The 144,179-nt window shown below is 48.4% G+C and overlaps 1 pseudogene; it reads right to left on the bottom strand.

The window, feature by feature from the left end:
• Positions 1 to 29,524: 29,524 nt before the first annotated feature.
• Positions 29,525 to 135,768, bottom strand: LOC142766129 (uncharacterized; annotated as a pseudogene).
• Positions 135,769 to 144,179: the final 8,411 nt, after the last annotated feature.

Here is a 144,179-nt window from a genome sequence, read left to right as displayed (position 1 = left end):
AGGCCAAACTGATTCATCTGCAACAGTGCTGCTCGTTGGTTTGTTGACCGCGCTGGCCGCCTTCGGTCTGGGAGGCAAGGGCGGTGGAAGAGAAGGGTGGTTGAGTGGCGCTTTCGATGCAGCGTCTGCGGCATTCTTTGAAGAACTGCGGCGACGATGACGCCTCTTTCGGACGGTCCTGGCAGCCTCTCGATGCGATGAATTGTGTCTGACCATTTGTTTCAATACCGCTATTTCTCTTTGGATTTTGGGGCATTCTTTTGACGAAGCTGCATGTGACCCATGACAATTCGAGCATTTGAGGGTAGTTGCTTCGCAGTCATCCGCAGAATGGGCTTCCGCGCAACGAGGACACACCGTTTTATTTTCGCATACGCTTCTCACGTGGTCCATCTTCATGCACTTATAACACTGTAAGGGCTTTGGTACGAAAGGTCGCACAGAATGCCAAAAATGGCCCACTTTTACGTGTGAAGGAAGAGAGTCGCCCTTGAACATGATATTCAAGCAGCGCGAGTTTCCCAAACGGACAACTTTTGCGATGACGCTGGCTTCATTTGCCGGTTTGACCAGGACATCGAAGTCGGAGCTGAGAATGGCAGTATCCACATCGTAGATGACTCCAGTGACGACGTCAGAGTTCACAGGAATGTAGGAGCGAACTTTCATTCCTCCAGCTCGTTGACGTTGCGCAATATATTAAGTGCCGCAGCATGCAAAACGTCGATGGCCAATATGTTCTACGCGTGTTCACTCTGATGTCTGTGATCTCGTTTGGCACGAGTCCTTCCAGCATCACCGAAACAGATTGCCTGTTGAGGCGCTTCATGTTACCGTCCGGTACCTCAGGGACAAAAAGGATAGTGTTTGTCACGGGTCTCCTTGGCACACTGTCGTTCAACGTACTCCATGACGAAGATGTTCTGACGTTCCGCCTCTTCGCTTTACAGCTCAGCACCAGCTTAAAATTGTCGTCGTCAGAAGGTTCTTCGATGCTCATTGAGTAAACAAGAGTGCCCTCGCTGTCGTAGTCGCTGTAGAGTTCCGTACGCTTCCTGGATGCAGCCACCGCCGACGCCGCCGTAACTGGCGGACGTCCGTGGGGGTCCACGTCCATCACTGACGGACACGGATGTGATATTCGCGAAGTTCACTTATAATTAGGTGAAAAAAGAGAGCACCTACTGAAACAGTGATCTGCTAAGCAAGCCAAAATAAATAGCACAGCATGCTACCTAGAATTCCCAAAGAGTAAGCTAAATAATTATTTATTTTTTTACGACAAATGACGCTATAAACTAAATAGTCACTCGCCACAGCCATTGTACCAGCCATTGACTGGTTTGTGTATGACACTTTCGGTCGTTAGAGGGGCGGTCGTGGGGGGCCGCGACTTGTCCACGCGTGCGTGAGCGATCCCACTCGAAATCCGCGAATTCGAAGTAAACAAAAAATTGTCCAGGTGATGAAGAGCAGGTAGCTTATTCTCTATCCCTGTGCCATTCCGCTCTGCTTAGCTTCCCGCGATTTCATCGCGACGAGAGCACGAAGGCTGCAACTGCAGCGTGCGACAAATCTTCGTAACTCCGCTGGCACTGTATGTATTCTAATATTTTTGTGGTGGTCAATTGCTTTAGTGAATCCACTTCATGGCTACTTGAAAAAGTATTGCGAGGCCCCTTTTAAATGAAAAGAGAAAAGACCCCTGTAAGAATAAAGCATCGTACAGAACAACTGGATCAGTATTTATTGAAAAAAAAAGGCCAACGGATGTCTGGAAGAACAAGCCACGAACCTCTTGCAATGATGTAATTGCAATGTAAACAATTTAATATGATAGTATTTTGTGCCGGGGTCCACCAATGTTCCATGGCGTATTTGCGTCCGGATATGACGTAAAATATACACTAATAGATGAGAAAAAAACACGTGTTTGATCCCCCTTTTTAGGAGTTGGTATAACACGAAAGTGAAACGTGTCCGCGCAGAGGTAGTTGAGCATTCATTGTGCATTGTTTAGCCACAAGGTCGTAGGAGTGCATGCTGCAGTAACAAATCGTGATCTCAGGCGAAGAACGGCAAGGAGCTCGAAACTTCCAGCGCACACCTCAAGCAGAAAGTACGCTCGAAATGAGCATACACAGAACGAGCGGGGACAAACAACTGTCACAATTCTCACTTGTTGTGTGAGCAGCGCGCTCTTTTCGCAAACGTGGCCGCGGTATGATCGACTTGACGTTCGTGCTATCTTTAACTACTGTAACTTCAAGTTGCGGTTCAAGCACAAGAGGTGCAGAGCACCCGAATGCCAAAATAAGCATGCGCGATCGAGCCACTACGCTAGATAACATCTATTATGCACTTTGACCACGCCATCTGAAGGTACGCGAGCACATCGACGTGCGGGGTAGCGCGGCACAATGACCTTTAGAGTGCACGTCCAGTACAACACTAAAAACAACGCATCCTTGTCATGCCATCTCGCTACTGAGACGAAAACGCGCTGAAGTGCAAAGTTCTGAGGACCGCTAGCGGTACATGGTGCATATAAATGGCTTGCCGTTAGCATGGTGAGGGACGAGCGCTAAGTGGCATAGTGTTTAGCGTCGTTCGTTGGGGAGCTAGTGGTCTCTGGCTTGACGCCTCGCTGCAGAACTTTTCCGTCTCGTTTTTTTTTCCTTTGCAGTTTGGTAGTGAGTATTTCACAACGTCATATTCATGACGAAGTACGTCATGGAGTTTTAGTGGACCCCGGCATAGAACATCTCATGTAAAAAAAAAAAGAAAGTGGAAGATAACTTTTGTCACCTGGAGTAGAACCGATGAAATCTTGCTCCGCAGCCTAATCACCTCGGTCACAAAGCGTGCATTCCTCAGTTCACTCACAACGAGCTATTTATAAACATTACTTACTATTGGTGGTACTCAATGCTGTTTGGCTTCAACATGCTGTCATTATTACTAACGAGATTGCGTGATGGGCGCTGAAAGCACGCCTTTAAGCTCGTCGCCCCACGCGTTGCGATACGTGCCCGTATTTCGTGATGGGGGTGGTTTCCATGTGCCTTGTGCTTTCACGGTAAGCTTGCGCTGAAGAAACAGAGATCACGAAGGTCACTTCACTCGTTGCAGCAGCCGCGCTTGCGAAAGGAGCATGATGCCAACAAAAAGAAACAAATGTTACGGGTCCTAGTTCGCGCTCACCTTGTGTATACACGTGCTTTCGTTTCGTGCGTCTTTCTTTGTTATTGAGCAGAACGTTTTAATTGCCGAGTTGTGACAGTTGTTAGTCCAAGTTCGGCCTGTGTTTGTTATTTTCGGACTTCTTTTCTCCTTGTCACGCTGCAAGTTTCAAGCTTCTAGCCAATTTTCGCTTGAAATTACGATTAGCTGCTACAGCTCTCATTCCATTCACCCTTGTCGCAAAACAATGCCCAATAAAGGCTCAATTACCTCTAGGAATACGCGTGTTACACTTTTGTATTACGCCTATTCATAAGACAAAAAGATAAGTCCTGTTCTCTTTTTTTTTTCATCAAAAGCTTTTTCTACGATGAAAATAGATGGTACCGGAGCACTTGTTTCCCCTAGTTGGTACAACTTCATGTCGCTACAGGAAATTTCGGATTACCGAATTACGTGTGACATACATGACCACGTTGATCTTCTAATTGCATGGCTTTGATGTACACTTATCTGCGTAATAAACCTTGATGTGTAGCTATAGTTAGTTAACTCTGTGGAAAATATAATAGGGCAAGGCAAGACGTAATAATAAATTATATATCGTATAAATTGTATTCAATTGTTGTGTGCTTCACCTAAGTGACGATGGGCGAAAACGAAGCTGAAGAAAAGCTAAATTAACAACAAGCACGTGTTTGAAAGGAGAATTCATTTCTTCTAAAGGCCGTCTAAAATTAGATAAAGGCTTGGCCAAAACAGTTAGCCCCTGCATGCTTCCTCCCTTTCTATATTTATGTTTACTACCACCTGCCCCAAAAACCACTAAACGTAGCCCCCATCGTGAAAATACGCCGTAGTAGCCCAGTGGATAAGGATTTTGGCGGCTGACCTTAAGGACCAGGGTTTAATATTGACTGCGGTGGTCACATTTCATCGACGACGACGACGACGACAACAACAACAACAACGATTTACTCGCGGATATTTCTTCCTCCGGGATCACGAGTTAAGTGCGCGAGCGAGGGTGATGAACGCGACTGAAGCAGATAAGAAACGAACCAGCCTATCAACAGCTCACAGACTGCGCGTGCGGTAATATCACCTCGTATGCCCTAAGCCACGTCGAATTCAGAGGCGAGGGAGTAATTTATTTCTCGCTTTCTCTATCATTCCTACAGGCGCTACCTCTTCCTGGCCACTATTTCTTGGGCTCGCTTGGTGGATTCCTCGCTGAACGGTTATGTCATCCGCGATCTACGGCGCCAGCGTAGCTGTCGCTGATCGGTGACCTATCCTCGGACTCTTTCGACGGTGTCCCCCATTTATCCTATCTCTTCTCTCCTCTTTATACACTCATGTACGGTGAGTGCTCCATCTTCTTTATCTACCTTTTCCTACTATAATTTATCTCCTTCCCCCATTCTCTACAAGGAGCCTATGTGTAGCCAACTAGGCAGATAGACAGGTTTTTGTGGGCAAAACTTAATCTTAAAATAATGATAATAAAACAACGAGCAATACCCCGCCTGATGCACCGAAGTATTGCACGCTACCAAAAAAAATGAGTAGGACAAGTGCCACATGTTAATTTTCAAGAAAAGTGGGGGGGGGAGGTCATTTTTTCTAAGTTATTTTTTTCAAACTGTTTTGAAGAAAAAGCTTCGCTGCAGTACAAGAGGGAATCTTGTTCAAAAAACCACTCGTGCAGATGAAGTAGACAGGTAAAAAAAAACACGCACTTGAAAAGCGAAGGATAGTTGACCCCTGAATGGATAAAACGACAATGTTGAAAAAACAGGTCACTGACCAATGTCAAACAAAACAATGACGTTTCGGGACCCGTACGGATCCCTTGTTCACAATAGAATGACGGCTGAGCAACAGGTTCTTATGTAACGTTGAGCGCATGACGCAAAGTCCGGGAGTACACGTGGTTTAGTGTGCCAGATGATCTATTGATTGTGTTACTTGTCGTCTGAATGATTAGTGATTCGAGGTTCCGTCTGGTTGTTAAATTCTTCTCCGTGGCCATGATGCGTGCGTTGTCCCAGCTTATCTCGTGGCCCGTCTTCTCGGCATGCTCTGCGAGTTCATTTGTCACTGTGTGGCCCTTGGCGACGTCATTCTTGTGTTGCATCAGACGTCTGCAGTAATTTCCACTCGTGCCAATGTACACCGATTCACAATCGGCGCATGGTATCTTGTAGACCACAACAGGAAAGTGTTGCTGAGGGAGAGGATCCTTCACATTTAGCAACTCAGCCTTAAGCTTGCTTGCTGGAACATGCGCAATCTGTACACCACGTCTTCTGAATAGACGGGCTAGGCCTTCGCTTACATTTCGAATATAAGGAATCGATGCACGCTTTTTCGTAGACGATGTGTTATGCATGGCTTGACTAGTTGACTGTAGTTTATGCATGACGGATTTAGTTGTTTTCCTAATAAAAATCTTGGGGTATCCATTCCTGATCAGGTCATCTTCAATGGTCCGGAGCTCCTCCTGCAGGCTTCCTTCATCGGAACAAGTGCGAATCGCTCAATCGCTCGTTGAACTAAAGACCGAATCACTGAGCGTTTGTGGGCTACCGGGTGGACTGAATGATTCATCGCGACGACGAACAGAAAAGCAGGTAACGTCACAAGAGCGCAAACTGAGTGCTTTGCTAGAAAAAGGCAGGAAAACTAGAGGACCCATGTTCGAGGTCAGAAACTTGTCTTCATACGAGCTAACTCCTGCGGAATGCCAAGTTTTGAGCCGTGGTCTCAACTTCAACCAAGCAAAGCAGCCGGACACACGCAAAGTCGTGTGTGCTGTCGAAAACGCTATTGGTCTACTTGGAGAAAGTGAACGAGACGAAGTCCGTACGAGAGCAGTAGGTATACTATCGAGGATTCGCAAGTCTGGCTGCCAGCAAGTCCTCTCGGAAGACGAGGAAAAAGTGATTAAGGCATAGCACAAAAACAAGAAGATTGCCATACTTCCTGCGGACAAAGGCAACGTGACGGTTGTGCTTGACCGGTCGACGTATGAGTCGAAGATGACGGAGATAATGGGGGACTGTACAACGTACGCCAAGATTAACAAGGATCCTACCTCGAAAGTCCAAACTGGCCTGCAAAAGACGCTCTCTAGTATTTTTTAGACGCTTCCTGCATCAGGAAAAAGGGTATACTTCCAGCTGCTGTGCACCAATGGTTCTGTTCCAGCGATATACGGTTTACCGAAGATTCACAAAAGCGGAACGCCTCTAAGACCCATAGTAGATTTCACTAGGTCACCCCTGTACAGCCTCTCAAAGTATCTTCACGGCATCCTGGCTCCCCTTGCAGGCAAGACTGAAACTAACCTCCGGAACACCAATGACTTCATAAGCAAAATGAAGAGTATCACTGTGGATGGACTCGCTTGCTGGATTTCGGGCCGACCGGTCGTGCGCTCGCGCGCTCCGCGCGCTTGCGACCTCCGGCGTCAGCGTGGCTCTGGCCGACTGGGCTCGCTCTACGTCATCTCCTGCCGCCGACGACCTTCCACCTCCGACGACAGTGCAGCTCTGACTTACTGGACTTGTTCTACGCCATCCACCGACGCCGAAAGGAGCTCTCGCAGGTGCGCCCCGTCCTCGGACTGCAGTGACCGTGCTCCATCTTTCCTATCTCTTCTGTCCCCTCGGTTTGTCCTCGCTCGCTGTGGCTTACCACCACACGTCTCTTCTTCTCTTCTCTTTCTTCCGCTTTCCTACATCATTACTCCCATCCTTTTTTATCCCTCCTCACCCCCATCCCTCGTGAGCTACTGTGGCGATGTCGCTCATTGAAGCAGACAATAACGGGGCTCACTTTTCTCTTCTTTTCTCTTTTAATAGTCACTTCGTTATCACTGTGGATGTCGACGAAGTACTGGTTTCATTTGATGCCTTCTCCCTCTTCACAAGTGTTCCCGTCAACCTTGCTGTAGACACTTCCAGACAATTGCTTCACAAGGACACGACATTGGCCGATCGCACACCGTTCGACGTCACCGAGCTGTGCACCTTGTTACGGTTTTGCCTATCCAACACTTACTTCTCGTACAAGGGTGAATTCTACAGGCAAGTTTTCGGTACCACAATGGGAGCGTCGATTTCGGTCACAACTGCGAATATCACAATAGAAGCAATTGAGTAGAAAGCATAGGGAACATTTCAGCCGAGACCCAAGGTTTTTCTGAGATACGTCGACGACTGCTTTTGCGTGATAAAGAAGAAAGACGTCCAAGCTTTCCTTAACTGCCTAAATGGCGTCGAGACTTCCATCAAGTTTACTGTGGAAGAAGAAAAAGACGGTTGCCTCCCTTTCTTGGATGCAGTTGTAAAACGTACTCCCACAGGCCTCGCCTTCGCTGTGTACCGAAAGCCAACGCACTCCGGTAGATACCGGAGTGCGTTAGATACCGGAGGTCTTTAGTTCAACGAGCGATTAGCACTTGTTCCGGTGAAGGAAGCCTGCAGGAGGAGCTCCGGACCATTGAAGATGACCTGATCAGGAATGGATACCCCAAGATTTTTATTAGGAAAACAACTAAATTCGTCATGCATAAACTGCAGTCAACTAGTCAAGCCATGCATAACACATTGTTTACGAAAACGCGTGCATCGATTCCTTATATTCGAAATGTAAGCGAAGCCCTAGCCCGTCTATTCAGAAAACGTGGTGTACAGATTGCGCATGTTCCAGCAAGCAAGCTTAAGGCTGAGTTGCTAAATGTGAAGGATCCTCTCCCTCAGCAACACTTTCCTGGTGTGGTCTACAAGATACCATGCGCCGATTGAGAATCGGTGTACATTTGCACGAATGGAAATTACTGCAGACGTCTGATGCAACACAAGAATGACGTCGCCAAGGGCCACACAGTGACAAATGAACTCGCAGAGCATGCCGAGAAGACGGGCCACGAGATAAGCTAGGACAAAGCACGCATCATGGCCACGGAGAAGAATTTAACAACCAGACTGAACCTCGAATCACTAATCATTCAGACGACAAGTAACACAATCAATAGATCATCTGGCACACTAAACCACGTGTACTCCCGAACTTTGCGTCATGCGCTCAACGTTACATAAGAACCTGTTGCTCAGCCGTCATTCCATCGTGAACAAGGGATCCGTACGGGTCCCGAAACGTCATTGTTTTGTTTGGCATTGGTCAGTGACCTGTTTTTTCAACCATGCCTTTACCTGACCAGACGGCATTCCGTCGAACTCTCGACTACATAAAACGACAATAATGCCAAAAGCTTTCTCGGGGCGTTGCTACGAATGACCTACCCCGATACATTACCTAGTTCTTCCTTTCTCTTCCTTTTTTTTTGTTTTTGTGCAATGTGAAGATCTCGCATAAATCTGGAAGATTTGTTTTCGTCTGTGTTTGTTGTTGACTGCAGTTTGATTACCCTACTTGCTACAAGAATGTACAGTGGGTACAATATTGTTCTGCGAGTGGCCTTTTTTTTTGGACACTACCGGGCCATACAATCAGAAAAATAAGAATCAAAAGAGTATTCTGGAACGCTACTTCTCTTCGGAGACTCACTTGACCCTTTTCGAAGGTAAACGCAGAAAGAGACAGTTGCCATTTACAAGGGCTACAAGAACTTTCGCGAAGCTCATTTTGATTTCCTTCCCTGTCGAAGGTGCCGCTGCGTATACGCTTTTTGCGATTCCCCACGGGGTATTGTTGGCACGCCATGCAATAAAAGATGACTGCGGGATAATGATCAATCAGTGAACTTGCATAGCAAAAGATAGCATGCACGGACGTACGCCCCTTGCCGCTTTCACCAGATGAAATCTTCATCGTCAAATGAGTGTATATCGGACCAAAGTACTTTCCAAAACGATAGAAACTAATAAATGTTCGCTACCTAAGTTCTTGTTGCAATGAGAAGGGTGGTAGTGTCAGCTGATCGTCCATGCATCAACGGCTCCTTGTGTAATCCTGATTGTTCTACAGAAAACTACGCGAACTCGAATTGACGTATGAACGTATGAAAGTGAATGGCTCTCCTAGAAATTTTGTGCTGAGCCTGGATTTACCACAGTAGTGGGCTACTAGTGAGTAGCACGCCATCGCGGCTGCACGAGGTGGAATGTTTAACGTAGCGATTGTATGCAAACATATTACGCCGTCATCATTACCTGTGCTGTAAGCACCGTGGAGTTGCTTCTTCAACAAAACACAAGCATTTAACTTTGCATTTTGTAACGTTTGTGTCACAGCCATGGTCAGACTCTAACAGTATGCAGTTCACTGCACTCGGATGTTGCAGGTTCCATCAGCGTGATCGAAACAATGATATCAAAACGAATACACGCGTACACTTTTCGCAAAGTCTAAATGGTGAAAATTTGTCGAAGAAAACGTCTTCGGACGGTATCGGCCGAAATGCAAGAGAAGTTAGCAAGGGGCGTGAACTGTAGTAATAACTGTTCTAACCATTTCGCGCTGCTGGTCGAGCTCGAGCGTGTTGGCGGCATGCGGAGCTCCGTAATATCCACTGTAATCGGGCTACATGCAATGCACGCCTCGCCGCGGTGGTCTAGTGGCTAAGGTACTCGGCTGCACCAGCACAGCCGTGAGGCCAAAGCTGCGGCACCACCGCCAGTGCCTCCCCCCCCCCTCTCTCTTTGTCATCCGCCTTTTGAATTCGTTGCGTTTGTTGCGGTGGTCGGATGTTGTGGTATAGCTCGGAGTTCCAGTGAACATTCGCATCTTCGGTGGCGGTCAAACATGTTTCGGGCTCCAAGTGACGCTTGGATTAAATAATATTCATGGAGCTGCCGACACGGAAGACATGTGTGTGTTAACATCGAGTGCACTATTTTCGTAGATCCTAAATGCACAGCGCTAGTTGGGCGTCTGCAGCAGCTCTGCGGAAGTAGGCTTCCAGCCATTTCGAACAGCAGCATGTGTCCACAGGGATGTTGCGGATGTCCAATGGAAACTTTCACTGAATACGGTAGTTTGAGGTGCAGATATGATGCCATGCTGGCAGCACGTACGCGGTAGTCTTTTAAGATGTTTAGTACACCCCTCGCCGGTAGCGGGAAAAGCTCTAGCCTTTCGACGGCGCACGTTTTTGCAGTCGCCGCCATGCGCTGTTTTTAAGTGTGAATACACTTTATAAGCGACCCCAAACCATCCACCGCCATCGGCGGCGTCCGCAGTCTTCTCTCTATCTTTAAAAGAAAGAGGACTTGGCGAGCCGCAGCGCGACGCTCTACCGAATAAGCCATGGACGTGACGCTGATATCGGTGTCAGTAACGCGCCTTATACCCCCTCCCCCTTCGTTCGCTCCTCCGCTCTCCTCGCTCGCTGCAGCTGCGCGCGCACCCCTCTCTCTCACGCGCCCGCATTCTCTCTCAGTATCCCGTCGAGAGCGGGTCGTGCGATGGATGTCCCGGAGGCAACGCTACCATCAACAACGAATGCAGTACAACCGAATGCCAGCACTGCACCCGTCGTTGGAGGTGACGGTACCGCGGTCGTTTCGCCGACGTTGGAAGACAAGGCGGCACTGCGAAAGGCTCGTGAGACCGAACGTAAGCGGGCGAAGCGTGCAGCGGATGCCGAACTGCGTGCTCGCGAGGCCGAGTGCAAGCGGGCGAAGCGTGCAGAGGATGCCGAAATTTGCGCTCGCGAGGCCGAGGACAAGCGGGCGAAGCGTGCAGCGGATGGTGAACTGCGCGCTCGCGAGGCCGAGATGAGGCGTCTGCATCGAGCCGCGAACGAGGCCCAAGAGGCGGAACGACAACGCAAGCGTCAGGCGGAGAAGGGCGATGAAGGCCGGCATCAAGACGCCGCTCGCAATCGTCAACGGCGAGTGGACGTTCCCGAAGTCGTTCCAACCAGTGAACGTGCCGCGCGGGAGAGGGTGCGAGCCCTGGACTTCGCTCGTCCGGACGCGTCGTGAAGTGTAAATAAATAATACTTCGTATATAATATATCTGTGTACAAGTGCTTCATGACAAACAACACTTAAATTCATTATTTAACTTTAATCGTCATCATCAGTAATAAAACTCCCAAGCATTTCCCCGAGGGTGAACATGGTTAAGTGTGAATGCACGGGGTGATGCTATGAGGGGGAGTAAAGTTAAAATCCGTTGGCATTCGCCAGTGAGTTAACGTAAACTCCCCCGTGTGATCAAATTGCGATTACCAGGAACCATTACACCATAAAGGCACCATAGTGTGATTAATAAATATAATAGTGCGAAATAATAAATACCCCTCATAGCATCACCCCGTGCATTCGCACTTGACCATGTTCACCCACGGGGAAATGCTTGGGAATTTTTTTCTTTTTTTATGTTTACTGTTTTCATGTTTTGCTTACGTCAGCAATGACTATGAAAATAGATTGACCCACGTAGGAGCGTCACCGGTAAGAGTCGCCTGGCTCCCTAAAAAGTGAAAGAGGGATCCTTCGTAAAAGAATCCTTTAACTTTTGTGTCAGGGGACTCTCCTGAGCGCGAAGACTCTTACCCATGACGGGAGTCACCCTGTCTCTCTAAAGAGAGTCGTATACGTGGCAAGTAAGAACCATACGAAAAAAAAGTCAGGTATACTTTCTCTTTTAGAGTGCATTCGTTCTCTAAATTTTATCACTTAGTGAGATTTTAGGTGATGTTATATATGACAAAAAAGTAGCCTGCAGCTTCCGAGCTTTCGTATGCTGCGATGAATCCATTGGTTCCAAAGTAGAGCGAGCAACAAAGTGCATTCTAAGGAGCCAGAAAGAGTTCAGTACAATGCTGCACAATGTATCGACTCACTATATCAAGCAATAAACAGAACTGCAGGGCTATCTCCAAAGAGAAGTCGTCGTGGCGGGAAAGTTCGTACCCTATGCACGTTAGAGAAAAAAAGCACTGGCTGACGCAAGTGAAGCTGTCTGTTTCGTTATCACGTGTTGCTGAGAAGACACTGAGGAAAGCGATTAAGCTAGCTGTGGGCGATCACCTGGATTTCAATTCAGCCAACATTAAGAAGCGGTAAAGCACAGAAAAGTGTATTAAATTCACCTGAATTTGCAGCACGCATTAGTCATGCAAAAACTGTTCAAAGCAATGAAGAAGAACGGCTATTTGGGCTAGTTGGTTGGAATTCATGATAATAAGGGCTGCAGCGCGAGCACGAAGGTGCTAGAAGAAAAGTGAAACGAAAGGTGAGGCAAAGAAAGCAAAGAGGACAACACAAAGCAAAGTTGACAAAGGTATCTAGACGCTCCTCACGCGTCGCAGGCATCGAAGGGATTGATGTAGTACAGTCGTGTACTCATTGTTTCAGAGTATTTGGCAATATGATTGATTGATTGATTTGTGGGGTTTAACGTCCCAAAACCACCATTTGATTATGAGAGACGCAATATATTTGGCAATATGTGCCCTTGCATAGCCATTGCCACTTTGGATACGCGGAATACTGATTTCAACAGCCAGAGTTTTTTTGTTAAATTAAAATACTAAATTGTTTGTTTATAACATCATATTTGAGCGAGGAGCACATTTTACCTGCAGAAGCGAGAAATGTGGGCCAAGCTTGAACCAATTGAATATAATAGACTGCCGGGGAACTAACATCTAAGGACTATTTTTATATTGTAGCTTTCTCGCCATAGTTTCTCTAAGTGAAAACAGGGAATTTTAGGCCATGGAGCTTTTCGTCCTTCTTAGTGACCACAGTTTAACATAACGAGAGGTCCTTTTTTATACCGAGCCTAAGTCTAATAAAAATTCAACAACCCACTGTATTTCTCACGTACAATGCATGCTTTAGCGAAAGCAATGTTAAGAATAACACCCAAGAACTTGGCTCATACAGCCTAACATATCCGGAAACGTAATTAAAACATTATCTCTGTCTATTCTAATAATATCAGGGGCATAATGTCCCAAAATCACCCATGAATATGAGAGATGCCGTAGCGGAGAGCTCAGAAAATTTCGACCACCTGGCTTCCTTTAACATTGTTACGCTTGGGAGTCCAGACCGACCGTCATTGCTTCTGCAAAGGCAGCCTGTGTCAAGGCCAGCGAACGAGCCCAGCGGCGCCGGTGTGTCTTACGCATCGCACGGTGAGCTCCCTCAACCCACAGGCCCGATAGCAGCCCAATGGTGCAATCGGCGCCATCCAGTCTGGCGAATCTTACGTAATTTGTGGCAACATCAATCATCTTTGGGTGCAACCCAGCGCAGTGGCTCCGGATTAGAGGATCATGACGCAACCCAGCGGCGGGTCCTGATTTGAGGAAGCTGACGCCAACGGTGGTTATCATTGGACGTTGCCAGTGTAAGAAATCACCCAGGGCCTATGAAAAAAAATGGCAGCATATCCACGGAGTGAATGATGGATAGTGGGGCGAAGCATTCATCCGTCCATTCGTTCTTGCTTTCGTCCATCCATGCGTGCGTCTTTGTGGCCGCCCGTGCATCCATCCGCCCGTCCGTGCGTGCGTCTGTTCGTGCGTCCGCACGTTCATCTATGCGTCAGTCCCTGCTTTCGTCCATGCATCCGCTCCTGCGTCCGTCCGTGCGTCCATTCGTCCTTGCAGCCATCCGTGCGTCCGTCCATGCATCTGTCTGTGTGTCCGTTCGTCCATCTATTCAACACTCCAAGTCCCACCATCTCGCATCTTTTTATCATATATTCCCCATATAGAAGCACCGCCATTCAGTGGACATTCCAAGGACTGAACGAGAGGAGGCACACGCACACTTTCCTACGGGTTGCGCTTCGTGTCTACTTCCCACCTTGAACCACCTCGAGTTCATGGTATATACTAGTTCACTGTATTCATGGCACTGCGGCCCAACGCTCGCTAAACCACTCTAAAACCTAGGAGGTTACGCCCAGCGAGTATAACGTAGCAACCCTTTCTTGTCTTCTGTGCGTTGTTGAAGAATGAAAAATTTGCAGCGTGCACGTTAACTAAAAGCCGAATTCTCCTTTCTCTCATTTCCCCTTAACAGCCATTGGCATGTGCATTGAGCACTATTTTGTATTGTTCAACAACGCGCAGAAGAAATATCTCACCGGCACCACCTTGGAGGTCAAAATGTAATACTGGTTACACACTATTGCTACGGCCACGAGGGACGAACGGGTGCAGCTATAGAGAGCTTGGCCCCTAAAAAGCCAAGCGGCGCGTCGCCAAGCAGCCGGCGTGTGCGTCAGAGAGAAGACATCTCGGCTCTTCGAGTCTTTAAGCTGTCGTCCCCAGTGCCGATTATGTAACGCCACTTTTTATATGCTGAACAGAAACACTGCCGTAACTCTCCGTCGTATTGTCCGCTCGTCTATCAGCTCTGCGCAGAAGCAGCCGCGAGCTGAGAAACGTGCTACTGAACAACCTAGGCAGCCCGTGACCTCGGCGCACTACGCAACAGTGTCGGTGGCGGTGTGAATCGTAACAGTGGGTGGCAGCTGCGGCATTGGCCGGCGTCAGCGACATTGATGCGGTGAGTGCCTGATGCTTTCCCCTCAGTTCACCATATTGCTCTAGCACTGGTTATAGTAGTTTAGAGAAGAGTTGTGAGAAGCATTGGAGTGAGCTTTGATCATTTCAAGGCAAGTGGGAGAGCTTTGAAACCAAAGTTAATGTGAAGGGTGTAAAAATAGCAGTTTTAACAATTGCTTGCGCGTCTTGCTAGTCGACTTATAGTTGGTACGGAAAATAGATTCTTAACAGGAGCAAACAGCAAGAGGCTAGTGTGAACTATGAAGAACCTTAAAGTGAAGGAACTCATCAAAATTTGTGAGGAACGTGGTCTTGCTTTGGGCCGTGCGAAACGAAAGCAAGCGATCCTTGAGATCATGAAGGAAGGAGTGACGGCTGAGGAAGTCGATGAGGCTTGGGTGGATATTAAAGCACGCCGCGAGGCAGAAAGGCGCGAACTTTGCGAGCGTGAAGAGGCCGACAGACAGGAGCGCCTCGAGTTCAAAAGAATAGAATTGGCAATCCTACAGTGTTCGCAGGCGCCTAGCGTAGCTTCTGCGACGGCCATATTTGCAAGATGTTTCAGCACGCGAACAAAGGAAAAAGGACAGGGTAGACAGAAAGAGCGCTGTGGCTAGTTGGTGCGTAGTCATATTTGCAAGATGTTTCAGCGCGCGAACAAAGGAAAAAGGACAGGGTAGACAGAAAGACTAGCCCAAGTTTCCACTCTTCCGCGACGGCTCAGGTCAATCGTCAGAAAATTCGAGGTCAACTGCCACCGTTCGTAGTAGGCGAGGACATAGCGTAGTATCTCGTCAAGTATGAACACGTCTGTGAGCGAAATGCTTTGGAGTGGTCTCTTTGGGCGAAGAACCTGTTAGCTCTACATCCCGGCTAAGTGTCCGACGTGATAACGTGCTTGTCAAGGGAAGCGTTTGAAAGCTATGACGAGGTCAAGTGCTTTTGAGGCGTTATAAGTTGTCACTCGAGGCTTACCGGCAAAGATTCTAATATGCAAAAAAGAGGAATGAGTCACGCGTTGACATCGCGTTTCGTCTTAAAGCCGATTTAATTGAATGGTTCAAGGACGGAGATGTTTATGACAATCGCGATAAGGGGGTAGAATGAATTGCATGAGAGCAATTCTACCGCTGCATCGAAGATGACGTCAAGCTTTGGCTGCAGGACAAGCTTGGCGAATGACAAATAAACAAGGCAGCAGACTTAGCTGAGGAGTATTATACTCGCCGAAAGTTGCATAGTATAGGGCAGTGCGTGCTGAAAAAGATGAAAAAAAGAGGGCTTTTCAAAAAAGCCTGATCGACGGAAACCCACTCCATCACGTAATTTGAGTAAGGACCCGTCTCTTACGAAGGACACTGTAGGGGAAGGGCAAACAGAAGCGGAGAAATCGAGCGAGGTTCCTGAACAACGCACTGATACCACATGGGCGTTTAAATGACGGAAGCTGCAAATCTGCTACAATTGCAAAAAAGAAGGACACATCGTGGTCGAAACTGTAAGCAAAAGTTTGCTTTCGCAACAATCCGACAATCGGAAAAGAACAAGCGGTTGTTACAGCCCTATCTACAGAAAATTAGTGTGAATAAGAAAACGTGTCGAGCACTGCGAGACTCATCGGTAACCATGGATGTTGTGCATTGTTCCTTTGTGTCTCCGGAAGACTTTACAGGCGAATGCGCGTGGATAAGGCAAGTCGCCGAGGTGCAGAGTGCTTGCTTACCAATCGCTACAGCTGTCATTGAAGGCCCGTTCGGCAGGTGTCACAGGTCCCGTTAATTCGGGAGGCGATCGCCGGGCTAATTCTAAGGGCCGAAGTATCGGCCCCCCGAACCGCACCACGAAAGCGTGCACAATTTAGAAGTGGTCCTCTTTGGCGCGCCAGCGGACGCCAGCTGTGACCCAAAGAACAAGTCAGAGCCGAGAATTGATAAACAAATCAAAATTATATTCTCAATAATGACAGATAAAAACGATACACAAATATGCACACTCGACAATAGTTGATTACAATATGTCACCAATCAAACAATGTACCACACAGTACAATCAGCCACACTCGAAACAACGGACACAGACAACAATACGCACTACAATGCAGTCGCATGCATCGAACAACCAAGACACTTAAATACTAAAGAGTTCGAAAACTTATTGAGTCCAAAGTCCTTGGAACAAAAGACTGAATGATACTCTTCCGAGAATCACTCACTCAAAGTCCAGCGTTGTTGTCGTTCCGCTGCCCCCGAAGTTTCTCTTCCAGGAAACCTCGCGTCTTCAATTGGCCGCTCTCCAGGCTCCAAACTTCGCCGGAAACACGTCGGCTTCACACACGCAGCTGTTGTCACGCGTCTTCGCTCGATTGCGGTAGACACACACTCTTGCCTGTAGCTCGAGCCTTCACCCCTCAGGTGGAAATCCTCTTCTTCTCCCCCTTTGTCACGGAAGACAAAAGGCTTCGCCCACAAGGCAGAACACCCCACGCACACTGGCGCTAACTTCCTTCTTCTCCTGATCTCCCATCTCGGCTGCTCGATTAAATACCCTCCGCGCGAGATTCCAGAAAGTTCTCATCATTTCGTCGGCGCGATACGCAGCGAAGGCTGGGGAGAGGGCGAGACGGTTCGAAGGCCGTCCGCGACGGATGACGCGATCCGGCATCACCCCGCCCCTTTCCATCTAGAACATTCCAGGGCTTGCTCGGGCGCCGATGAGAGGAGGTTCGTCGGCGAACCCACGCTTCCGAGGGAAGAAGGATGCGCGCCCGGGGAGTCTTTGGATGCTTGCTTTTTTTTCAATCGTTGACCTCTCGGCGCTTCGTCGCGAGAATTTGGCGGCGCGCCCTCTCTGAAGCGCTCGTTTTGTGACAGTAGGCTTCGCACCGAAGCGGCTGTGTCTCCCGCGCTTCCCGATCGTTTTTCTTATCTTTTTTTTTTCAAATAACACTGACCATCTTCTCAAAGAGCTGGGTAAATCGTTCTTCTCCAACTTCACTTACAGAACTCTTACGCAATCGCAAGCGCGGAAGCTTTCGCAGGAACTTGATCTTATTCAATGTAGTGAAACAACACCTGCAAAAGCTGCTGATTTGTGTGACCTTGGCGGTGAGAAGACGGAACCTCGGACAGAAAATTCTCCGGGTGAGTCACTGGAGCAGTCACTCGAGCGGCCCGTCGCCGAGGCGAATGGCGCTGTCTCTGTCGGCGGAGGAGACGACATGGTACGATTGAGTCAGATCGAGAGTAGTGCTACGCTCTCCCCTATAGCGTAAAGTTGGAGTCAGCTGTCGAGGGCTGATCGAGAAACGCTGAATCGAGAGCAGCATGAGGGCTGCTCGACTAAAGTGCCAATGGGAAGCGTAAACTTGGGAAAAAAGAAAGAGAATGTTTCCTTTTTTCAGAAGGCAAGGCTCCTGTATCGGAGCTACACAAATGTGCAAGGTCGCGAGTATGAGCAGCTCTTGGTGCCACAGAAGTATCGTTGCCCACTATTGGAACTGGTGCATAAAAACGCGTGGGCAGGGCATCTCGGCATAAAGAAGACCAAGGCTAGAGTTCCCCTTGAGTTTTATTGGCCGAAATGCTGGAAGGATATCAAAGACTTTGTACGCTCATGCGACACTTGTCAGAGAGCGCGGAAATCCACGGACAAGTGGAAGGCACTCATGAAGCTTGTGCCAATTACCAGATAACCCTTTTAGTGCCTAGAAATTGATATCGTCGTGCCATTGCCAGAGTCAAGACAAGGTTGTCGGTACATCTTGACGGCCCTCTGTGTAGCCAAAACATTTTCAGAAGTGATTCCAATTAAGGAGCTCAATTTCCTCCACGTCATCGATGCTATGCTCTCTATATTCGCTCGTGTCAAATTTCCTTCTGAAATCCAATGCGACAACGGTAGAGTCTTCACCAGCTGGCTTACCTCTACCTTTTTGGATAAATGTGAAATAAAAGTAAGGCGCAGCTCGATCCATCACCCGCAGTATAATCCGGTAGAGCGTATGCATTCCGTTCTGAAACGGATACTGAGAGCTCTTTTCTACGAACACAAATGCGACTGGGAAGGATGTATTCCTCCCGCTAAGTTCGCTTTGAGATCAGCTCCTCATGAGAGCACTGGCTTTAGCCCTGCATAACTTGTGTATGGCAGGAGTTTGAGAACGCCATTGCGAATGCTGCGCGAGTCCTGGGAGGGATTAGATAAGGACCCTAACTAATGCATTTGTGCATGTTCTCGACCACCTTCAGATGCTTGGAAAAACGAAATATCTTATGGAAAGCCACATGAAGGCTGCACAAGTGTTGTCGAAGAAGTACTGCGACAAATAGGCGAAGAAACGAACCTTTGAAGTAGGTAGTCAAGTAATGCAGCTGCGGCCGTCCAAAACGAACAAGCTTGAGGTGAATTGGGAAGGGCCCGCCAAAGTATTATAGAAGCTTTCTGATACTAATTATGAATTGAAACTGGGAAGACGGCTGAACAAAATTTACCACAGTAACTTGATGAAACCATACGTTCAACTTCAAGTGGTCATAAACCTGCTTTTGAATGCTTCAGAGGAAGAGGAGCAAAAATTTTGACCTCTAGTGATGTAATCTAAAGGGGATCGGAGGTAAACCTGGAGCAGTCGAACCTAGAGCCTAGGATAAGTGAAGTCCAAAAGGAGGTATTAAGAAGGATTGTTTCCAAGTTTAAAGACGTGTTTTAGGAACGTCCCGAAAACACGAAGGCGATTCAACATGATATCGAGCTAACTTGTGAGGAGCCGATCCGTAGCAAGCCGTATCGATGTTCCCCTGGGCAAAAGTAGATAATGAAAGAAGAGATCAATAAAATGCTGGAGTTGGGAGTCGTGGTACCGGGCAAGAGTGATTATACATCCCCTCTATTATTGGTCCAATGCCGGAAAAATATCCGAGGCCATCCATTGATTAATGGGCGTCTTAATGCCATAACTCGAGGCCAAACTTACCCGATACCAAATCTAGAGGAGATAGTAGAAACACTGTCACAGTCTAGGAATATTTCCACGTTAGACCTCGTGCGAGCATATTGGCAAGTCCTCCTTACGGAGCGCGCTAGCCACCATGCCACATTTGTTTCTTCATTCAGAACGCATCATCCACTTAAGCTGAGCTTTGGATTGAAAAAATGTGCAATTTTGTTTTTCAAGCTTAATGAACCGCTTTCTTAATGGCCTCTCCGAGTTCATTGTGTCGTATCTTGACGATGTCACCATCTTCTCAAACAACTGGGAAGAACATGTCGAGCATTGATGCGTCGTGCTCAACAGGTTGAAAGAAGCTGGTCTCACCGCGAAACCTCCTAAACGTCCCCCTAGGGTGCGGCGAGGTGTCTTACCTGGGACACGTTGTGGGGCGTGACTGCAGCAGAGACCTTCAGAAATTAAGGTAGCCGCCATCGTAAACTATTCACGACCAACCACAAAATCTGAAATAAGGGCATTCTTGAGGCTAGCTGGATACTATCAGCATTAAGTGCAAAACTACTCTAGCACTGCCAGCCATTTAACTGACGCACTTCGAAAGTCCGAGCCTTTTAAAGTAGTGTGGGACTCAGAAAAAGAGAATGCGTTTTGCAAGCTGAAACAGGCCCTAAGCGAAAAGCCCGTTCTCATGTCGCTCGATGTTTTTTGAATGCTTTGTCATTCCGACGCGAGTGATCGCGGCGTGGGAGCTATGTTGTGCCAGGAAGACAGCGCTGGTGACGAAATGTAAGTTTTAATTCAAGTCGAAAACTGAGCTGCAGGGAAGAGGTATACGGTAGCTCTGAAAAAGAATGCGTTTGCCTCGTGTGGGCTGTTCAAAAGCTAGCCTGTTATGACTCCGGTTCGAGGTACAGACCACCGTCCTCTAACCTGGTTAAATAACATATCACCTAAAAGTGACCAGTTACTGAGGTGGAGCATTATACTCCAACAGCACAAATTAGACGTTCGTTACAAAAAAGAAAAACTAAACGCTAATGCAGACGCATTGAGCCGTGCGTTTTAGTTAGAATTTTCTGCGCCTTTTGATCTTTCGCTGGAAAATTAGGGCAAAATTTTGTCCACAACACGGCGTGGCCTTAGCTGAGCGCACTCGTTTAGAGTGATCTCAAGGGGCCAACTTTATGTTATATTCAATTTCATTACGTTATTGTACATATAAAAATTTGAGTTCTCTTTTTAAGAGTCTTGTGTCCCACATGTGCCTCTTGCTGTTGAGAGAATGAAATTTCCATAGACACGTAGCTAGGTATATGTTGTAATATATTTTGGCGGGTGTTCTGTCGGGTAACAGAGGGCACTTGCTTGTGTCATGTGTTGTCTGTTGTCAAACCGTTCTTGACAAGTTGCAGAAGCATCGACAAGTGCTGAGACCAAAAATAGTCAGAAGAGACAAGCGAAGCTAGTCGACAAGTTTTGGCGACAAGCCAGTGGAGCTGGGATTCGTCCTTAAGAATGGGATGTGTTCACGGAACTGAGGCTGGAGCTCCATGCTCCCCATGGCCCTGGAGGCGAACCTGGAGGGACCTGGCGAACGAGCGCGCCCGACATCCAAGCCTCGTGGAATCTTTCCGGCAAATTATGTGGCGGCGGGGGCGCTGTTACGCCTGGGTGTCCAGACCGAACGTCATTGCCTCTGCAAAGGCAATCTGTGTAAAGGACAGCCAGTGACCCAGGCGGCACGCAACGGCCGGTGAGCTGCCTCAACCGACGCTACCGATAGCAGCCCGACGATGCAATCGGCGCCATCTAGTCTGGCGAGTCTTATTCAATTCGTGGCAACATCACCCATCTTTGGGTGCAACCCAGCGCAGCGGCTCCGGATCGGAGGATCATGACGCGACCCAGCGGTGGGTCCCGTTTTGAGGAAGGTGACGCCACCAGCGGCAGTCCTGATTGGACGTTGCCGACGTGAGGAATCACCCGGGCCCTATAAAAAGCCAAGTGGCGCGTTGCCAAGCAGCCGTGGTATGCGTCATAGAGAAGACAACTTGGCTCTTCGAGTCCCTAAGCTGTCAGCCCCAGTGCCGAATATGTAACGCCACTATGTCTATGCTGCACATGAACATTGTCTTAACTCACCGTCGTCTTGTCCGCTCGTCTATCAGCTCTGTGCAGAAGCCACCACGAGCTGAGAAACGCGCTACTGAACAGCCTTGGTGGCCCGTGATCTTGGCGCATTACGCAACAGTGTCGGCGGCGGTGCGACTCGTAACAACGTGCACCCAAATCTGAGCACACGGGCCTACAGCATTTTCGCCTCCACCAAAAATGCAGCCGCCGCGGCCGGGATTGAATCTCGCGACCAGTGGGTCAGCACTTGAGTGCCTTAGCCACTATATTACCGTGGCGGGTGTAATGTAATAACATTACAGCCGCTGTTGTAAGCACTGTAATAATAAGTGTAATATATCAGCAGTTTGAGCGTATTTCCCACCTGTTCACTTGCTAGGTTTGCTAAATTGATGTTCCGTTTTTGCATTGCATGGGACTCTTCTGAAAACCCAGCGTGAATTACGAGCTGTTATGCTCCAACATGGATAGAAATTTCATCAAAAAAAGCTTTCACGTTAAGCGCAGGCTTTATCAGGACTCATCTGCTAAATACATATCAGATAATAACAGTAGTGAAAGTTAGGCGAATTATATTACTATTTCTTATATCGAGTAATGCAATGAACTTCTTGATCAGAGTGACTCAAAATCACAGAATGCTTGCTTAAATAATTTTGACCAAAACATAGCATGTTTGCCCCTCGTGTGGGATGAAAAATTCACCAAACAAACAAAATAATAAGAAATCAACCAAATCTGTGTATCAAAACTCGAGCAGGGTAAGTTTAACAAATACCCTGAGATGCCAATATATATGTACAGTAAACAAAGTTGGCATGAATTGCGCATAAATTATTGATTTTCTTAAAATGATTTCATTGCAATTCATTTACTTTCCAAAATTAACAATAATGCAATGTCATTTTTTTCAGCCAGCTGTATTTCGTGAAGTACTTTCATCTCATCCAAACATTTCATTTAGGTAATAGGCTCTTTTCAAATCTGTGAAGCCAGCTTTTTTGTGATAAGTCAATTATAGGAAAAAGCGTGCTCAAGTGCACTTATCTTGCGCAATGACACAAAAATTGTAGACGTGGCTCTCTTCACAGTAAAATGCTAACAGACGAGCCATAGAACCTGAAACTAGGCTCTTCGCTCCGCTTGAAGCACGATGGATGTCTCCATTAGTCAGCGAAATATGCAGGACAGGACAACGGCCTTGTCGATTATAAAAACCTTCTCCTGGACATCTAATTTCGTTACTTTATGGGAGTAATTTTGCTATATTGGAACACATCTAAGCACAACTCAGTCACAGGCAGTGAATGGACCCTTTTCAAAATTCAGCACCACCTATCAAATGAAACAGAAAACACATTTTTTTCCGCCATGTCTTGTTCACCCACTGTGATGCGCGCTGCTGATATCAGTACGCGATTATCGCTGCATACGTGGGTTGTGGTTGGCAGTCGGTAGGACGCCCGAGAAGACGCACAGCGGCCACTTCAGGGAGCAGCGACACTGCGACCCTTGCGTGACCTTTTCGTGCGGCGGATGGGCTGCTATTACCGGCAGAGCAACATGGCTTCCAAGGGACGCTCACTGGCGTACCGTCCAAACGCGGTATACTTGCTGCAGGAGCGCTGGCTGTGTTCGTGAGCGATGCAGGGAATGCTCATTGGCATCGCTGGGACCAACGCCTCCTTTATTTCAATGCCAGTGCAAGAGAGCACTTCTCGACGGTAGCCATCGGTTCGCCTTAATTCAAGGAGTCGTCGTGATGCGGCGCTATATGAAGGGTCACGCTGCTCTTGTTACACGTGCGTCCGAGCGCTTTCTCCCGAAGATGCGATAGACGTGTTTCCCACACCAATATCATACGTCTGTCAGATTCGCTCCTTCGTGTGGCATCTTTCTGCCTCAAGACAATAATGAAGAGTTTTATATCTAGGCAGATTTATGAGCGAGTGGAGAGGGCAGCGGAGCGTGGCCCGTTAAGATTCCCCATTTGTTGCCCGCATAGCGCCACCAACGGCGACACGCTATATCAAAACACCGTACAGAGCCAGCGTGACTGCCAATACTGTGAACATAGGGAATACAAGATGCCGCTCCACGGATTTGTACACATTTGAACAAAAAATTGCTTCCTATGAATTCCGTCATGAGGCACTGCATGAAGGGCTACTCTCCCCCACGACCACAAAGCACACCCGAAGGCTAGGCGATGAGAGAGAGAGCGGAAAAGGGCTAGAGGAGAGGGTGTTGAACAGCTATGTTGGGCCAATGCCACCTAGATTATCAGGCCTGCTCACTGCCGCCGTGCCGTCACTCGTTTTACCCAAGCGAGCATACGTACGGGAGCCTGAACCCATTGCCACAATCGTCTCACGGCGTTAAAAAGATAAAGCGTTCGCGGCAAGTTTTACATGCCTAACAGCATTATTTTTCTTTTCTGGTTAAAAAAAGGCACTATTTTAAGTAATATATTGGGCTTTGAGACATTTGGAGACTCACCTGTGAGCCATTTCTTTTACGAAAAAGCCAAAGATTGACGCTATCGAACATGTGGTCGATATACAAGAGCAAACTTGATGGACCAGAAAATTGAAAAAAAAACTAAATACGGTAAATTTATTCATTCTTTTTTTATTTATTCTCACACGCATGTACACACACACTATCTAGGGCATGCAGAAAAACTGTTCTTAACTCATTCGCAAAGTTCTGCAGTTTTATATCTACTCTTTCCAACACCTGTCTACATAGACATGTAGTTGTTGAGGAGTGTGTGTGCTGCTGCCACAAGTATGGTATTCAGTAAAATATCAGGGTGATTACGATACTGTGCACAAAACCGATGTACTAAGTAATGCAACAGCATTCATTCCTATTTGACCAACCAAGAAATAGAGGTAATACAAGTCCGCAGCACTAATAGCCAGTTGCAAAATGTTTACTGGTCCTGAAGGTAAAACGCCTGTTCTAAAAATGTTCTGCAACACGCGTTTAATAATTTAATGCCAGGGCCTACGCCAACAATTTAGAAGCACAGATTACACCCTTATTTTGGAGCAAGAACGGGACAATGTGTCGATGAGGCCATTGGAACGACTTAAAAATATGTAGTACAAACACACGTACCCTCGGGTCACGAAGAAAACGTATGTCAACTTCAGCTTGGCGAACAACACGCTCTCATTTCGTTCTTCGGTTGTGTTTAGGAAACGAGAAGACTCGCAGCATCGGTCCCTTTGCCGCGACAATTCACCACGCAGCATCGCCCAACCGTTCGGATTTCCCGCCATAGAGATTTCGAATATTCAGAGCATAAAATGCATCACATATCCACGCTGCAGTTAACGGACACAAACGGGGTCTTCTCCAACTTGCCAACAAGAACACTAGCACCCCACGAAAGCTTTCGTCGGGCTTGGCAGTTCATGTCTGTCGAGCGACGAGAGCAAGCGTAGGCACGTCTGTGTAGCAAAACACGCAGGTCAAAACGAAGAGACGTCAGATCCTGTGGCCGACACAGTGAGCAGGCCTGAAATAATCTAGATGGCTTTGATCTGGCGCATGTGGCTTCTGCTTTGCATTGATAAAATAGAGGAGGCGTTGCTGCGACACGCATCCCGCCAGCTCACACGAGTGAAAAAAAAATGGTGGAAGAGCCATGTTGCCAGATTGAATTTTCTAAAGACTCTAATGATAATGATTACATAAAAATATTTTTTTAATGGAAACGAGAGAGACGCCGCGCATGGGGATCAGGGCTCCGCAGCGGTGGTCAGTGGCTGAGGTAGTCGGCTGCTGACCCGCAGGTCGCGGGATCAAATCCCGGCTTCGGGGGTTGCATTTTCGGTGGAGGCGAAAATGCTGTAGCCCCGTGTGCTCCGATTTGGGTGGATGTTAAAGGGCCACTCACCAGGTCCCATACCAAATTTTAGTTAGTCAGTGGAAGTTGTTGAATGTCAGATGAGGAACATTTTGCTACAAAAAATTTTTGAACCCGTTCAACTTAAGTACCAAATAATAGATAGCACGACCAGATCCGCCAAAGCGGTCTTAGGCCCGGACCTCAAGAAGGCATTTCACAATGTCAAGCACTCTACAATACTGATGCAAATAAAGAAATTTGGACTCGGTAAGTGGACGTACGACTACGTGCGTGATTTTTTCACGGGCCGGACAGCAAGGATCACTCTGGGAGAGCTCGAATCTGGGGAGATTGAGATGGGCAGCGCAGGCACCCCTCAAGGCTCGGTTATTTCGCCTATGCTCTTTAACCTCGCTCTCATAGGGTTGCCGACTAAATTGGAGGAGATTGGTGGGCTCTGCCACAGCCTGTACGCCGACGACATCACCATGTAAGTAACGCAGGGATGCGTCGGCCAAATAGAACAGACACTGCAGAGAGCCATCGACGCCGTTCAAGGCTACTTAGAAGGCACAGGCCTTACCTGCTCCGCTGAAAAATCGGAGCTACTGGTCTATAAACCTACGCGCAGGGATCGCAAACCGAGAGACAACGAGCAGAGTGGAGAGAAGCTGGAGAGAGAGATACGGCTGACGACCGCGGAGGGCCACGTCATTCCCACCGTAGAGCTACGTGTATTAGGCTTGCACCTCTCTGCTAACGGGCACAATTGCAAAACCAATCATAAGTTAGAAAATGGGGTAGACCAGACCATCAGACTGCTAAAATGCATTACGAGCAGGCACAGTGGCATGAAAGAAAGGAATACAATTTGCCTCGTGCATGCCTTCGTCCTAAGTAAAATTACGTACGTTGCTCTATATTTGAGGTGGCAGGTTGCCGAGAAAAAAAATTAGAACGCTTAACCAGGAAAGTTTTTATACAAGCCTTAAGATTACCAAAAAACACGAGCACGGCAAAATTGTTGGATCCAGGATTGCACAATACGCTGGGCGAATTGGTAGAAGTGCACAACATAGCCCAATTCGACCGACTTTAAAAAACTAAAGCGGGCAGGTACATCCTCGAACAACTAGGCATAGTTTATCATACACAACACGGAGAAAAGGCAGATGTGCCTGAGAGGATGAGGGACATAATGGTGGTCCCTCCGTTACCATCACTGAGGTTGAAATAGTGATCAGCGAATCGCATGAGTCGATACGAAACTATGCTAACGGCAGGGTGTCCCGGGGGGTGCTGCGAATATTGAGGATCAACGCGGAAAGAATACGAAGCAAAAATGATACATTTGTGATATGGACACCTGCCCACACGCACTGCCTTCTGGCCGGCAACGAGGCTGCAGACGCGGTGGCTCGAGAGTTCCCGAACCGAGCAGCTGCGCATGTTGATGCCGCCTCTACCGAGGCCACACGCGGAGAAGTGTGGGAATGGGAGGAACGTATGACTAGCTACAGTGAGATTACGCAGCACTACAAGCTCTGTAGGCGTAAATACCCACCACCACATAGCAAATTAACTAAGAAGCAGTCACTTGCATGGAGACAACTCTCAACAGACACTTTTCCAAATCTAGTGATCTTTCACCTTTGTTACCCTGACCTGTATTCGACAGATAAATGCAAAGCATGTGATTTCCGGGCAACCCTGGTGCTTATGTTATGGGAGTGCTCGAGTCTCAATGACGCAGTCAGCAGTACAAACGAGGAGGCAGTCTCGAACCGCAGGGCACGCTGGGAGTCGGCTGTGCTCAGCTCCGCATTAGAACAACATCTATGAGCCGTCCAGCCAGCCGAGGAAGCCGCCCGAGCCCAAGGGCTCACGGCCAACGCCTAGGCCGGGGTTCAGGCCCGCGCCGGTTTATCATCGCCGGGCTCTTAATAAATGTCTCTCTCTCTCTCTCTCTCTCTCTCCATTCATCACGAGCGGAGAAAACAGATTTTTCGAAGAGGCGCGAAATGAGGTTGACAGGAGGTGAGCTCGAAACCCTTGCTGCTATTCCGCGCAGCCTTCGCAATCCAAATCTCTTCCACACCCTTTCAGACATCCGACTGTAGCGTACTCGCCCCACGGAGGCGCGAAAAGAAGGCACCTACACTGCTTGTAGTTTGGGACAAGACTAGTTTATTTTCCAAGAAAAACTGGCTTCGAAAGCGACAACCAAAAGGGACGTGGCTGCGTATCTTCCGCGACCCTCCGGAGATAACGTGAGGCATGTTGGCCGCGTCTGCGCCGTGCGCCTCGGCATACGAATTGGTATGCGCACACAAATAAAATTATCGCAATCACTGGCGTCATCGCCCGCTACAAGGGGTCCCCTCCTAGGCCGCGGAGACTGAAAAAAAAACGAGCAAATGTGCGAGTTAGTCCATGAGGTGAGCCGGTTTCACGCGATCGAGAGAAACGACGTCCTCTCTGTCGCGAACACGAATAGTCACAGTTTTGTGCAACCGCGAAAGCACACGGAAGGGCCCGTCGTATGCCGGAGTCAACGGCGCTTTCACTGTGTCACGTCGCACGAACACATGGGTTGCCTTATTCATGTCTGGGAAAGAAAACACTCTTTGGTTGCGGCTGACGCGTGGCACGCTGGGTTGCAGGTGCTCCAACCAGGAATGTAGCCTTTCCATATGTTCTGAAGGCATCGGCGTAGTGCTTGGTTTCTCACCGAAGAATTCTCCTGGTAGTCGGATTGTAGAGCCGTAGAGCATTTCGGCTGCACAGAATCCGAGGTCTTCTTTTGTCGTCGTACGCAGGCCCAGAAGAACGAGAGAGGGCTTCTCCATCCAGTGCTCTCTATCCAATTTGGCCGTTAAAGATGCCTTCAGTTGACGGTGTAGGCGCTCCACCATTCCATTGCTCGCTGGATGGTAAGCCATGGCGTACTGGAGCCGTGTTCCCAGAAGCCTCGCCAGCGCAAAGAATAGGTTGCTCTGGAATTGTCGTCCACGATCGGTCATTATGCGCAGTGGGCAGCCATAGCGTGAAACCCATGTGGCCACAAACGCCTGTGCGACGGTCCCGGCTGTGATGTCCAGAATCGGCGTCGCCTCGGGCCACCGTGAGTAGCGGTCTACACAAGTGAGCAGGTATCTGTAACCCTGGGAAGGAGGAAGAGGTCCCACCAAGTCCAAGTGCACGTGGTCGAAATGACACTCTGGTGGCCGAAATGCTTGGAGTGCTGTGCGCGTGTGACGAGTCATCTTGACCGCTTGACATGTTCGGCACGTCTTCGGCCAGAGTAGAATGTCGGCGTTAATTCCGGGCCACACAAAGCGGTCAGTGACGAGCCTCTGCGTCGCGCGGATTCCTGGGTGGCTGAGGTCGTGAAGGCTGTCAAACACTGCACGCCGAAACTGGACGGGGACGAAGGGTCTTGGAGATTTCTGCGATGTGTCGCATGTGACCACAGTCGTTGTGTATGATAGCGGGATTTCTTCGAGCATTGGTGACGGTGGATTCTGCCTCATCTCGGTTAGCTTTGGGTCTTCCCGCTGGGCGGCGGCTCATGTCTCAAAGTCGACGGACGCTGTAACGGTGTCGATACGGGAGAGTGCATCGGCTGCTTGGTTTTCGCTCCCCGCTATGTGCCGGATGTCCATGGAAAATTCGGAAATGAAAGAAAGTTGGCACAGTTCTCTTTCCGAATATCAGGAATTGTTGTTCTTGAACGCATACGTCAGCGGCTTGTGGTCCGTTAAAATGTGGAAAATGCGGCCTTCTAGGAAGAAACGGAAATGCTTTACGGAGGAATAAATGGCCAGCATCTCCCTTCCGAAGGTACTGTAGCCCACTTCCGCCTGTTTCAGACGTTTAGAAAAGAAACCTATCGGTTTCCAGTCCTTGCCGTCGTATTGTTGCAACACTGCTCCCACTGCCGTCGTTGAAGCGTGAGCTGCGTTGGCGCGTCGGAAAGTGGGTGCATCAGAAGTGTTGCGGAGGCAAGCTGAGTTTTCACGTCCTGGAAGGCTTTTTTGTGCTCCGCTGACCAGTGGAACTCAGGCGTTTTCTTGCCGTTCCGGTGCAGCAAGTCAGTTATCGGCTGTAGAATGTGTGCACAGGATGAGATGAAGCGCCTATGGAAGTGTATTAGCCCAAGAAACTCGCGCAACTTGCGGAAAGAGGTAGGCGTGGGGAATTCCCTGACTGCTTGCACCCGTGATTCAAGCGGCAAGATGCCTAGTGGGCTGATTCGATGACCTAGGAAATCTAGTGATTCAACACCAAAGATGTGCTTTCGGAGCTTCAAAACCAGACCGTGCTCGTCAAGATGCTTGAAGAGGAGGCGCAGGTGATTTTTATGCTCCTCCAGCGTTTTGCTGGTGACCAAAATGTCGTCTAAGTAGACAAAAACAAAGAGCAGTCCACGAGTGACCTCATTCATGAAACGCTGGAAAGTTTGTGCCGCGTTCTTCAGTCCGTACGGCATACGGACAAATTCAAAGAGGCCGAAAGGCGTTGTCAAGGCCGTCTTTGGGATGTCGCTTGGTTCTACTGGAGTCTGGTGATAAGCGGCCATCAGATCCAGCTTAGAGAAGATGGTCGTTCCCGCGAGGCGAGTGCTGAAATCATGGATGTGGGGGAGAGGATATTGGTCTGTCGTTGTCACAGCATTGAGTGCCCGATAATCACCACAAGGCCACCAGTCACCAGACTCTTTTTTTGCACCATGTGCAGCGCCGAAGACTAGTTGCTGGAAGAAGGTCGAATAATGCCGAGTTGGAGCATGTGGTCGAACTCACGGCGGGCGACTTCATGTCTTTGTCCAGCGAGTCTCCTAGGTCTAGCGGTGACAAGTGGTCTGGTGGTGACAATGTGATGCGTCACCTTGTGTTTGATTGGTAGTTTGGTGTTCCAAGGTCTGGTGATTTCAGGGAATTCAGCCAGAATCTTTTGAAAGTTTTACTCTGAGTTGAAAGTGCAAATGCCGCATGAGAACAGGTCAGACTTCAGTCCGATAACAGCGAGCGAAGTGACGTTATCCTTGAGATGACGATCGCGAACGCTGACGTCAAGATTGAAGTGACTCGGAAAGTCCGCTCCCAAGATGGCAATTCTGACGTCGGCCACAACGAAGAGCCATCAATATGTACGCCTGAGTTCGATGTCTATCGTCCTTGACTGGACTCCATATGCTGCAATAGCAGTATTATTGACTGCAATTAGGCTCGAAATGGACTTGCCGCCCCGGCGATGTTGAGCTGCTGCTGGTAGGATAGATAGATCCGCTCCGGTATCGACAAGGAGGCGTCTGCCGGTGATGCGGTCGACAACGAAGAAGAGGCGGCTTGAACGATGGCCCGTGTCGCTTTCCGCCGTTAGCGACTGGCCGGTGCGTTTCCCGTCCACGAGCATGGATGGGTGCAGCGAGTGGCTTGCTCTCTAAAACGACGGTAGTACCAGCAGATGTTCTGCTCTGCCTCGCTTTGGTGTCCGCGGTGCTGCGGGCTTCGAGCATGGCACGGCGAACGATGCCGTGCAGGCCGGTGTTTGTTGGACAGGGCGAGGTTTTCAACTGCTGCAGCCAGTCGGTCAACTCTGTCCTCTAAGCGACCTAACCGGTCTGCATGTTCGGGCCTTCCCGTTGCAGCAACAGACATTTTCAGTGGCACAGTGCAGTCGGTGATGCGGTCGGCGAGTTGAACAAGACGTTCGAGAGTCACGTCATTCGAGCCAGCGAGTATCATCCGTGTTGACTGTGGCAGTCTCTGTAAAGACAACTCGCGAAGCAATGGATGTTGACGCTCCTCTGACGCTTGTTGGCCCAGCAGCTGACGCATACGGTGGAGTAGTTGTGAGGGATGCTGGTCACCGAGCTCTTCATGAGACAGGTGTTGTTGCAGCCTATTCTGTTCGGACACCTCAAGACGTTTCAGGACGGTGCTTTGTAGTTCGTCGTAGGGCTTCTCCGATGAGTAGAGGCGAGCAGCACATCGTCAACGGCGTCAGCGATGTCAGGTGGCAGTACTGAAACGATGTGCAGGTATTTCGACTGCTGCGATGTGATGCATCGAAGCTCGTAGCGGGCCTCGATTTGGCTGAACCACACTCTGGGGTTTTGGGCCAGAAATGAGGAAGTTTTAACTCCGAAGCGTTGGTTGTGGGTGAGCTTAAAGTGCCTTCCTCATCTGACATGGCTGCTGTTTTTTCAAACGTTCGGGTCACCACTTTGTAGCGTACACGCCCCACGGAGGCGCGAAAAGAAGGCACCTACACTCCTTGAAGTTTGGGACAAGAATAGTTTATTTTCTAAGAAAAATAGGCTTCGAAAGCGACAACCAAAAGGGGCGTGGCTGCGTATATTCCGTGGCCCTCCGTAGATAACGTGAGGCATGTTGAAGGCGTCTGTGCCGTGCACCTCGGCATACGAATTGGTATGCGCACACAAATAAAATTATTGCAATCACCGGCGTCATCGCCCGCTACACGACCAAGAGGTTACGAGCGCATGATGTGCCCAAACAAGTCCAGCCCCCGAGCACGCGAGCAGTGCTGCTTTGTCGACCAGCGTTATTTTGTGGTCTTCTGCCTGTTTCTGCGGCATGGTTTGGAAACGCTAGCTCAGACGCGGTAGAATAGATGTGTACAATGAGTGCGCGAATGCGTAGGAGCGTTCCACGGAGGTCGTCTGCTCGACGTGGTGACCACGGGTATACGAACGCATGTGAAACGCCGACACATTATCCCTGCACCTCGTTGCACTTCATGGGAAAAAATAGAAAAAAAAGACGCTCACATTCCCTTATTGCGTCTCAATATTTATCTAGAGCTTTATTAACCTCTCCGAGCAACAAACTACATAAACTATGCATGTCATGTTAAATAACTCTCACCATGTCACGTGTCACTGTTTGCAACGTCAGAGAAGAGTCGTCTACATAGGGGACCCACGTCATTGCATTGCCGAGTACATAGAGCCATTCATACGCGCACGTCATGCCCTCGTTTTCTGGGCACGCGCCGGCAGAAGGGAGGGGGAGCAGCGTTCACCTTGAAATTTCAACCATTTTTGCGGCGCGTAGCATTGAAAATTTTGGCAGACGTAATTATGGACGCCTCGACTACGCATTGCGCTTGTCAGCTCAAAATTGTCAAACCTGGTGTGTGGCCTTTTAAAGAACCCCAGGTGGTTGAAATTTCCGGAGCCTTCCATTGGCGTCTCCCATAATCATATGATGATTTGGAATGTTAAACCCCACATATCAATCATTATGGGGAATAGAGAAGTCTCAATCCTCTAACTCTTCATACAACGCGAAACTCTTGATGGTTAAGCACGCAGAAAAGTTGTTTCATTAATCACACCGTACAGTCACCAGTTCCCTTTGTAGACATGTTCCCTTTTTCCTCATCTCTTCGGGAAGAGAGTCACCATGGGGAGATGTCGCGTTTAACGTTACCCTTGAGAATCAAGTTGAATGAAACAAAGATGACAGTCGGGGAACGGTATAACAGAATGCACCAACAAAAAAAAATGAAGGTAGAAAATATGTAAGCTGGCTCCACCTCATTTAAAACTGCATGAACTTTACGAAAGGCATTGATTTTTCTGTGCACGCACTTTATTTGTTTGCTCTTTCGTAAACTTTTGTGACATTTTCTTGTTTTATGAACTTTTTATCGTTTGTTTCGCGTGATCTTTCATATTTTGTACCATTTCCTGTTTCATGGTGAATTCCTCTTTTCGCAGTTGTCAACTTTTTTCATATATGGTGCCATTTCTACTGTTCTTTGCCCTTTGCTACACAATGGAGTGGTGTTCTCCTAGAAATGGTGTTTCCCGTCCGCTTCTCTGTTGTGCAGATATGTGTCCAGAATGTCCAACGGCTGACGCCAGCGTTTCGCTCTCTCGGACAGACAAATGAACTCTTCAAAGACGCTGGCGCTCACGGGCGAGTGTGTCTGGCGTTCCAAACGTGTAGCCTTCTCAGCTCATCTGTACTAAATGGGAGAGTTATGTGACGCTAACGATAGATATGCGACAGACAAAACCACCATGAAACTTGAGATGACGACCGGGCGGTCCCTAAACTGTCCCGCAGTTGAAACACAGATTAGCTGCTTTTGCATCACGTCGGTGTTTGCGAGACATGCAATGTCTGCTGCTATATTTTGTAATTCATGTTGCTTGAATTTTCGTGTAGCATACATGCACTTTACGAGTTGTTATTGTTTGAAAATGTTACGTGTATTGCTTTAGTTATTGCATCGGAAAGTCTGTCTCTGAAAGCGATCAGAATGAAATAAATTGTAAAATGTATGTCATCTTCAGTGACTTGCCCATGAAACCACTGACGCCTTCTGAGTTATGCTTGTTTATGCCGCAGTAAATGCATTTTGGTGAAGCTGAAATGCCAGAGAAGGGGAGGAGTTCTACATAGAGCTGTTTAGAATCCAAAACAAACTAGATGATATCGGGAGAAAATATAATAGCCCTGTGGAATTCGGCATCCCACCAGTAACGACAGGGGAAGTAAGGAAAGCCCGAGAAGGAATGCAAAGAAGCAAAACCACTGGTGAGGATAAGGTAACAACAGACCTCCTCAAAGATGGCGGAGAAATTGTGTTGGACAAACTGGCCACCTTATAGACAAAAACACGCCTATCGCACCCAGGCGCCTTTGGCGGCATACTCTCACTTCAAGAGACGCCATAATTTGTTTCGAACTGCCAAGGCGTGCCTCGCCAGCATAAAAAGCAGTGGCTCTGGAACTTTTAAAGTGCGAAAAAAACAACTGTTCACGCTGCGCCCGCTTATAAGAAGTAATCTGGGTACCACAGCGCCGTCATCAGATGCTACAACAACCAGCGCAAGAGGTAGAGATTGCTGAACACTGCCTGTGAAGTTCACCTTTCACCACGATTTCCGTCCACAACAAAGAGCGCCGAGCTTCGTCGTCAATGAATAAATGTTTTGAATAGGAAAGACTACGCGCCTATTAAATATGGAGTAAGTAGACTTACTACATGAATTCAAGTGACACGCCAACTACCGCGCTACAAGATGTTGTCTGGGCACAACTGCGCCGTTTTCAGATGCGAACACAATCAACGCAAGAGTAATATTACTCATCACTGTCTGTGAAGATCACAACACGATGCGGCAATCGTGCAGGTGTGGTGTTTTTGAATTTCAAAGATTTCCATCCGCAACAAAAAACGCTAAACTCCGCCGCCAGTAGATATAATCGCAATCAGTAGGAAACACGGCGAGCCCTGTGAAAGTGTACAAATATACTTATTGCGTTTACTCGAACGCGACACCAGCTGTTCCGCTTTTCAGCAGCGATTTGAATATGCGGCACCACTTTTAGGGGCAAAGCTCCTCAAAGCGATGCGTTCGTCCCTCGTAGTAGTAGCAGTAGTAGTCGTAGTGTGTAACCAGTCTTGGATTTTGACGTCAAAGGTGGTGCCGGTGGGAGATTTCTTCTGTGCGTTGTTGAACAATAAAAAAAATCACAGCGTGCGCGTTAACTAAACGCCGAATTCTCCTGTCTCTCACTACCCCTTAGCAGCCATTGGCATGTACATTGAGCACTATCTGACAAGAAAGGGTTGCTATGTTATACTCGCTGGGTATAACCTCCTTGGTTTTAGAAAGGTTTAGCTAGCATTGGGCCGCAGTGCCATGAATACAGTGAACTCGTACATACCATGAACTCGAGGTGGTTAAAGGTGGGAAGTAGATATGAACCGCAAGCCGTAAGAAAGCGTGCGTGTGCCATTTCTCGTTTAGTCCTTAGAATGTCCGCTGGATGACGGTGTTTATATTATGCGGAATATATGATGAAAAGATACGAGATTGTAGTACTTGGAGTGTTGAATAGGTGGACGAACGGACACACAGACAGATGCATAGACGGACGCACAAATGGCTGCATGGATGGATGGACGCACAGACGGATGCAGGAGCGGATGCATGGACGAATGCAGGGACGGACGCACAGATGGACGTGCGGACGCACGAACAGACGCACGCACGGACGGGCGGATGGATGCACGGGCGGCCACAAAGACGCACGCATGGATGGACGAAAGCAAGAACGAATGGACGGATGAATGCTTCGCCCCATCATCATCATCATCATCATCATCATCATCATCATCATCATCATCATCATCATCATCATCATCATCATCATCATCATCAGCCTGTCTACGTCCTCTGCAGGACAAAGGCCTCTCCCATGTTCCGCCAGTTAACCCGGTCCTGTGCTTGCTGTTGCCAATTTATACCCGCAAACTTCTTAATCTCATCTGCCCACCTAATCTTCTGTCTCCCCCTACCCCGCTTCCCTTCTCTGGGAATCCAGTTGGTGACCCTTAATGACCAGCGGTTATCCTGTCTACGTGCTACATGCCCGGCCCATGTCCATTTCCTCTTCTTTATTGCAGCTATGATATCCTTAACTCCCGTTTGTCCCCTAATCCACTCTGCTCTCTTCTTGTCTCTTAAGGTTACACCTACCATTTTTCTTTCCATTGCTCGCTGCGTCGTCCTCAGTTTAAGTTGAACCCTCTTTGTGAGTCTCCAGGTTTCTGCTCCGTAGCTAAGTACCGGCAAGATACAGCTGTTATATAGCTTCCTCTTGAGGGAGAGTGGCAATCTACTTGTCATAATTTTAGAGTGCCTGCCAAATGTGCTCCACCCCATTCTTATTCTTCTAGTTACTTCAATCTCGTGGTTAGGCTCTGCGGTTATTACCTGCCCTAAGTAGACATAGTCTTTTACAACTTCAAGTGCACTATTACCTATCGCAAAGCGCTGCTTCTTTCCGAGGTTGTTGTACATTACTTTCGTTTTCTGCAGATTAATTATAAGACCTACCTTTCTGCTCTCCTTGTCTAACTCCGTAATCATGAGTTGCAATTCGTACCCTGAGTTACTCAGCAATGCAATGTCATCGGCGAAGCGCAGGTTACTGAGGTACTCTCCATTAACTCTTACCCCTAACTGTTCCCATTCTAGGCTTCTGAAAACGTCCTGTAAGCACGCAGTGAATAGCATTGGGTAGATTGTGTCCCCCTGCCTTACACCCTTCTTTATTGATATTCTGTTGCTTTCTTTATGAAGCACTATGGTAGCAGTTGATCCCCTGTAGATTTCTTCCAGAATGTTTATATATATTTCATCTACGCCCTGATTCCGCAGTGTCTGCATGACGGCTGATATTTCTACTGAATCAAACGCCTTCTCGTAATCTATGAAGGCTATGTATAGTGGTTGGTTATACTCCGAGCATTTCTCTATTACCTCATTGATAGTATGAATGTGGTCAATTGTTGAGTAGCCTGTTCTAAATCCTGCTTGTTCCTTTGGTTGATTGAATTCTAATGTTTTCTTTACTCTGCTAGCAATTACCTTTGTAAATAGCTTGTATACTACAGAGAGCAATCTGATCGGCCTGTAATTCTTCAAGTCCTTGTCATCTCCTTTCTTATGTATTAAGATGATGTTAGCGTTCTTCCAAGACTCTGGTACTTTTCCCGTCAGGAGACACCTCGTAAATAGAGTGGATAGTTTTTCTAACACAATCTGTCCTCCATCTTTCAGCAGATCTGATGTTACCCGATCCTCACCAGCAGCTTTGCCTCTGTGCATGCTCTCGAAAGCTTTTCTGACTTCTTCTATCATTACCGGTGGGGTGTCGTCTGGGTTACTGCTAGTTCTTATAGTATTAAGGTCGTGGTTGTCTCGGCTACTGTACAGATCTCTGTAAAACTCCTCCGCTATTTTAACTATCCTATCCATATTGGTAGTTATTTTGCCTTCTTTGTCCCTTAGTGCATACATCCGCCTTTTGCCTATCCCAAGTTTCCTCTTCACTGCTTTGACGCTTCCTCCGTTTTTCACAGCGTGCTCAATTCTCTCCATGTTATACCTTCTTACATCGCATACTTTACGTCTATTAATCAACTTCGAAAGCTCTGCCAGTTCTATTTTGTCTGTTGTACTTGACACTTTCATGATTTGACGCTTCTTAATTAGGTTCTTCGTTTCCTGGGAAAGCTTGCCGGTGTCCTGTCTAGCTACCCTGCCTCCAACTTCCACTGCACACTCCGTGATGATACTCGTCAGATTATCATTCATTGTATCTACGCTAAGGTTGGTTTCCTCGCTAAGAGCAAAGTACCTGTTCTGCAGTGACACTCTGAATTCCTGTACTTTCCCTCTCAGTGCTAGCTCATTGATTGGCTTCTTGCGTATCAGTTTCTGTCGTTCCTTCTTCAAGTCTAGGCGGATTCGAGCCCGTACCATTCTATGGTCACTGCATCTTACCTTGCCAACCACTTCCACATCCTGCACGACTCCTGGGTGTGCAGTCATTATAAAGTCTATTTCGTTCTTATTTACGCCATTAGGGCTCCTCCATGTCCACTTGCGGTTTTCTCGTTTTCGGTAGAAGGTATTCAAAATACGCAGATTATTGCGTTCTGCGAATTCTACTAGTAGCTCTCCTCTGGCGTTTCTAGTGCCGATGCCATAATCTCCTACTGCCTGTTCTCCAGCCTGCTTCTTCCCTACCTTTGCATTAAAGTCGCCCATTACTATAGTGTACTGTGTTTTCACCTTACTCATTGCCGATTCCACGTCTTCATAGAAGCTTTCAACTGAAGCGTCATCATGGCTGGATGTAGGCGCGTAAGCCTGTACTACCTTCATTTTGTATCTTTTATTCAGTTTAATTACAATGCCTACCACGCTTTCATTAATGCTATAGTAATCCTCTATGTTGCCAGCTATGTTTCTGTGAATTAGGAACCCTACTCCCAGTTCTCTTCTGTCTGCCAAGCCCCGATAGCAAATGACGTGCCCATTCTGTAGCACAGTATAGGCCTCATCTGTCCTCCTAACCTCACTCAGCCCTATTATATCCCATTTAATGCCTTCTAGCTCCTCGAATAATACAGCTAGACTTCCCTCACTAGATAACGTTCTAACGTTAAACGTTGCTAAGTTCAAGTTCCAATGGTGGCCTGTCCGTATCCAGAGATTCCTAGCACCCTCTGCTCCTTTGCAGATCTGACCACCGCCGTGGTCAGTTGCTCCGCAGCTGGTGGGGACTGAGGGCCGTGAGTTAATTGACGAATGCCTATGGGAGGGGGTGGCCAGATACTGCACCAGGGTGGCCAATCCTTCTCTGGTGAGATCATCGGTGCGTACCGGCTTTAAGGCGGTACGATCAGACAGTAGTGGGAATGCTCCATGCATGTCTTCCTTATTGTTGTTCAGCAGCGTTGGCGGCCACCCATCACGGAGCCCAACGAGGGGACGCTACAAGTTTACAAATGCTGAAACCTGCAGACGCCAGCCGTACAACGCCACTATAACCCAATGCGCCTAGACCAAGGTAGGCTATTTGCACAGGGTTAACCTTAGCCGCCAGGAAGTTTGGAAGTAAACGGAAGAGAGTAGAAGACAGGACAGATAAATAGTAAGAGATAAAGACGAAGATGTAGGGAGAGAGAGATAGGAAAAGGCGACTGCCGATTCCCCTGGGTGGGTCAGCTCAGGGGTGCCGTCTACGTGAAGCCGGGGCCAAAGGGGTGTGTTGCCTCTGCCGGGGGGCCTTAACGGTCCAATCACCCAGCGTCGGCTCAACCCCCAGGATCCCCTTTTCCTCGGACACGGCAAAGCCACGCACGGCTAGGCGTGGGAGGGAGTCGAAACTCCCCCGTATTGCACAAGTATGAACCTTGACACTTGAGCACTGTTGGTGAACACTGCGGATAGGGTTGAATTTTGGCTATTTGGGGTATTATTTTGATGGACAAAAAGACAAATGTACAGCCAGACAGACAGACCAAATTTTTGCGTCGAAGTACCCTTTTAAAAGTCTTTAGAGGCCAAGAATGACCTGTGTGTGAAAAGTGGTTTCCTATTGTCGAACACTGCAGGGTGAAGTGACATCTGCTGTCGGTAGGGTAATGGGAAGTGTTTTCTCAGCGTGTCTAAATTTTTACACTTGATTAAAATTTGAAGTACGTTGAGTGCTTCTCCACATCTATCACACAAAGATGGATCACCACAAGACAAAATAAATGAATGTGTAGTGTGTGTATGTCCTGTTCCTAATCTTGTCAGTAGGCTTGAGCGAATAGTGATCTTTAGGTTCGAAGCAAATTCGAAGGAAATGGTGATTTCGATCAAAAAATTTTGAAACAAATTTGAATCGACTATATGATGTATAAAGAAAAATGGCCATATTTATCATGACCTAACTAACCTGCAAAATACTTTTTTTTATTTAATTAAGGCTTCTTTGCAAGTGCTTTCTCTTCTTTCCAGTTCAAAAGAAGTCGAAACAACTTCGAAAAGTAGCAGGATTCGACTCAGTAGGATGCAAGTGATAACCTGCAAAATACTTATATATATATATATATATATATATATATATATATATATATATATATATATATATATATATATATATATATATATATATATATATATATATATATATATATATATATATATATATATATATATATTGTAGCGAAGCCTCCGAACTATGAAATGGGTCGAACTCTTGAGTACCTTCTAGTGGGGCTACCCAAGAAGGACGCCGCTCGCGCTGAGAGCCCGTGCTTGGCTGTGACTGTCGCCATTATATATTCTCGCTCGTTGCCGGCTTATAAACGCCTTAACAATTTGGTGGAGAGTGCTGCGATCCCTGTCTATGCCTTTGGAGCTACGATCACGTACCCTGCCATCTACTATGTACCAAGACGCTTCTCAGCAAACGCCTCCTCCAATGCCACCCCCTTGTCCCGGTGTCCCCAGAATCCGCGATCCACCCATCTTCACTGGCGCTGATGGCACTGACGTGGAGGACTGGCTCGCCATCTACGACCGCGTGAGCGTCCCCAACAAATGGGACGAGGACGGCAAGCTGACCAACTTGGTGTTTTACCTTGCCGGTGTCGCCAGTTTGTGGTACAACAACCACGCGTCCGATTTTGCCACCTGGTCCGATTTCAAGACCGCAATCGTCAACGTCTTCGGCCGCCCTGCTGTTCGCAAGCTGCAAGCCGAGCAGCGCTTGCGTGAACGTGCTCAGGAGGCTGGTGAGTCATTCACCAGCTATATTGAAGATGTCCTCGACCTATGTAACAAATCTAATCACACCATGTCCGAGTCTGACAAGATTCGAAACATCATGAAAGGCATCGACGATGATGCCTTCACGATGCTGCTTGCCAAAAACCCCGGCACGGTGGCTGAGGTCATCACACTGTGCCAGAGCTACGAGGAGCTCCGCCGGCAGCGTTCGATGACCCGACGCTCCCCACCACGAGCTGCAACGCTTGCTGGCTTGGAGGCCAGTTGTGACCAAGTGGCGTTGATGGCAGAACTGAAGTCCTTTATCCGTGAGGAAATCGCGCGTCAGTTCTCCCTCCTGCCCTTTTCCCACCAACCTGCTGTTCAACAATCGGCTACTACCGTTCTCCCTCCCATCCGCCGAGCGATTGAACAGGAAATAGCGGAGGTAATGCCTGCTTACCACCCCCAACAGCCTCCGGCTCCTGCGTCCCTGAGTTACGCGCAAGTGGTCGCCAGGCCACCCCAAGTCGTTCAAGCACCCGCCCCTCTGACCTACGCTGAAGCTGCTGCACGACCTCCGTCCGTTGCAGCGGGTATGCCCGCTACGTATGTTGACGTAACCCCTCAGCCTCAGCTTCAGTCCACCATGCAGCCACCGTTCCGTCCATCAGCCCTTGCGACATGGGTGAGACCTACCCCGGTGAACAGATGGCGCACACCCGACAACCGGCCCATCTGCTTTGCCTGCGGTTACGCCGGTCACGTGGCCCGTTATTGCCATCGCGTACAGCCGGCTCAAATTTCTTCACCTGTTGCTGGCCAACTCAGCCGTCCTTATCGCGAAGAACCACCGTCTATGCCACCTCGATCTCGCCCAGGTCCATCTCGACGATCACCGTCTCCACGACGCCGTTCCCTGTCTCCCATGCGGCCAAGTGCGGCAGCTCATGAGCGGGAAAACTAGTCGTCGCAGTCCCTGAGGCAAGGACTGCGACGCTATCGCAATGTGAAAGCCCTCAGAGCAGCCCCTCGAATGTCATTGACGTGCTTGTGGACGGTGTTTGTGCATCGGCTCTTATTGACACTGGAGCTGCCGTATCAGTTATGGACGAAAAACTCTGCCGCTTACTTCGAAAAGTGACGACGCCAATTTCTGGGTTATCCCTCCGTACTGCAAGTTTGCACCGGATTCATCCTACAGCAGGGTGCACAGCTCGCGTTGTCATCCAGGACGTTCTGTATGTCGCCCAGTTCATCGTTATTCAGGCATGCTCTCATGACGTCATCCTGGGATGGGACTTTCTCTCCCGCCATGACGCCGTCATCCATTGTGCCGCCGCCGAAATTGAGCTCTCACCCTTCTCGCATTTGACGCCAGAAGACAGTCCCCCGACACTGAGCAAGATTCTAACGAAAGACGATACAACAGTGCCTCCAAACTCGACGACGGCTGTGTCTGTCTACTGCGCTGGTCTCTCCGACACCATTGGACTTGTTTCGCCATCTGACCGCGCTTGCAGCAGGAAAGGGTTGCTAGTACCTTTCGCGACCGTGCAGGTCAACCAGGGCAACACTGCTATTTTTGTAACCAACCCGTTCCCGTACGCTGTTACCTTGCTTCGAGGGGAATGTCTCGGCAGAGTGGAACCAGTCGACGACGCACAAGTCCTGGACGTACCCGATGACACGCGCGCTCCAAGGTCGTGTACCATCAATGCTGTTTCCACTTCTGATTCGTCGTCTGCTGATGTATTTGGCCCCTCCATCGCTGACAACCTTACGGCCATACAGCGTTCCCAACTTCTGGACCTGTTACAAGAATATCGTTCTTCTTTCGATGTCGGGCGAAGTTCTCTCGGTCGCACGTCCGTTGTTACGCATCGCATCGACACTGGTGCCCATCCACCTTTACGGCAACGTCCATATCGCGTGTCGCCTGCTGAACGTCGAGTAATTAATGATCAGGTTGACGATATGCTCCGACGCGACGTTATTCGGCCCTCCGACAGTCCATGGGCGTCTCCTGTTGTTCTTGTTGCGAAGAAAGACGGTTCTGTGCGGTTCTGTGTGGATTACAGACGGCTCAATAAGATCACTCGCAAGGATGTTTATCCACTTCCACGCATCGATGACGCGATTGACAGCCTTCATGGAGCCGATTTTTTTTCTTCTCTCGATCTGCGCTCGGGGTACTGGCAAGTACCCATGGCTGACGACGCTCGACCAAAGACCGCCTTCGTCACGCCAGACGGCTTGTACGAGTTTAACGTCATGCCGTTTGGTCTATGTAATGCACCTGCGACCTTTGAGCGCATGATGGACACTGTGCTGCGCAACTTGAAATGGTACACGTGCTTGTGTTACCTCGACGATGTCATTGTTTTTGCTCCGGATTTCTCCACGCATCTCCAACGTCTGAAAGAAGTTTTCGCACGTGTGAGCAATGCCGGCTTACAACTAAATCTGAAAAAGTGCCGCTTTGCAGCACGGCAACTCACCATACTGGGGTACGTCGTGTCCAAAGACGGCATTCTTCCTGATCCTGCCAAGCTTCAGGCCGTGGCCGAATTCCCCAAACCTGCATCTGTCAAAGAATTGCGTAGTTTCGTGGGCCTGTGCTCATACTTCCGACGCTTCATACGAAATTTCGCCACGATCATATCACCGCTGACGAAGCTCCTTGGAAGCAACGGGCCCTTCAATTCGTGGTCATCCGAGTGCGACGACGCGTTCGCGAAGCTCCGCCATTTGTTGACGTCGCCTCCCATTCTACGCCACTACGACCCTACAGCCCCAACGGAGGTGCACACGGACGCCAGCGGAGTAGGCCTCGGCGCTGTCCTGGCGCAGCGAAAACCCGGATTCCCTGAATATGTCGTAGCATATGCAAGCCGTACGCTCACGAGAGCCGAGAAAAACTACACCGTCACGGAGAAAGAGTGCCTGGCGATCGTCTGGGCTCTTACAAAGTTTCGACCTTATTTGTATGGTCGCCCATTCGATGTCGTCACCGACCATCATGCACTATGCTGGCTTTCATCATTGAAGGATCCCTCAGGCCGTCTCGCCCGTTGGGCTCTTCGCTTACAAGACTACGATATCCGCGTGCTGTACCGCAACGGACGCCAGCATGCTGACGCCGACGCCCTCTCGCGCTCCCCTCTGCCTGAAGGTGATGTGCTCTGCTCAGTATCCTCGGCTGCTGTTTCTGCCATTGATGTTGACATCATCGCTACCGAACAGCGAAAAGATAATTGGATCGGCCCGCTCATCGACATGCTCTCTGATCCATCCGCAACGCCATCCACGCGTGCATTGCGTCGTCAAGCTCGCCATTTCGCCATTCGTGACGGCCTCCTACACCGACGCAATTACGACGCCGACGGCCGGCAGTGGTTACTCGTGATACCCTGCAGTCTGCGGTCAGAGATATGTGAATCTTTCCATTCTGATCCACAATGCGCGCACTCTGGGGTATTCAAAACCTACCATCGCATTCGACAACGCTACTTCTGGCGCGGGATGTACCGCTATGTGCAGCAGTTCGTTCGCTCTTGCCTCACTTGCCAACGCCGTAAACCGTCAGCCCACATGTCGCACGCCAGTCTACAACCGTTACCTTGCCCTGACCGTCCCTTTGGGCGCGTAGGTATCGATTTGTATGGACCACTTCCTCTGACGTCGGCTGGTAACCGCTGGGCCATCGTTGCCGTTGACCATTTAACGCGATACGCCGAAACCGCCGCTCTCCCTGCGGCTGCTGCGCGCGATGTTGCGTCCTTCCTGCTGCATCGATTTATACTGCGCCACGGACCACCCCAAGAGCTTCTCAGCGATCGAGGCCGTGTCTTCTTGTCGGAAGTCGTTGAAGCCATTCTGACGGAGTGCCATTCTGTCCACCACAAAACTACTGCTTACCACCCACAGACGAATGGCCTCACCGAACGCTTTAACCGCACCCTCGGCGACATGCTTTCTATGTACGTCGCTGCCAACCACACTAATTGGGATAATATACTGCCCTTCGTCACCTACGCCTACAACACCGCCCCTCAGAGCACGACTGGTTTTTCACCTTTCTACTTGCTGTACGGAAGGCACCCGTCGCACACCATGGACACAATACTCCCGTACACGCCGGATCCATCTGAGTGTACACCTATTTCCGAGACAGCCAGGCTTGCTGAAGAGTGTCGCGAGCTTGCCAAGACTTTTACGACGCAAGAGCAAGAGCGGCAGAAGAGTATCCGTGATGGCTCCCCACCACTTCTGAGCCCACGTTCCTTCCTGGTGCGCTTGTATGGCTCTCGATCCCGACCTCTGCCACTGGCCTCTCTTCCAAACTACGTCCCAAATACGAAGGCCCCTACCGTGTCATCGAGCGCACCTCACCCGTCAACTATCTGATCGAACCCGTTGAACAATCTTCGGACATGCGCCGCCGTGGGCGAGACATCGTCAACGTGGAGCGCCTGAAGCCTTATTATGACCCGCTCATAATAACAAGCTGTTAGGTCGCCAGGCGGCTCCCTCTTCGACTCCGGGGTAATTGTAGCGAAGCCTCCGAACTATGAAATGGGTCGAACTCTTGAGTACCTTCTAGTGGGGCTACCCAAGAAGGACGCCGCTCGCGCTGAGAGCCCGTGCTTGGCTGTGACTGTCGCCATTATATATTCTCGCTCGTTGCCGGCTTATAAACGCCTTAACAATATATATATATATATATATATATATATATATATATATATATATATATATATATCCAAGGAATGTACAGGGGAAGTTATTAGAACCAATGGAATGTAAATAAGAAGAAAGAAAAGTGGATAAAAAAATAACCTTCGCCCCACTCTCCATCATTCACTCCGTGGATATGCTGCCATTTTCTTATTGCCGTTCTCTTTCACCGGCCGCATGCCAACAATAGGAGACATTACGACTCACACGTAGGTGCACGCACCGTGCACGTTTAATATATAATTGTAACGGCGTACTGTCGCGGTGCAAAGAGACGTAAACGGCACGAAAATCATGGCTTTCGATTCGGGCAAACTGCGACATGCCTTGACTGTCACTATAGGCGTACTTTCGGATGGCGTCGCCGCCGCATTTTAAACTCTTCTTCTGGCTGGCACTTTCGCACCTCGTGTGTTAAGAGTGCCCGGCATGACTGGCTAATGATAAACACATGCGATGCGGGACCGCAATTTGGAGCGAGATTCTAGCGCTATGTTGACGCCAGCTTACAGCACAAATTTTGCCTTGTCACAGCCAAGGCACGCCACAGTTCGACTGAGTCGAAAGCAGCGCTTTCCGCTGTTCACCTTTCTTTCAATCTCGATATACGTACCTGCTGAAGTTTCTTCCGCAGTCTGCAATGCATGTGCTTTAGACATTCCAGACTGTCGAGGAAGATTTCCTCGACGTTTCACACAAAATCCGCAAAAATATTCGAGTAGAGGGGGGGGGTGATGCTTAAATGAAAAGAAGAGAAAAGGGAGCCCCATATTTGTTTCTCAGGCGGAGGACACGAGAGGTGGTGGTAAGGAGAATTAAAAGTATACAATGAAAAGGTATAAAGATAGAAAGGGGGAAGCAGAGAGCGTAGCGCAGGGGCAGTGGCGCCCAAAAGTAAGGAGAAGATAGGAAAGATGGACACGGTCGGAGGAGTCTGAGGATGGGTCACCACTCGGCGAGTGCTCTTGTCGGCGTCAGGAGATGGCATAGGGCGAGCCCAGTCGGCCAGAGCTGCGCTGTCGTTGGAGATCGCGGGGGCACAACCGGTCGGCACGAAATGCAGAGAGAGAGTCCCAGTAGAGGAAGAGCGCGAAACATGCTTACAGCCGAACACGGGTTGTGAAGTTTCGCACTTGATTTGCGCAGCGCATGGAGGAATGACAAGTTTTACATCCGGAGGTTTTACATTTTACGCACGGAGGAAGAAAAGGCTTTACATCCGAATGTAAAGCAGAAGGCAGAACTCTCTCTCTGGCTCAGAAAGCGCGTGAGCTGCGCAGTGCGTGTGTCGTGATGATCTGAAACTAATGAAACGGGGCTCAACACTCTGGGCCAGCGTGACACCTTCGGCGAAATCATTTCGTCCGGGTATTAACGGCGAGTAACAGCTCACCGACAACGAAGCAAGTACAAGAGAACGCGCGCTAGATGCACTGACAACGGCGACTGTTTTTTGCGTCATTAACTCAGCAACTGTACAGATAACACAATTGGTCGTGCGCCTTCTACGGTTTTATTCCCACGCGGCCGACGCAGCATCCGGCCACTGTGTCCGTGTTCCGCGTGAAACTCACCGGTGTCAGCATTCTGCGACCGTGGTGACTATGAGCACGGTGCAAGTGACACTTAAACGTGGTTGCTGTTATGTTCAGATTACATGCAATGCTGGGGGAGAGTATACGAAGCGAAAAAAAAGGTGTTTTAATACGCACATGCAAGTTGTTACTGTACACACACAACACGAAACTACGTATGTGCGCATGGTCCTCATTGCGTCTTGCTGGTCTCAACAGCGTCGTCCGTTGTCACAAGCAGGAGCACTGCGCAACCGTCACTGACCTGCAAGGCATTCGTCATCGTTCCGGTTCGTCATGGTGCCCAACGCAATTTCGCTGAACACTAATTGCTTCATCCGCGTCATCCGCCGCACGACACATGGATATGCACTCGTTCTACGCACTGTTGAAACCCCGTGATTGACAAAAAGATTTGTAAACATTGCTAAGAGTACAGTAACTGCCAGGAAAACACTGCGTAACCAACAACACGGCGCAGAGCATGGATATTGCCCGCCACGGTTCAGCACGAAACCTGAGGAGTGTTATGACCGTCGTCAGCAGGCGCCATGCTGTCGCTGAGAAGCGTAGCCGGGCAGCGTTCCCACGCCTGGAACCCCAGTTTTCTCGGAACCAGCGTCCAGAGCTGACGGGGGAGCGGCGCTCTTTTAATCCTCAGTCAAGTAGCCGACCGGCCAACTGCCTATGCCCGCCAGGCATTGTCCCTGCTGGCCGGAGGACGAGACGTAGTGTCGCCAAGACGCCGCGACGCCACAGAGAAGACAACAGGGACGGCGTTCTGGGAGAGACCGCGGCGGCTGCCGCGGATCGCCCCGCTAATTGAGCGAACGAATTCGGCGGACCCTTTGAAGTATGCGGCCAGGATCGTGGGCACTCTCGACTAAAGGCACACACACGACGAGGAAGAGCCCTGTTGGCGCCACCACAGTGCAGTGTTCCTGTGGACCTTGCATGCTCACCCCCCTCACCTGTGTGTGCGTGATTGGTGTTCGATTCGGAGAGGAGGAGCCCGACAGGGCATAAAACGACGCGACAGAGTGCTGGACGTCGCTCTGAACCATGTAACGGTTTAACCACCACGTTCGTGGTTTGTGAACTCCTAACCTACCATGCTGTAAATAGGTGTAAATAGTGCCATAAACCTGTTTGTTTTTCATATCCCCATTTTGTCAGCGTTCGTTTCCTCAACCCGAAGCTACACCACGCTACCACAAGAGACCGGGTTTTGTTTTCGTATCCTCCAGCGACCTTCCTTCCGACCCGCAACAACTGGTTGGCAGAGGTGGGATACGACTCAGCACCCCGAGTCACCACAGGAGGCACACATGCCGACGCCAGCCGCGGCCGCTCTAGACCAGCTCCACTGTGCAACACGTACCCATAACAACGCCGCCATTGTACGCAGTGAATATGGCCACCATGATGTCATTTCCTCCACACTTTTCACGTAGCGCGCCGGCTGGGCATGCCCTCTCGTACCTTTCCTTTATCCGTGGCGCAGCGTATGCTCGCGTGGCAATGCAGGGTGTTGCTTCGCCACGCTTGCAACAGATGGCGGGACGCGCTTTTCAATATGGCAGCAAGCACTGAGCTTGCTGTGGTCTGGTGTATATACGAAGTGTCTTTTGACGGGAAGGGTATGAGTATCTTGGAAGAACGCCAGCACCATCTTAATCCATAGAAAAGGAGACGTCAAAAATTTGAAAAATTACAGACTGACCAGCTTACTGTCCGTTCTCTAAAGTTATTAGCTAACAGAATTAAGGCGTCATTAGAGTTCAATCAACCAAAGGACCAAGCAGGATTTCGAACCAGCTATTCCCCAATAGACCATATTGACACCATGTATCAGGTAATATAGAAACTCCTATACATAGTTTTCATAGAATACGAGAAGGCGTTTGACTCGTTGGTGACATCAGCAGTAATGCAGACACAACGAAATCAGGGCATCAACGAATTCTACATGAACATGCTGCAAAAAATCTACAGTGGATCCACAGACACCATAGTTCTCCATAAAAAAAAGCGACAGAATTTCAATTAGGAAGGGTGTAAGGCCGGGAAACGCAATCTCTCTAATGCTATTCACCGCGTGTTTACAGGTTTTCACGACCATAGATTGGGAAGAGTTATGGATAATAGTTAATGCGGAGTATCTTAGTTACCTGCGGTTCATTGATGAGATTGCCTTGATGGGTAACTCGGGGGACAAATTACAGCTCATGATTACTGAACGGGACACGGAAAGCAGAAAGGTAGGTCTGAAAATTAATATGCACAAAACCAAAATAATTCACAACAGTCTATGCAGAAAACAGCACTTTGCGATACGTGTAGAGACGCTTTAAGTTGTAAAGGAATATGTCTAACTAGGACAAGTAGTAACCGTGGAGCCGAACCATGAGAGTGAAATAACTAGAAGACTAAAGATGAGGTGGATCTCAATCGGCAAGCATACTCAAGTTATGAATGGCAATCTGCCTCTAGCTCTCAAGAGGAAGGTATTTAAGAGCTGCACTTTGCCAGTACTTACCTACGGAGCAGAAACCTGGAGGCTTACAAAGAAGTTCAGCTTGAATTGAGGACGCGCAGCGAGCGATGGAAACGAAAATTATAGGTGCAACCTTAAGAAGCAAGAAGAGAGCAGAGTGGGTGAGGGAACAAACCGGGGCTAAGGATATAATAGTTGAAATCAAAAAGAAAAATTGAACATAGGCCGGTCACGCAGCACGTAGGCAGAATAACTACTGGTCATTAAGTCTGACTGGATTTCCTGAGAAGGCAATCAGATGAGGGGGAAACAGAAAGGTAGGTGGACAAATGAGGTTACGGTGTTTTCGTGTATAAAAAGGCAGCAAAAAGCGCAAGACTGGTTTGATTGGTGGATCATGGGAGAGGCATTTGCCCTGCAGAGGGTGTTGTCAGGCTGATGATAATGATGAAATGCCAAAAATCACCCATGTCCGCCTCACCGTCAGATCTGGTGTCCCAAAGTGGACGCAGCGCGTAGCTAAGACTGCAGTTACTTAGGCCCCGAATAAATTTTGTTGACTGACTGGTGTCCCTAGTGTGAAGGTGGCTTAATTTATTTCCTTTAATAAGCAACTTATCGTCATGAATTGTAGTTATTTTTGACCATATTAACTGATTTATCCTTAACGCCAAACTTAACTTCGGTCATGTTTTCATGAAGAAAGTGAAGTTGTTAATCAATTCAATGGTCAATGTGAACAAACTTGGTCATACGGTGTCATGGGTAACCGCCTTGAATGTTGCGGACTCTGCCCAGGTGGAAAGATTTCGTACGCTGCCGATAATACGTGTCCTTTCGAACATTTCATTTCTTGCTTGGTGGTATTGTCGCGAGAGCAAGGTTTCGCGGAGAACCCTGTTCTTTTACGGCTCACAAGCGGAGCAGTCAAGGTCGCCCCCGTTCGGGATTAGAAGGGGAAAGCTTACTCGGAAAAGCGTCTAGCAAGAGGCAGGTCCCGCGCCACCGTCTGAGTTTAAGCCATTGTTAACAGGCACGCGTGTCATTGAGAATGACATGGGGACGCGACCACTTAGCCTGACCGAGACATAGTGGCGGCAGGTAAACGACCATATTCTCCCCCGCTGTTGGAATGATGTCGGGGCGCCTCGCTGTCGCATGTACACCTGGTAAGCGCACGGAGCCCAATAGTGTACCCATCGCTCTTGATTGATATGTGGGGTTTAACGTCCCAAAACCACCATATGATTATGAGAGACGCCAAGCTATCGCTCTTAAGGACGCTTCTAGAAAGCAACAGTTAATGAAAGAACTGACGGGGCCCAAGCGTGGGAACGGCCACCGACGGTAGTCGGCCGAAGGAGGCAGCACGAGTAATGTTGGGCAGCACGGCCTGGCATGGGAAAAAGTGTCACGTGCGGAGGACCTATCCCTTTGCGTGTTTCATTTTGGGGACGAGGTTTTTACAAATGTAGTGCCTTTTATGAAAGTGTTTCTGTGATTGGTTGTGATGCTGCGAGTCCCAACATGTGATTGGTTTTTGTGAAGACTCTTTGTTCGACCAAGGGTTAAAGAGAGGATGTTTGAATTTGAAAAGTGAGCGGAGTCGGGGTCAACAGCGCATCTCACCACCGGAGACCAGCTATGCAGGCCGAGGGGTATGCCACCATTTTCTATGTTTTGTCTTTGTGACCCAGTGCATTTTGTAAATTGAAGTTGTGTTAGCTAAATAAACCCCCAATGAGTGCTCCCCGAAATCATCGTGTTGACTTCTCATCGATTGCCTCCGCGGAGTTTCACCCACACTTATTCGTCTCCCTGGTCGTCCGATGCACCTAACTTGAACAACCACGACGTTTCGCTACACTATTTTCACTACCAATTTTATAATTCTTTATTGCGGTAGCAATTATATGGACACTCTCGGATGGATTTCGGCGCTGGCGTCGGCGTCGTTGTCATGCATCGTCAATGTATACGTATCTATATATATGAAAACACAAGAAAGAAAAAAATCCAGAATAAAAGTCCGGTGCGCGGAATCGAACGTGGGACTTCCGCGTCATGAATGCGAGGCGTTAGCCACTGAGCCACCGAGTGTTACCTCGTTCAACGTTCAAACGGCAAGCTATTTATATCTACCACTTACTGCTATTGGCGGGCATCTCGGGGGGAAGGGGGCTATCGTGTTTGAAGCATTATCAGCAAGATGGTGCAATGAGCGCGTGGCGGCTCTCATGCGTACTTTCACGCGTACTTTGGGCCACGGAGAGGAGGGGAGTGGAGTGGACGATCTCACGCGCACTCTTATCTTCCGGTCGGGAGGGTCATATATGTCTTGGATGCCGTTGGGCTTGCGCTGGATACGATTCTGTTGTAGTTAAGGGGAGCACAAAGGTCACTGCAGTCATTGCACAGCCTCCGTTTGCGAAAAGGGCGCGCTTTTCAGACATAGCGAAGTAACAACTGAGACGCTTATTCGCATTAATCTGTACCCGTGAGTACATTTAGTGCGTCATTCGTGCGTGAAAAACGTGAGGCACGTTTCGATCTGCTTGTCATTCTTTGCGTGAACTTCCAATCTGTTGCTATCGCTTTTATTCCTTCACCATTGCGGCAAAGCTATGACTTTTTTTGGATAGCCGGCTCTGACGCACCCTACCCGAAGTCGTTTTCTTGTCTAAATAAAGAAAAGCCACAGTTTCACCGCAGTGGCGAAGCAATGAACGTGACAGCGACAAAATCAGAATTTCACGTAAAAAACAGCAAAGCAGCTGAAGTCTTGCAGCACGCTGCTCAAGCAAAAATGACGCAGAAAAATAGCTTACACAACATGAACGATTGGGCTGGTTTTAGTACTGTTCAACCCAATAGTGTCAAAGAGCTTCTTTCGCAGAATTTTTGTTGTTGGCGTCCCCGTTGGTGTCAGCGTCATTGGCTGTGAGCAGAAAAATCATCTTGTCCATGACCGTAAAATTGAGAAAAAAGCAAATTAAGAAATACGAAAGACGTTCTGGGCTTAAGTGGGGATCAAACCTAGACCAACTGTGTGGCAAAAACATGTTTTTTTTTTTCGGAGAAGTAAGAGATATGCTAAAACTGCCTTGAAAAAAACAAACAAAAACACATGAATGCCATGTATAGCGGAAGGAGCCACGTTAAAGCATCATATATATTGCGTAGGAGAAGCGTAGGACCAGGTTATAAAAGAAGTGAATTGAGCAATGAATACTTGTTTTAAAGACCCACTCATTACAAAGCGCTCACTGATGTTGAGTCATCATGAGCAGCAAAACCCTGAACAAAGTAAACAGCTGCGTAGGGTACACGCGTTACCCTACGGACTTGTAGTGGGTCCTTTGCTGATTTGCGAAAGAAATAATAATGGCGTAGTTATTTTTTTACGGCTTGGTTGAGGCATGTGCAAAGGACCTGAGCAACTAAGCAGTTTTTTTTTTAGATGGCGACGCCCCCGAGGCCTGATTGCTCTATCACGACCAACTCTTGAAGGCGAAGCTCGAGTGTCCTCCATTATTTTTTGTGGTTTCTATATATTGTCACGGGCTCAGTAGATACCTGAGAATGACGACGATAAAGTACTGAAGGGAACGTGCACGGACTGCAGCCGCGGACTGCAGCCACGTTCTACGTTGTACGAATCGATTCAAGAGCGTTGCTTGCCAATATAATCATCGCGTGTACTTTGTTCCCCGTAACATCATTGGTGGAGGTGCGGGGTATTACGCTGCGTACACGACTCGGACTGCAAATCCTTTTATTATTCCCGACCAGCGGTGCAACCTTCTTACAAGTCTAGTATATGATTTACCTGTAAGTGCTCTTATTGATACCGGTGCACAAATATTTGTGATGAGCTCAGACCTCTGCCGCCGCCTCCAAAAAGTTCTGACGCCTGCGATTGCGCCTACAGTTCTTACAGCGGATGGGAGTACTCCTGCTGTGCTTGGAATGTGCACTGCGCGATTAACTATATCTGAGCATCGAACTTCAGTTCTGTGTGATGTACTGGAAAATTGCCTTCACGACCTCCTCCTTGTACTCGACTTTCTTACTTCACCCGCTGCGCTCATTGACTGTTCTGAAGGTCTTCTTCGGCTCGAACTCCCGTCCTTCTCAGAGGCTATCTCTACCAGCCCACCTCGTCTACGCTCTGTCGACTTTCTACGACTTTCACCGCAAGCCGCAGTCCAACTGTCGCCATCCCCTCCAGTACCCGATGGTGATTATGATGCTGCTCCAATTTCTGACGTGGCCATGATACGTAATGTCGCGCTCCCCAACATGGTAGTTACCGTTAAAGACAACCGAACTTCATTTCCCGTCCTCAATTTTGGCTTCTCGGTGCAAGTTATTCCTCATGGCATGTCACTTGCGCATCTGACACCACTAGTCGACCACACAGTTTCCGCCCTAATGACTGATTCGCCACCCATTTTTTTTATCAACGTCGCTCTCGTCACGCTCCTGTTCCGATATTTTCACACCAATGATATCCGACAAGCTCACCTCTGAACAAGTCTCAGCTCTCTGCCGCGTCCTCGCTTCTTATCAAAACATCTTCCACTTCAGCGACCGTAATTTGGGCCAGACATCTGTGGTAACTCATCGCATCGATACCAGTGACGCTCGACCCATTCGCTGACGGCCCTGTATAAAAAAATTATTGTCAGAAACGTCAATAACATTCAACAGAACATTTTCTTCTTAGGCATACAATAACAATGATGACAAAAAAGACGTAATTCAAATGAACATGATTATTAGATGACGTTGAAAGAACATGTACATCCGATAGTTCACAAAAACACATCCACAAAAATATTTCAAGGTAAACAAGAGACACAAATAAAACATGAATATGTACATTTTACATATTTACATGTTGGCATGCCATTTATGCCGGCGCATCGACACATCAGCCTACCAATGTACATTTTGCATATTTACATGTTGGCATGCCATTTCTGCTGGCGCATCGACACATCAGCCAACCAATACCAGGCCTACCGAAATACAAGTTTCACTCGTCCGTCAATGACCGACACAAAAGGGCAAGACCCGTGCCGAAGAAATTCCTCTTCACCGAGGAAGAAGAGCTCCTCCGATAAAACACACAGCAGCTCCAAGTACAATCGCTCTAGGATCGGGAAGAGCGCGTGGCGGCGGTGGCCCGCTGCAACCGCCTCGCAATGGTTGCGCCAGAGGCAGGAGAGGCCGGCAACAGTGAGAAGACCTCGTGAGAAGGCCTCGTGAACAACGTCCAGAAGAAACGAAGTGATTTACTCTGAGACAGCAAAATCCTTTATGTACGGCTCTCCAAAAAATGCGAGCAATGACACAATGCCTCAGAAAATGCTGATTTGTTTCCCGAAGGGAGCAGTTCGAGCATGTTGTTGACAGAACCATTCTCCACCTTTCGGGGTGGTCGAGAGAGAGAAGAACACCCCATCCGAGGCGCACAGGAAGTCCCGGAGGTGTCCAGGCAGAAAGGAAGCCATTAACGTGCTCCAAGACACCCGACTAGAATGAGCATGGTGGGCTGGGGGAACCAACGGACGCAACAAAGCAGCAGTTGTCTTAACTATGTGGTTGTTCAACACATCTATGCTAGGACATGTCGACTGAACATGGTGAAAAGATGCAACAGTTGTTGCATAAAACGAAGGAAGTGTTATTGACTGTGGCTCCCTGTTAAGGTGCACATTAGGCATCAGATGCCGAAGGTGAGTGCTCAGAAAGTAATATGCAAGCGTTCGTGCGGGAGATTCCTCCCCTTGCACTAGGCTCAAAAGGAAGCGCAAATGCGACCGCAAAATACAGTCTGTGCAAGGTACCTCCGCTCAAGAAGCGGAAAATCAAAATCCCGTGCACCCTGAATTTTTAGTCTTACTTCTTCGAGAGTGTTTAACCAAACGGATTCAAAAATGCCGTAGTTGTTGTATAAAATACCCAAAATACCAAGGAACGTGGCCAGCTGACTAGCAAAGTTGGCGCAAAGCATTCAATGAAGAAATACTGGTATTTGGAGATTTTTAACGCTGAACCTGAAATGTCGCCATACTGGGAAAATACATGCAGGCTGCGTGAAAGGCTATCTTCGTCTGTACAATGTTATGTCATCAGTGAAAGCTGTGACTTTCACAATACTGCTACCAGGCAGCGCAAGACCCAGAACGCGTGAATCCGCGTGTAGAGCGCGCTAATATGGCTCAAGGCTGAGGACAAACAGCACAGGAGACAATGGACATCCCTGACGGACCCCACGTGTAATGGAAAAGGCAGCACTTTCCCAGCCATCCAGAACTAGTGTGCTTTTCAGACCAGTGTAGGTATTTGTAGTCATTTCCACAAACGAATGAGGAAAGCAAAAGGCTGTGAGCCAATTAAAGGTATACGTGTGCTCTAGTCGGTCAAATGCTTCTTCTTGGTTCAAAGACACAAGGATACTACGTGCAGATCGCGACAGAGTATCGGCTATGACATCACGTGTGGTAAATGACAAACTGTGTATTTCTCGTCTAAGCATTGATGAAGTCTGGTGATGACCTACCAAGGCGTTCAACAGACCCCTTAAACAATGAACGATTACCACCGCGAATATATTATAGCCAACGTTTGGGAGCGTGATAGGTCTCCACTCTTCAGGATCAACAGAGGAAGCATCATCTTTTGGAATAAGCCCAATGCGTTCATCTCAAAAACTGGATAGAAATCTGGAGCACCAATCTCATTCCAAAATGTCAAGTAAAACTCAACAAGAAAATTATCTGGCCCAGGGTTCGTTTCGTGTTTCATAGATTTCAGTGCCACCTTTACCTTTTCAGCTGGCGGAGGGATGTGCAGGCAATTCGTAGCTTCTTGAGGAATACGGGGCAAACTTCTAAGCATTGGCGGTGCTTCATCCCTGTTAGTCTGCATGGACGAACATGACGTTGTTTCAAAATGCGCCAAGAAAACAGATCGATCACCCGTAGGAAGCGGCTGCGCAGGTGGTATTTGTGCTGCCATAGAGACAGATGGCTGTGATTGCCCAAAAAACGAATGTCTCGCGTCCTAGGGTCCCGGGACTAGGGGTTCCTCCCAAGCCCTCCTTCTCCATGCTTTTGTGAATGAAGACGTTTCTCTTTCCGCGTAGCGAAGCACCTTGGTATGTGCACAAGAGTTGTGTCTACAGCGCCATGCTGCTGCTGCCAGGGACGAAGCAGCAGTCAAGCGCTGAAAGCGTTCACGCAGTTTACGTTGCCAAGCTCGCATCAGAGGAGAAGGTGTCTCGGCGCGCAAAGCAATGCGCAACTTCATCGCAGTATCAGCAAGCTCTTCAGAAACGCGTCGGCGAATCGAACGCCCCTCTACTGCGCAGTGCAGGCGCCACTGCGTTTTAAGCGCATCCCAATCTTCAGGACCAGACGCCGAGTGACACACGTATTGCGCGTGACAAATCTGATCTTGAGCGCGCGTCCTGCAGGACGCGAACATCAAGACGCCATGGCTTTTCCGAAAAATAAAATGTAACTTCGAGCTTATAGACAATAGGCCGATGATCAGATACGTACACAGGTAAAGGTGTGAAGGACGGAACGCATAAATCGGAGACAAACGCCTCTAACGCACGTGGGATATGAGCCCGGTCGAGCCTGCTGGAGGATGGTCCGCGTTGCCGTGTCCAAACAAAGGTACTTCTGTGCACTACATTGTGCACGTCCAGTAATGAAAAGCGGTGGACAAGGCGTTACAGCTCGCGTGAATTTCAAGCAGACCGGCCCCAGCCAGGACCTTGTACATCAGTTCGCGTATTTAGAACGCAGTTGAAGTCACCAATTAGAACGACATTACGACCGTCAAGAAACAAAATGGCAGCATATCCATGGAGTGAATGATGGAGAATGGGGCGAAGCATTCGTCTGTCCATTCGTTCTTGCTTCCATCCATCCATGCTTTCGTCTTTTTGACCGTCCGTGCGTCCATCCACCCGTCCGTGTGTGCGTCTGTTCATGCGTCTGTTCATGCGTCTGTCCCTGCGTTCGTCCATGCATCAGCCCCTGCGTCCGTTCATGCGACCATCCATGCATCTGTCTGTGTGTCCGTTCGTCCATCTATTCAACACTCCAAGTACCACCATCTCGCATCTTTTCATCCCTGTCTTGTCAGATATTGTTCAATGTACATGCTAATGGCTGGTGATGGGGAATGAGAGATAAGAGCATTCGGCTTTTCGATAACGCGCACGCCGCGAACTTTTTATTGTTCAACAAAGCACAGGAGAAATCTCCCACCGGCACCACCTTTCAGGTCAAAATGTAACACTTGTTACGCATTACGACTACGACAACGAGGGACGAACGGGTGCCGCTTTAAAAATCTTCGCCCCTAAAACACATCCAGGTCTCTAAAAAAGTCATTAGACTGTCCAGCTTGTGATGGCCCATACACACACAGTATCCTTAATCTAAAAAAAAAGTAGCTACACACTAAAGCCAAAACCTCGCACACACCATCGTAAAAATATGATGATCCCGTAATAAAGTCCGCTTAAAAAAGTATTACTTACTCCCGTAAAACGAGATGTAGCGAAACGGAAATAACAATCTACGTAGAACTTTCGTTTGAAAGCAAGCACGTCGGATAGCGAGAAGAAATTTGTTTCCGGCAGGTACAAAACATCACAATTTGCAGCACGAGTGACCCTAATCACTTCAGCCTGCTTTGCCGGACTGCGAAAACATTGAACGTTGAATGAAAGAATATGCAGTGTAGTAGCCATAATGAAAAGTAAAGACTAACCTGGACGCTTAGTTCTACATGGTGTCCTGGAAAGTGTCCAGGGGACACTTCCTCAGCCAAATCACAGCGCACTGTTTGACACTCCGGAAGAGGGTCGAGGTTTTTGGGCCATTGGGATTTACCACGGCCATCACTGCGTTCATCGGAGCAAGAGCTGGAAGTGTGCCCTCGCTTGGCTTCACGTGGCGCTCCCATTTAGACGTCGAATTTGGCAAAGCTAGACAGTTCGATGCTGCTGTTCAGTCCCAGGCTGAAGCCGTCTTCCGAAGACGTGTTCTGTGGAGATAGGGACTGAGCCACCGGCAAGCTTGGATCCGCGTCCTTGATGCTGGCAGTACTGTCCACCTCTCGGCAGGCCGGTGTAGGCAGCCTTTGTGTGGGCGATTTTTTACGTGTACGACGCGGTGCCGAAGTGGTCGGCGCGGCAGCAACAGAAGAGGCTGTGGTATTTTCGGCACTGTTTTCCAGTATAACAGGGTTCGTAGGGTCAACTCCCACAACAGCAGCCTGAGAACTGGGGTCATTTGTACACTGAACATCAAGTGGCGTCGGAGAAGTGACGCCGATGTCGTTTGCAGGAGGAGGAGAAAAACTTTATTCATCCCAAGAGGGAAAGGTGCGCTGGTGGAGTCTTAGAGGAGCCTACCCAGCGTAGGTCTCCGCTACCCTCTTGGCCCAATCCAAGATCTGGTCCTGGACCTCGGGCGCCGAGCTGCACATAGCAGCCTCCCACTGCTCCTGACTAATAATGTGTTGAGAATTAGGTGGTGGGTTTCGAGTACACCCCCACATATTATGGTCTAGGTTAGCTATTTGTTGACAGAAAATGCACAAAGAGGAGGAATATATAGCCTGCAGGGTGCATATGATGGCGAAAGGATGGGGTAGGAAACGTACACGTCTGTAACTGGCGCCATAGTATTTCATGGTAGCGCGAAGCTCCATGATGTAAGGTGGGGGGGGGGGGTATATAGTGCACTTTAGGCGGTAGTGATTTGTTATATCGTGGACAGTCAAAAGACGATCTCTCGCGCTGAAAAGGCTGCGTAGTCTAAGGTGCCATCAGAGGCCTGCGCTTGGCCGGTCATTCTTCGAGCACAAGTATGCGCCACCTGTCACCACTCAACCCCGCATGCGCGGGCGTCCATATGAGAGCAACGTCTTGCGTGGGAGGATGTTTTTTTTTAAGAATTGAAAAAACAGTTGATGAGATGCGACCTGCGCTGAAGTTGCGTATGGCAGTTTTGGAGTAGTGATATTTGGGATGGATAGACCTAAACAGATGGCCTCCTCCGAAGAGTTGACAGTGATGGATGCCGTTGTGAGCGCCTTGCTGTTATAATCGACAGCAGAGAGGGCATAGGATGAGAAGCATGGGTATTCTGCCGCATCGACATATAGCACGTCATTGGCTCCATGGATATTTTTCTGAAGAGCTTTTGCTCTTTGGATTCGACGCTTAGTGTGATATGTTGGATGCATGTTTTTAGGAAGGGGTGGTATGAGCAATTGTTTGTGTATGTTTTGGGGAATGTTGTATTTAGCAATGGTGAGTGAGCTGAAGTTAATTCGGGTAGATGATAAAATGTGGCGACCTGCGCTAGTAATCGCGAGCCTTGCGTATTGAGCTGTTAAATGGGATTCACGGATTTCACATAACGTATTTATTTATAACTCCTGTCTGGCGGAGTCGTGCGTTAGAGGTATTGATTGCAAAGCCTAGCGCATATTTGTAAACCTTGCGGAGGAGGGTGTTGACTGATTCCTCCTCTGCTAATTGAAGGTGAATGTAAGGGAGGGTTATGAGATTTTACTAATCAAAAAAACTTGTATTACACGAAGTAGCTCTGACTCTCAGAGCCCTCCACTTTTCCCTGAGAATCTTCCTATCATTCTTAGGGTGTTTTCAACGGTATTACATAAAGCTTCGAGTATGTGCGTATTAAGTCGGTTGTTTTGGATAAATGAACCTAGCACATGAATGCGTGATTCTCTAGGAATTAGTCACCCATTTATGTGAACTTCGGTCATTGGAACGTGTTTGTTCCGACAATGAGTTGGTAGAAAGAGTAACTCTGATTTACTCAGGGTACAATAGAGATTCATTTGAGATGTTATTGCTGCTATGATATCTACAGCTGTTTGTAGGATGTCTTGAATGTGTCCATCTGAGCCTCCTTTCACGCATAACGTGATATCATTGGCATAGATGGAAAAGTGCCAGTCAGGTATACGTTGAAGTGCGTTGGGTATAGGTAGCATAGCCAGGTTAAAAAGGATTGGTGAGAGCACTGCCCCTTGAGGTGTTCCGAAGCTGCCTAGTGTATAGGGTGAGGAATGTTCTGGTCCTAAGGCTAATGTAGCTGTGCAGTCTGTGAGGAAGCTTTTGATGTAAGAGTAAATTTTAGCACCACAAGAAATGCGGTTGAGGCCAGCATATATAGCGGAGTGGGCTACATTATTGAATGCTCCATGTATGTCCAGACCAAGGATTGCCCGAGTATCCTCGCTCTGGTTAGGAGTTATGATGTCATGTTGGATGCGAAGCATCGCATCTTGTGCTGAAAGTTAGGCCCTAAAGTCAATCATTTCTGGAGGCAGTAGTCCATTATCTTCCATGTGTCTCTGGAGGCGTGCAAGCACAACATGCTCTATAGCCTTTCCGAAACACGATGTTAAGGAAATGGGCCTCAGATTTTCTGCTAAGGGAGATTTGTTCGGTTGAGGTATAAATATGACTCTGGCATCTTTCCACAAAGGTGGAAGGGAGCCCGTGTCAAAACAGCCGTTAACGTTTTCAGTCAAAGCTGTAATAGAAATAGTGTCAAGATTTATAAGTAATATATTGTTAACGCGGTCGGGGCCTGAAGCCGACGTGGTGCGGAGTGTAGGAAGGGCGTGCCTAACTTCCGCGTCCGTTATCAGCACATCTAATGACTCATTAGGTTTCCCTGTGTAAGATGGTGTAGAAATCTTACGTAATTGAGGTAAATTCAACGTGCAGAAGTTATCGAAGAGCTGTCCTAAATTGCGCAGGTGGTTGAGTGGGGTGCCTAGCTATAGGGGTGGTTGAGAGAGGAGCTGGTAATGGTGAGATAGGTGTAGGGGTGAAAGATGAGGCACGGATGTGTGGAGAGGTAGATGGTTGTGTGAAGGACTGAAGCTCTAGGCGTAGTTTTGCATTTTCTGCCCTAAATTTAGCCATCTCATCCTGCAATAGTTTCACCTGCTTTTTAATGGAGCTTTCAGGGGAGGCTACATCAGCCCAGCTCACCTCGTGTCCAGGGCCAGTCCGAGGGCTAGGGGTCTTGATGAATGCTTTTGTCGCGGCTTCGGCTGCGGCTTTTTTGGCTTTGTTGTCTTGTGATACTGGGTGAGAATCCTCTAGGGGCGTTCTTGAAAGATGTGCTTGGGTCGAGGAATGGAGCTGCATCTTGCTGGAAAGCTGAGGGTGCGTGCTTTGGTTTAGGCTTGTAGAGCTGTTGGTACCAGGGCGAGCAGCTGGGGTGGTCACTGTTGCACACCACACAGTAAGGTTCACATTCGTGATAAAGGAGTGGGTTCGGAATGCCACACATTGGACATAAAGGCTGAGGGGTGTCTGGGCATACGTCTGGTCTGTGGCCAAGTTTGCGGCAGAGATTACAGGCTTCCGTCTTATGACGATAGGGTACGCATCTTTGTTTCTTTATTTCTTTCTTTAATTGTTTCTTTCTGTGCCGGTACAGGAAATGGAGCGAAGGCAAAAGGTGATGCCACCCTAATAAAATATGTAGAAATGCACGCGAGTACCTCTGAAGGCGACCAAGATGTACGTTGTTGAACCCATTCGACGTCCGATCTGGATGAGGCCTAGTCTGTCATAGTCCAATAGACTTGACAAGATGGTTTCGGATGTGTGTTCTATAGGAATATTACGGATGACCCCTCGGCAGGTATTCGATGGATCGGTAATGTGGGGGCAACTTCAAAGCTGCGTTCGTCCATCTTGATGGATTTGATACGGTGGTATGCTTTGGTGCGTGCCGAGTCCGGTGTGCTTATGAGCAGAATGTTGCCTACAGAGTTGATGCGGTATTGGTCTTGTAGGAAGCTTTTGAGCGCTGCCGCTTTTAGGACGGAATGGATGAGCTTCGGAAGTGGAGGTGGTGGTGAAAACATACTTATTTATTTATTTACATGAAATTTTCTTTCTGCGGAGAAGCTCCGAGTAGTCGGACATACTTGGCTTGCGGTGGGGGGGCCCTTAGTCCAGGGCTCCGCTTGCAGCAGCCGCTCTGCGGGCCCGGTTGATCAGACTCAACTGATCTTCCAGGTTCTCGCTGGCCAGCAGCTCCTCCCATCTCTCCGCTGTTGGATTTTGTACTGGTTGTAAGGCTGTAATGGCCTGACACTCCCACGTGACGTGGTACAGAGTGGCTTTAGCTGAACACCATGGGCAGAGAGGAGAGTATGCCGAGGGGTGCATTTTACTCAGGATGTGCAAATTCGGAAACGTTCCGGTTTGAATTTGCCTCCAGCTGACCGATTCCTCTTTATTTAGTGTTCGATGTGGTAGCGAATAAGCTTTCCTAAGTCCTCTGTAATGGTTTAGGATGGCTGAATAGTCGCAAGGGACCGGAACGAGTTCCTCAGGGGCGGAGTTGGAAGGTGCTCGGCTCGCATACCCTCGAGCTACCCTATCCGCTGCCCGATTCCCCTCCAGTCCCATGTGGCCCGGAGTCCATATAATCCGATGCCAAATTCTGAGTGGATGTGTAATGGAATGCTCGCCAGTGTCTGTAACGCTCATGATGACGCTGAGAGCGGGTTGGCTGATGCGCCCCTGTAGGTAGTTGCGGCAAGCTGCTTGAGAGTCCGTGAGAACTGTCAGCGACCTTCGTTGTCTGTAGCCGAGGGCGAGAGCGAGCGCGATGGCAGTTTCTTCAGCATCGGTGATGTTGCGGCACCGCACGGAAGCGCTGGTACGTTCTGTGAGTGTGTGGTCCACGACTGTGGCTACAGCCTTATTGTTTGCATGGTCGTAGTTGGCGGCGTCAACATAGTACGTAGTGTTTTTATGTGCATAAGTTCGCTCGAGGGCTTCCACTCTGGCTTCCCTCCGGCCCTGATGTAGTCGGGGATCCATATTGCGGGGGATGGGAGCGACCTTATAAGTGGCACGAAGTTGGTCCGGAATGGGCTTGCGACGAGCTGCGTCGTGAAACTGGCTGATGTAGCCGAGGCGTAGGAGCAGGTCACGGCCTGTAGGTGTTTGCTTGAGCCGTTGCAGTTGTGTGGCGAGTTGCGCTTCACAAAGTTCTTCAAAGGTGTTGTGCAGGCCCAATGCGAGGAGCTTGCTAGAAGGAGTACCCGGTGGTAGCTTGAGTGCCGCTTTGTAGGCCTTGCGGAGCATTGCGTCTACTTGGCCCTGTTCGCTCTTGGTGAGGCGTTGGTAGGGCAAACTATATGTCACCCTACTGACCACGAGGCTACGTATGAGTTTCAGGGTGTCCTCCTCGCGCATGCCATGGCGACGAGTGGCTACCCGAGATATCATTCGGGCCACTTGCAGTGTAGTGGTGCGAAGAAGGGAAAGTGTGTGATTCACATGGCGGTTCGACTGTACCCACATACCTAATATTCGAATGGTGGATTTCTCTGGGATTTGTTTGCCAGCAAGGACAACCTGGAGGCGGGAGCCTTGGTTGTTCTGCGTCGATGGTGGGAGCTTGCGTCGATAAATTCGTAGAAGCTCAGATTTTTCTGTTGCACAGGCCAGGCCTCGTGCCTGCGCGTATTGTTCGACGCATGTGGCTGCCTGCTGCAGGTTATATTCTTTTTCTCCAAGGGACCCCCGCGTGGCCCAGACGGTGATATCGTCCGCATACATTGCGTGATGGATGCCATCGATGCGGTGGAGTTCATGTGCCAGGCCAACCATAGCTACATTAAAGAGTAGCGGGGAAATCACTGAGCCCTGCGGGGTGCCCTTGTTCGGAACCTTGATAACATCTGATCGGATGGAGCCGAGACCAACTGTGGCAGTGCGGTCCGTCAAGAAGGCGTGAACATAACTGTGGACGCGCTGCCCACAATGAAGGGCCTCGAGGCCCTCAAGTATGACCTGGTGGCTAACGTTATCAAATGCGCCCTTAATGTCTAAAGTCAAGATAATGTTTTCTCCTTGCTGGGGGGCGTTGTCAATGACTTCTTTTAATTGTAGCAGTACATCTTGCGTTGAAAGATGTGCCCGGAACCCGTACATTGAGTGCGGGAAAAGGTCATTGTCTTCGAGGTAATCTTGCACGCGATTAGTGATGACGCGCTCGAAGAGTTTACCAAGGCAGGAAGTGAGGGATATTGGTCGGAGGTTTTCGATCTGAAGTTTTTTGCCCGGCTTCGGTATCATTATGACCTCCACGTGCTTCCATTCAGAAGGAAGCGTGCCACGTTGCCAATGATCATTGAAAAACGCCGTGATTTCTTGTACGGCGCTGTCGTTGAGGTTCCTGATAAGGGAGTACGTGATTCCGTCTGCCCCAGCAGCTGTGTTGCGATTGCTGCTGCGAATCGCTGCGTAAACTTCGTCCACCGTTATTGGTCGGTCGAAAGTGTCATTGGCACGTCCACGATAAGCAGCTTGAGATGCGGGTGGGTAGAAATCGCCAAAGCATTTTCGCCGGACTTGATCCAGCAGCTCATCGTCAGTACCCTCAAAGGCGAGTATGAGGCGCATGACTGACTTATTCGTCTCATTTTTTGTGCGAGTGGGGTCCATCAAAGCGCGCAAAATGTGCCACGTGCGGGCCGTGCCCAATGAGCCTCGAAGAGAATCGCTAAACTGGGCCCAATTGAGTCGCGCCAGTTCTGTAGCGTACTGCTCTGCCTGAGTGGTGAGTGTGGCGATCCTTAGCTTGAGGCGTCGGTTATGTTTTTGCGTCCTCCATCTGCGGATGAGGCTCCTTCGGGCTTCCCACAGATGTAGCAGATGGCCATCCACTTCCGGCAGTGCAGGTGTTCTGTTAATGGTGGTGGTCCAACGCTCTCGAATTTCTTTAAGTTGGGTGCACCAGTCGGTGAGGCTTGTGAGGCTGTCGAGTGAATATTCGCTCTCACGACGAAAGGCGTCCTAGTTTGTGATGCGTGCTTCTCCAATAGACCGACGCGCTGCGCTCTCTGTAACTTTTGTGCGGAGAATGAAGTGGTCGCTGCCCAAGGATTCTTGCAGGTTGTCCCAGTTATAGTTTGCACGGCCACGGGCGAAGGTGAGATCGGGGCAAGTGTCCCTGCACACACTGTTGCCGATCCGGGTAGGGAACGCGGGATCCGTAAGCAGTTCAAGCTGAAATTTTTCAGCGGCAGCCGCAAGCTGTTTGCCTTTGACATCCGAACGGTTGTAACCCCAGCGTTCGTCGAGAACGTTGAAGTCGCCGAGCAGTAAGAGTTCTTTTCCCTGGGCCAATCGGCAGGCACCTTGGACAAGGGCATGGAAATCAGTGGTTTTTTTTTGCTTTGGGGCGCTCTATACGTTGACAATGATGATACTTCGCTTTTCTCCTTTCTTTTTTTTGCCTGAGAACTAGCTCCACAATCACATGTTCTATGTTGGTGTCTGGGATATTGTCTAAGCCAACTGCGGTTAGCGCTTTGTCAATCAGGATGGCCGCTTTGCCCTTTGTTTGACTATTATAGGACTCATAACCTGAAAATATGGGTGGCGTTCCGGGCTCCTGAAGCGCTATGACATCTGGCCGAGCAAGGTGTGTGTTAATGTACTGTTGGAGGAGGCTCCGCTTTCTGCGGAAGCCACGGCAGTTCCATTTCCAGACTTCTAAATGTTCGCCAATGAGTGGGGCTGTGCTGCCCATGGTTAATTCGTTGAGTGGAAAGGCGGGGGTATCGGAATCTCGGCTTGCGACGCCGATGTAGGAGTGAGGGTGAGGGCGCTGGGTGTCAATGCGGGGGTAGCGAGGATTTCGGATGCATGCGATTCCAATCCTAGTCTATGGTAACCTTGATCTGTCGTGGCGTGCGAGCTACGAGTGGCCCTCTTCCTGCGTATGTTTTCGCCTGTTTCAGCAATTTGCGCCTCGAAGCGTGTCTCGAGAGAGTCGAGGCGTTCTCCGAACTGCGTGAATACGGCACTGAATTGTTGCGATAGCTGCTGCGCGAGCGTTAAGAGCATTTCGCGTAACTCTTCGCGTGTGACTGTGGTGCCCGACGCAGCAGGAATTGATAGCGCCGTTTTAGGGGTCTTCTGTCTCTTGGGGGAGGTTGGGGGTTTTTTTTCGGGGGAGTCGGGTGGCGATCCAAGACGCGCCATTAGGGCATGAAGTTGAGAGCTGTCCTTCTCTTGACGTGCCCTGACGGCCGCCAGCTCCTGTTTGAGTTTTATGTTTTCCGCGAGAAGGTGTTCGTATGCGGTGGAAAGGGTATTGAGTGGAGCGATGGGAGGATCTACATTTGCTGACCAGCTGCTCACCTTATTGTCGGCACCGGCTGATGGAGTGGGATTGGGCTTCTCATTATGCTTGCTGGAGGCGTGCTGGGACTGTTGACAGGTGGGCTGCTGCTGCTGCCCCTTGGTCATCTGGTTCTTCGGATGCTGTCGCTGCTGTGGCTGCTGCTGTTGGCCAGGTTCCACAGAAGGGAGGGGCGGGAAGGACTGTGACCTCGAGCGTGAGCGGGAGTGGCTGCATGAGGTCTCGTTTTCTTTGCTGAACCACCTACGTTTGGGAGTGGGTGGGTTACGATGTGGGTTGCGGCCCCTGGCTGGTGCTGCTGGTTGAGGAGGTGGCCGTGGGCGCGGGGCCTTCAGTCTCTGAGAGCACTCTTTTGCGCCCGTTAAGTGGGCATCTCCACACAAGTGACATTTGGGAGCACAGGGGTGACCGTCAACGGGGTTGAGGATACCACACTGCCGACACACGGGAGTGTTTGGCGTGGGGCATACGTCTGATCGGTGCCCCGGTTGTAAGCAGACTTGGCAGGCTTGTCGCGTCGACTTGTACGGATGGCAGGCCACCTCCCCACCGTAATACAGTACATATCGGGGCAGAAGGGGGCCTTCAAAGTGATCACGGCAGATTTGGTAGAACCAAGCATTCGTGCACTGTGCACTGTCACTCCCTGCGTGCGCTCGCGGAGGTTGGCGGTGAGTTCTTCCGGAGTCGTGCCAGGGTCTATCCCATGAATAATAACTCCCCGCAAGGTGCCCTCAGGGGCCGCCACATAGGTACTGAATTCGTGGGTCTTCCTCTCAAGCGTGAGGGTGGTGATCCGACGAAGAATTTTGGCCGTCTCAACATGTGGCGTGCTGGCAATGATGATGTTCGACCCGGGGCGAGTACGTATAATGAAATGATCACCTGTACAATGTTGTCGTGAATTGCCCGCCAGTGCTACGGCTCGGGAGATTTGATGCGTAGAGAAGTTCCGAATGGCCAGGCCCTTTTTCGGGCGCATGATGATCTTTATGTCCGTGCGTGGAAGCGGCGGCAGCTTCCGTCGTAGCTGGCGCGGCTTCGTTACGGGTGGTGGTGTTCGCGCCGGTGCGACGCCGGCCGCGTCTGCCTGCGCAGCAGGAGCGCTCGCAGCCGCAGCTGCCCCGGCGTTGACGTGGCTGGGCGGAGTGCTTGCAGGACCGGCCGGCTGCATCGATTCCGCTCGAGCTTTGTCGAATTTTTTTCTGGCGTTGACGCTGGCGACGGGAAATCGCCAGTTTCCAGTTGGCGTCGGTGTCGCTCGCCGGTCCCAGCGATGCAGACGATGTAGGATGGTGCACGGCAACTTCATCTTCGCTTGCCGAGGTGAGCTCGTCGAGGTCGAGAGATTCCATGTTAACATGGGTGTCATTGGGGCCTGATGCAGGTTGAACGCATCCGGTAGTAGTCGCGTCAGCAGTTGGCGTAGTGCTAGCGTCCATATTGTTGTAAAAGGGGTCCCGCCGTTAGGCCTAGTCACCCGTACTCGCACAGGCGAGCTGGGTCGACGCTTAGGCCCAGCGGCCCAGCGCTCACATGGGTTCTTCTGAAGGCGGTAGAAAAAAATGGAGAAGCTCTACAGCCTCGGGAAGGGTGTGCGGTTCCCCGGACAGTTAAAACTTGATGATCCGACACAGTGCCGGCGACGATATCGAAGTAATCCGGTCAACGAGAGCACACGTTCGGCGGAGCGCATGCGACGCGCGTCCGCTCACTCCGGTGTCCAAGCGCGTCTATCTCTCGGAAGTGGAGTGTCAGCACAGCTGAGGCCTCCACGTATTCGCTGAACTATTTTTTAGTCGTCCGCTGGAAGTGGAGGGGGTCTGGGGGCAGTGTGACGAGTCGATGGGAGAGATGTCAGGCGTCGATTTATTCGGGAATGAAACGGGCTTTCTGGCCCTGGCATACACTTGACGCAAGCTGCCTTCATCATTGTCGAGAGCTTCGAGTGGAGGGAAGCTCCTCTCCCTCTGCTTCGTGGATGACCATGTTGGTAGGCCTCTGTGGTAAACCAACCAAAATAGCCGAACGCTGCCAAAAAGTCGATCTTCATGGACGTGAAATGCAAAGCACTCACTTGAAATCACTTCAGATGATGTGGTCGATTCCATAGAAAGCTTCACATTTGTTCAAGTTGCCACTGAACGACTTAAGCAGTCAGAAACAGGAGTTTTGCCAGAGTGCTTGCGAAACGTAGCCATTCGCGGTGGCGTCTATGGCGCGTCTCCTGTTTGCAGGGCAGTGTGTTGCGTCTTTCTAAGCGCACGGTTCCTGCACCAGCGGGAAGGTTGATGCACCGAGCGTCGCATCGACAATCGCGATTTCGTTGTGCGCTTCGTGCGAAAGAACTTGTAAGGATGAGGAGGAGGAGAAAAACTTTATTCATCCCAAGAGGGAAAGGTGTGGTGGTGGAGTGTCAGAGGAGCCTACCCAGCGTAGGTCTCCGCTACCCTCTTGGCCCAATCCAAGATCTGGTCCTGGACCTCGGGCGCCGAGCTGCACATAGGAGCCTCCCACTGCTCCTTAGTATTAATGTGTTGAGAATTAGGTGGTGGGTTTCGAGTACACCCCCACATGATATGGTCTAGGTTAGCTCTTTGTTGACAGAAAATGCACAAAGAGGAGGAATATATGGCAGGGTGTATAAGATGGCGAAAAAATGGGGTAGGAAACGTATGCGTCTGTAACTGGCGCCATAGTATTTCACGGTAGCGCGAAGCTCCATGATGTAAGGTGGGGGGTATATAGTGCACTTCAGCCGGTAGTGATTTGTTATATCGTGGACGGTCAAAAGACGATCTCTCGCACTGAAAAGGCTGCGTAGTCTAAGGCGCCATCAGAGGCCTGCGCTTGGCCGGTCATTCTTCGAGCACAGATATGAGCCACCTCATCGCCACTCAACCCCGCATGCGCGGGCGTCCTTATGAGAGCAACGTCTTGCGTGGGAGGATTTTTTTAAGAATTGAAAGGGCAGTTGATGAGATGCGACCTGCGCTGAATTTGCGTATGGCAGTTTTGGAGTCACTAACAATCGTAATGATATTTGGGATAGATAGACCTAAACAGATGGCAGCCTCGTAGGCCAGCACAGCGTTGGTGACCTCCTCCGCGTCCCCCGAGTCGGTAGTTGGTTCCATTGCCGGTGTCAATGGTGGAAAGTCACCAGTAGCCGTGCCTGTGTAAGAGCGGTGGACAGGGCAAACCACAGTTGGGTGGCCGTCCCCACAGCGTCAGCATGGGCGGTCACATCCTTTACAAACGCGACCATGCACACCGCAGCGACCACAATACGGTGTTGTACACTGGGATTGTAGATGGTCCCCTGAGCCGCATCTTCGACATTCACGCTGGCGACCACGGTAGTCGAACGTGGCAAGTTGACCGAAGATGCGTAGGTAGTTCGGCTTAGAAATGGCGGCGTTCATCTCCATTCGAAGAAACCGCGTCCTAGTGAGTACGCCGAGTCGACCACTCAGTAAACTACTGGTGACAGTGAGCCCCTTGCTATACGGGGACAACGCTTGGATGAGAGCTTTGTTTGAGAAGAACGATGGCAGGAACAGGCAGGCAACGCTGGTAACTTGTGGGCCAACGGGGACATCTTGAACACGCTCGCCACCAATCACCAGGCAGGCAACATTGACAAGTAGAGACATGGAGGCCATGCTCTTCACGGTGACTTGGAAGTTTTGAGCTCCCTGATGCTGCACGCAGTATACCTCTGAGAGGCCGACCATTGAGGCCGTCGCATCAACGACGATCTCGGCACTAGTCCCCGTAAGGACAACAACGGCGAAGACAAGCGTTTTCGAAGGCGTCCAAGACGTGACGGGCACCATGACTCCTACTGACGGACGCCCCTAACGTAGAACGTACAGGGATGTCTGCAGCTAAAACTAAGGAGGTTACGCCCAGCGAGTTTGTGAAATTTGACACTGCGCATTCGTTCTTCTGTATTTATCACACAAGTCCTGTGCGTTCTTCACAATCCACTTCTGACACTTTCGAGACGGCCATACCGTGTGTCAGCCCCGTCGCGTGCTAATATACAGCGGGAAGTGAATAAAATGCTTCATAAGGGCATAATTGAACCCGCATCTAGTCCCCGGCACGTGCTAATATACAGCGGGAAGTGGATAGAATGCTTCATTCGGGCATAATTGAACCCGTATCTAGACAATAGCTGAAAATTTTGTGTTGACTACCGCCATCTCAACCATATTACCAAGAAAGATGTCTATCCTTTAAAGATGATGCACTCGATTGCTTTCACGGCGCCAAATATTTCTTCTCAATAAACCTTCGCTCAGGCTACTGGAAGGTCGCTGTAGACGACAAGCCTTCGTGACTCCTGATGGACTTTATCAGTTCAGAATCATGCCTTTTGGATTATGTAATGCCCCCGCGACTTTTAAGCGCTAGATACTCCCTCCTTCGAGGTATGAAGCGGACCATCTGCCTCTGGTATCTTGACACTGTTATTGTGTTTTCGACTACTTTCGAAAACCATCTTACCCGTCCGTCAACAGTGTTTGATATTTTTCGATGTGCCAATCTGCAAATTAACTCGTCTAAATGTCGCTTTGGGCAACGCCAAATCTGTGTACTCGGCCATGTTGTCGACGCTGTGGGCGTAAAACCAGATCCTGCGTAGGTCTGGGCAGTTCGTGACTTCCCCACACCCCGCTCACACAAGGAAGTCCGAAGTTTTCTGGGACTGTGCTTCTACTTCCATCGTTTTGTCGAGAATTCCACTGAATTATTCCTTCCTCTAACCTGCCTCCTCAAAACGGATGTCGCATTCACCTGGGGCCAACAGCAAGCAAACGCTTTCGCGCCGCTCATTCACATTCTCACCAATCCATCAGTACTAGCACATTTTGACCCATCTGTCGCCAAGGAGCTTCGTGCCGATGCCAGTGGCCACGGCATAGGCGCAGTGTCGGCGCAGCGGCAACAAGGCATTCACCACGTCGTCGCGTACGCAAGACGACTGTTGTCGCGCTCGGAACAAAATTATTCAATCACAGTACGCGAGTGCTTAGCTCGCATCTGGGCCATTGCGAAATTGTGACCGTACCTATATCGCAGACAATTCTCAGTTATTACGGACCACCATGCGCTTTGCTGGCTCTTCTCGCTCAAGGACCCTACGGGACGCCTTGGTCACTGGGCGTTGTGCTTACAAGAGTACACTTTTTCCGTATCCTATAAATCTGGACAACTTCACAAGGATGCTGACTGCTTGTCCCGTTACCAAATCGATCCCCCTGAAACGATGGAAGGTTGACAAGAAGCCCTCGTTCTCTTAATTACAGCCTTCACCAACATAGCTACTGAACAACGCCGCGACTCCTCTTTGCGTTCTATTATCAATGGTCTGCAATCTCTCCACCCTGTTCACTTCTTAAAGATGTTCGTTTTTCATAACGACATCTCTCACCGCTACAACGCCCGCCTAGATGGTGCTGAGCTTTTGCTCGTTGTTTCTGCGCATCTTAGCTCAGACGTTTCGGCCCAGCTTCATGATGCACCCACCGCTGGACACCTAGGGGTGTCGGACGTATGACCACGTTCACTGACGATTCTTTTGGCCCGGCCTCTACCGTTCTGTGCGAGAGTACGTTGCGGCGTGCGACCTCTGCCAGCGCCGCAAGGCAACTGCGCTGAGGCCTTCTGGTACCCTCCAGCCCATTGAAATACAAGATGACCCATTTTACCGAGTCGGCATCGATCTTCTAGGACCTTTTCCCGCGTCGCCCACCGTATAGTAAGCGGATTGCCATCGCTACCGACTATGCAACGCGGTATGCTGTTACACGAGCTCTCCCCGCCAGCTGCGCTTCTGATGTAGCCTATTTCATCCTTCATTACATCATTCAGCATATGGTGCTCCTCATGAGTTGATCACTGGCCGCGGCTGCTGTTTTCTATTTAAAGTAGTCGACGAGCTCCTGCGATCGTGCTCTACCAACCACAAGTTCACTACAGCGCACCATCCACAAACCGACGGCCTCACCGAACGCCTAAATCGTACCCTGACAAATATGTTAGCGATGTACGTCTCCAAGGAGCATAAAGATTGTGACATCTATTTCCCTCTACGTTACCTTCGCATACAACTCATCACGTCATGATACAGCTGGATTTTCAACTTTTTACCTACTGTTTGGTTATGACCCGTATTTACCACTTGACGCCCTACTTCATTCTGATGCCACCTCATCGACTGCCTATGCTCGTGATGCCCTGGCCCGTGCGGACATCGCCCGCCAAGTCGCCTGGGATTATTTATGTGCCCTGCAGGTTAACCAAAAAAGTGCTTACGATCACCGGCACCGCGAAGTACAGTACTCCCCGGGGTCGCTAGTCTTGATGTGATTACCATCAACACGTGTCGGTCTCTGCGAAAAACTCATGTCCCGTTACGTTGGAACTTACCCCGTAATATGAAAGGCCACCAGCGTGACCTGTGAGATTGCTCCACTCCACACCACGTCAGCAACAGCTTCAATTCCGATCGATATATTGCAAGTGTCGTGACTTCATCCATACTACTCCCGCCCCGAGGATTGATCGCACCGGGACGGTGCTTCTACCACCGGCGGGTAATGTCACAGGCTCAGTAGATACCTGAGAATGACGACAAAGAAGTGCTGAAGGGAACGTGCACGGATAGCAGCAGCGTTGTACGCATTTTCTCGCCAATATATTCACCGCGTATACTTTATTCCCCGTAAAATTATTATAACAGTGACGCCAACGGCAAAAAATAGCCGAGAATATCTATATAATTTTTGCAGCAAAAAATGTGGGGGTGGACACTATTCTCTTGTTTTTAATTGATTTCAGCCTCCTTGTGTGCTGCAGAAAATTTGTTACAATAATTTGTAACTATATACTTCACGACGCGAGTAATTGACGCAGATGTAATCCACAGAAACAGATACATAATCGCTGAATTATCAAGAAATAAAAATAACCTTTTATAAAACCGCACTGCAGTAATAAGCCTAGAGTGAGGAGCAGTGAGAAATGACTCTGTGTTGCGGGAATCTTCTTGTAAAAATTCTTGGGCAGCACACTTTACGAAACAGGCCGAGCGAAGGCGACGTAACGAACCATTTCTTGCTCATAATTTTCATCTGGTTACGAACAGTTGGAACATTTTTCTTGTAGCCACCGATCAAAAGCTGTGCGTACATCTTTGTTTTTTTTTCATCTACCATTGCTTTTCGCGGCAATGAAATGAGTTAGCTACCCAGGTTATTGCCTTGGTTCGCTATACATTGTACGAGTGATTCTGGAAAACTCCCATTCGTCAAGAAACGCCTCAGCCATACAGCACATATATTTGAGAAATCTTAATTGTTTGCGCGCCACTTCAGTTACTGCAGTGCACTATTAAAAGCTTAGTGTTGTTAAGAGGCCTACGAGTTCTGGGATCAGCTCAACTGCACCGGAAGCCGCTAAGACTCTAATATGTCATTAGGATTACTGCTGTAGTCTGTGTGCGTATTGTTCCTAATGCTTTGATTTTCTCAGCATAGAGGAAACGTCGTCCACTTATTGCACCGACAGTGCATGTGGAGTGGATTACGCTTTTCTTGTGATTGTAGAAGGAACCTAATGGTCGCTGAATTTCGTTAACCGCATGGCCACCAGGAAGCTACTCGGTGTGCGGAGGCGACACCTGCGCCCAACGCGGACAGTGGCAATGCGTGCGAGTATCTCGTCACAGCCGCATGCGTCTCCCGCGAGTCAACGCAACGAGAGTTTGTTGAAAAAATAGCTGGTCGAAAGGTACGTTTCACAACGTTGACGTTCATTTGTGCATTTTGTTCCGTTTTTCATTGTTGATTCCCTGCTACATCTGCGCCCCGCCGCCTTGGCTCTCAAAATTGGACGTTCTACTATTATGCTGATTACTACTGACCTAGATCAATTTTCGATCGGTGAGGTTTCATTTTGATAGTGGTACGATTATAAAAACTGCCATGCACGCATTGAAGTATTGCGTATAGTGAAATATAGCCGTTGGTCGTGAAGTGACCGAGTGCTCATGCCTTAAAACACGAGGCGCATTTTTTCTCGAACTCTCTAGTGCCATCTGTTAGGTAATTTCTAAAATGACGTTTTTATAGCCCGAGTTTAAGGCTTTTTATTTTGGGAGAATTGAGTTAATCAGTCGACACTGGCACGAAGTTATTTCTTGCAAGTGATATCTTTCGCCTGTTCTACAGTTTCCGGAAGAGAAGAAGCCTCTTGTCAGATAAATTTAGCCTTCATTTTCACCTTCAATATTTCATTCCTGCTTTCTACTTTTGTATGTTGCCATAAACTCTCAATGAAAACGGAACAAAAAGAAGCGACATTAAAATTATCTGTAGAAGACGATATTGAAATGAAAAAAGGTTCACGAGTAACTTCCAACTCATTGTAATTTTCGTACCGAAAGCCGTTTTTCCGAGCATTCTTCACAATATTTCATCACAAACTGCAGAAAGTATTCTTGTCAAAAACCTCTTTCATGTGGCCAGGTTTTACGCCCTTTTCAGGTGAGCTTTTTAGTTTATCTCTCCCTAGACCTTCACCTACCCGACGACCGAAGATTGATTGTCGTTTACGACGTCTCCCTTCAACGCGATATATATCGTAGCATATCGTAGCTATCGGTCGTGAAGAAACAACTGAGTGCTCACGCCTCTAAAGGTGGAGCGTATATTTTCTCCAATTCTTGAGTGCCATCAGTTCGCCCATCCCCGCACTATGAGGGTGACGCATCAACATGGTAAGATAGGTTTAGAGGCCGACTTGCTTCCGGCCACTTCTATACAGCCTGAAAGATTCATGGAAAGTTTAGAGACAGCGCAGGTTTCTTTTCTACGACGTTTTCTCTCGGCTAGGGCCATGAATGTCTCGCTCTTACGCGTCATTCTTGCCAGTATACAATCGAGCGTTTGATAAATGTGAACGTGCAGCTCCAAGCGACCCCTCAAACAGAAAACGCTGCCTCGCCGTGGTGGTCTAGTGGCTAAGGTACTCGGCTGCTGACCCGCAGGTCGCGGGATCGAATGCCGGCTGTGGCGGCTGCATCTCTGATGGAGGCGGAAATGTTGTGAGCACGTGTACTCACATTTGGGTGCACGTTAAAGAACCTTAGGTTGTCTCAATTTCCGGAGCCCTCCACTACGGCGTCTCTCATAATCATAAGGTGGTTGTGGGACTTTAAACCCTACATATAAATCAATGAATCAATCAATCAATCAAACAAAAAAGGCCTTAAACGAGTGCCGCACCTCCCCAGTATACGCAAGCTAAGGCATCGGAGATGTGATGTAACCCTCTCTGGGTGAACTACGTCGTTAAACCAGACAGAAATACCCGCGAAGCTAGAGCGTTTCTTTAGTTGTTTCACTGCGCAGCTGATACAAAACGGTTGCATATATTCTTATCGGTTGCATATGTTCATTATTTGTAGACAGGGCGTTTCATCTAAAAATCTCCAAGTGAGTGAGTGAGTGAAAACTTTATTGAACATGTCCGGCGTCATTGAGCGGGGTGGGGCTACAAGCACCCCGGACTAGGTGACGGCCTCGAGTCCTTGGTCCCAGGTGGCATCCTGAGCTTGCCGGACGGCCCACAGTTGATCGGCAAGGTCGTGGCTGAGCAGAGCCGCCTCCCATCGCGCCTCGCGGTTCGAGACTGCCATGTCTACCGGGTTCGTAGGGGATTGCTGCGCGTTACCGGTACACTTCCACAGCATGTGCTGCAGCGTCGCTCTGGCTCCGCACGCCTTACGCGCGTCGGACGTATAAATGCCTGGGTAGCAGAGGCGAAGGATCGCCGGATTCGGGTACGTGTGTGTCTGTAGTTGTCTCCAGGCAACCTGCTGTTTCTTGCTTAGTTTGGCGTGGGGTGGTGGATATTTGCATCTGTTCAGTCTGTAGTGTTGCGTGATGTCTCTGAAAGTGGTCATGCGATCCCCCCACGTCCATTCCCGCATCGCTGTCGAAGTGTGCGAGACATCGGGACTGTCGGCAGGCGTCGCAGCTCGGCGTGTAAGTCCTCGAGCCGCGGCGTGGGCAGTCGCGTTGCCCGCAAGCGGAGGGTCCGTGTGGGCGGGGGTCCATACGAGGAAACTGTCGTTTTTGCGGCAGATGTTGCGTTCGTGAATTTGGAGAATGCGGGCCGCTTCGCGGGAGATCCGGCCGCTGGCGTAGTTGCGTATCGCCGCCTGCGAGTCGCCTATTATCACCTCGGCGTCCGTGGTGGCTATCGCGAGGGCTATGGCAGCTTATTCGGCCGCCTCCATCTCTTCCGTGCCTATCGTCGCACTCGTGACGCAAGTTCCTACATGATCCGTGATCGCGACCGCGAAGCCGCGGTGGCAGTCGTAACGGGCCGCGTCCACGTAAACTGTGTCTTTGCTATTGCCGAATTTCTTTTCAAGGTCTTGGGCGCGCCTGTTGCGCCGACCGATGTGATGTGTCGGGTGCATGTTCTTAGGCAACGGCAGAACGACGATGCGCTCGCGAATACGTCTGGGTATCCCGACCTTTTCGCCGCGCTGCGTATGGTAGTTGATACCCAGTGTGTCGAGGATGTGTCGACCAGTTCTGGTCTTCGCCAGACGTTCGTACTGGACGATGTTGTGTGCTTCGATTATCTCATCTAGAGTATTGTGCAACCCCAGCTCGAGAAATTTTTTTCGTGCTGGTATTGGCCGGTAATCTGATTGCGCGTTTGTACGCCTTGCGGATGAGACAATCTAGTTTGGTGCGTTCAGTCGCCTGCCACTTGAGGTAGGAGGCGACGTACGTTATATGGTTCATAACGAAAGCATGTACCAGGCGAATGGTATTGCTTTCCTTCATTCCGCTATGCCTATTTGTTATTCGTTTCAGCAACCGGGTTGTTTCATTGACCGCGCCCTCTAGTCTGCGAGCGATTTCGCCGTTGTGGCCGTTGGCGGACAGGCGCAAGCCCAGTACCCTAATGGTGTTAACTTGTGGGATGATAGCACCGTCTGATGTGCGTACATTAATTTCTCTATATGCGCACTCGAATGCGGAATCGGCGTTCATGGGTTTACGGCCCCTGCGCGAGGGTCTATAAAGCAGGAGCTCCGATTTAGCGGCGGAACATTCGAGGCCAGTGTCGCGAAGGTAGTCCTGCATCACGTCAACGGCTTCCTGCAGCGTTTGCTCTACGTTGCCGTCATTTCCCTCGGCAACCCAAAGGGTGATATCATCGGCGTACAAGCTATGGTGGAGGCCTTCTATCTCAGCGAGATAACGCAGCGTCCTGCGTTGGTAAGGTCATGGAACATGTGGTTCTCGCTTGCCTTACCAACTACCTCGAGGACCGAAACATGCTCCCACACACGATGCTGGGGTTCCGTCGTAACCTTTCCACGCAGGACGTTATGCTTCAACTCAAGCACGATATCGTAGACAATCCCACATGATCCACCAAAGCGATACTCGGGGTCAACCTCAAAAAGGCGTTCGACAACGTTAGCCATGCTGCGATACTTGAAAGTACACAAGCGTTGGGACTGGGCGAGAGAACGTACCACTACGTACGGGATTTTCTTACGGGCCGCCGGGCCCGATTAGCGATCGGTGGACTAGAATCGCAGGACATATACATGGGTTGTACGGGCACGCCGCAGGGCTCCGTAATCTCGCCCATGCTCTTTAACTTCGTGCTTGTCGGATTACGACAAAAAATCTCCAAGCAATAAAATATTAAAAATGATTGCTACGCGTCTCCAGCTAGCGTAGTATTGTTCTGAGCTGTATGTGGCACGTCAGAATATATTTTTTGATCCTCCAAGCACGGTAGATAACAAAGATTGCTTAATGAACTATTTAAATATTGACTATAGAGAAAAAAATTCAATACTTGTAGCTGTTATTCGAAAAAAAAACAAAATTTTCAAGTTATGGTAAGACAGCCACGCTGCTTAGGATTTTTTCCATGGTTTGTTTAGAGTGCGCGAAATAAAAAAAAAATACCACGGGATTGCCGCCTAACGCGTAGCACTTTGAATGCCCTCAAATGTAAGTTGAAGGAATTAGCGAAGGCTTCTCACGCACGAAGATCGCTTGAACAGGCTATCGGTGACTACGAAGGACATTAAGCGATGATTGAATGGTACCATTTTAAAAAAAAAGGCGGGGGGGAGCAAAAGAAAAAACGAAGACAATAAACTTTGACCAAAAAGCGGCTGCTACGTGCATTGCGATACGAGACAAGAGGCAGCATTAGGGGCAGCGCAGACGTTTTTTTTTCTTTTCGGGATAACGATAAACTTGATGGTGGGAGAGAAGGTGATATTTTGATAAAGAAAAGATATAAAAACTTCAATAGTAATTATTTCAGAAGTTTATTTTATTTTTGGTCATATTTGCATCAATTACGTGTGATTTTTCTACTGGATGTATACTTGCAAGGAACACGGCACGATTGGCTGTGGGCTCAAAATTTTATTGCTCATACTCTGTCTTCATTTAAAAATTCATGTTTAGTACCTGTCTGTTAGATCGCAGTGCATATAAATAAACAAAACGAATAAAAAAGTGCTCTGTACTCTTATAGCTAAATTTCAAATAGCAGGAAAGCTAGGTGCTGGAAAGAGATCAGCGTATTTGCAAAGTCCAAAGCGCTTTTATTCAGACGTCATGGGCAGTCACATAGCGGGCTAAAACAGCCCTCCATCAGCCCCTATACACAATCTACATCGAGTCAGCACATTTTCTATCGTGTTTCATAGCATTCGTGGAGTAATAGAGCAGCACACATCTGCTATTTTAGACTTCAGTCTTGTGGACGTTGTCGTCGCTTCGGTGTAGACGCGGTCTTTAATGTATACCTATAGACAGAAATCTAGCGTAGTCAAAGGTGGCGATCTTACGGGCCATTCTACAGGTCCAAGACAGCCGATCCATTTCTAGAGAAATCCTAGATCAAGCCACATTTGAGCCCGCGCTCAGCTGTGCGGAGGAGCTCCATCTTTCTGAAACTAGATATTTTGCAAAGAAAGTGACTCACTGGGCAATTTAGTATTTCGCTGATGTAGAGTTCTGCGGTGAGTGTTTCATAGGAAAGACCCGGCCAATAATTTTGCCGTCCTAAATGCCGCACCAAACACCTAACATTAACTGCACCTGGTGTTCTGACCGCGCCAGTAATGACAATTGTGAACATTGACTTGGACATAGCGCGAGAAGCGAGCTTCATGGGACCAGATTATGTTTTTTTTTATTAAATGTATGTAGGGAGATCATGTTTTTCAGGAAGCCCGGATTACCTTCTTCCTGTATTAGTATCCAGTTGAAGAAGTCAAGACGGCTTTGCAAACCTCTGTTTTCCAGCTGTTGATGCAGGGGAACATGGTATGGGTGAAGTCCTCCGCTCTTGAGTACGCGCCAAACACTTCTGCTGGAAACGCCGGTCTTAGCTCTCATGTCGCGCACACTTGCGTGAGAATTTTTATTCTTTATTCTTTATTGAAGAATTACCCCGCATAGCCCTTGTGCGTTACAGCAGGGGGGTTTACAACACAGATACAAATAGGCCTTCATTTGCGCAACATAGAGTTTTATCAGCAATTTTGTTCTATTCGGTTACACACTTAGGGGAAAAAAAAGAATTCACAAAAATGCACATTCTGAGCCGGTATTCACGAATTTTGTGTTTGTGATTATTACGCATAGAAACATAAAAAGGTGTATTTGAATAATTATTCTTGTTTATGCCTACTTTGTTGTTATATATTTGAAAAAATAGTTTCAGCCTTAACTTCCGTCGCCGCAGAGACAACAGTTCCCAAGTTATTTCTTGCTTTCTCCTTGGGACACTGCCCGTTTTGAATACTTTCTATCTGAGATGTGAGACTGGCTTCTGATGGATCCCATAGTTGGCAGGCGTACTCTAATATTGGCCTTACACATGCAGTAAATGCATTTCGTTTTAATTCAAGTTCGCGAAATCTTAGGTTTCGCTGAACAAAGTTCAGTGCCCGTCCAGCCTTACCAACTGTCTCACTGATGTGTGCATTCCATGAACAATCAGCAGAAAGCACGATGCCTAGGTACTTAAAGACATTAACTGTGGTAAAGAACTCTTTATTTATAAAATAGTCATTTATTAGTTCTTTTTTCTTTCTGGTAAAAAATACATGGTTGCACGTTTTCACGTTCAAACACGTGTTCCACTGTTTACACCAATCATATATCCTGTTCAAGTCTCCCTGTAATACTGTCGCATCTTCATCGCAAGATATGCTTCGTAACACCACACAGTCATCTGTGAACAGTAGGAAGAAGGACATAATACCCAAATTTATATAATTTATGTATTCAAGAGATAATATAGGTCCCAATACAGAGCCCTGTGGGACTCCTGGAGTGACGTTTACGTATCTAGATTTTTCGCCATTAACAACAACACACTGGCTGCGCTCCGATAAGAAATTTTCAATCCGTTTGATCACGTCTCTATGCATACCTATTTGCCGTAGCTTGTAAATAAGAAGTGAATGCGTAACCGTGTCGAAAGCTTTTAAAAAATCTAAATACAAACAATCTATCTTGCTATCAGCACCAATGCACTTACTAAATTGTGATAGAATTCTACAAGTTGTGTAGTGCAGGACCAGCCCTTGCGGAAACCATGCTGTTCTTTAATTAGGATATTGTTCTCCGTGAGGCGACTCATGATAGCTGAGTAAACTATATGTCCATTAATTTGCGTACAATACATGTCAGGGAGAGGGGCGTGCAAGTATACACATCTTTTTTCGAACCAGCTTTATGGCACAACGTGCGCTATCTTCCAGTCGTAAGGCAATTCACTAGCATGAAGCAACTGAGTAAAAATAACGAAAAGATAAAGGGAAAGATTGGCTGCCATGTAAGCAAGATTGTCTATATTGTTACGTTTGAAAGAGACTGATAGATGTTGAAAGGGGCCGTTTATTAGGTCGTGAGGGGCAGTACAGAAGCGGCCGACTGGTTAGAAATCCTCCTGATCCTCTTCTTCCTTTCTGGCTCTGGCCTACAAGTGCGTTCACCGTATACGCTTCTTTGTCTTCGTGCATGTGCGCAACATTCCTCTCCGCGCAGACGAAGGCCGCCGGACGAGTCAGTCGAGTTGTCGTGGCGTGTACAAATTCAGGCGGGCAACATGAACCACTTCAGTTTTGGCAGCTCGTCGACCACACGCCGTGAGACGAGCTACTTCATAGTTGACCTCTGAAAGTCTGTCGACAATGACAAAGGGCCCATCGTAAGTGACCAAAAACGTTTGGCATAACCCGCGCTTGCACATAGGAGTCCACAACCACACCAGATCACCACGGCAATAAATCACTGGTCGATGGTGAATGTCATAGCGTGCCTTCGCTTTGTCTTGCGATGCCAATGTGCGTAGTCGAGCTATGCGACGCGCCTCTTCGGCGAAGTAGAGATAATGATAATTGATATGTGGAATTTAACGTCCCAAAACCACCATTTGATTATGAGAGACGCCGTAGTGGAGGGCTCCGGAAATTTTGACCACCTGGGGTTCTTTAACGTGCACCCAAATCTGAGTACACGGGCCTACAACATTTCCGCCTCCATCGGAAATGCAGCCGCCACAGCCGGGATTCGAACCCGCGACCTGCGGGTCAGCAGCCGAGTACCTTAGCCACTAGACCACCGTGGCGGGGCTCGGCGAGGCAGAGAGTCTTGGCGACAGTGACGTTGTCGTGATCGCAGAAAGGTAATATTGTGTCAATTGTGTGCTGAGGCGAACGTGCATAAAGCAAAAAAAAAGGGCTATAGCCCGTAATCTCATGCTTCGCATGAGATTACAGGTTACAGTTTTAGTTCCAGAATAAGGAACTTATAGTTCCAGAAGAAGGAACTGAACTGGTCGACTCTTATTAAATGCAAAATGTTATTCTGCATCCTGCTTTGATCACGACTGTGATTCGCGGAGCATCTCGTCTTCCGAATAAAGGAAGCATGTGAGATTTAGAGAATGAATGAGCCTACTTAGACACGGGTCTGTTAAAAACGTCCCGCGGCTTTTGTAAGGTCTGTCGCCGCACATAAACCTTTTCGTCATGGTGCCGGCGATCAATGATCCAGACGTCTCTAGAGCCAGACCCTATCTAAAAAGGTAGCGAAGCGCGAGGCCGTGCTATGACGGGACGAAACTTGACGGTATTGCGCCAACGGCATCTTTATGCAGTGTTGGCCATCTTTACACAGTGACAGCGACTTGTTCAACTGTCCGCTCTTCTATCGATTATGTTCTATGCGAAAACGTTTGACCGTCAGTCACTCGTTGGCAGTCAACAGTGCTATCTACTATGACATCGCCGCTCGACCGCGGAAGAAAGCAAAAGGAGACAAAAGAAACTAACCGAAGAACATCACAGTGGAATATTGCTATGCAGTGCTGTCGTATACTATACAGGATGCAGCATTTTACTCATGGCTATGGAATAAAATGATAGCCTGTCAACAGGCCTAGCACAAACAGAAAATGAATGCGTTGGAAACAAAAGAAAACGCCGCAAATTGTAACCACGAGATGACAGGAGCTGAAGTAGAAAACTTACGTGGCTTCTTTACTAGTATGATTGCTTCATTTGAAATTCAGGGCACGCCTTTCTCCGGTACGGAGCTTTTGTGAAAAAAAATGAACTTTTTCATTCACGAGTGAGAGATGTGGGCTACGTGCAGGCGAGTTCATGGAGCTACCGAAAGTAAATGGAGCCGTCAAATCGGTCTGGTGACAGCTGACCAAGCTGAGACCCTATAATCTTGTGCCAGTACGCCGGGATGACGAAGACGTAAATAACCTTTCAGAATTCACATGCGAATGTGCTACATTTGGAGCAGCTAGCCCTTGTATGATATACTTTATTTACTCTACTTATATAAATATATATAATTGTTTCTGTCGTTTTATTTCCTGTGGGTGAAAAGGCCATTTTATTGTTATTGTAATAAAATTCTTACCTCACACCTCTCTCTCTCTCTCAGCGAACGTGTATACGTTGTACGAATGTACCTGTCTACTGCTCTGTGGAAAAAGAGCGACCCCTGTCTAAGCAATTGAGAGACATTAATTCTTTGTTTTTTTTTTGTAGGCATGCACCTGCACTTTATTATTATACACTGGATAGATGCGAAGCAGCGAATATATATATATATATATATATATATATATATATATATATATATATATATATATATGCGTGTGTGTGTGTGTGTGTGTGTGTGTGTGTGTGTGTGTGTGTGTGACGCTATGATGAATGGGCGACGTGGCCTGGCCTGGCTCATACGCCATGTTTATTCCATCTCTCTTCTTCCTTCTCTGCTTCTACAAACCATCACTTCATACGTCACACGATTTCCCCTCCCGCCGAAAGAAAGCATGGATTACGAAGAAGAAAAGTAAACAAGGAAAGGTTAAAAAGTCACAAATGTCAAAATTCACAATTTGTTCTATGCTCCAGGGGAGTTCCGTAAACTTTCAAAGACTTCAGGGGAGAGAGTAGCAGTCCGGTTAACGCAGGCGTTCTGGTGGGCGAGGCTGGTGGTTGCGTCCTGGATAACACAAAAATGCTTTAAACGTAGAGATAGGGTAATCACAGCTGGTATTATTGTGAAGAATGAACGAGGTTCGAACATCTTGCAGAATCGACAGTTCCGATATTGTAGGCATCGAATGCATCGTCGTGGGTGATACACAGGCCGTGTAGGCAGCTTGCGTGCGCGTTGATCGAGGTTGATTGGGTGCTGCCTGCGTTCCTGCCGAGTACAAGGGGTGCTTTTGTGGCTTTTGGAGATTTTTCTATGGCGATGTCACAGATGTTTTGATCGAAGGCGCATTTTCCATCTCTGGTGGAGAATGTATCCACGACGATGGGCCTTTTCGCATGTTTTTTGAGCCTTGAAACTGGTTTCGATGAAGTTTTCTTTCGTCGTTGACAATGCTGAAGAATACGTTGACGTTGTAGTTTCTTGGTTTCGTCGACTTGCTGGTGGTGTGACATTGATCGTGGTGTGCCCGGATTCTTAGCAAGCCCTCCACAGGCTTCTACAACGCCAACCAATGCAGCTGTTTATGGCCCAAGACAATGTGGGGGGTTTCGCGCACTTGAATCTTCTGTATTCATAAACCGCTCATTGTTGGTCGTTGCCTGAAGGGTACTTGTGTCATCAGAAGTCGCACCTACGCTTTTGTTTTCAGTGTTGGCAGTGAAGTCGTGCGCTAAATTGACGTCGCTTCGATCTTGGGATTGATGAACACTAGAAGCTTCTGCAAAAGACTTTTCTTCACAAGATGCTGATTGTGAATGCTTCTGTCTTTGTGGAACTGCTGAGCTGAATACCAAGTCAGTTTGAAAAGTACGCATGCGGCACGAAGTATTCAATGCATCTGAGTCATCAATTGTGGATTCAATTCTTTTATGCAGCGGAGCGTTAAGCATTGGCGATATTTGCGCGGGTGAGGAACGAGGTGAAAAGTTGGGAAAACGACAGCGGGGTCTTTCCATGAGCATGTGGCTAACTTCACCTGACGGGAATCGTAAATTCATGCTCTGTGCTTGAATTCGTGAAGGCTGCTTATGACTGCGATGACTGAGTTTGAATGCACTGAGAGTGCGTGTGCCAATCGAATCTTCATTATAGTATTGAAACCAGGTGATCATTCCTTCTGTTATCTTTTGCCAAGACTCGTCGTTCTCGAATATGTGGGTGAGGTAAAATTTAAATGCCTCACCGGTGACGTTCGTAACCATTTCCCGTTCCGACCAAGATGCAGCGGTAGCGTGGAGCTCGAACAGGTCGAACCAGTGCTGTACAGGTCCATCGTCTGCTGCTCCGGTGTACTTGGGGATGGGAAGGTCAGTCGATGATTCTGGCATGATGCTGATCGCTGTGTGCGCCCAGGAGATGATTCCGTAGTCTATGTGTGGTCAGGGCGTCTTGTTGAGAACTGTGTCGATGATGAGACACTGATGAAGTGGCTGGGAGGTCTTCATCCTGTCGACTCGTGTGACGCTATGATGAATGGGCGACGTGGCCTGGCCTGGCCTGGCTCATACGCCATGTTTATTGCATCTCTCTTCTTCCTTCTCTGCTTCTACAAACCATCACTTCATACGTCACACACACACACACACACACACACACACACACACACACACACACACACACACACACACACACACACACACACATATATATATATATATATATATATATATATATATATATATATATATATATATATATATATATATGAATGACTTCGGTTGCCGCAAGGCTATCAGTATGACAGTAGATGCGCTTTCACATAACTGTTTATTCAGCCGGCGCTTCGTTTGTCTTTTTCAAGACCTGATTATATTTACACATTTTCCGTGTCTCCTTATAACTTCTCGAGACAGGAGGAGGAAGACAAAAAAAGAGAAAAAAAGCCGGGGGGCAATTTTTAAATAGAAAAATTAAAAAAAAACCTAGGAGAAGAAGCAAGAACAACTTGGCAGGATTAGAAAGGGACAGCATCTCAAGAGAGCAAGGCGAACGTAAAAGCCATGCCATCATTGTCAACAATACCTCCCACGCACCCACCCTTCCTCCAAGGGGACAGTGTGGCGACCGTTTTAGTATTGTAGCTTCCGGTGAAATCCGCAGGCGGCTTGTCCACCTTTGAAGTTTATGACCAATCGGTGGGGGGAAAGTTAAGCGCTTCTTGTGCTTGTTGATGGCGTCGGAAGATTTGAAAAATCCGGTAATTGTGGCACCAACATCAATATTCACTATGTGCATTGGCTCCTGTCAGGGAAGGAAGAAGGGAGGTGCGTTAGAAAAGTATATGAATTAGAAAGAAGAAAAAAAAAGAATAAGAACACTTACTACATCTGGTAACACTTATCTGTGCGTTCCAGCTGTGCTTGAAGTAGTAAACCAATCCTATATTGTCAGATGCATACACTGTTACGCCTGGGAGTCCACACTGAACGTCAATGCTTCTGCAAAGGCAATCTCTGTCAAGGCTAGCGATCGAGCCCGCCTGGCGCGATCAACTCAACGACGCCATCAAGCGGCGGTGCCGGTCTGTCTTACACTACGCACAGCGAGCTCCCTCAGCCCACGAGCCTGATGCAGCAATCAGCGCCTTCCAGTCTGGCGAGTCTTACGCAATGCGTGGCAACATCACTCGTCCTTGGGTGCAACAACCCCACGCAGCGGCTCCGGACGCAGCCCAGCGGTGGGTCCCCACTGGAGGATTCTGACATCATGGCCAGTGGCGCTTCTGGTTGGACGTTGGTGACGCAAAGGTTCACCCGGTGCCTTTAAAAGAATCCGACGCATGCGTCAGTGAGAAGACATCTCGGCTCTTCGAGTGCCTAAGCTGTCGGCCCAAGTGCCGAATATGTAACGCCTCTATTTCTTTGCTGTACGTAAACCTCGCCCTAACTCACCGTCGTCTTGTCCGTTGGTCTATCAGCTCTACGCAGAAGCAGTCGCGAACTGAGAAACATACGCTACCCAACAGCCAGTTACCTTGGCAGTGGCGAGTTTCGTAGCGGTGGCGCCTTCAGGACCGTGTTGGCGTCGCACCTTCGTAACAACACCTACAGCTTTTTTAGGGGGTAATATTATTGTCGCAATGAAAAGCTGGGGTCAGAAGACTGATTAGAGGGAAGTGTTGGCGTCTCTTAGTGATCGTAACGCTGACAGAGAGCCTGGGTGTTCATTCATTCCGTTTTTTTTTTATCGTTTTGAATTTGTAGATTCTCCTTGTTCCCGTTCTCTCATTGTTCGAAAACTGTTTTCCAATAGCGTAACCCTGATGTTATCAAAGCTGTGGCGTTTTAATGTACTGTGTTTTGAAAGTGAAAGGCCTGGCAGGGAAGGTACATGCGCCCAATGGTTGTTGAATCTAATTCTAAATGGTGTGTCTGTTTAACCCTAGAATTGCATGTTACATACCCCATTTCCAGAGGGTATATGACCTAGTCTAAGTCACAGTCTAGTGCACCCCTTTTCCTGTGCTTAAAATCCAAGCGGGTGATTTCCGCCACTGTCATTGTCTGCGTGTGTTTGCATACTTCGCATCTGCTTTTTCCGCAAAGACGACCCCCAGCTTGAGGTTTCATGACTACCTTTGAATTTATTGAATAATCCTTTATACTTTTAGACCGCCTGTATACCACACAAGGAGGAGAAGTGAAAATTTTAGACAGCCGCACGCTCTGTTCCAATATGTTGAAGTGTTTTTAGGACCTTGTTTATGTTCGGTGGGTTGCTCGTGAAAGTTAATAGCAAATTTTTGGTGAGGTGCCAGTCGGAATCTTTCTCGTGGTTTAGAAGAGTCCGGTGGTCCAGAGTTTCCGCTTTTTTGATGGCGTCATTTATGATAGCTGGCGGGTATCCATATTAATACAGAATAGAAAGTTGGGCGAGTTGGTGTATACTCATATTAAAAAAAGTGGCGCACAAAAAGACGGAGACAAAGAAGAGAACCACACTGGCGGGTATCCTTAATGGAGTACTCCGTGCATATGTGTGCTGTTTTTGTGGAAGTCCTTGGGGCACGAGCAGATTCGCCGGGATGTGTGTGCTTGGGAATAGGGAATGCTGGTCTTACAGTGTCGCGGGTGGCAGCCTTTGAAGTGCAGGTATTGTTGCCTGTCCATAAAATTTCTGTATACGCTAGTTACCAACCCTCCATCGTCGATTCGAATAAGTACATCAAGGAAGCTTATTTCAGTGTTAGAATAGGAGAGTGCAAAATAAATGCTGGTGTGCAGTTGGTTAAATACCTGTATGAGTTTGAGCATCTCGTTGTCCGTATGTGCCCAAAGCATGAATATATCGTTTAGGTACCGTTTATAGATTAAAGGTTTGATATCACAAGACGCAAGAAAATTGGACTTTATATGATGCATGATTACGTTAGCATAGTTTGGGGTCATTCTTGTACCCATTGCCATGTCATTGATTTGAAGGTAGACCTAATTGTTAAATTCAAAGCTGTTCGATTCGAATACGTCTCGTTAGGATTTCTATTACTTTTTTTGCTTGAATATGCGTCAGAGTTATGGGTGCCATACGATTAAACAAGTGCCCTTACACCATCGTCATGTGGGATATTTGTGTAGAGTGAACTAACATCCAACGTTATTAGGAACTTCGTCTGGAATTTTTACGTCCGATATTTTCTGAAGAAAAAGGTTTGCGTCACTCACAAAGGACTCGTGTGTGGGGGGTATGTATTTGAATAAACGATCAATATAACTGGAAATAGGTGCCATTAACGTTCCCGTGTCTGATATAATGGGTATGCCATAGTTGCCCTCTTTAATATTCTTTTGCAGGATGCAAAAACCACTAGGCGCCGAGTGTACCGTAATAAGTGTCTTTTGAAGCTTTGAATCAATAGCGCCTTCACTTGTGAGATCTTCCCGTGCCTGATATAATGGGTATGCCAGAGTTACCCTCTTTAACATTCTTCTGCAGCGTAATATTCTTCTGCAGCATAATATCCGGTTAAAGAACATTTTCGTTAGTGTGAGTCCGAGTGAGTCCAACTCAGGGATATTTTGGGGAGTCTCATTTCGAGAGGGCCCTATGTTCAAATAAATTCATGAGTGAGTCTGAGTGAGCTCCACTATTTGTGACAGTCTATTAACATAGTGTAACTCTGGATTAATTGTGGCCACACGGCGCTGTGGCAGAACGCAACTGACATAGACCTGACTCTAATCACCGACAAGGCCTTTCCCACTCGGTTGGGCACCTCATTCTGCAGAGACTCGACTCCCGACTTGATCTTCGTCAAGAATCTCACCGATGTACAGTGGGACAACTCTAACATTCACTTAGGTAGCGACCATTACGTCCTGGTGACGCAGTTCTTAGTGGTCCGAAAGAGGGCACGGGAGTTTTCTTGGACAAACTGGGGCCAGTTTCGCAAAGTCCGCAACGACCGACCCCTACCTGCAAACGGGCCAAGCCTCAAGCAGTGGATTAGCCAGCTCAGAGAGGACGTCGTAATTACCACGAAGAATATTAGTACTCTCCCTGTCCTTCCGGTTGAAAAAATGGACAGCCACCTTGCCCACCTGCTCGAGGCCAAGCAGTCACTTCTCGCCCGCAAGAAAGGCCAGCGCCTCAATCGCAGGTTGCGCGAGAAAATCTCCGACCTAAACAAGACCATCGAGGAGCACTGCCACGTCCTCTCCAAGCAGCAGTGGGACGAGGTGTGCAACTCGGTAGACGGCCAGATGCGTAATGGCAAGACATGGAACCTGCTCAAGCACCTGCTCAGCGAGACTAACACCAAAACTAACCAGCGGAATGTACTATCGCGAGCCAAGCACGAAGCCAAGCAGTCCTCTTCAGAAGAAGAGGTTGTGAGGCAGCGGGTGCAAAAGCACCTCTCTGTTGACTCGAACCCCGCAACAACGTACCCCGAGTACTCGGGACCCGCCAACACTGAACTGGACGCCAAGATATGCCACGAAGAGGTTAGGCAGGTGCTCCACGGGCTCAATGGAAGGTCTGCCGTGGGCACCGACGGCATAACTAATAAGACCCTGCGCAACCTGGACGACCGGTCAATCGACTACCTCACCGAAGTCATCAACGAGGCATGAAAGAGCGGCGAGATCCCCGACCCGTGGAAGGTCGCATGCACCGTGCTCATTGCCAAGCCGAGGAGGCCACCCAACTTGGACAACATGCGCCCCTTTTGGTTCACATCCTGCGTGGGAAAGGTAGCCGAGCATGTGGTACTCAATAGGTTGACTCGGTAACCGGAAGACAATAGGCTCTACCCACACACCATGATTAGTTTTCGGGCCAAGCTTTTGACACAAGACGCTATGAAGCTGCTCAAGCACCAATTCATCGACTGCAACACTCGAGACATGCGGGCCATTCTCGGTCTCGACTTATAGAAAGCCTTAGACAATGTTACTCACTCCATGTTGCGGTCGATTGCTGAGCTCGGCCTTGGAGTCAGATTCTACGAATATGTCAAATCGTTCTTGACTCGTAGGAGAGTCACCCTCAGAGTGGGTGACCTTGTCTCCGAGGAAATTGTGCTGGGCTCACGCGGCATGCCACAAGGGTCAGTGATAACGCCCACCCGTGCCTGACAAGGTTGAACAACCTTATCATGGTCGGGTTGTCCAAGAGGCTGTCATGTATCGAAGATACATGACAGCCTTCGTCGGACGTCGTGAAGAAGGCCAGTTGCTTCTTCACGACGTCGCGTAAACTAGTTGCAGGTGGCGTCGTTCGAATATCAAGGTTGCGAGGTGAAGCCTGCGCATGAAGTTCCTGCGGATGATAGAGCGGATCAATGCACGCAGCTCTGTTGTGTCATGACTCGAGCTCAGATCAGGCATATCAGGTTGCACCCATGTAGTTTGAAGCTCCTGAAGGCGCTGACATGTAGCACAACATCGGTTATGGTCTGGGGATTGTGCACCACAAGCGCATTAAAAGCGACAATAGCAATGCCTTTTAGCAGGTGGCGCACACGGTCGTTTTCCGCCATATGGTTGTCGATGCGGTGGCAAAGGGCGAGAACATGTTCATTGTAAGAAGAGTAAGACTCGCCAGGGCGTTGAACACGTGCACCAAGCCTCTTTTTGGCGATATCCGAGCGCACTGATGGGTTGGCGGAAATCTGGTGGAGCTGGCGCGTAAAGGCGGGCCACGTCAAAAATATGTAGTGTGGTTTAAAAACCACGTTTTTGCGACGCCGCTCAAGTAGAATGCGACGTGGGTGAGTTTCGCAGGCTCATCCCAGTTGTTGATGGCACTCAGGCGGTCATACTCCTCGAGCCAGACTTCCACGTCCTTACCCGGAAGCCCTGCGAAGAGCGGAAGATCCTTTTGAGGGCTGGTGACCAGGGGAGAAGGTTTTCTTAGCGGTGGGAGTGGTGGCGCAACTGGTGCGCTGTGCTGGTCGGCTTGCGACATTACCGAACCCAGGTCGTTTAAGCGGCGGCCTCAACGGAGCTCCAGGGATGTGTTCTAGAAGACGCTGGGGGTGTCCGAGAGCGCAATATAACGCAGAAATCGGGCAGCATTCTCCACCACTTGTAAGATGGCGTCCAGTGCCTTCAAGACTCTCCTTTATTGTCTCAAGTATGTGCCCCTCAACCTAAACAGGATTGGTGATGATGAGTATGTACAGATGAAAAGATAGAACGAGTAATAATGCTCACTATATATATATATATATATATATATATATATATATTGTAGAGACGAGAAATAAGAGACAACGCCTTTGCTGCAGGCCGGCTGTTCTTATTCTGCTTTCTCCTCCTCGTCTTCCCCGTCCCGCCACGTATGCGCCGAGCACGATCGCCGCTTTGTCATCATTACACTCGGCCACGCTGCAGCTGGTCTACTCCTGTAAGAAAAACACAAACCAATGTCACGTTTGCCGACGTATGCAGTTCTTCATCCGCGACACATGCACCGCAAAGTTATTCCGTTTTCTCTTGTCTCTGCGCGTATCAGAAGCTGTGGAACGTACTCGCCAAGTGTTATCTCCCAAGCGCTCAGAAATAATGTAAGGGCCGTCGTACTTTGGGTGCAGTTTGTTTGAAGACGATGGCGCACCTCGCTGTAGCCACACCTCATCACCTACACTGTATTTCGGCGCGGGACGGTGGCGTCGGTCGTAGTATCGCTTTTGTGCCTGTTGAGCATGCACAATCCTCCTACGCGCCTCCACACGGATATCGCGACAAAGTGTCTGGCGTGCAGCGGAACGCCCTACTTTAACGGGAGTGTCCAAACCGAACGTAGCATTCAGTTGCGGGAGCTGACCATAGACAATCTCGTAGGGGCAAATTCCTGTGGAGCTGTGTGCCGCCGTGTTCACTGCGTACGCAGCTGCTTGGAGATGATCATCCCAGTCGGCCTCACCTCGTTTGTGATTCTTACAGTACGGTGCGAGTCTAGCCTGGATAGTCTGGTTCGACCTTTCGGTCAGTCCGTTCGCCTGTGGATGGTATGCCGACGCGAAGTGATGGTCCACTCCAGCTTGTTGTAGGTAAGTGCGGAGCTCGCGACTGCGAAAGGTGGTCGACCGGTCGGAGATCAACTTGTTAGGAAGACCGTGTCGCCATTCGAAGCGATCTTTCAGGAATCGGATGACATGGCTAGCAGCAAGCGAAGGCACGGCCGCGACCTCTACGAACTTGGACAAGTAGTCCACAGCGAGTATAATGTAACGATTGCCCGCTGTCGTCATTGGAAGAGGCCCGATGTGATCTATGCCCAACGTGTGGAAAACTGTCTCTGGAGGCTTGATCGGCGTAAGAAGTCCATGTCGAGCTCCAGGACGTCGTTTGTGTTGCTGACAAATCTCGCAACTGGCAACGTATGAACGCACGCTTTTATCCATTTTCGGCCACCAAAAACGTTCTTGTGCCTTGCGTAAGGTGGCTCTGTAGCCAACATGGCCTCCCTCGGGAGTGTCATGGATGGCGCGTAGTACGCTCGATCTTAAGGTGTCAGGAATGACCAGGAGATGACACTCGGTGCTTTTATCGGCCCAGTGACGCCGATACAGCGTTCCATTACGTAAGACAAACTTGGCATTGCGTCCCGCATCGCCAATGGAGTCTATAACGGATGCGAGTCTTTCATCTGCTTGCTGAGCCTTGGTCACGTCCTGTTGAGAAAACAGGATCCAGGTTTCTCGATTTTGTGTGGAGAATTCCTCGATCGGATTTCGCGATAAAGCGTCCGCAAGCTGATTTTGTGCTCCAGCACGGTGACGGATGTCGTACGTATAGTCTTGGAGCCGAACAATCCATCGGGCAAACTTGTGCTTGAGGTGCTGCTTCTGGAACATCCACGCAATCGCGGAGTTGTCTGTTACTACCGTGAAGTGTCGGCCAAACAAGTAGTGGCGGAACTTTTCATCCACACTCCATACTACAGCCAAACACTCCAGTTCATTCGAATGATAATGCCGTTCTGCGTCCGATAGTTTACGACTGGCGTAGCAGATGACGTGCCCACGCCCACTCGAATCACGTTGAAGTAAAACCGCCCCTAGGCCAATCTGACTCGCATCAGTATGGACTTCTGTCATCCAATCTTCATTAAAGTGGCAGAGCACCGGGCTATGTGTAAGCTGGTGTTTGAGGGTTTGGAAGGCGTTATCCTGCAAAGGACCCCACTGAAATTGGGCGTTTTTCTTCAGTAAGTCCGTGAGTGGAGCAGCAGTTGACGCAAAGCTCGGTACAAACTTGCGCAAGTATGACGCCATTCCTAGGAATACCTGGAGCTGTTTTATAGATGTTGGTGCAGGGTATTTGGCAACGGCGTCTATGCGTTCAGGCAAGGGTCGTACGCCATTATGAGATATCTGATAACCAAGATAAGATATTGTCGTCAACCCAAACTGGCACTTCTCGCGGTTAAGTCGAAAGCCGGTGTTGTGTAGCCTCTGCAGAACCGTGTCGAGATTTTGTAGATGTTGTTTTTCTGTTTCCCCGATGACTAGAACGTCATCGAGGTACACGACGCAGGCACGGTCTATCAGTGTGCCTAACACTGTGTTCATGGCACGCTGAAAGGTGCTTGGAGCAGTTCGCAGACCGAACGGCATCCGATTAAACTCGTACAAGCCAGATGGTGTTCGGAAGGCCGTCTTAAACTTATCTTCTTCAGCCACGTTGATCTGCCAATACCCTGCTTTTAAATCTAGCGACGAAAAGAACCTCGCTTTTCGTACGGCGTCAATAGCGTCGTCAATGCGTGGCAGCGGGTACGAGTCTGGTATGGTGTGCTTGTTCAGCTCTCGGTAGTCAACACAGAATCGGAGATTGCCGTCCTTTTTACGGACTAGGACAACAGGTGCTGCCCACGGGCTAGAAGATGGCCTGATTATGCTTGCGGCAAGCATTTCTTGCACCTGCTGGTCAATTAATATCCGCTCTCGTTCGGCATATCTACGTAACGGTATGGACACCGGCGGATGATTGTCGGTAGTAATATGGTGCACTAGCACGCTAGTTCCGGGAAGCTGATTAGTAGTATCAGCGAAGAGCGATGCGTGCCTCTCGAGTATTGCGGGAAGCGTAAGTGGCGTTGTCAGCTCACCTTGGGATTGCGCCGGAGGCACACTTGGGGCCACAGGATGGAGGTTGACGGTATTTCCTTCCACCGTGAGGCGCACTTCCCCGGAGAGCAGGTAGTCGGCCCCTAAAACCATGTCTGTGGGCAGGTCGTCGAAGACGGGCACCGAGGACAAAAACTTGCTGCCGGCCTCGGTGTTGAGTTGCAGGTTTAGGGCACCGACCGGTAGTACGTCGCCACCGAGACCCCGCAGTGGTGGCTCAGTCCAAGGCTGGAGAGGTTCGGAGGCGTGGCGGCGAAGCAACGCCGTACGTTGAGCTCCGGTATCAACGAGAGCTGTCAGTTCTCCGATTGCGTCGACGTGGACCTTGAGGGTTGGAAGTGGGCGTGATTGATATTGCATCGCTTGAGGTTGGCTCTGTGGGCAGCTTTTATACCCATGCCCGATGCGGCCACACGTATAGCATCCGCGTCTCGGTGAAGCTGGCTCCTTTGGGCCAACTGCAGCCGCCCGGCGATGAGACGTGTCCTGCAACTCCATTGCCTGGCGTACGAAAGTGGAGATGTGGACTGGGTGGTTGTAGGCGGACAAGACGGCTGCGTGCGTCGAGTCATGGATCCCGTCGATGATGTACTGCCTGGCTGCGGAGGAGGTCCACTGTATATCGCAAGCTTGTAAAAGGTCCAGCTTGTCGTAGATGTAAGTCGCGACGTCCTCGGTTGCACCTTGCCGGCGTGACCGCATGGTCATGAAACGGTCGTCGTAAGCGCTCGGAAGCGGCGCAAACGCGGACATCAGGGCCGCGCTCCATGTTTGCCATGTAGCGTATGTACTGCCTTGGAAACGATGCCACGCTTGGGCAGATCCTCGCAAACGTCCTTCAGCGACCGACTTCTTAATCGTGTCGCTCCACGAGTATTTAAGGGCAACCGAGTTTATCACGCTTACCCAGTTGGTAGGGTCATCCTTGAATCCATGAAAATATGGAATTTCGTTCTCGTTGAACGATCCAAAAGAGGCGCAGCCAAACCCGGATGTCTTGAGCTCTTGGGCGAACAGAGAGAAGCCTCGAGAAATGGCCTCGCTGCAGTCATGATGCGGTGCCGCCGTGGAGGCTTGGACGCCGTCCGTGATCGGTGGGGAGTTCGAGAGCACTCGTCCACTTCGAAGTGTAGTGGACGCAGGGATATCGGGGTCAGTAGTTCGCGACTGCGCCATTGTAGAGACGAGAAATAAGAGACAACGCCTTTGCTGCAGGCCGGCTGTTCTTATTCTGCTTTCTCCTCCTCGTCTTCCCCGTCCCGCCACGTATGCGCCGAGCACGATCGCCGCTTTGTCATCATTACAATATATATATATATATATATATATATATATATATATATATATATTGTTACGTGGAAAATCACAGTTGTCAGTCCGCAGCCACAACGCAGCTCACCGACAACGTCCGCTTCTTCACTCTCAGTCTGAGGCACCTTACTTGGGTATGCCCCACGATGCCCTCTTTCAGTCAAACGAAATCATGTAACACGACCCCCGGCGGCAAAAGCGCTGACCCGGCGAGTTTACTGGGCCACAGCAGGAGCAGTGTGGTAACGCTTGAGCCTTCATACGTGGACGATGTCCCTTGACAGCAGAGCGGAAGAGGTTGATAGATTATCAGGGACAATTTCATATGTAGTGTTGGTCACTCGTCTAAGCACGCGGTATGGGCCCGTGAAATGAGAGAGAAGTCTTTCTGAAAGGCTTGCATGTCGCGTAGGGGACCAAAGAAGAACGAGGGAACCTGTAGGAAAGTGTTCGTCGCGATGCCGCTCGTCGTAAGGATGCTTCTGCGAGTCTTGGGACGCCATTAATCTGCTGCGGGCAAGCTGACGAGCGCGGTCAGCTCGGGTAATAGCGTCGCGTGCATATTCAGAAGTAGACTGCGCAGCGGCTGGCAGGAAGGTATCCAACGGCAATGTTGGTTCACGTCCAAACAGGAAGTAAAATGGCGAGTACCCGGCAGTGTCATGCCGGGAGGAATTGCATGCGAACGTCACGTAGGGTAGTGCAAGGTCCCAATCACGATGGTCGGCCGAGACGTATTTCGATAGCATGTCTGTCAGGGTGCGGTTTAAACGTTCTGTAAGCCCGTTTGTCTGGGGGTGGTACGATGTCGTGAGCTTATGTTGGGTAGAGCAGGAACGCAGGATATCGTCCACCACTTTCGAAAGGAACGTACGGCCTCGGTCTGTCAGCAGTTGACGAGGGGCTCCATGCACTAAAATGAGATCGCGTAGTGGAAAATCAGCGACGTCTGTAGCGCAGCTTGTTGGCATGGCTCGCGTAACTGCATAACGGGTCGCGTAATCCGTAGCCACCGCGACCCACTTGTTTCCGGAGGCGGATGTTGGGAAGGGACCGAGAAGGTCCAAACCAACACGGAAGAATGGCTCCGATGGGATGTCGATGGGCTGAAGATATCCGGAAGGGAGTCCCGATGGCTTTTTGCGACGCTGGCTAATTTCACAAGCGTTGACATAGCGACGTACAGAGCGTGAAAGGCGAGGCCAGTAGAAGCGGCGGCGGACACGGTCATATGTGCGAGAGACACCAAGGTGACCCGCGGTTGGCGCGTCATGGAGCTCGCGTAAGGCTGTGGAACGCAGGTACTTTGGTATGACCAGAAGTAGGTCGTGACCATTGGGCGATAAATTACGCCGATATAAGGTGTGGTCCTTTAAGGTAAACATGCGAACAGAAGCGTCTTGCGGTGAAGATTCGAGCTGTTGTATTAAGCGGCTGATATCCGGATCGCGACGCTGCTCGTCCCCGAGATGAAGCAGCTGAGAGATGGAAAGGACGCAGCCCACAGAATCAGTGCTCGTAGGATCGCAGTCGGCCACGGGGTAGCGTGACAGACAATCCACATCTTTGTGCAGTTTTCCTTATTTGTACACTACGGTGTAAGAATACTCCTGGAGGCGGAGTGCCCAGCGGGCGAAACGACCTGTGGGATCTTTGAGGTAGGCGAGCCAGCAGAGAGCGTGGTGGTCGGTGAGAACTATAAATGGTCGGCCGTATAAGTAAGGGCGAAATTTCGCGACAGCCCACACCAGCGCTAGGCATTCGCGCTCTGTGGTGGAATAATTACGCTCCGAGGTGGACAGCAGCCAGCTGGCATAAGCTATCACGCGATGCTGCCCACGTTGTCGCTGAGCCAACACAGCGCCTATTCCGCAACCGCTAGCATCGGTGCGCACTTCGGTCTGTGCCGTAGGGTCGAAGTGAGCCAGCACAGGAGAAGTGAGCAAAGTGGTCAGGTCGGAAAATGCTGCTGCTTGCGAGGGACACCAAGTAAACGTCTCATCTGGTTTGAGTAGATCTGTTAGGGGCCGAGCGATTTCCGCGAAGCTCTTGATGAACCGCCGAAAATAGGAGCAGAGCCCCACAAAGCTACGGACATTTTTGGCGGTTTTTGGCACAGGAAAGTCCTTCACAGCTCGAACTTTTTCTGGGTCAGGCTGTACGCCGTAAGCGTCAACAATATGTCCAAGTACTGTAATGCGACGGCGACCAAACCGGCACTTGGATGAATTCAGCTGAAGGCCGGCGAGACGGAATACATCAAGAATTTTTGACAGTCTCTCAAGGTGCGCTTCAAAAGTGGGAGAAAACACAATTACGTCATCCAGATAACAAAGACACGTAGACCACTTGAATCCATGGAGCAGGGTGTTCATCATTCTTTCAAAGGTGGCGGGGGCATTACATAAGCCGAAAGGCATGACTTTGAATTGGTAGAGGCCATCGGGTGTTACAAAAGCCGTCTTCTCTTGGTCCATGGGGTCCACGGCAATCTGCCAATAACCAGAACGAAGATCGATGGAAGAAAAGTAGGCGGCACCATGGAGGCAATCAAGGGCGTCGTCAATGCGGGGCAGAGGGTATGCGTCTTTCTTGGTGATGTTGTTAAGGTGGCGATAGTCCACACAAAATCGCCACGATCCGCCCTCCTCTTTAACTAATACCACCGGGGATGCCCAGGGACTGCAGGATGGTTCAATAATGTCCTTTGCTAGCTTCTTGTTCACCTCCTTCTGAATGATATGCTCCGCGCAAAAGCACACTCTGTAGGGATGGTGGTGAACAGGGTTGGCATCACCTGTGTGTATGCGATGCGTGACAAAGGACGTCTGCCCTAGAGGTCGGTCGCCAGAATCGAAAATATTCTGGTAGGCCCCGAGAAGATGCTGTAGGGCTTCAACTTGCGGAGGCGGATGATCAGTGGCGATCATGTCTACAATTTGAAAGCTGCCCGAATGTGTTGCGAGTGGTATGCGCTGCATTGAAATAAGGGTGTCTAAGGCAAGTACTTCAGTTTGTGAATCGAGTAACGGACACAGGTGGGCCACAGTGCTTGTGCAGTTGCGGAAGCACAAGAATCGTGCTTCCACAAATGCCTTATGGAAGCACATGATTCATATAGCCGAAATTTACAAGTGCTAGACAAGTTATGTTATCTGTGATGTTGAGCACGATGTAAGACACTGCAACATTGTGCGCAAGGAGTACGTCGGTGAGAGGCGTAGCGTAATAGTCACTGTCGGGCACAGCTGGTGAGCACAGAAAATCGACGTACGTCACAGTTTTGGAGGGCAGGCGAACAAAGTTGCTGCATTGTAATCGGCATGTAGGTCGGTACGGCGCGGCACTGATTTGTGGCAGTTCAAGGCGGAGCTCACTAGCGGAGCAATCAATCAGAGCAGAATTGGCGGCAAGAAAATCGAGGCCTAGTATGAGGTCGTGGGGGCATGTTGCAAGCACGGTAAAAAGGACGACCACTTGATGACCGGCTACGATTGATTGATTGATTTGTGGGGTTTAACGTCCCAAAACCACTTCTGATTATGAGAGACGCCGTAGTGGAGGGCTCCGGAAATTTTGACCACCTGGGGTTCTTTAACGTGCACCCAAATCTGAGTACACGGGCCTACAACATTTCCGCCTCCATCGGAAATGCAGCCGCCGCAGCCGGGCATCGAACCCGCGACCTGCGGGTCAGAATGATGACCGGCTACGGTAAGTTGAGCTGTGCACATACCGACGACAGGGACTGTTGCACCATCTGAAACTTGGACGACACTGGTCAAGGGGGGCGTGAGGACCTTCTTCATGCGACGACGAAAACGCGAACTCATAATACAGACGTGAGCGCCCGTATCTATCAAAGCTTCAACAGGTGTGCCATCAATATATACTTCTAGGGTGTTCCGGTTCAAACGTAAGGGCAACAGAGGATTTTTGGGTAAGGTCGACAGGGCAGCTTCACCTCCAGAAGCTGCGCAGCCTAGTTTTCCGGGGACATGCGGCGGTTGAACGATGGCGAGGGAGAGCGGCGACGTGTATTTGAACGAGAAGGGCGGCTTTGAGGCGGTGGTGACGACGGGACAGGGTGGTCGCAGTCCTCAGGGGCAGTTAATGCTGTAGACTCAGTGCGGGTCGGATAACGGTGGTTTGGTGGACGGAATGAGTTACTGTAAGCGGGGTACGAGCCAGAAGACATAGATGGCCATTGGCTGCGGCAGTAACGAGCGATGTGTCCTGCGCGACCACAGCGGAAGCAGATTGGCTTATCATCAGCTGTTCGCCATTCAGACGGGTTCCTGGTTCGAATAGAGTACGGACGGCGACGTCTCATGTCCACAGAAGCTATCGAGGGACCAGTATTATCCAGTGTGGGTGCAGTGGACAGGATACCAAGGTTAGCGAATTCCTGGCGGAAAACAGCCTGGATCAAGGCGAAAGCAGGCGTTGAGGCGTCGGGCAACGTCGGTTCGTTGGCAGCCGGGTAAGCGGCCTCGAGTTCACGTCGGACGATGCGCGTCACGTCTTCGGTTGTAGACGGATGACAAGGAGTGGCTTCGCAAGACGACGCTGCCACGGTGTTGCGTAGGCGCTGAAACTGCTGCAAAATGCGTCGACTCTTCGCCTGCTCGAGACGGCGGCACTCTTTGATCACGGCGTCGATGGTCGTTACGTTGGTAAATACAAGCAGGCTGAACGCATCGTCGGCGATTCCTTTTAAAACGTGCGAAATCTTGTCGGCCTCAGTCATGTTGGGATCGGCCCTTTGACACAACGCTAAGACGTCTTGAATATAAGTCAAGTAGGGCTCAGTGGACGTCTGTGTACGTATGGCCAATTGCTTTTGGGCATTAAGCTGTTGACCAAACGGGTTGCCAAAAAGGTCGCGGAGCTGTTGTTTAAACATTTCCCAGCTTGTGATTTCGTGCTCGTGCGTCTCAAACCAGATGCGAGGGGTCTTGTCAAGATAGAAAATGACGTTCGCAAGCATAACGGTTGGGTCGCAGCCATATTCCTTGCTGACGCGCTCGTACATGCTAAGCCACTTGTCCACATTCGCGTTGTCCTCTCCAGTAAAGGTACCGGGATCACGGGGTTGCGTTAGGGCGACGTACCGGGTTGCTGTCATTGCTGAGGTAGGTGGCGAAGCCGTATCCTCACCCGGAGCCATGCTAGCAGACTTAAGGAGGCGTCCACTGCGTAGCTCCGTTGTCAGAAGGGTACCCAGCACTTCCACCAAAATGTTAGGTGGAAAATCACAGTTGTCAGTCCGAAGCCACAACGCAGCTCACCGACAACGTCCACTTCTTCACTCTCAGTCTGAGGCACCTTACTTGGGTATGCCCCACTATGCCCTCTTTCAGTCAGACGAAATTACGTAACAATATATATATATATATATATATATATTGAAAGACGCAGGCAGACTAGGTACGGCGAGCAGGCAGGGCGAGCAGAAGCGTTTATTCTGCGATGTCTGGCTCGGCTCAGAACAACACCCCCAAGAGAGAGGACGATGATGATGGGTATGTGCAAGTGAGAACGATCAAATGCTTGGAATGTGCTTACAATTTCCCCCCCCCCTCTGCGAAGCGGCCAACCTGGCCGCCAGTCAGAGATCGGCCGAACGAGTAACAAAAGGCTTCATGCGTGAGACGTGAACTATTTCCGTGCTGCGCAGACGGCGGTCAGTGACAGACTGAAGTGGGGTGACGAGGTAGTTAACTGGAGATGTCTGTCGTACAACGGTGTATGGGCCAACATACCGGTGAAGAAATTTCTCGCAAAGGCCCGACGCTCGAACCGGGGTCCATAGTAAAACCTTATCGCCAGCATTAAAGGCCACGTCGCGTCGTTTTTTATCACAGCGATGTTTTCTCTCCTTTTGGGTTGCTTCTGTGTTTTTGCGAGCAATTTCACGGCATTGTGTGACTCGGGCTGCGAACTCTTCTGGGAGCGAGGTACTGCTTGGAGCCGGTGCAAAGAAAAATGCCGTGTCGAAGACCGAGGAGGCAGATCGGCCGTACACGAGAAAAAACGGGCTGTAGCCAGTTGATCGTTGTACCGCAGTATTGTATGCGAAGGTGACAAACGGTAAAATGTTATCCCAATTTTTGTGGTCAGGATGCAAGTACATCGATATCATGTCAGAGAGTGTTCGGTGGAAGCGCTCGGTAAGGCCATTCGTTTGCGGATGGTATGTAGAAGTGGTTTTATGCACTGTATTGCACGCCTGCAGGACTTCATCCAGGACCTTGGAAAGGAAGGCTTTGCCACGGTCACTCAAAAGGACGCGAGGGGCTCCGTGGCGCAAGACGATGGAGTTCAAGAAAAAATTGGCGATTTCTGTGGCGGTAGCAGAATGAAGAGGTGAAGTCTCGGCGTATCTTGTTTGATGGTCGACTGCAGTGACGATCCAACGGTGACCGGAAGGTGTCAACGGCAAAGGACCGTACAAGTCTATTCCGACAAATTCGAATGGTGTGGTGGGACAGGGAAGAGGCTGAAGGAAACCAGCAGGCGGGGATGTGGATCGCTTGCGGTGCTGACACAACGCGCACGAGCCCACGTATTTGGCCACCGTTGTGGACAAGCCAGGCCAGAAGCAGCGCGTCTTGATGCGATCGTAGGTCTTGTGGAAGCCTAGATGACCGGCAGCAATATCATCGTGGAATGCTTCCAAAACTCGAAGACGAAGGCAGCGGGGAAGAACTGGCACCCACTTGTTACCGGTGGGATGGTAAATGTAGCGCTTAAGCACACCGTCCTCAAGGCGAAATTGTCGAAGCTGGCGTCGCAAGCGGCTGTTGGGTGGTTTAGTGACACCGCGAAGGCGATCAATGAAAGACCGACAGTAGGAATCTGCCAGCTGAAGTGAACGTAAATCGGAGTTCGAAGATAGCTGCATTGGATCCAGCGATGCGAGCGATACGTGTTGTGAGGCAAGCTGGGTGTCAGAGTCATTCGAACGCGATGCGGTGGACGTATTGTCACGAGAGAGCGAAAGTGGGCACCGGGACAGCGCGTCGGCATCATGATGACATTTGCCAGACTTGTACGTAACCGTAAAGTCGTACTCTTGTAAGCGCAGTATCCAGCGCGCAAGACGTCCTGACATATTCTTCATTGATGAAAGCCAACAGAGTGCGTGGTGGTCGGTGATGATGGTGAAGTGCCGACCGTAGAGATACGGGCGGAATTTCTGTATCGACCATACGATAGCCAGGCACTCCTGCTCCGTGATGGTGTAATTCCGCTCAGCTGTTGACAGAGTCCGGCTAGCGTAGGCCACAACCTGCTCTTTAGAGGTGGAATCACGCTGCAGAAGGACTGCTCCAATGCCTTGTGCGCTTGCGTCAGTATGGAGTATGGTAGGCGCTCTCTCATCGAAGTGGCGCAGCACTGGTCCGGAAGTCAGGCGTTCTTTCAAAATTTCAAATGCAGACTCGCAGTCGTTGGACCATGAGAAAGGAGCACCAGTGGCCAATAACTTATTTAGCGGAGCCGCTAAGGTAGCAAAGTTGCGTATAAAGCGACGAAAATAGGACGCGAGACCAAGAAAGCTGCGCAACGTCTTTTGGTTGGACGGTCGAGGGAACTGTAGCACAGCTGCGATCTTCTCGGGATCTGGTTGGATTCCGTCTTTGGAAACGACGTGACCGAGGACTTTGATGCTTTTGCTGGCAAATGTACACTTCTTTGTATTTATCTGAAGGCCAGCCTTGGAGAGACATTGTAGCACCTCGTCTAATCGTTGAAGATGTTGGGCAAAGGTACATGAAAAAACAACGATATCATCTAAGTAACAGAGGCAGGTCTTCCATTTTAGGCCACGAAGAACAGTATCAATCATTCGCTCAAACGTGGCTGGAGCGTTGCACAAGCCGAATGGCATTACATTAAATTCATAAAGGCCGTCCGGTGTGGCAAATGCAGTTTTTTCTTTGTCAGCCTCGTTCATGGGGATTTGCCAGTAACCTGATCGTAAGTCAAGGCTCGAAAAATAGTTCGCCCCTTGCAGTGTGTCTAAAGCGTCATCAATTCTAGGCATAGGATATACGTCCTTGCGTGTGATCTTATTTAACGCGCGGTAGTCAATGCAAAAACGAACAGAGCCATCCTTCTTTTTAACTAAAACGACTGGAGATGCCCAGGAACTCGAAGAAGGTCGTATTATATTTCGCGATAGCATCTCGTTCACTTCTTTTTCAATTATTTCTCTCTCTGATTGCGAAACCCGATATGGGCGACGGCGTATCACACGAGAACCGTCGGTTTCAATGCGATGTACAGCCGCGGAAGTCTGACTCAGTGTTGTGGCACAGCTATCAAAGCAGGCTTTGTGCTTAGCCAAAAGGGCCAATAGTGCTTCAGACTGTTTTGGTGTGAGGTCTGAACCAATGACAGCTCGAAAAGGGAAAGAACGTGAACCTGGAGCTGGTACTGGTGACGAAGACGGGCAGAGTGTCGCGATGGAGGTCAATGGAGAGAAGTCAATCTTTGCCACTGTCATTCCCTTGGGCAGCAGCACAGATTCTGCAGTTGTGTTAGAAACGGGCAGAAAAGCGCAGCCAGAGGAAAACCGGAGGAGGCAAGAGGCGACGAGAATTCCACGGGAGGTGCAGCGAAACGAAGGAGCCACAAGTGCATCACCGTCGGTTACTTGGGTAGATGCGACAGCTATCACGTGTTCGTGACCAGGGTGCAGGACGCAGTCTTCAACAATGACCAAGTTGGAGATCGAGGGTGATGAAACTGGAATGGGCGCATCCGTTGTATCCGTTATGTGAATGACGTTCTCTTTAAAGGATATAACAGCGGAAGCAGAATGCAGAAAGTCCCAACCAAGGATAAGTTCATGAATGCACGTGGGCAACACAATCATCTCGATGTGGTGACGTATACCATCAATAGAAACACGAGCCGTACACTGTCCGTCAGGTTGAATCAGCACGTTATTTGCCCCACGCAACACAGGTCCCACATAGGGCGTTCTGACTTTACGGAGGCGCGAGCACAAGTCACTACGCAAAACAGAAGTGGTTGCACCGGTGTCAACGAGAGCTTGCACAGGAATACCTTCAAGAGTCACTGACAACATATTAGCTGGGCGAACAGGAGGTATTTTTGTTGGTCGACGGGACGCAGTTTTCCCTCCAAAAACTGCAATCCTTAGTTTTCCGAAGATTGGTCAACAGGACGGGAGATGATTGGACGAAGCGGCGATGCGGAGCGGCGGTAGGGCGATGGAGAGCGTCGTCTGGAGGAGCGGTATTCCTGATGTTGACGAGGGGACACTGGAGGAGACGGAGACCGGTACTGCGCGGACGGGTAGGTGTCTGGAGCATAAAGATCTGGTCTTCGGAACCGGTCTCGTTCGAACTCAGCATAGCCTCGTCGTTCCTCTTGCTGGCGGCGACGGCAGTAACGAGAAATGTGGCCTCGTATACCGCAGTAAAAGCAAACAGGACGGGATTGACGCCACTGAGGATACAAGGGTGCAGCAGTCATTCCACCTCGCATAGCAGCCAAATGGCTACTAGCAGTATCCGTAGAGCTAGATGCCCCGGGAGCAGGCGGAATCGCAGCGATCTCCGCATATGTGGGCATTACCGTTTGAACAACCGGTGCTGCCGGTGTCGACCTGGGCGTCACATCGGCGTATGTGGGCATCGGGCGTGCTGGCGGAGCGACCGGGGATGTCGGTGTCGCCATTGCCGCTAACTCCTGCTTAACAAGATTCCGCAGGTCGAATGGTGGAGACGGAGCGGAGGCGACAGTGGACCGCTGCTGTTCAAGGTCTCGAAGTTCTTCCCGGATAATTGTGCGGATAAGGGTTTTTAATTCAGAGGGAGGCATCAGGCGTGGATCACTGTCTTGTTGAAGCCGGAGGGACTGCAACTGGTCAAGGCGTTGGCATGTCGAAATGACGTCGTTAACCGTAGCGGGATTGCCAACAGCCAAGGCGTTGAATGCGATTGGGCCGATTCCTTTAAGGATGTGGCGAACGCGCTCATCTTCCGTCATGTCTTTATTCGCACGGCGACAGAGGGCCAAAACATCCTCGATATACGAAGTGTACGACTCATGTGCCAGTTGTAGACGCACAGCCAGCTTCTGTTTCGCGGCTTCGGAACGACCCGATGAGCATCCGAATATTTGTCGCAGTTTGTTGGCAAAGGTCGACCAATCAACGAAGTCAGTTTCGTGATTAAAATACCAGGTTTTGGCTACGCTGGTCAAATAGAAAGGAAGGTAGCTCAGTTTCTCTGCTTCGGTCCATCGATTGGCTGAACCCACACGGTTGTAAAGGTCAAGCCATTCCTCGACGTCGTCACCGCGAAGACCCGCGAACACGGGCGGTTCGCGCTGAGGGCTGGTGACAGTAGATGAAGAGCGGGCAGCCGCCGGCGTAGGGGCTGTAGCGTTAGGGCTAGGCGTTAGGTCCGATGTCTGCATACCTGTGTGGGTGGCTGGGTGCAATCGGCGACCAGATCGGAGCTCCAGGTGGGAAATGAACGTAGGATGACGTCGGGATCTTACCCAGCGCCTCCACCACTCTGAAAGACGCAGGCAGACTAGGTACGGCGAGCAGGCAGGGCGAGCAGAAGCGTTTATTCTGCGATGTCTGGCTCGGCTCAGAACAACACCCCCAAGAGAGAGGACGATGATGATGGGTATGTGCAAGTGAGAACGATCAAATGCTTGGAATGTGCTTACAATATATATATATATATATATATATATATATATATATATATATATATATATATATATATATATATAAGGAAAATCGTCACGGTGGCAATGTTGGAATTTCTCTATGTTTTAACATAGCCTCGTAATCATCATCATCATCATCATCATCATCATCATCATCATCATCAGCCTGACTACGTCCACTGCAGAACAAAGGCCTCTCCCATGTTCCGCCAGTTAACCCAGTCCTGTGCTTGCTGCTGCCAATTTATACCCGCAAACTTCTAAATCTCATCTGCCCACCTAACCTTCTGTCTCCCCCTAACCCGCTTGCCTTCTCTGGGAATCCAGTTAGTTACCCTTAACGACCAGCGGTTATCCTGTCTACGTGCTACATGCCCGGTCCATGTCCATTTCTTTTTCTTGATTTCAGCTATGATATCCTTAACCCCCGTTTGTTCCCTAATCCACTCTGCTCTCCTCTTGTCTCTTGACGTTAGACCTACCATTTTTCTTTCCATTGCTCGCTGCGTCGTCCTCAATTTAAGTTGAACCCTCTTTGTAAGTCTCCAGGTTTTGGCTCCATAGCTAAGTACCGGCAAGGTACAGCTGTTATATACCTTCCTCTTGAAGGATAGTGGCAACCTACCTGTCATAATTTGAGAGTGCTTGCCAAATGTACTCCATCCCATTCTTATTCTTCTAGTTACTTCAATCTCGTGGACCGGCTCCGCTGTTATTTCCTGCCCTAAGTAGACATGGTCTTTTACAACTTGGAGTGCACTATTACCTATCTCGAAGCGCTGCTCTTTTTCGAGGTTGTTGTACATTACTTTTAATTTATGCAGATTAACTTTAACACCCACTTTTCTGCTATTTTTGTCCAACTCCGTAGTCATGAGTTGTAATTCGTCCCCTGAGTTGCTCAGCAATGAAATGTCATCGGCGAAGCGCAGGTTACTAAGGTACTCTCCATTAACTTTTATTCCTAACTTTTCCCATTGTAGGCTTCTGAAAACCTCCTGTAAGCACGCAGTAAATAGCATTGGACAGATTGTGTCCCCCTGCCTTACACCCTTCTTGATTGGTATTCTGTTGCTTTCTTTATGAAGCACTATGGTAGCAGTTCATCCCCTGTAGGATGTTTCATCCTACAGTTCATCCCTTGTAGGATGTTTCTTCCAGGATGTTTATATATACTTCATCGATGCCCTGATTCCGCAGTGTCTGCATGACAGCTGATAAATTCTACTCGTAATAACTTCATTCTTCTGTAAGAACATAATTCAGCGATTCCTTTTGTGATGGAAAACTACGCCTTACTTGTTGGTTTCCCCAGCGTGCAGCCAACAGTGACCACTGTCGAAAGTGGGAGAACTCAGCCCACTCAACTTTTCCGGAGGGATGGTAGCTCGCGCCCCGCCCCTTGCCTCCCCCCCCTGCCAGCTGATACGCCTATGCGCGTTCTCCAGATAACGTATGCATAAATAGATTTTCTGCGCACGCGAGAGTGCTGCATCCGAGACAGTAGACCGTGTCCTAGATCTGGCCTCACGAAAAAGTTTCGCCCACAGCATTGTGCATGGTTCACTACATCCTGCGGCGTGCCTTTGGCGCGAGGACCACGTGACGCGATGATGCTTAGGAGCAGCTGTTGCGCCGCCACCTCGTTTTCCGCGTCAAGAGACGATTTCGGTGAAACACTGTGGGCTAGCAGAGAAGCCGCAATCTCATTACCTTCGCTTCTCCGCAAACGGCATTAGGCCTGTTTACCCTCACAGAGACCTCTGGGGGCCACCATATCGTGCCAACGACCCACTCTTCTTTAGCGCGCTATAACGTTGTCGGCGCGCGGCGGCGTTCTTTCGACGTTTATCGAACGGCTGGTTGGTTCGCTGCACGGCTCACAGGCTCGGCGTACGCCAGCGGTAATGTTCGCGCATTTTATAATGTCTGCTCCGCTGGTCACTTTGATTGCGAGGGGGCCCTTTATGTCGCAGCAACCATGCCATTGGTTTCGTGTGGACGATTTGCCGCGTTGCCGCGCCAGCTATGTGAGCAGACCCACAATGGCAACACAGTGCCGGAAAATACAGCTGAAAAGCTTAGGAAGAGAAGAGTGCGCCGCTGGTTCGGTACACAGGGGGTTTTACCGGACATTAACAGCAGCTATTTAACACGCCGCGCTTTTTTTTATTGCTCTACCAGTTTGAAAGTTTTGTCTACCGCCTATGGCTTGACACAGCATTTTCGCGACACCCTCTAAGCAGAAGACGTACGTCGAGTACAGAGTGTTCCTGCAGCCACTCTTATGAAGATGTGCATCACCTGCTTCTCGAGTGTGAGAATATAATTTACAACAAAAAGTACTGTGGGAAAGTTTGCTACTCTAAAATAGGAGGCCTTTCACAGCGAAGAAAACTCTAGGCTCATTACCAACTGCAGGTCTTCAAAAAAAAAAGCGCTTGTCGTTTCAAAAAAAATCTTGAAGAATCAAATATTTATGGAAATATTGACTATAGTGTGCAAGACGTCTGATTGATTGATTGATTGATTGATTGATTGATTGATTGATTGATTGATTTGTGGAGTTTAACGCCCCAAAGCCACCATATGATTATGAGAGATGCCGTAGTGGAGGGCTCTGGAAATTTCGACCACCTGGGGTTCTTTAACGTGCACCCAAATCTGAGCACACGGACCTATAACATTTCCGCCTTCATCGACTGTACAAGATGTCGACTTTCCCTTCATATATTAGGAAATGTGTAATATTCAGACTGCGCGTTTGATTTTATGTGTAGACGTTTGTCTGATTGATATGTGGGGTTTTACGTCCCAAAACCACCATATGATTATGAGAGACGCCGTAGTGGAGGTCTCCGGAAATTTCGACACCTGAGGTTCTTTAACGTGCACCCAAATCTGAGCACACGGGCCTACAACATTTCCGCCTCCATCGGAAATGCAGCTGCCGCAGCCGGGATTCAAGCCCGCGACCTGCGGGTCAGCAGCCGAGTACCTTAGCCACTAGACCACCACGGCGGGGCCGTAGACGTTTGTCTTAATGTGAACTGACCTTGTGTGAGGAACTTGTGATACAACACTTGTCTACATTAGGCACGTTTGAACTGTCACGTGATGTTCGGCTGTGTTCTACTTTCACATCGTATCTTTTACTGTATTGCATTTTGCATCCTTATTTTTCTTACAACATACAAGGTCTGCTGAGTGAGAAGGAGCAGCCGGTGCCACCATAATGGCATCAACCATTCCTATTTCATCTTTTCAAGGGAAAAAGAAACGAAGATTTCACTAGTATCCTTAAGCAGTGTGCAATAAAACTCGGAGGGGGAAGTGTGCCAGTTTGGACTAGTTGGTATGACATCACGATAGTTATAGCGCGAGAACAAAACAACGATAAAGAGCGCTCGTGTCCTTCTTGTTTATTGTCATCGTTCTGTTCTCGCGCTATAACTTTCGGAGGTAGAGTTAATTATTATATGGGACATCGGCATAAGCTATTAAAGGAGACAAAAACCTCAATAAGAGCCATGAAACCATAAAAGCATCTAATGTAACAGACAAAACAGAGCTGCTGGAGCTTTCGGAGTTGACCAATAGGCGTAAGGTAAGTGTCATAAGTAGGTGTAATATGGAGAGAATTGAGCACAATGTAAAGAGCGGTAAAAGCGTAAAAGTGTAAACTAAAGAGTGTGCATATATGAAATACCAGATGTATGCATTAAGGGACAAAGAAGGCAAGGTGTCAAGCAATATGGATGGTATAGTTGACGTAGCAGTGGAGTTCTACAGAGGTGTGTATAGCATCCGAGAAAACCAAGATGAATTTGTAAGACGCAGCAATAGCCCAGAGGAATTTGACATCCCCCCAGTAACGACACAGGAAAAAAAGAAAGCCTTAGGGGGAATGCAAAGCCTCAATAAGGTTACATCCGACCTATTGAAAGATAGTGGAGAGATTGTGTTACAAAAATTGGCCACCCAGTTTACGAAGTGTCTCTTGATGAGTAAAATACCAGAATATTATAAAAATGCCCACATAATCTGAATCAATAAGAAAGGAGCCTTATAGGACTGTAAAAATTACAGGACGATCAGCTGCTGTTGTCTACAAGCTATTCACAAAATATTAGCTTCTATAATTAGGATGGCCTGAAAGTTTAATCAACCAGACCAAGCAGAATTTTGTGCAGGTTGTTTTAAGGGCCCTGCAGCACTTTTTGAGCATGGACAGAAAAATCTGCCGATTGGTGATAAAGGTTCCACACAACACGCGGCCCAAATATTATAGCACAGCACACGGTCTGGAATTCAGATTAAATTATCAAATTCAGCTAAATATTTATTTCCCTTGTCTCGAAAAGTCACGGAAGACGCTGAAAAATCACTCGTAATTTGTAACAGCCCATCTATCAGCTCTTGGCTGATTTGAATACGACGCGCTCTGTCGTTACAGAGATCGCCGTGGAAGGCAGTGACTTCGCGTGCGCACGCGATCCCACTGAAAAATCCGCGCATTCGAAGAAAAAAAAGGAAAATATTGGCTGCGTATCTGCAAGTTACACTGCAAATGACATCGAAAACGATAGTCTTGCGCCTAGAGAGAGTGAACAAAACGTTTATTTGATGTTTTGCGCAAGAAAAGCGGTAAATGGGATTCTGGAGGCGCTGCGTTTTGAAGGCGAACAAGCGCATCAAGTTTTTTCTAGCAGCTGATATAAAGGATAAAGGGAAAAGCGTAGTTTACATGCTAGGCAGGAACTTCGCGTAAAATGTCAGCATTCCAAGAAACGAGCGAAGCTCGGTAACATTACGGGGACTTGGTGCCTCAACAATAGTGTCCACGTTCTTTTCTGTTGGGTGAAGACCATCTCGGTGTATTCAGTGCCCAAGATACGTCACAGACGGTCTGCGCAGTTCGCACTTATCAAATCTGAGCTTTATTCTCCTTTCGTGGAAGCGCTGCAGAACGTTTCTTAGTCGCCCGCCATTATCATTCTTTCTCTCCGACACAAGTACGTCGTCTAGATAAGCTTGCACGCCCGGCAGACCTGCCAATTCCTCATCCATCTTTCTTTGAAAGATTGCCGGTGCGGATGCTATTCCGAGCAGTAGCCTATTAAAGCAAACCAGGTCTCTGTGCATGTTAATGACGCAGACTTTTCTTGCAGCTTCGTCGAGTGTCACTTGATGGTACGCATCGCGCAGGTCGAGAGTGCCAAAGCATTCACCATCGCTTAAGCGGGCAAACATGTCCTCCATCACGAGCAACGGGTATTGCTCGGTGGCACAAGCTGGGTCCAGGGTGGCTTTAAAATCCCCACAAATCCTGACAGTGCCGTCTTTCTTTAAGACCACCACAATTGGCGTTGCCCAATAGGCATGCTTCACTGGCGACAACACTCCTATTGAAACCAGCCGGTCCAGCTCTTGCGTTACTTTATCGCGCAAAGCGATTGATTGATTTGTGGGGTTTAACGTCCCAAAACCACTTCTGATTATGAGAGACGCCGTAGTGGAGGGCTCCGGAAATTTTGACCACCTGGGGTTCTTTAACGTGCACCCAAATCTGAGTACACGGGCCTACAACATTTCCGCCTCCATCGGAAATGCAGCCGCCGCAGCCGGGAATCGAACCCGCGACATGCGGGTCAGCAGCCGAGTACCTTAGCCACTAGACCACCGCGGCGGGGCTCGCGCAAAGCGAAGGGAAGGGGCCGTGCCTTACAGAATTTCGGAATGGCGCCTTCTTTTAGATGCAGACTGGCGGGGGTTCCCTCGATGAGGCACAGGTCACTAGAAAAGACGTCCTGGTAGTCCTGTAAGATGCTGTTGATGCGGTAGCTGCTGTCGTCGTCTTCCGAAGGGATGTCCCGTGCTGCTACTTACGATATTGGAGGTCCTGCGTTGTCGAGTAAACGAAGCAAATCACGGCCGCACAGGCTTGGCCCCGCACAGTCCAACACAGTCAACAAAGAGTCCATGGACACCCCTTCGTAGCAGACGCGTCACTGAAGTTCTCCGAGGACAGATAGGCGTCCTACGTAGCAGGAAAGCTTCATGCCGGAGGTTCTCAGACTTGGCCACTGCCTGCGGTGCTTCCCATAAAGTTCACGAGAAATGACGCAAATTGGTGACCCAGTGTCTACCTTCATTGGCAATTCAATGCCCCCCCCCCCTTTTGACGATAGCTGTTTCTGCAACGCACTAGAACGTACGCCGCGAAAAATGCGGTCCCGTAGCATCCAGTCCAGCGCACCTCCGAAGTTGCAGTTATCCGCTATCCGCCGAATTTCCACCAAAAAGGTATGCATAGGCTCCCCTCCAGCTTGGCACTGGTTGAAAAATTTGTAGCTTTCAGAAATTTCGTTTTTTTTGGGGGGGGGGGGGGGGGTCATAATACTCGCCGAGCGTGGCCACTGCTTCTTCGTAAGTCAAGGAATTGGCGCGCGCGGTGCTACTTTCCCTGCAGTCTCTACCGTGTGCGTGCTCAGTGCCGCCACAACTAATGCTCTCTTTGTCGCTGAATTCTCAACGGCGTTCGCTTCGAACAAAGCTTCCACCTTGATAAGGTACGGTTTCCACTTTGCTTTCGTCGAAGTCTGGTAGCTTAAGATGGGCCATGTCGTCCCACAGCATGCTGTGGTCTTCGGGTTCCTTCTTCGCGACTAACACGTCGCCAATCCTCGTCGCCACTGTAGCATCCATCCCTCGGGCCGCGCAAAGGCGCGCCGAAGAACAGAGCTTACGCCGGTCAGCAAAAGAGCAGGACGTCGCTTTATTGTCAAAGCCAGGCTCGCTTATATTTAATATGAACGTAATAAAGGAAGGGAAACGAGGGAGAGGAGAGGCGATAGCTGCCGCCGCGACAGAACGAAAGATGCGCACGTAATCGTGCGCGCCGTGCAATGGTGACGTCGGCGCAGAATATGCAGAAACCCCCTGTGCTTTTCGAGAGTGTAAGGACCCATACGTGTCATTCGCGACCCATATATTGTAGACGCTATCAGTTCAAGCTACTGCGCCGTTTTGCATTTTACTTGTTATTGTTACTCATATGCGGTGATGATACAGACCCCGGTCCCGACGATACCATTCTTAAACAGCTAGTTGAAGGCCAAAAAGAAATTAAGAAAAAATTGGGTACTACTGAGAAACATCAAGCCGAAAACAAGTCTGCCATTTTGAGCCTGAACGAACATATGAGTAGGTTAGAAACTGCACTCTCTAAACTCAAAGATTTGCATGATGTCGTAGCAGATGTCAAACAGTCATGTGAAGAGCAACAGGCCCACATAAAGTCGCTTGTTGACAAGGTTGATGAACTTGAAAACCGTGGTAGAAGGTGCAACGTAATATTTTATGGTGTACCAGATGACCAAGAGCACGAAACATACAAAAAATGTGAGAAGTACATCACAGAAACATGTGAAACAAAACTTCATTGTAATAAAGTTTTCTTAGACAGAGCACATCGCCTTGGAAGGTACAATCGGAACAAAAAGAGGAAAATAATTGTGAAGTTTCTCTTGTGCAAAGACAAGCACTTAGTACTTTCGAATGCTAGAAAATTAAAAGGCACATCTATTATCACATCAGAACACTTTGCAGAGAAAGTACGCAGAACGCGTGAACGCCTTTGAGATTACAAGAAGAAGAATCAAGGCGAAACTGACAAAATAAAACTTGAGTTATTGACTCTTCATATTACTAATGTATATCTACGATGCTGCCCTGGACCAGGTCATGCGGGCGAATTGGCAGGATTTAAAAGCGAATAAGTCGGTTATTTCTTTTCCTATAGTAAATTGTAGAAGTTTACGCAATAAAAGCGATGAATTTTTCACCTTGTTGCAATGACTAGTCCGACTATCACTCTTGGATCAGAATCGTGGCTTGATGCAGATATAGCTGATGAAGTATTTTCAAGTAGTTATGTTTGCTATCGCAGGAATCGTAATTGCTTTGGCGATAGAATGTTTATTCTAGTACATGCACCAATTTGTTCCCAGATAATATATATTGAGTGCATTGGAAGCGAAATGTTATGGGTAAATACTAGATTGAAAAATGGCCACTCAGCATCGGTATGTTCGTTCTATCGTCCACCAAGGAGTAAGAGTAACGTTCTTGAGGAACTTACCAACGCAATTGAAAAAGTGGACAGTGATCACTTGATTATTGGTGGAGATTTCAATCTTGCAGACATTATTTGGTCACAAGCAGACTCGATTTCTAGTGCTTGCAGCCAGTCAAGCAAAGAACTGCTAATGTCTAGTAGTCTCTTTGGGTTAACACAGCTTGTTATGGAGCCCACAAGAGAAACAAATGTTTTAGATTTTATTTTTATAAACCCAATGTGCCTGAGTCGGCGCGATCAACACTAGTGCTGCCGGGCATAAGTGATAATGATGCTGTCCTATGTGATATGAATTTGCAATACGTCGAAATTCTGAATGGCGACGCCCGTCGAATTTTTAGCTATGAGAAAGCACGTATCTCTGATATATACATCTCTTTAAACTCTTTCTATGACACATTTAAATCGCAGGCGGAGTTCATGAATGGTGAAGAGTTGCGGCAAAAAATATAAAGGGAAAATGTTGGAAATGCGCGAAAAGAATGCGCCTTCATGGTTGCTAACTGCCAGGCGCAGCAAAAGAATGGTATTCACGTGACGTTAAACGCAGGGCCAGGCAACATGTGCGTGTTTACTTTGCTTATAAGAAAAACTGTTTGTTAAACATGAGAGATAAACTTAGGCAAAAGACAGCTGATGTTAAGGCAGCTCTGAAAACAGATAAAGATAAATTCTTTCATACATTTCACCGGCGCATAAAGGAGCGCCCTAAGAAACTGTGGAAAATTTTTAAGTCAAACAGCAAAGAAGTCTTATCGATTCCAGCTCTTGGTGACAACGACAGCACTATCCAAAATGACGTAAATAAAACTAAGTGCTTCATCTCATTTATTTTATTTGTGTGTATACCCCTTGGGTTAACATCACTGACGCTTTCGCACAGTCTTCTGAAGTAGTGGCGGAGCAAATGAGTGATATTGTGACTGGCCAGCATGAAATAGAGGATTTCATTAAATCCATGAATGCCTCTAAAGCCACAGAGCCTGATGCTTTGTTACCTGCATTGCTTTATTTGTGCCCGCACGAAGTATCTAAATATCTGCGCGTTATTTTCACTAAGTCCTTAGAATAATCTTTATCACCGGACAACTGGAAATTTTCCAACGTAGTGCCTGTTCACAAAAGTGGACCACAAAGTAGTGTTTTAAATTATAGGCCAATTTCACTCACAAGTGGTGCATGCAAAAGTGGACCACAAAGTAGTGTTTTAAATTATAGGCCAATTTCACTCACAAGTGGTGCATGCAAAATACTTGAACATGTTCTGTCTACCAATGTAATGACTCATATGAACTCGTATTCTTTACTTGATCCTCAGCAGCATGGCCTTCGTAGTCGTTTTTCCTGTACAACACATTTACTTGAAACGACGCATGACTTATCCTCTGCTTTAGATAAGGGTTTCTCTGTTGTCTGCTTGTTCTTAGATTTAAAAAAAAGCATTTGACGTCGTACCGAACTTTTTATTGATTGAAAAACTAAAAATGTATAAAGTGAACGACATGCTTGTGAACTGGATAAGCGAGTATTTAAATTTAAGGGGGCGAAAGGATGTTATCAATGGTAAGTCATCCCGGCATGTCGATGTGTCCTCTGGAGTGCCTCAAGAGTCATTTTTGGGTCCGCTATTCTTCTTCATCTACATAAATGACATTTGTACCGGTATTTCATCACGTAACAAATTATTTGCCAATGACTGTGTTTTGTACATACATAGCTCCCATGATTGCACTACTCTTCAAAACGATCTTGACACAGTTTCTGAATGGTGTGGAAAGTGGCGTATGTTCATTAATGTAAAAAAAAACAGAGCATATGGGTTTCATGAGGAAAACGGCACAACAAGACTCATTTTACACGGTAAATTCAACCAGGCTGCTAACACAAGCATCTCTGTGCATATTTTACACCGGACCTTTCTTGGAGCCGTGACATCAAACACGTCACAAGTAAATCAGGACGTGTGTTACGTTTTCTGCGCAGAAATGCAAGTATTTTACCACTTGAGGCCAAGAATCAACAATATATGACTAACATTCGATCTGTATTATATTACGCTTGCGCTATGTGGGATCCGTAGAAGGCATGTGATGTGTCCAATTTAGAAAGAATTCAAAACGTGGCTGTTCAGTTTGTCTGCTATGATTTTACCAACAATTTCAGTGTTTCAAAAGCAAAAGAAAAGTTTGGTTGGAACTTCTAGGCAAGCGAAGGAAATATCTGAGGTTGAACATTTTTCCCAACATATTTCATAGCCGTACAGGTCTGGACCCCTCACGATACTTTTGCAAACCGCACAACGTTACACTGCGACTAGATCATGACAATAAGATAAGGAAAATGAGCTGCCACACTGACGCCTTTAAAATGTCATTTTTTGCCAGGACGATAGCGCAGTGAAATAGGTTGCCTTCCGAAGTAGCAGAGGTCACTTCACATGAAGTTTTTTCAAGATTACTTCAAGATCTAGAGTAAAGTACTCAGGAGAATGTGTGGGGATGAAAGGGTACTGTGAAGCTGCTTTTTATTGTCTACTCCCACGTGCCACTACGTATAGTTGACAATGAATTGCGTTATCATTGTGATGTAGAAGTGCGAGCATATCTGTATTCAGTGCTGAAATTTTGTATTCTCCCCCCCCCCCCCACACAGTAATGCCCTTGGGCACTGTGGGTACAATGATAAATAGATACGTGCTACCTGTGACTACCTACTACTACATACATACAAGCGATAGTCAGACCCACGCCTTAAGGAGCTTCGCACCTAAAATAGTGGTCACTCCCGAGCAGGGTCCCCTCCAATACCATTTCCGACAAAGGAGGGCGCCGCCACAACCCTGCTCAAATCTGCCGCCGAATGCCCACTGCGCATGCATGCGCTCCCTGCTACACACTCCACACAAGAAAAAACTCACCCGTGCTTAACTTCGTTTAAATTTGCCTTTACTCTGATTAAATGCTACAGAAAAACAAGCTCGCCACGTAAAGAAAAGCTCACTTATCGCACATGGTACGAAAAATGTGGCGAACGCGGTAATAACAAGGCGCTGAAAGCAGCAATGTGGTACATACCTGGCGAGTGCTCCACTATACGAAGCCACACGTCCTCGCTTGAGTATAGCGCATCTTCGCAATCAGCAGCACTGGCAGAACACAAAACATGAACACAGTGCGCAAGCACACTTAAAACACGAAAGAAATCGACTCAAACCCTACTCCTCGAGACGCTGTCAGACAACACCCAGTCGAGCAGCAGGTAAACATCTTCAAACAACTAAAATGGTTTCATCCGCGCAGACGCACCGCATTTGCGCATCCTAATTTTTCAATTCTTATCAGCAGTGGTGCAGTTATGTACACATTCCAAATCCGGACGATGGTGTTCCGTTCGTTAAGTCAAAAAGTAGGTGGTCCGCAGTGGTCGCCAGGACGTGGGGAAGCAATCAGCCAATGAGGGAAATGGAGGCCTGCATCATAATTTTGGCGTCGGCATGGGGACTGTATATCAAAGTGAAAACTGTTTCTAACTTGTTGAGAAATGTTTAACTGTCATTGCTCATTGTTAAAATGTGCTGGCACTAGTTTTCAAACGTTGAATAAGAAATACAGAACAATCCAAGCGTATCTTTTTTTCGTTATTGTTTTTTAATGACGCTAAATTTAGCGGGACGTTTAGTGGTGGCGCTCGGTGCAACCCCGTTTACTGTAATGTCGCCAATTACTGTAATGTCGCCACCACTATTCAAATTCAAACGGCGCAACTTTCAAAGCCGTTGTCTCAGTCGAGCGCAATCATGGCAGAGGGAAGTGCAACTGGCATCCAACAGCAGCAGTGACTCATCCGCGTTTCGGAGGCCCAACGCGCGCTGGTGCTCACTTTTATGAAAGAACATCCCCAGACTGGCGGCGAAAGCCATCGAGCTGCGGCACGGCGTCACCGTCACCGACCGGCGGCGGCTGTGGCAAAATCTCAGCGATGCGCTGAATCATGAAGGGTCTGCGCAAAAAACCAGGAGGAGTGGCAGGAATGGTGGCGTAGGCAAGTACGCGAGGCCCACCGTGAGGCCACCGCCATCAAAAGGGTACAAACGTGAAAGACCGTCGAATGGCGTGGGTGATTTGTTCTTTGACATTGGTGTATATTTCCAGAGACTGGCGGGGGCGTCTGCCTGGCTTCCACGGCCGGGTTCTACAGTTGACAGGGATGACACGCTTCAGTGCTATCTCTGGCCTCACCCATCAACAGGTAAGCACTCTGCCACTGCGGTATCACGGATTCCTGAGTGGTGTCAAGAAAGAGTTCGCCCTTATCAGTAAGGCGTACCTTAAGCGGAACCTTGTTGAACAGGAAGGTAGCACAGGATAAAGAATTCAAAAGCAGGTAGGTTAATAAACTAAAATCAGATTCTGCAGCCCTTGCAGTAAAGGGGGTGTTTATTTATCATAACAGACACGCAATGTCTGCAGGCGAGTGCATGCACTAAAATGGTAATACATGGTATCCTCGACCACTGAATATCTGCACAACATGTCCACGGATGTGTCGTACGTAATGTTGTAAAATATACAGAGTAATGAATAGCCACTTCTGAAGGGTCACACTTACGACACTTTCAAGTTGGCGGGTGTTCCCACTGCTGCAGTGGAGGTCGAGGCCCCTTAAGTGTCGGCAGGTGGCAGTGGCACAGTGACACGTAGGAATCTGAGAACTTAGTGTTTTATTGATGATGGGACGTATGTGCAGTTCGTGAACTTTTAATGTTTACTCTACAGAAACCCCAAGTGATGGCTGAAAGGCTGCCCGCTGCACCGGGTGTTACGAAGCGCGCCTCCGACGACGTTGCGAAGGGCGCCTCGAAATTTCACCCATGTCTGCCGCTCACATAGAACTGCTGCGACACACATGTCTGCTCTCCAACAGGTCTGCTCACATAGCGCTCTTCTCTGACACACATGTCGGCTCTCACATAGGACTGCTCTCAAACGGGTCCGCTGCGACACACATGTCGGCTCTCCGACACGTCTCCTTTCTTTCACCTAGGACCGCCGATCGCGCCGCGCCGCAGGGCTTCTTTTATATGCACCGGGTCCAACTCAAATGTCCAACCAGAAGCGCCGCTGGTCGTCAGGGCAGATTCCTCCAATGGGGTCGCCGATGGGCCGCGTCATTCTTTCTCAGCGAATCTGGAGAGGCTGCGCTGCAGGTGGCTGCATCCAAGGACGAGTGACGTCGACAGGCATTGCGCAAGACCCCCAGACAGGAAGACGCCGGTTGTTTACTCGACGGGCCCGCTTGCACGTGCGCTGACTCACTGCACGTGGGCGCCAGAGAGGCGCCGTCGCCTGTTGACGCCGTTGAGTTGTTCGCGTCAGGCGGACTTGCGGGCTGGCCTTGACACAGATTGCCTCTTTCAGAGGCACAGACGTTCGCTGTCGACTCGCAGGCATAACAGCACCCCCGCCGCCAGACAATGCGCCGAAAAGACGAGCTGCTTCCACGGCGCGCTCGTTCGCCAGGTCCCTCCAGGTTACCCTCCAGGGCCATGGAGAGAATACAGCTCAAGACTTTGTTCCAGGAACACATCCCATTCTTGAATACGGAACCCAGCTCCACTCGTCTATTCTGACCCTCTTCGGTTTCAGCACTTGTCGATGGTTCTGCAACTTGCTAAGAACGGTTCGACAACAAACAACACACGACACAAGCAAGCGCCCTCGGTCACCCGACAGAACACCAGACAAAGTATAGTTCAACATATACCTAGCTACGTGTCTATCTGAATTTAGTTCCCTCTACATCAAGAGGCACATGTGGGACACAAGACTCTTAAAAATGACAACTCAAATTTTTACACGCACAATAACTTAACGAATTAGAATAGAACAAACTTGGCTCGTTGAGATCATCCGGAACGAGAGCGCTCAGCTTAGGTCGTGATGAGGTCAAAATTTTGCCCCCAATCGCCAGCGAGAAACCGAAAGGTTGAGAAGGTACTAGCTAGAACGCACTGCTCAATGCACCTGCATTAGCGTATAGCTTTCCCTTTTTTTTTGTAGCGAACGTCAAAGTTGCGCTGTCGGAGTATCACACTCCATCTCAGTAACCGGCCACCTTTAGGCGACGATATCTATGCGGTACCAAGAGCGGCTCACACTTGCGACGTTGCACAGGGGAACAACGATACAATTTGCTAGGGATTGGCTCCTTACAAGTTAGCTCTATATCGTGTTCGATCACCGTCGTGTCTCCGGGACGGTCCGACAACACGTATCCAAACTCGGAAACAATCTTTTTCAGGTCCTCCTCCTGGACTTCACTTAACCTAGGCTCTAGGTTCAACGGCTCCAAGATTACCTCCGATTTCCTTTCGATTACCTCACTAGAACTAAAAATTTCTGCTTCCTCTTCCTCTGAAGCATTCAACAGCTGATTTACAACCGCTTGACGTTCAACGTATGGTTTCATCAAGTTGTAAATTTTGTTCGGCCGCCTTCCCAATTTTACTTCATAATTGGTACCAGAAAGCTTCGATATTACATTGGCGGGCCCTTCCCAATTAACCTCAAGCCTGTTCTTTTTGGACGGCTGCAGCAGCATTACCTGATTATCAACTTCAAAAGCACGCTTCTTCGCCGATTTGTCGTTATACTCCTTCGACAACATTTGTGAAGCTTTCATGTGGCTTTCCACTAGCGCTTTAATCGAGAGGTCCTCGCGCTGCTCTTGAATGGGCGTCTCTCGATCATCCCTCGACAGCTCGCTCCAACTTTCCGCTACAGGCAAGAGCGTTGCAGCCCTCTCGCTCTGACTCAATGGCGCCATGCCGTCTCCCCCTACGCATACCGCGGCGGTCGCTTCAGCGACGGGCCGCTCGCGTGACTGCTCACATGACTCATGCGGAAAATTTCCCTTCTGGGGTTCCGTCGACCCGCCGACAAGGTCACTTGAGAGTTCACCGCATTGAACAAGGTCAAGCTTCCGCGAAAGCTTCGGCGCTTGCGATCGCGTGAGGGCCATGCACGCTAAGTTGGTGAAGAACGATTTACCCTGCTCTTTGAGAAGCTGCTCTGAGTTGTTGGAGAAAAGATAAGGAAAACGATCGTTTAGCGCGGCAGACACAGCCGCTTCGGTGCGAAGCTTACCGAACGGGCCTTCAATGACAACCGTGGCGATTGGTAAGCGAACACTCTGCTCCTCGGCGACTTGCCTGATCCACGCGCATTCTCCTGTAAAGTCATCCGCAGACACCAATGAAGGGTGGACAACATCCATGGTTGCCGCTGAGTCTCTAAGTGCTCGGCACGTTTTCCCATTCACCCTAATTTCTTGGAGATACGGCTCCAACAACCGCATGTTTTTTTCTGATTCTCGGATTGTTGCGAAGGCAAACTTTTCCTAACAGTTTATCGCGATGTGTCCTTCCTTTTTGCAGTTGTAGCATATTAGCGGCTTCCGTTTGTTTTCCGATTCTAGGATAGCTGCAAATTTTCGCTGACAGTTAATCGCGATGTGCCCTTCCTTTTTGCAGTTGTAGCAGATTAGCGGCTTCCGTGATTCAAACGCCCGTGTGGTAGAAACCTCACTCGATTTCTCCGCTTCCGTTTGCCCTTCACCTACACTGTCCTTCGTAAGAGACGGGTCCTTTTTGAAATTACGGTGCGGAGCGGGTTTCCGTTATCAGGTCTCTCGGAAAAGCCCTCTTTTCTTTCATCCTTTTTAACGCGCACTGCCCTGCTATGCAACTTTCGGGGAGTATAATACTCCTCAGCTAGCTCTGCTGCCTTGTTTACCTGTACTTCACCAAGTTTGTCCTGCAGCCAAAGTTTGACATCCTCCTCGATGCAGCGGTAGAATTGCTCCAATGCAACGCATTCCACCACTTTATCGCGGTCGTCATAAACACCTTCGCCCTTGAGCCATTCAATTAAATCGGCTTTAAGACGAAACGCGAAGTCAACGTGGGACTCATTCCCCTTTTTAGCATACCGGAACCTTTGCCTGAAAGCCTCGGGTGACAACTTACAACGTCTCAAGAGCACTTCCTTAACCTCGTCATAGCTCTCAAACGCTTCCCTCGACAAGCAAGTTATCGCGTCGGACACTTCGCCGGGAAGAAGAGCTAACAGGTTCTGCGCCCAAAGAGACCGCTCCAAAGCGTTTCGCTCACAGACGTGTTCAAACTTGACGAGATACTTCGCCATGTCCTCGCCTACTACGAACGGTGGCAGCTGGTCCCGAATTCTAAAACCGCTGACCTGAATCGTCGGAGAAGCTACGCTAGGCGCCTGCGAACACTGTAGGATTGCCAATTTTATTCGTTTCAACTCGAGGCGCTCCTGTCTCTCGGCCTCCTCGCGGCGTTCTCGCCTTTCAGCTTCATCACGTTCGCGAGCTTCGCGCCTTTCAGCTTCTTCAAGAGCTTCTCGCCTTTCAGCTTCTTCACGTTCGCGAGCTTCTCGCCTTTCAGCCTCCTCGCGGCGTGCTTTGATATCCACCCAGGCCTCATCGACTTCCTCAGCCGACACTCCCTCATCCTTCATGATCTCAAGGATCGCTTGCTTTCGTTTCGCACGGCCCAAAGTAATGCCGAGTTCCTCACAAATTTCGATGAGTTCTTTCACTTTAAGGTTCTCCATCGTTCACACTAGTCTCTTGCTGTTTGCCCCTGTTAACAATTTACTTGCCGTACCCACTATAACTCAACTAGGAAGACGCGCAAGCAATTTTTGACACTCCCGTGTTTACCCCCTCCGCATTAACTTTGGTTTCAAAGCGCTTCGACTTGGCTTGAAACGATCCAAGCTCACTTCAATGCTTCACACAGCCCTTCTCTAAACTACTACAATCTGAGCTAGAGTAGTCTGGTGAACTGAGGGGAAAACATCAGGCACTCACCACATCGATGTCACTGACGCCGGCCGATCCCGCAGCTGCCAACCACTGTTGCGACGCGCACGTCCGACGACGTTACGAAGGGCGACTCGAAATCCCACCGCTGCCACCACTGTTACGAAGCGCGCCTCCGACGACGTTACGAAGGGCGCCTCGAAATTTCACCCATGTCTGCCGCTCACATAGAACTGCTGCGACACACATGTCTGCTCTCCAACAGGTCTGCTCACATAGCGCTCTTCTCTGACACACATGTCGGCTCTCACATAGGACTGCTCTCAAACGGGTCCGCTGCGACACACATGTCGGCTCTCCGACACGTCTCCTTTCTTTCACCTAGGACCGCCGATCGCGCCGCGCCGCAGGGCTTCTTTTATATGCACCGGGTCCAACTCAAATGTCCAACCAGAAGCGCCGCTGGTCGTCAGGGCAGATTCCTCCAATGGGGTCGCCGATGGGCCGCGTCATTCTTTCTCAGTGAATCTGGAGAGGCTGCGCTGCAGGTGGCTGCACCCAAGGACGAGTGACGTCGACAGGCATTGCGCAAGACCCCCAGACAGGAAGACGCCGGTTGTTTACTCGACGGGCCCGCTTGCACGTGCGCTGACTCACTGCACGTGGGCGCCAGAGAGGCGCCGTCGCCTGTTGACGCCGTTGAGTTGTTCGCGTCAGGCGGACTTGCGGGCTGGCCTTGACACAGATTGCCTCTTTCAGAGGCACAGACGTTCGCTGTCGACTCGCAGGCATAACACGGGTAAGTTATTGATCCTCGAACGGTGTTTAGAGAAAATAACTTCTCTTATGTTATTCAAGTAGCCCAATAATCCACAACGTGGCTATACCATTTAGGCCTGGGACAGCATGCGGTGAAGAAAACGCTGCATGTTTTCAGTGTCTCAGCCTCGAGTGTGGCCTCGCCGCCGACAGAGGCCACGGCGCGCCGACACCCTGTTGCGGATGTCCTCGCAGTGCGACCGGAGCCTTGAGCAGAACGACGAGTTGCTTAAGGTGAGTAGACGCTTTGTTTGCATATTACCCAAAGGGCAAGAACATTCTTCATGCTCTGCTATGATCACTGGAACCAATTTAGCTGTAAATAAAAACCATGCATTTTATTGAGGGCACGGTATTTGACATCTGCAATGATAAACTGCAGGGCAAAAAAAAAAATGGTTAGCCCTGATAGGTCAGTTTGATGGTTAGAGATGTATTTGAGGAGGTGAATGAACGGTAGTTCCAGCAAGTGTTTGTTGAACCGAACGAAGAGGGCATAGCTTGTACACGAAGCTTCACACTTTCAAAGGATGCCATCAGGCCAGTGGATTTTCAACTGAGGGGAAATTGTTCTGCACTTTGCAATTCTTGGCAGCCGCAGCTTCGGGCCACGAGATGGTCGAGTTTATCAGCAGCTTATGCAAACATTTCCATCATGATGATTCATCGCAGGTGCTGCGGGGGATGAAAATGTCAGCCACCCGCAGCGCTTCCGCGGCACGGCGTATGTAAGCAGCACAGAAGAGGGCGGCGGCGGAGGCACAGGACAGCGTCCTGCAGGCGGTCGAGTCCTTGGCGTGGGCCATGGCTGAGGGCCCTCTGCTGTATAAGGATACGTAGTTAATTTCAATTTTTGTCATGTTTTCAATGTTTCTACTTTTCATCATTCATTGTAGACTGGTGGTTGCCGACATTTTTCCCGCATCGATTTGTGCAAAGGCTTCTGGCAGATCCCACTAACCGAAGAAACATAGATGTGCACAGCTTTTATCACATCATACGATATCTACGAGTATAACCGGCTTCCTTTGGGTTAGAAAAACTCGCCAGCGTGGTTCCATAAGACCATGAACGACGTGCTAAAGCCATTCCTTGGTGTTTTCTGTAATGTGTGCATAGATGACATAATAGTCTTTCCAAAACAAAGGCTGAGCATCAGGACCATCTGTCTCAGGCGTGAAACGCCTTGAGCTTGGCACATCTCAAGGTTAATTTTAAGAAAAGTGCATTCTTTCAACAAAAAGTTGTGTTTCTTAAATGAGTCTTCGATGGGAACACCAAAAGCACGAAACAAGGATTCGTTGAGAAGATCTCCCAGTTGAAGAAACCATATGACGTCTATTCACTGCGTGTATTTTTGGGATGAGCAGGACATTTCCGACCTTTCATAAAGGACTTTGCTGTCAAAACTAGATGTCTCGCATGTTTAACACATAAAGACGTTCCCTTTGAATGGAGTGACGAATGTGAGAGAGCCTACCGTGACTTGGTGCTCAGAATTTTTTCTGACTCTGTCCTATGCCTACCAGACTTGACTTTAGCCTTTGAATTGAACACTAACGCCTCACATTATGGGACTGGAGCAGTGTTGTATCAAAAATGTATTGAAGCATCCAGCCGAGAAAAGCGACTTGTAGTAGGTTACTACAGTTACACGTTTAAGTCATCTGAAACTAACTACACTACTACGAAAAAGGAAATCCTGGCCGTCCTGAAGGCCACTGAGTACTTCCGTTTGTATCTGGAAGGTACTAAGTTCACTTTGTTCACCGATCACCTCGCCCTCACTAATCTCTTGAATATGAGCCAAACTAAAGGACGTATTCCTAGATGGGTGAATTACTTGCAGCAATTCGACTTTACCATCTCACACCAATCAGGGCCACTTTTAACCGATGAAGATGTTCTATCAAGGTTGATGGTACGAAGCAACACAGAAAAATCTGAATAAATCAATGAAGTGAAGCTCTTGGAAGGCTCCGGACAACTGGTTTTTACTGAAGGTTGTTATGAAGTCCCACCGACACCTGTTTCCAGAGTCCTTTGTTTGTACCACGAATAGCCCAAAATCTGGAGGACACAACGAATTTCGGTGCACCTACAACAAATTGGTGGCCTCACATGGAGAAAGATGTCAGTCAGTACGTTCATTCGTGCCATGTGTGTCAAGTACACAAAGTCAAGTATAAACAGCCCACGGATGCTATGATACTACTTTGCCACTCGAACGTGTCTTTCAAAGTAGTTCACCTGGATTTTGCCAAACTAAATAAGAAACGGGACGGAGTCAATAAAACGCAAGATTTTCTTCTGGCCATAGATGAATACACGAGGATGGTCGCGGCAGAAGCAGGAAAATAAGATGCAAATAGCGTCATAGGCCTCCTCGAAAAAGGCATGTTCAAGACTACGCAGTCAATAGTATGCGATAACGGCCCTGCGTTCAAGAGCGAAAAGCTAGCAAGATGGGCTCGGGATCACAATATATAGATCAAGTTCTATGCTCCATACCATCCCACAGCGAGTGGGCGGGCAGAACGTGCCATACGGGACGTGAAACAGTAGTTCAAGATGTATGATAGGTTTCCTGCTCGATGGAAATGTTCTTTCGAAGCCGCCGTGATACATCATAACCGATCCTATACAAGTGGCTTTGGGTGCAGTCTACAGTTCGGTTTTTTTTTTCAGTACAAACCCCTATTTTGCAGGCAGACCATGAGTTGGGACTCTTAGAAAACATCAAGATCATTGAGGAGAGGCAAGAAAAATCACAGGAGGAGAGATACCGAAAATGAATGAAAAAAAAATTCGACAAGAGGCATCAAGCAGACATGCCAGACATTCAAGTCACCGACCCCGTATTAGTGAGGAAAGGAATAAGAGATGACAGTGCCAAATTTTACGGTCCTTACTCTGTGACCAAGACAGCCACCCAGAACGGAATTTCGAAGACTGTCTGGTACAGTGGTGAACGTGGATCGGTTGAATATGCTTCAATTGGAAAAGTCTGCAAATATTACCCCAGGAGAGGTAATTACAAGAAACCGGAAAAGGTGAAGTGGTATGATCCCTAGCTGAAGTGGTATGAGCCCTGGGACAGAAGAAGAGAAAGCACGAGAGCCGGAGCAGGAGAGAAAAGAAGGATGACGTTGGGAATAAAGCAAATTAAGATGAACGCCAGTTCCATACTGAGGCTATAACACTGTCCCGTTCTTTTAAGTAGGAAGACTACAATATATACTGACGATACAATTTGAACAACAAGTGATATAAAGGGTATCTGCCTTTACCCAGGCTTCAGTTTACCCGCTGACCTGCCCGAGTGACGATGCGCTCTTGCCACGGAACTTGGCCTTCATTCATAAAGAATTTGGCGAGCTTTATATTTCATATGCCCCATCCCTCTCCCATGCGCAGGGTAGCAAACCAGCTGCCTATAGGCTGGTTAACCTCCCTGCCTTTCTTTTCCCTGTATTTGCCTTCCTTCCTTTCCCGGACATCTATCGCCACTCTGCAAAGTAGGTGCACACAATATAAAAGTGAACAGAATTATTGACATTTCTTCTCAACTGTCATTTGCAAATTAGAACACGAGTGCTACAAAAATATTGGCAGTACTTTTCTAAAATTAAGATATAAGAGTGTGACTGCGACAGCAAGATGCCTTTCAGCAAAAACCTTATTTTAAGAAAATGAATTGCACATAATAATGCCACCCGTATGAATGATAAAGGGCAGGGTGTTCAAAATCTTACCTAGCGGAGTGACAGCCAGACGCAGTGGGCTCCCTAAATATAGAGGGGTCATCGTGGCCGTCCCTCCAAGCTCCTTCCATGCAGCTGCCCTCAGTCCTCATGGTCCACATAGCCTGGTGGATTATATGTCAGCCTTGCATGTGGCGACTCCTGGAGCATGACATTGTGCAGCACGACGCATGCCCGGATGATGTTTTCGGTGAGGGTCTCTGAGGCCCTAAAGGCTCTGCGGAGAATCCACCACCGACTTGACATAATGCCGAATGCATTTTCGATGAGGCGACGTGCGCGGCTCAGCCTGTAATTAAAGGTGGCCCTCTGAAGGTACTCTGCACGCTGTGCAAGTTGCTCCGGTGCCTCTGAAGTTCTAAAGAAAATTAAGTAAGCAAAGGAATGCAAGAACATCAAACGAAAAATAATGAGGTAGCATTACTCATTACAGCATGTAATAGAGTGCAAAGCAGAAGCTTTATGTTTGTGCAAACAACTTTGCGTGTATGTGTACGTAGCACAAGCACTGAATGTAAGAACTCGACATGAGCTTTATACATATTGTGATACTGTAATGTAATATTCTGGCTGCGATATTCCAAGCAGTTAAGCAGTACACAGAAGCTGCATTGCTGCCACCATTTTTGTGGCTTGCGCTTTCTTTGCTCTCCAGCAAACATGACATACTCATCAAGGTTAATTTATTCTCGCTAAATAGAATAATATCATTTTTTATGTGGATCTTTTTTCCGGTTTCGGTTTCTAGGCGCAGAATTAGCATGTGACATGGCTGTGTAGTTTGGTCACATGGCTACACAAGGGTGTGAAGCACGTCATGCTGATTATCGTCTGCTATCGCTGGCTTTCTCGCACACACGTCATGCAAGCACCTACAAAACAAAAACGAGAACTTTCGAGAACCTCTGCCACATACCAACTGGCAAAGCATTGGGACGATGCTTTGCCACAACATGCTTGCTTTACTTTCGAAATTTGATTGCACCGCCCTTTTGACATGTTTTTTTCTCAAGAATGGGTTCTTTTTATGTGTTACAAGTACTAGCTAAAAAGTCAAAATGTTGCGTATATCATTGAAATGGCTAAACACAAGTCAGTTTTTCAAAAATTAATAAACCACTGACAATGTCAACTACACTATCATGAGCATCTGCTTAATACAGCCCAATTAAGAATCGCCACAAATGTAGGAGGCCTTTCTGCAGAGCCACTCAATGACATAACAAATACACTCAGCTCCTGCAATCTGCTTTGGTATGCATAGTTGCACACTTCCGAAGTATACGCTACTTTTGACACTCCTATCTCTCCGCATAGTTTACAGTAATTATATGCCTCTGTAGTGCAGATATTGTCTAACTACTCCCATTTCACTTGTGTAGTGTATATGAACTGTTAACTCTATTCCTATATTAATTTTTTGTAGAATTTTTATAAGAATTTTTTTGTATTTGTATAATTGTCCAGCATCAAGAAAGAAATTGTGCTGCACATGCACAACGAAACTTGCCTCGCTGAGGGTAGGGTCGCATCATGAAAGTCTTCAGGGCAAAGGCTTCATCCCCTACTAATACATAGGGTATAAGTCCTATGCTTCCGACATTTGCTGGCGGGGGAACTCCAAACAGTCTTCTGTTGAAGCAATCCCGCAAACGGGACCTTAAAAAAATTCCACTGTCTCCTTCGCCTCTATAGTGGCCCATGTCAACGTATGTAAATCTGGAATACAGTGATAAGTAAAGCTGTATGAGAACACATATCGTTCCCTTTGTGCAAAGGGCTGATTTTCCATAGCGAGTCCAGTAGTACATGTACTGGCCATCTATAAAAACTTGCATAATGTAGTTATCCTCCAAAAATGAGCATACAGTGTACAAGAAAAGTTTATTAAGCTTAGGGTCACCCCGCAAATGAATACCGTAAATACTGTGCAGGATAATCCATCTTTTTGTTACATGTGGCTGTTTACGTACAAGTCATGTATTTGACCACGGTTGTGGTCGCAGTGCTTTGATGTAAGTGAAACGCTAGATGTATGTGACGGTGTGATGTCAAGGCATGTGAAAGATTAAACACAAAGCAACCGAAACTTTGAAGCCTTCCTTTTAGACGTGTGATATCCGACACTGGTCTGTACCTACTTTGCTCTCTTTTAATCACGTCTTATAATCAGGCATAGCCTCCTTGCCAAATGCTTCACTTCCTCATCATTATTGTTGCCATATTCACGCTAAAAAGGGAAAAACACACAGTGGGAGAACCAAAAAGAAACTCCAGTAGACATAGTTATACAACACACCACACAGACTTCACTTCCTCCTCACTCGTCTGGCAGGTGTAAAAAAGAGCGAGTGATGGTGTTGTCGTAGATGCAACACTGCTTTCTGCCGACAGGTTTTAAGGCATGCCAGTGGCAGTGGTAATGAGTACCAGAGAGTAGAAAAGGATAACAGTATTACTATTAATAAAGTCTATCTGAACAAATGAAAATCGTTATGAATATCTATGAGTGTAAGTAATAATGCATGTGTGGAACCCCATAGTTTAGCATGAACGTAAGTGACTGTACCACCATTGAAGGTAATGTTGAATGAGCGTAACAATCAGCTTGTTATGATATCTTAAGCCCACATGATTAAGTAAAGAATTACCATGAGAGGAAATTCAACCAAGTTGCCTATTCGTTGTCATTACTGCTTGAGAAGGCCAGTAAGAAAAAAAATTTCACCTGTAATGTGCATCACACACTGCAAGGAAAACAACACTGAAGGTTTTCGTGTAGTTTAGGTTCCTTGAATCGGTATTCCTTGGGCATTCAATGATGACATGTTTTCCATCTATGCTTCCCAAACAATCGGGAAAATTCCAAAATTCCTCCATATCTGCAGCAATCTAAATCCATCAAAAAAGAGCCACAAAAAATAAAATCAATATGCATGAACTCAGTGGCCCAAAATGCTTGTTCAATGATAAACACTGATATGCAACATGAAATATGACAATTAAGCATAAAATTATGCAGATTCCTAGTTGGAGCTGAGTTGTGGCTTGCAGATAATTGAAGCATTCACAGCATTACTACACACACTGTCGGGCTAAAATAGGCCTGTTGCTTTAAGCATATTACGTACTAGCACAGAACCAATGAAATTAAGTTTTGAATATTTTTAAATATTCAAAAAACAGTTACTGCATCATCAGAGTCATTTACCTGAATGGGCACCAAGCAAATTCTATAGCAATTTTTAAAATGAATTCGACAAGTAACAACGCACTACTTTTGAAAATGAAATACTTTGCAAGCCGACCTCAAATTATTTTACCATTACTGCAACCTGAGTGTATAATTCCTGTTGTCATTTCACGAAGGAGTGCACTGCCAGCCACTCATTTGCTGATGTTTTAATGTTACCAAGCAACCACTTTATCATTCTCCTTGCTGTGGCCAACTGCTTGCATCATTCCGGTGGACTGAGAGGAATACTTTTTTTCTGATTATTTTTGTAACTGCAGCACGTTACATGGCCATGAGGAACACTGACTTATTCATTTGAAAAAAAAGCACTCAGTTTAGACTACTTAATGTAGTTAATGAAAAGTTCAATGTGATAAGTTGTTGGTGAATCTATTTTTCAAAAAAAAAGGATAAAACCACAGCAATCCTCATATGCCACTGATACACATCAGCCACTAAAATAAAAAATCTGGTATGAATGGTCCTTTCATTACCCTTTTCTACTCCCCAGTTGTCTGAGGAAACTTCATGTACAGTGGTTGGAGAACATGCCACAGCACGACGGTCGTTTCCCTTACTATTTCACCTGCCGTGGATCGCCCTGTCAGAAAGTTGAGTGACAGACTTCGGAAGGTGTCTCCATTAGCAAGAAATCGAAAAATACAGAAATGTTTTTAAGACAACACATCTATTTTTGCTCCACTGAGCTGAATGCTTAATGCTGCTGAAGACAATGAATGGCTCTTGCTTCAAAACACCGATCACAATGCTGAAGTAGAGAGGCAGGTCATGCAGGCACTTCCCCAAGCAAAAAAAAAAAAACTAGTGATTTCTCTCTTTCTAGTGATTTCAACAAAGCTTTCAGTGTATGTTCTCATTAGGTGTCAAACGACATGTGAGAAACTTTGTCGTTTAGTATTCCTGAAACTTACTTTACTGAGGAGAAGTGCTGTAAGAGCGAGGAGGAAGTAAAGCAAAATGGGACGAAAATACAGTATGGCATAGCCTCGCATAACATAGTTTAAATGTGGGATTGGAAAGGTGACTGTGGCTGTAGCAGGCTGATGTTAGAGTGAACAAGAGGGAAAGGAAAGATGTTCGTGCTTAGAAGAAGAAGAAAGCGCCTAATTTCCACAGCCTAATAGGGAGCATGGCTCAACGCCCAGGAAAAGGAAGAGGGCAATACATAATGAGATAAATAAAGATGAAAGAAACAATAAAGAATGTGTATAAACAGATGAATGGGCATGAAAGAAATGACTGAGATGATGATAGAATATCTTCATCTGCGTTTGGCAGGTGGTGTCGTTTTCCACCTATGCTGTTTGCTAAGGTTACGTAAACATGGAACTGTTTTTTTTCATTTTAAGACCATAACCTAATAACTATTCTGTGGTGCTAACTTGGAGTGTATGTTATTAAGCATAAAGCGTGAATATTACTATATTAGTAAACATAGGTATTGGTGTAGCTATGCTTTAGCATGCAGTACAGAGCTGCAAACGTGTTACTTGGTTATTACTTTTCTTTTGAATGCCTTACTTCAGGGTCATCGCCAGCCTTTCATGTGCAGAAATTGGCAGCCAAAACGGCGTCACTCTTCTTTCGATCAGTGGTCCAACGAGACTGAGTAATGGGTCAAAAGTCCTTGGTGGCATTCGGAGGAAACTGAAAAATGAGGCTGATTACTAGAAACCGGATTTTAGGGTGTTGCTTTTTTTGTTTCTTGCGCTCCTATTGTGCTGCTTTCATTTCAGATCATAAATTAGAGGCTAATGAGGGCTTTTCTGTAGTTTTTATGGTATATATAAATACCAAATATGGCCATTTTTGCCTAAATGCATAAAAATGGCGGGAAGGGGAAAATCGAAAAAATCAGTAAACAGAGGTACTTTGCTGGAGCTGACATTTTGACAAGTGAACTTGTCTTCCTCAAGGCTACACCGAAACTGTTCTATTCTAGCCTTGAAAAAGACAAGTTTGCTTGTCAAAACATCGACTCGAGCACACAACCCCTATTCACCGATTTTTTATATGAAAATTGTCTTCTTACGAACACTACTTTGCCAGGACAAAGCCATGTTTCTCAGGACACCCTCTCATGCGAACTCATGCAACGAGAATGTAACCTGGCAGAGCATAGGCTTGGAGATGTTAGTAACCCATTGTACAGTATATTTTATTTTAGCACACTGTTAAGCAAGCATATTCTGTCCTTTGTCTTGTTTAAGAGTACGCTAAAAGTAGATGAGAAGCTGCCTTACGCAACCATTCTGCCAGCACCCATCATCGAACATTTATGAACATACCCAGAAGCTCTTGAGTATTACAGCTGCTACTCTTCGGACATCAAGGTCAGTATTTACAGCTTTTCAGGTGTCGAGAGAACTATTATCAGGAAGGCTTAAGCTGCGCTCTTTGTGGATAGCCTGCTAGGAGATGTTGCCTACTTGTGCATGAACATCTGCATGTTCTTCACAAACAGTACCAGGAAACTCTGACAATGTGGGGAACTTTAATTGCAAACATTGCATACAGTATATATGTAGAAAAAAATAGCCACTGTTCCTGAATGACCAGTGCCTGAAAGGGCATGGGCAAAGTTACAGTGGGTCTTGGACAAGAACTAGAGACCTGTTCTTAAATAAGCTACAGAAGTTCTTATGCCTCAGCACTCTAGGACCCCAGTGTAGGTTCAGTGGGTCTTGGACAAGAAATAGAGACCTGTTCTTAAATAAGCTACAGAAGTTCTTATGCCTCAGCACTCTAGGACCCCATTGTAGGTTCAGTCATTGAATGTCCCCTAATACAACTTCACTTTAGTGGCATTTGTTAACACTGTGCGTACTTCACCAGTGTATGCACTTATTCTCAGTGATGGGAGGCGCAACATTAAATTGGGAAATAGTGGCAGTTCCCTATTGTTTCGTCAGTTTTCACAGCGATTGCTAGACTACGTTCCTCATGCTCACCGAACATATTTTTTGAACATCAAATGGGCTGTATTTGGCAGTGTTAGGATGAATGCCCTGTTCAATTTTAATATTGTCATTATGCACACAAAAATCGCCAGTGTGGACCTAACAGCTCTCACATAAGAACATGTTAAATTCTTAATAAATTCTTGTCTCTTGAACCTAATGTATTGTATGTATTTAAATGAATTAATTTGTTCCTAATTCATCGCATCAGTAAGACATGAAGTAGTGCTTCTGAATCAGTATTCTGAGTGTTCAAGTATTATTTTTATGTATGTTTGACCATACGCAATACTCGGGTAATCAACAGTGGTTATTGAAAAGTGAATGTGCGCATAGGCGTACACAGAGTTACCTAGGGGGACCTCGTTAGACTATTCGGCCCATGGCCTTCCTGAAGTAAAGACGGGAAGTAAACAGCCATGGGACCACCGTCTCATTCACGGACTTTTGGCTGTCGACCATTATCATCAGAAACCTGAGTGGCCATAACGCAGTTAATTAAAGAGGCAGACTTTCCGCGCGCCCCCTTTTCCTCGTGCACACGACCATGAATGCCATGCGATGTCATGCGTGACCTGTAAAATCCTTGAAAAAATTTGCATTAATGTACAAATTTATTATGCCTATATTGACGAAGTTGGAGGCATAAAATCTCGTTTTGTCTGCCCATTCTTGGCACCTGAAAATTTGCCGCCAACTGATTTTTAACAGCACTAAACACTGAACGATATAAATTACTTACTCTCGGAAATAGACTTCATCCCTTGCACGCAGACGGGGAAGCAGTGTGTGGGCCTGTCTTTCAAAATCTCTGTACCTACAAAGCGAATGGACCCAATATCTTCGCGGCGAATTTCGAGAGCGGCGACGCTGAAGCAACAGCAGACACGCCATCACGGTAACGTTGAGCGTTGCTAGGAGATCGTCATCGCCTGCCATTGTTCGCACGATTGCACCGTAAAGTCGCGTCATGCCGCGGCGGCACGCCTCCCGCTAGTGTGCTCGTACCCTAAGAAGCCTGCACCGCCGTTTTCCTTTTCCGAAGAACAAACAAACAAAAAACACTTTAAGGCATGTAGCGCTCCATGTTCCACTAATTTTTTTTTACCTAAGGGCAGAACACCCGAACTTGGCTGAAGTTGTGGCAAGCTTGAAAAACAGGTGGACGCATTTATAGCACACCTGAAACAACTGGAGTCTTCCCGCTAACGATAGACGTCATCGTCCTGAAACCGCGAAGATGCATTTTTCTACGGCATGCACGTACAAAAATTCAAGTAATAAACCTAACAACAGTCAGGCAATGAGCAAACTGGTATCGCCACTCAAGTTGAGCACTGAAGCAGTTTTCTCGGCACGGCAACCTGAGCAATTTCGACCGACTCAAATGTCTTTCCCTATGTCTGACTCGTTGAGCTGGGAGGATTCGCCTAGCAGCTGTATATAGTGACGCTTTAGCTGTCCCCTTTATACTCCTTTTTCTCCCTCTCTCAAGCCGGGGAGCAAAGTCCTGTGTGTTCTACAATACAACTTTTCTCACTCATCATAGTAAGAGTGAAATGGACCTCAGTCAATTCGTTCCTTGATGTGCGCCCCTTCTTGTTCGTTTCCTGTCGGCCCGCTGAACGGTTGGCCGCTGCTGTCTCGTAGCAGACAAGCAACGCCGCGCAGAGCAAGAAAGCCGCTTCGCTGTTTCTTCACTCTAACGAGTTGCATGTAACTTCCGACCTGTGGCGAGGAAATGAACAAACACGGCTTGACTACAGCCCCTTAGGCCAAAATGTACGAAATTGGAATGGCATGTTGGCGTAACGACGCCACAGCAATCTGATTAATGAGTCGATGTCCGGGCACCCTCGTTAGGCCTAGTCCGAGACGTCAGTGGCATAGTGGCGGTCTTGTTTTCTCAATGGATCTCGGCAGCGGCAAGTGGCTGAGCAGAAACGATCGATAAAGACTGGAATAAAAAACATGAAACTCTCGATTCGAATTATACTGCTACGCTAGTAGCATAATTACTTCTCTCGCAGCAGATAACCAACACAATATTCAATTGACGAATGACGCCCGATACAAGTTTAGTTACTGTGAGTCACATTTCGAGCTGCGAGCGAAGATATATAACTACGCACTAGTGAACAGAAAGTCGATAAGTATGAATGATACAGTCACCAAGGCGGGATGGTCTTAGCCTTTGTCATTCTGTCTGCCGTGTTTGTGAACTTCACAGCACTGCCTATTTCATCCAGGATATTGAAAGTCGGAAGCGCTCAATGGGAATGGCAAAAAAAAAAGGTATATCCTATGCACAGTGGGAATCGATGATACGCGTAGCACGAATGAGGGAGGTTGAATTGTCGCATTAAAATCAGCGAAATGTTACGAGGCGGACATAACTTGTGCCGTACATGAATTCCATGTCATAATTATCATGTTTGCGCCTGGCATTTGGGCTCGTAGTCAATTCACGTCACGTGATACGAAATTTGGTAAAAGTGAAGCTAGCGAAACGACCACGAGTGCGCTATGAGGGTAGCATGTAATCACGTTTTACGTGACGCGCATGTCATAATTATCATGCTTGGACGTGCCATTGATCTTTGTCGTCTATTCACGTCACTTGATACCAAATTTTGTATATGTGCTTTTGTTATTAGCGTGGTATGTAGTCATGTTTTTACATGACACGCATATCATAATTATCATGTTTGCACCAGTCATATACCTTCGTCGACCACTCACGTCACGTAACGCCTAGCGAAATGCTGCGAGCGCACTACGAGCGTAGCAAGTAGTCATGTTTTACATGGCACGCATGTCATGATTATCATGTTTGGACGTGTCAGTTACCTTCGTCATCCGTTCGCGTCACGTAATACCAGCTTTTGTGTATGTGAAACCAGCAAAGTGACCGCGAGTGCATCGTTAGCGTGGCATGTAGTCATGTTATTACATGAGAAGGATGTCAGGATTATGGTGTTTGCAACAATCACATACCTTCGTCATCCATTCACGTCGCGTAATACCAAATTTGGTGAATGTGAGGCCAGGAAAACGACCGCGAGTGCATCATGAGCGTGGCATGTATACACATGTTGCGACATGACACGCATGTCAGGATATGCGGGATATGCGGATATACTTCGTGGATATGCGGATTTTTTTTAGAGAACGTGGATATGTGTAATGAGCGTGATGATTCTCTGTGCAAACTCATCACGCTCATGAGTGATTAGTCTGCACAGAGTGATGAGTTTCAGCACTGTGGAAAAGAATCGCTTAGACATGCATTTTGTTAAATTATATTTTTGAAGGTGCATGCTGAACAATTGTATTAACACATGTTATGTCTCAAAAACTGAGACTCCAGCTGCAGTATTTGTAAATAAATAACATTAAGACATGCGGCTATCAAGTTAACTGCTGTGCCTTTTCGAGAAAAATATTTTTTTTCAATATTCAAAAAACAATTGGCAGCATATCCATGGAGTGAATGATGGAGAGTGGGCGAAGCATTCGCCCGTCCATTTGTTCTTGCTTCCGTCCGTCCATGCGTCCATCTGTGTGACCGTCCATGCGTCCATCCGCCCGTCCGTGCGTGCGTGCGTCTGCTCATGCGTCCGTTCCTGCGTTCGTCCATGCATCCGCCCCTGCGTCCGTTCATGCATCCATCCATGCATCTGTCTGTGTGTCCGTTCGTCCATCTATTCAATACTCCAAGTACCGCCATCTCGCATATTTCCATCATATATTCCCCATATAGAAGCGCCGACATCCAGCGGACATTCCAAGGACTAAACGAGAGGTGGCACACGCACACTTTATTACGACTTGCGCTTCGAGTCTACTTCCCACCTTTAACCACCTCGAGTTAATCTTATGTACTAGTTCATTGTATTCATGACACTGCGGCTCAACGCTCGCTAAACAATTCTAAAACTAAGGAGGTTACACCCAGCGAGTATAATGTACCAACCCTTTCTTGTCAGATAGTGCTCAATGTATATGCCAATGGCTGCTAATGGGGATTGCAGCGTGCGCGTTAACTAAAGGCCAAATGCTCCTGTCTTTTGTTCCCCATTATCAGCCCTTGGCATGTACATTTAGCACAATTTTTTATTGTTAAACAACGCACAGAAGAAATCTCTCACCGGCACCACCTTGGAGGTCAAAATGTTATATATAATACATGCTACAACGGCTGCGAGGGACAAATGAGTGTTTCTATAAGAAGCTTCGCCCTAAAAAACTGTTTTTTTTAATTCCCAGCAACTGTTGAATCTTGATCCAACCCCCCACCCCGTGCCACGCCGCCGCCGATCCAATGCACCCGCGCCGTTGATGCGCTGCGGCTGAAGGTGGAAACACCAGTGCACAGGTCCACCTACAAGTAAGAGCTTTGAGTAGTTTCAAACCAGTAAGGCCATTTTATTTGAAATTGATGACAACATAAGATATATTTGTTAATAACTTCCCTATAACGGTTGACGCCGAGGAGATTCAGGCATGTCTTATGTAATTCACGCCTGCGATCAATATATATCTAAATGGTGTGCGATCAATATATGTCTAAATGGTGCATGAACAATGTTGCTTCGGAATACGTGTCAGTAGACGTAAGTATAAAGCTGAATTCAGAAAAGGCTGATCAAAGGTGAAAATGAGTAAATAAAAACGGGATGGCTAAAGGGTGATTAACCTTGATTAAAAATATTTGTGCTTATGACGTTTCATGTAAGTTCAGCGCTTTCTAATAATTTTTTACAATAATATTGCGTTAGATATATTGCTTAACCTGACACTTGTAGCCTATCTGTTCTGGTTTATGCTTACTGTACCATTTGTTGCTTTCAAACGAAGTGAAAGGGATCATCAATACGTTTACGACTTGGGCCTCTGTGTGTTACTTGAAGAAGACTGACATGTGTGAGTGCCTTCGGCACTTGTGACTAAATGGTGAATTTTTTTGTGCCGGCGCTAATTACTCACATGTATCCTGTTCTCTAGCTCATCTTTTGCTGCGGAGCTACTAAACTTTTCTTTGAGCTGTTAAGCGTTGACAGAAAATTATCATAATCATAAGGCGGCCCCCGGCGTCTTCGTCTTCCTCCTCTTCTGTTCAATCCTAGATAACGGGTGCTGATTTATCCGGCGTAGGATGCAATAACCCACATAGATTAGAAATTGTGTAGAGAGAGAAAAAGAATAGAATATGAAAAAATACAGAAACCTTTTTGCAAAAAAAAAATTTCTTACCAAACAAGATTGAAACCCATGTACTCAAGATGAGAAGACGAGCATCGTGACAAGTCGGCTATCTAGACACGGAATAATATAGTGTTTTATACTGTAACCAAATGTTCACTGGGATGGGAGTTTCTCCGGCACATGAGCCCACAAAACTCCCATTCCCCAATTATTTACTTCCTGGTAGGTACAAAGCTATAGATGAGGCTGTGAACGCGGGAGCACCGCCGGTGGCTGTAATGCTAGTGCCACACAACCTCACCATGGCGCAACGCCAACTTACAATCGTCAGCAGACCACACGTACTCATAGAGCTCATTCCATCGAAAAGGCGTGGCTCTGGCATGCTTATATTGAACGTATATAGCTGACCTAAAACCAAACATTGTTTTAGCACGTTACTGCAAAAGGCGCGCGAATCAGCTGGCGATGGGCCCTTGCTCATCGCGGGTGACTTTAACGCGCCCCATGCAGCTTGGGCGTACAGATACTAAATGCTAAAGGGTAAGCGCCTTTGGGACGATGTGCAGAATGAGGGGCTCGAGCTTATAACTGACCCTTCTGCGCCTACGCGCAGGGGCTACAGCGTATGTGCGGATACTTCACTCGACCTCACGTTTATTAAGAAAGTCGCTAGCGCGCAATGGCGAAATACGCAGGAGGACCTGGGTAGTGATCATTCAGTGATCGAGATCCAGGTCTACGTTGAACCTCACAACCACCTTCATCGGTACGTCGCCGAGGGCAAGCATCACCGGCTAGTGGATTGGGACGCGTTCGAAAAGCCCGGAAAGAGCAGAAACGTGGCAGCGTGGCTATTGAGGATATCGTGAGCTGGACCGCGACGCTCAGGGGCGATGTAAAAACGCCCACATGGGATGTTCCGCCGGAAGCACAGCTAAAAGTAATAGACAGCAAACCCCTACACATGTGGGAAGCCAAACGCAGCCTGCAAAACAGGTGGAAGCTCAACGCGATATTGGCACCAGGCCCAGACGGTATAACAAATAAAACACTGCGTAACTCGGACGATGACTTGATAGATAAATTGACAGCTTACATGAACGAGTGCTGGCGAGCGGGCGCTATACCAAGCTCTTGGAAAACTGCGCACATAGTTATGATCCTCAAACCGGGCAAATGGGTAGACATTGGCAATCTTCGACCGATATCTCGGACTTCCTGCGTTGGTAAGGTCATGAAACACGTGGTTCTCGCTCGTCTTACCAACAATACCTCAAGGACATGCTCCTGCACATGATGCTGGGGTTCCGTCGTAACCTTTCTACGCAGGACGTTATGCTTCAACTCAAACATGATATTCTAGTCAATGCCACGCGATCTACGAAAGCAATACTTGGGCTCTACCTCAAAAAAGCATTCGACAACGTTAAACACGCCACAATACTTGAAACCACACGAGCGTGGGGACCGGTTCAGAGAACGTACCAGTATAGGTACGGGATTTCCTTACAGGTCACCAGGCCCGCTTAGCGATCGGCGGACTAGAATCGCCAGATATAGACATGGGTTTTGCGGGCACGTCGCAGGGCTCCGTAATTTCACCCATGCTTTTTAACCTAGTTCTTGTCAGGATACCACGAAACTCGGCTGAGATAGAAGGCCTCCACCACGGCTTATACGCTGATGATACCACCCTCTGGGTTGCCAAGGGGAACGACGGACATATCGCAAACGTTGCAGGAGGTGGTTTACGTGGTACAGGACTACCTTCGCGACACGGACCTCGATTGTTCCACGGCTGAATCGGAGCTCCTTCTCTACAGACCTACATGCAGGGATCATAAAGCCAAGAACGCCGGTTTTTCTAGCGGGCGTACAGATGCAGATATTAAAGTAGTAACATCTGATGGCACCGTCATCCCCAAGTGATGCATTCGAGTGTACTGGGCTTGCACATGTCGGCCAATGGCTACAACGGTGAAACCATAAGCAAAGTAGATGGTGCTGTCAATGGAATGCTCCGGTTACTGCAACAAATAACACATCGCCATAGCGGAATGAAAGAAAGCAATACCATCCATCTGGTACATGCTTTCGTCATGAGCCACAGAACGTACGTTACCTCCTACCTTAAGTGGCAGGCGACTGAACGAACCAAGTTAGACCGTCTCATCCGCAAGGCATACAAACGCGCAATAGGCTTACCAATAAATACTAGCAAGGAAAAATTGATCGAGCAGGGGTCGCATAATACTCTAGATGAACTAATCGAAGCGCACAACATCACCCAGTACGAACGTTTAGCGAGAACCAGACCCGGTCAACACATCCTAGGGAGACCGGGCATAAACTATACGCAGCGTGGCGAAAAGGTTGGAATACCAAGACATACTCGCGAGCGCATCGTCGTTCTGCAGTTGCCCGAGAATATGCATCCCACTCATCACATCGGTCGGCGCAAAAGACGCGTGCAAGATCTAAAAAAGAAATTCGGCAACAGTAAAGACACCGTTTACGTAGACGCGGCCCGTTCCGAGCGGCAACGCGGTTTCGCCGTAGCGATCGCGAATTACGCAGAAACTTGCATGGCGAGAGCTACAATATGCACGGAAGAAACGGAGGTGGCCGAAGAAGCGGTGATAGCCCTCGCGATAGCTACCACGGACGCTGAAGTAATAATAGGCGACTCTCAGGCGGTGGAGACTATTACGGACACACACGTACCCGAACCTAGTGATCCTGCGCCTCCGTTACCCAGCCATTTACACATCCGACGACTGTAAAGCGTGTGGAGCAAGAGCGACACTGCAACACATGCTGTGGGGATGCACCGGGAGCGTGCAGCAGTCCCCTATGAACCAGGTTGAAATGGCAGTCTCGAACCGCGCGGCGCGATGGGAGGCGGCTCTGCTCAGCCGCGACCTCGCCGGTCAACTGTGGGCAGTCCGGCACACCCAGGAAGCCACCCATGCCTAAGGAATCGAGGCCGTGACCTAGGCTGGGGTGCTTGTAGCCCCACCCCGCTAAATACCACCAGAGTTCTTGCTCCCTCACTTACTCTAGGTTGATGTTAAACTTTACTCCCATACTGACCTGAAAAAGTTCTCTGATGAATGTAAACAACTCCCCCCCCTCCCCGGCACCATGCAAAACCCCATCTGATGGGGAGTAAATTTTTACTCCCTCCGGGCGGTGTTTATAAAAACCCCATCGGGGCGTGTGCTAGAGGACAAGTCATTTACTCCCATCTCGGCTTACTTCTGTTTACAGGGTATTGTATACTATTCTATAGTATAGTATACTGTACAGAGAGAGGGCAAGAAAAATGAGGATGAAGAGGAAGCAAAGAAAGAGGGTGGAGAGGAAACATCGCGTAAAAAGAATTGAAGCGAAAGAAAGAAAAATTCGCACATCCCACGTACAGTGGGAAGCGATGATATGCGAAGCACGAATGACAAATGTTGATATCTCACTTTAAAATCAGCACAACGTTACAAGATGGAGGTAAATGATGCCATACATGACTTCCGTGTCAAGATTATCATGTTTGGATGTGTCGTTTACCTTCGTCATATATTCACCTCACGTGATACGGAATTTAGTATATGTGGAGCTAGCAAAACGGCAGCGAGCACGCTATATGAGCGAGGTATGTTGTCATGTTCTTACATGACACGTGTGTCAGGATTATCATGTTTGCACCAGTAATATATTTCGTCATCCATTCACGTCTTGTAACACGAACTTTGGTATATGTAGAGCTAGCAAAACGGCCGCTAACGCATCATGAAGGGCTCAATATACTCCAATGTAGCGTTCACGCTGGCGCACGCTGGGCCAACGCCTCCTCTAGAAAGATGCCTGAGGAATGGCTCGCACTGCCAGCGGAGTTGGCCTGCCTTCAGTTTTAAACAAGCTCCGCGCGGTGCCGCTCGCGACCGACACTATCATCACGATGGTGGGCTATACCAGACTACCAGCTAAGCGTTTTTCATCTGCGGCCCATAGGGGCACGTCAGTCGAGAGTTGTTCGAGACCTGCAACTGTGCACCACTATTTTGGAGGCTATGCAAAATGTTGCGTTGTTGCACCATCCGCCACTGGTGACGCTAACGACCGAAGACATTTTAAATTGAAGG

Source organism: Rhipicephalus microplus, chromosome 6 (assembly GCF_043290135.1).
Source record: "Rhipicephalus microplus isolate Deutch F79 chromosome 6, USDA_Rmic, whole genome shotgun sequence".
NCBI lineage: Eukaryota > Metazoa > Arthropoda > Arachnida > Ixodida > Ixodidae > Rhipicephalus > Rhipicephalus microplus.
Note: the sequence above shows the minus strand (reverse complement) of the source record. Positions and strands in the feature narration are given on the sequence as shown.